The sequence below is a fragment of the Ruditapes philippinarum genome, unplaced genomic scaffold (genome assembly GCF_026571515.1).
Source record: "Ruditapes philippinarum isolate M1 unplaced genomic scaffold, ASM2657151v2 ctg626_1_1_1_1, whole genome shotgun sequence".
In the NCBI taxonomy this organism is placed as follows: Eukaryota; Metazoa; Mollusca; class Bivalvia; order Venerida; family Veneridae; genus Ruditapes; species Ruditapes philippinarum.
In genome coordinates, this window is record NW_026861189.1 from 6,256 (window position 1) to 139,525 (window position 133,270).

Here is a 133,270-nt window from a genome sequence, read left to right on the forward strand (position 1 = left end):
TAGTTATCAGCCCACTGAACATGAGTAGTGCAAAAACGGAAAACAATGACGTCAACATTTTACGTCATCAAATCAGCTAGGCTGTAGATTGAAGCTTGCACATATTCCTTTGTTTTTAATTCACACGCATTAGGTATTTCTATGAAAATTTCCTTCCAACAGTACTTTCAGTGCTTTGATTAATGTTGTGTGTATTCTTCGAAATCTCTTATTTTTTTGACTTATGGACAACTTGTAGGAACAAAAAAAACTTTTTAAAATGTTGAGTAATTTCAACGGTGAACAAAATTTCAAAAGATTCTGAAAAATAACATCCTAATGTAATAATAGTTGGACCTGATTTGACAGATCGAGTAGTGTGATGTAAAAGTTAAGACAATATATTTCTAAACGGTCCAAGGATCTCTAGAATTTAGTACAAATAACGAATGGTTAATTGACCGAGAAGACACTACAATCTTAAATTTGCACAAACAAAATTGGCGGAATATTTGATTTAAATTTAATCAAATGGCATATGCATTATTTTCCGAGTTAAAAAAAGTAGATCGACTTGCACATTGCTTGCTTTCATTAAAGTACATACTTATTAACATCAATTCGGTATTAGCTCTAAAAAATTCAAAAATAATTTCAATTAAAAAAAAGTTTCTTTTTTTTACAAGTTTTTTTAATTTAAAAAAAAAACATGAGCATGAGCATATCATATGTGCAAAGCATATGAAAGAAAAGGTCATTGTGATGCATATTGGTATTGACATAAAACACAAAACAAAACAACAACAATAATTGCTAATGTACCAAAGAAGACAACAATAAATTTATTTTGTAAAGCTGATATTGCCATTTTTAGGATATATCAAGATATTATTGTTCCAGCTTTTTAAGTTTTTTGTGAACAACTATATATTATCGTTTGAATTGAAAAAGTAATTTTAGCCTAATAGTTACTCATCAATGTTTCAACACAAAAATCTTTTTGGCCTAAGTATGTTTGACCAGTGAGCTTTATATTTGAACATCTACCTAAGATTGCTAAGTTTCCTTGACTTGTGAATTAGAAAAAAGAAATGTAAGTACATTTTTAAAGATAATTTTTTTACAATTGAAATTTATTTGATTTTTATAATTTTTATAGATGCATCGTGGCTAACATTCTTATTGACTTGAAAATTGTGTTACTGTTCTAGTGAATACTTATTTATTCATACTAGATATTTAACATATTTTTAATTATTCTTATTTCAGAAGGGTCATCCTCTCGCAATCAGTAAAATTATGTTTTTCGTAAGTACCACGCTTGTTGTTAGTATCGCCTGTAATAAATACCAGTATGAATTTAAATTGAAGTTGTGTTTTATCATTAACTAATTGAATGAGTCGTTTTGAGTCGTAATGAAAACAATTTATGATTTTTTTTATTATGCATAAACCATTCATAATACTTGGAAGTACTATCTTCAAGACAAAAATACTAAATTTGTACGTTCAATTTGATATTCTTCATGACAAAAATACAAACATTCGGAAGTACAATTTGTTATTCACCATTTAAAGGGACCGAATTTTGATTACAGTAAATTTACGACTTTATATTATATTGTAGACTTGACACTGTTTTTATTTTGGCTTTTTTGGCTACAGAAACAGGTCAGTACTTTGTTTTACATATTATTTATTATTCAATTAATTTCGTTTTCATCTGTTTGTTGCTTTAACATTTAAAAATTGTTTTTGTATATACTATAAATATATATATATATAAACATGATTCAATATTTAATAACCATTTATAATATACATTCTATATGAGAACATTCAGTCAAAAGATGCACTGACGTAAGCTTTCTTATTGGTGCTCGCAATGATATACGTATACTTGTTGTTTTTCTGTTACAACTCATGCTCGCAAATATTTTCCATTCTAGTTCACATATGTATAATGGTCTCCTTGTTATGTTAAATGTACCATATTTTTCCAGAAACAGCTTCTCACGAATGTTACACATGTAAAAATATTTGACGATCCTGATGATTGATCATAACATTACAGAAAGCGGTAACCAACAGGTAAAATGTTTTTGCCTAAAGAGCATCAGGTTAATCAAATATGACATTATCACATATTTTGCTATTGCTTTGAGAACATGTCTTTTTTTTTCCGTTTTTAATATTATGATATTATGGATACTGCATTTTAGCGATTTTCTTTATTGTTCTTTTTATCATAATTGTTTCAGTCCTGCTTTGCTAAAGTGGGACATCAAGGGGCGATCTAGGTCGTTTACATTAGAATCACAGATGATGAGGTAATGTAACTTTTCACATATTTAGAACTATATCGATGTAGTGCCATGAATGACATTGGCAATTCTATTTTTGAAATACTAATAATATTTCAGTAATTTTCAATTATAGCTACTAAAATATTCATTTTCAATAAGGACTTACTGTTTTCCAATTTAGTAACATATGAAAATAATGAACTCTTACTTTAGAATTGTGGTACGATTCCAATTTACAATGTAAACAAAAATGAAAAGAGATGTTGGAGGAGCAATGTTTCGAGTGTTGTAGTAGAGACAAATGTAACAATCAGTTATGTCAGCACCGAAAGCGTAAGTAAAAGCAATAAGGTCATTGAAGTGAATGTTTCAAATTAACATCTTTCATAAGATATATTGACTGTTAAATAGGTCTACAACTATTTTTGAGAAAGCTAATTAAAGTTGGACTCGTTCGGTCGGCGAAAATTAGAACAGATAGTGGTGTTACCAATAGACCGATAGTGAAACTTTTTCCTTTGGAAGTTACAGAACTTAAACTATGAAATAATATTCATGCAAAGTGACACTTCAAAAGACTGTATTTTAAAGCTTAATAACGAAAGTAACCATAATATTTTACCAAATGAACTGCTTAGAGACTAAACTTACTTATTTAAATTACGCTTTATTATTGTATGCTGATAAGTTACTTCTGAACATACTGCTTAAATATTCTTAAATCTTTGTAATAAGTGTTAAACATTTCGCGGCCCCCAGTATGTCCGCAAGATAACTACATATATGTACGCTATTATCTACGTTACGTCTTACCGCGCTAAATGACGTCAACGTCACTTCTGACGTATGTTGTTATTGTTTATATATTACTGTTGAGATTTTGTACACATTGAAGCGAATGTCAATACAGATCGAACCTACACAACGCCTTTGTATTATTACTTCCAATATACGAAACCACTTCCACAACTACCGCCCACGCCCCTTAGCACCGGCTTGAGCAGAATTTAACATTTAACATGAACTTGTACAATTTTGAATTATACGAAAATAAGAATACCAAAAGAACTTGTAAAATTTTGAATTATACACATATATGTTCATAACTTGTAAATTTATACCACTTAACGGTTTCACATGAGCTATGCGGCCACCTTATCTACCCTAAATAGTGAACAGTGCTTAACCATGACATATTCCCCTGCTCACCTGCTGAAGAGATGCATAAACTCTTGAAATTTGAACTCTTACGATAACTTATGGACAAACGGTGGCTGCAATTCTGAAGCCTTGACCTTAAAAGGCAGCCCCTCAACAACAAGGGGATAAAGCACACGTGACAAATATTAAAACTTGATGTAATTCATTAAAAAAAAAGTTGTTTATGAAGATTCAATTTTGTGTGGCCTCAAAATTTCTTTATTTTCAAGATCAAATAAGTTTTCAAGTCATATTTTGTTGTCAATGTTATTGTTTGTTTGAAACAATTTGGCTTCCTGGATGGTATGTCGCAATGCCTGCGCTATTAAAAAAAAGATCAGAAGAGGATTAAAAACATACGTTGTTTGCTTATCAGACAGGATTATCTTCCGTTTACACAGGTGATAGGTCAGATCATCGCATTGTAACACGGTCAGCGATTGACTGCAAAAAGTGTAGGGTAAACCATATGATTCATTTGGACATTAGGCGGTATGGGGTATTTTTAAGTATGACAACTAATAAAAAAAAGTAATACTACATTGTTTTCTGAAGAAAATGAAATATTTCATGAGTCTCTATGAAAATCTTTTGACTTGGATATTTGCATTTATAAAAAGTGTATGTCAGTCCTGTGATCAGTAGAAAATTTCAATGAAATGAGGAGTAATCTTCTTAGAAGTAATTTTGCAAAAAAAAAATCGGTTGACTACCCCTATATTACAGGACATTTCATGTGTCAGACTAATAATATCTGTCATTTGTTGCGGTTCGGACCGGAATATCCGTCCCGAGGGGACCCGCCCATAGGGCGGTAACGAGGCTTGCCGAGTTACCGCCCATGGGCGGGTTCCCGAGGGACGGATATTCCGATCCGAACCGCAAACATATGAAAGATATTTTTTCTTGCATATTCTGCCATATATTATTTCATATTTAAAATGGTTTAGGTCAATATGATATATGTTCATGGAAATTAAAGTCATTTCATCCATAACTATTTTCTTACATTAGCGTATGTACTTACAACTTAAATAACAACGGCGAAATGACGTCATCCTAAGACATATTTTCCTTCTAAAACGACGTCATTTTAACGCGGTTCATTCATAAATGGCGCTAAAATGACGTTGTTGTTTGGCACGCGACTCATCTGGCACTCCCCATGCCAGATGAAATTTCCGGCATGGGTAAAACTCACGGAAACGCCAGTCTGCTATGCAAGAATTTTCATTCTACTAGAAAAATCACCTATTGAGCATGAAAACTCAATTTTAAGGTAGAATTTGGGACTATTTTTTATTATGTAAGTCTATGGGAATATCAATGTGAGTGTCTGACCAAGTCAAATCGTGTGCTTTAAATGACGTCATTCCAGCGCGCTTTTTATAAATGAATTGTGTTCTTAGAATAACGTTATTTTGCCGTTATGAATGACTTTGTAAATTCATATGCTACTATAAGAATATACGTATTCTTATTTTTTTCCAAAATATGATTAAGATGTAAGAAAATGAATCAAACATCAGCTGTTAAAAAAGACGGAAATATCTAGCTCGAGAGTAACTGTTTAAGGCGGTAACGAGGATCTCCTTTATTGTTTTGATATTCTTTGTACCTTAGATCATTTGCCAAACTACAAGTGTCATAAAGTAGTAAACAGATGCGGATAAGATACTATTTCGATATCTTATATAAGGTAATAAGCGTTGCACAAAATCGGCGTTAACTCATAAAAATGGTCTAATTAAGTCATATTTTATCTTCAGTATAATTTGACATGAGCAGTTCGGCAATTGCCTCAGGTATACCGAATATCAAAACATTAAAAAACAATATAGGGTTTTTGAATAACCAAGGTCAGACTGTATTCATTATCCAATCGTGGTGCTGCTTATGGACAAAGAATTGCACAATTCTGCGTAACTTTTGCACTATTTCTGCGTTATTTGCTCATTCCTGTGATGCTGGATATACACCATGAAATACAAATATAAGTTTCTATGTAATAGCTATCTTAGTTTTGATTTTTTTGTGCTTGGAAGAAACTTAATCAATAAGGTTCACCGACGCAAATACCATCGCCACTGATTAGGTCATGACAATACTATAGCTACGATTTTCCTTCAAAAAGTGGATCTTATAATCATATTAATTGATTTGATTTGTAATTATCACACTAATAAGATAAAAACTTTCTACGTCTCCGACAAAAACAATACTTCTATCGAGAAAGCTCTTGAAAAATTAGAATACATGTAAATCTTTTAATTGTAATTATTCAGTCTAAACTTCTTTTTCCAAATCTTATTGATTTTGTTTAATAATATAACAAATTTTAAATGCAGTAAAGTTTTGTTATCATCTGCACAAATGTAGTTGACAATTTAGCTATATATCACCTTCACTTATAAGAGATCAAGTTAAAATTCCATTGAAATCTTAAAATAGGTCTCCTAATGATTGCAGCTTACAATATAATTAGGCAATATTAAACGTCGTGTATTATACTTAACAATACATAATAAATATTAATTAGCTATGATGGTTTCTGATAAAATGTGATAAAAACCTTAAACATGTTAATCAGGGCAAAAACTTGAAAATGGGGCAGAACTTTGCAACATTTTAAGTGTATCCGCCCTATTGAAATAAACATGTAAAGATACGTATCGTTTGGACAGAAAAGTTTCTACAGTCTTTTAGTAATGGGCCTTTACGAAAATGCCCGAATATATAAAATTTCAGCAGATTACCTTTATTGATATGTACTTATGAAATAGGAAGCTTGAATGAAAGAGTGACAGCTCACTTTGTTTCCTTGTGTGATATTCATGCCTTTAGATAACTTGTTAACTACTTTTGAAATAATACTTCGCATTAACGGATAAGTAGCATGCATAAACGGATGAATTCACATACCGTTTTTAAAGATAAAAATACGCGACACTCAAAGTGACACGTAAAATTGACATTTACTTATAAAAACATGTCTGTCAAATAACATCGCATAAGCGCACAGAAAGCATATAATAGTGATTTCTTAATACGAACATCAAAACTAAACGCGGAATTTCCGAATTATATTAGATTCCATCTTCCTTCTTAAATATAAGGCACTGTACTGTTTTTAAAGTAAGGTTTTGTAGATCTGGAGCCAGGGGATGACTGGTCAAGTCTGTAGCAAGATATATTTCTTTATTATAGGATATTACTTATTAGGAAATATAGGTAATTTGGTACACCTGTAACATGAGCACATCATAAGAACTGGTCGTTTAGTTACTACTAGTCAGTTTGTCGAAAAAAAGCACGTGAATATCGGCAGCCTGAAACCAAGGCTAAACGAAACTGGATTTTCTCACAAACACAAGTCTGATAAAAAAAACCTGCATGCTGGCTTGTTCTTTAAATTCGTCCTCGAGTGTCTGCAGACGCTAAAGTCGAAAACAGATGCATTTAAGAAGCGTCTTACTTGAATAAATTAAGAACATGATTAACAAGTACTACTGCAACAAATAACTAAGTTTTCAACAATTCTTTTTACATCATATATACATAATTGTTCACTTATTTGCTCATTGAATTATTTGCTTATTGAAAAACAATAGATGTTCAAAACATAATGTGTTTGTGTATGATAGTCTGTGTTATTAAGGAGAAGAAAATGAAATATGAAGCAACTTGGTTGATTTGCAGTCTTCAATTATGAAAACAATGTCTAATTAAAAGTTGATAAGGAACGCTACTTACGGAGTGCGACTTATTTAGCACCATTGTGTTTCTATATATTCTATATCTACACTACTATGTTTGTTGTTAATTTATCTTTTGCTCTTCCATGGAAATAAAACTTTGATAAAAAAACTGATTAAAGTAGCGGCTTGAAGCAATTTTTGATCAGGGCTTTTCGTATCGCAAACTCTTTCAAACTATGTCAAACATGCCAAAAACGAATGAGAATATACGGTATTGTTGCATGTTAGTGTCAACCAAAATCCTCTGTTAAAAATATTAAATAGGAATCTATTGTTTTAAAGGTAAATATAATTACTTTAAGATGCCTTTACTGATACAAAACAAAAATAACACAGTCTATCTCTAAAACATAAAAGCAGTTTTCATGCTGAGAAGACATTGTGATCGAGTACTGACACTTTAGGATAAGTTATCAAATACATCTTGGCTAAAATAGCATGTTTATTGCCATCGTTATACTGTGGTATTTTTCACAATCATAGTTACCAGCTGAAACAAAAGAACACAACATACTGTGATAACAAATCTACTTAAAAACAGATGGTTAAATCGATTGCGTAAATTCATAGCGTGATGTTTATTGTAAATAACAAAACATCACGTTTACTGAACTAGTAAAAGGGCAATAAAAATAATTTGTTTTCATTGGTGATAAATTAATAAATCAGTACCTTAATATCTTTTCATCCATACAAAATATTACCGGTATTTAGAGCATCAATATGTAAAATATGTATTTGTATTAAATTTGATTATGGGCAGAACATGCAACCTTACTAAATAGTATTTCTATAGACATATTCAAGGGCGTTGTACAAAAGTATAATAAGATTATATTCATATAGATAAAAAATCACATATGCATGACAAATGAACTACCAAAAAAAAGTGAAAGAAATTAGCCCTGTAAAATATAAAGTATTAATAAAAACTTAAAAAAATAATAGTTATAAAAAATAATTTAAAAGAAAATACAGTTTACATGAGAGATTGTATATAAGTAGAAAAATCTTACAAAATGAACAGCATTGTTCAAGGTTATAGTGACAATTTGGTTCTGAAGGTGTAATCCCGACACGTAATTAGACCCGGTCATGTTATTAACAGTGTATATATTGCATCTGCTGTGGTTTAGGGTGATTTCTGATCATTTTTAATGTTGTGTGTATTCTTCGAAATCTCTTCTTTGAGCTTATGGACAACTTGTCAGGAAAAAAAAACTTTTTAAATGTTGGTAATTTCAACGGTGACACAACTTTCAAGATTCTGAAAAATAACATACCTAATGTATAATAGTTCGGACCTGATTTGACATGAGTAGTGTTGATGTAAAAGTTGAAGACAATATATTTCTAAACAGGATCCAAGGAATCTAGAATTTAGCTACAAATACGACATGGCTTAATTAGACCGAGTAAGACACTACAATCATAATTGCACAACAAATTGGCGGAATATTTTGATTAAATTTAATCAAATGGCAATATGCATTATTTTCCGATAAAAAAAGTAGATCGACTTGCACATTGCTTGCTTTTCATTAAGTACATACTTATTAACATCAATTTGGTATTAGCTACTAAAATATATCAAGAAATACATTTCAATTAAAAAAGTTTCTTTTTATTTACAAGTTTTTTTAATTTAAAAAAAACATGAGCATGAGCATATCATATGTGCAAACATATGAAAGAAAAGGTCATTGTGATGCATATTGGTATTGACATAAAACACAAAACAACAACAACAACAATAATGATAATGTACCAAAGAAGACAACAATAAATTTATGTTTGTAAGCTGATATGCCATTTAGGATATATCAGATTTATTGTTCCAGCTTTTAAGTTTTTTTGTGAACAACTATATATTATCGTTTGATTGAAAAAGTAATTTAGTAATAGTTATCACAATGTTTCAACACAAAAATCTTTTGGCCTAATATGTTTGACAGTGAGCTTTATATTTGGAACATCTACCTAAGATTGCTAAGTTTCCTTTGACTTGTGATTAGAAAAAGAAATGTAAGTACATTTTTAAAGATATTTTTTTACAATGAAATTTATTTGATTTTATAATTTTTATAGATGATGTGGCTAACATTCTATTGACTTGAAAATTGTGTTACTGTTCTAGTGAATACTTATTTATTCATACTAGATATTTAACATATTTTTAATTATCTTATTTCAGAGGGTCATCCTCTCGCAATCAGTAAAATTATGTTTTTTCGTAAGTACACGCTTGTTGTTAGTATCGCCTGTAATAAATACCAGTATGAATTTAAATGAAGTTGTGTTTATCATTAACTAATTGAATGAGTCGTTTTGAGTCGTAATGAAAACAATTTATGATTTTTTTTATTTATGCATAAACCATTCATAATACTTGGAGTACTATCTTCAAGACAAAAATACTAATTTGTACGTTCAATTTGATATTCTTCATGACAAAAATACAAACATTCCGGAAGTACAATTTGTTATTCACCATTTAAAGGGACCGATTTTGATTACAGTAAATTTACGACTTTATATTATATTGTAGACTTGACACTGTTTATTTTGGCTTTCTTGGCTACAGAAACAGGTCAGTACTTTGTTTTACATATTATTTATTATTCAATTAATTTCGTTTTCATCTGTTGTTGTTTAACATTTAAAATTGTTTTTGTATATACTATAAATATATATATATATATAAACAATGATTAAATATTAATAACCATTTATAATATACATTCTATATGAGAACATTCAGTCAAAAGATGCACTGACGTAAGCTTTCTTATTGGTGCTCGCAATGATATACGTATACTTGTTGTTTTTCTGATTACAACTCATGCTCGCAAATATTTCCATTCTAGTTCACATATGTATAATGGTCTCCTTGTTATGTTAAATGTACCATATTTTTCAGAAACAGCTTCTCACGAATGTTACACATGTAAAAATATTGACGATCCTGATGATTGTCATAACATTACAGAAAGCGGTAACCAACAGGTAAAATGTTTGCCTAAAGAAGCATCAGGTTAATCAAATATGACATTATCACATATTTTGCTATTGCTTTGAGAACATGTCTTTTTTTCCGTTTTAAATTATGATATTATGATACTGCATTTTAGGATTTTTCTTTATTGTTCTTTTATCATAATTGTTTCAGTCCTGCTTTGCTAAAGTGGACATCAAGGGGCGATCTAGGTCGTTTACATTAGGAATCACAGATGATGAGGTAATGTAACTTTTCACATATTAGAACTATATCGATGTAGTGCCATGAATGACATTGGCAATTCTATTTTTGAAATACTAATATATATTTCAGTAATTTTCAATTATAGCTACTAAAATATTCATTTCAATAAGGACTTACTGTTTCCAATTTAGTAACATATGAAAATAATGAACTCTTACTTTAGAATTGTGGTACGATTCCAATTTACAATGTAACAAAAATGAAAAGAGATGTGGAGGAGCAATGTTTCGAGTGTTGTAGTAGAGACAAATGTAACAATCAGTTATGTCAGCACCGAAAGCGTAAGTAAAAGCAATAAGGTCATTGAAGTGAATGTTTCAAATTAACATCTTTCATAAGATATATTGACTGTTAAATAGGTGTACAACTGTTTTTGAGAAAGCTAATTAAAGTGTCCTTAATTGTTGTTAGCAGAGATAAAATGAGGATAAACACAATCTTTTATTACGAACAATGAAATTATTAATGGAAATATTGATGTGTACAATCTTTATCTACTGCAACTAATCTGTAAACTTCATTTACTGTTTGAAATTATATTATGTCCAATAGAATAGCAGTATTTCAAATTATTTGTTTAAAAACCAATGCTCTACAGGGAAATTCTCCAGATAGAGCCGGGTTGCCAAAAACACATTTTGTAGGACTGACTTATTCTTCAGGTAGATCAGGGTTGCCAAAAATACATTTTGTAGGACTGACTAATTCTCCGCCAAAAACACATTTTGTAGGACTGACTAATTTTCCAGGTAGATCCGGGTTGCCAAAAACACATTTTGTAGGACTGACTAATTATCCAGGTAGATCCGGGTTGCCAAAAACACAATTGTAGGACTGACTAATTCTCCAGGTAGATCCGGGTTACCGAAAACACATTTTGTAGGACTGACTAATTCTCCAGGTAGAGCCGGATTGCCAAAAACACATTTTTAAGGACTGACTATGTGACATTTTAGTATGAATATAAATATGGTATTAACGTTTTTTAGTGTCCAACTTTATTTGTCATCCAATGAAAACGCTGTATTTCTTAAAAATTCTGTGCGTTTATTTTCATAGAAGTACAAATGTCGATACTATATCGAATTCCGTCCATAGTCGACTTCTATTTTTCATAGTACTTCATAAAACCGCATAGTGACGTAATAAAGTGAATGATAATGAGGCCAAATAAAGTTTGACACTAAATATGTTAGTATTCATCCGTGCTGTTCTACAGAAATTAGAAACTTCGACGGGAGCGATGATGAACACTAACATAGTAGTAGACTCCGCCATATTTATCGGTTGCTGGCGTAAATTGCATCGGACGTGGAACAATTAAAAAAATCAAAAACCAGTATTTACAGCTGCGGCGCTCTTGGCCATATAAATTTTGTAGATTCTAAAGGTTTGCTTATGAACACTAATCTATACTTAATACTTAAATTATGTCTTTAAGTTGAATCAGAATTTCTATAGCTCTACATAGAGGATAGTACACATAGTCTTTTACACAGTAACTTTTATATTTTAGCCTCAAAATGTATCGACGACGTCAAAATTGACTGTGCACATGTGAATGCGATGTTTAACATTTGCGGAAAAGTGCACCAGGCGAAGACTATGTGTCCTAGGTTTTGTCGTCTGTGCTCATTAGGTAAACAATATGTTTTCATTTAAATGGAAATTGATAACTGTATGACATTGTTTCTTACAATATAAGAAATATAGTTATAGCTATCTGTATACTAATATATGACGTTTGTAAAATTTTAAAACAAGACTTTAAAAAATCAATAGTATTGATCATACATAATGACTTTTTCAAAACAAAAAAAAGTTGACGGAAACTGGGCAGATTGGACTGAATGGTCTGCGTGTGACGTCACATGTGACGTTGGCATACACATCAGAAAGCGCACGTGCACTAACCCTGCTCCCGCGTATCAAGGTCTGGTGTGTGTAGGAAATGACACTGAAACAAAACGCTGCAATAATATGTTGTGTCCAGGTACGTATTTTCGTCATGAATATTGTTCAGGTGATATTGTAATGTTTGGTATATCGTTGATATTTTTTCTATAAATGTTAACAGCTTTGGATTGTTTTGCGTTTAATAAGAATAAAACTTGAATGTATAACCCTGTAAAAATATCACTACTGTATATAAAAACAAAGATGAAGAAGAAAAATAGTAGGATGGTAAAAACTATTTGACTTTTAAGATTATTTGGTTCATGTAAGAATTATTTTAGTTCGATTGTGTAGGAAGCTATAAGCTTAAAGAGTCTTTTTTAAATTCTTTCCACATTGAGTGCAAAGATTCTTGCTAAAAACAACTTGCCCCTGATAAGATTTGAACCTATACGACTCATGCGGCTAGCGACCATTAGATTTCTAGTCCAACGCATTAACCACTCGGCAGTGAGGTCGCTTAATAGATTAATGTATAATTTAAAGACTGTGTAAAAGTAAGAATATATCAGAAATGAATACTGAATTATTGTCAACTGTTTAAAAGATAGTTATTTTAACCAAAGTAAATGGTGGTTGGTCTGACTGGTCGGATTGGGGAGAATGTTCTGTGACATGTGACACCGGTCTGAAGAAGAGAAACCGTTCATGTTCCAATCCGTATCCGAAGAGAACCGGCGTTCATTGCTTTGGCGAATCATTAGATGTTGAAATATGTAAACAAAAAGCTTGCAGTGGTAAGTCTTTAATTGTTAACATTATTTATTACCCCTCACTTTATTCGTAATGATTATTTCCCATACGCCTCTGGGAGTTATTCTTACTGCTAATGCAAGTGTACCACATGACTAGGAATTTTGTACTGTTACATAGGTAACAGTATTTTTAACAGTATATAAATAACACATGGGTTTGTGGGTAACAGTAAAAAATCATCCCGAGTAAAATACTGTTACCCGAGTAAAATACTGTTACCCATGTGCTATTTATTTCATTACCCCGAACAAATACACTGATGATCTGAATTTGTAAACTAAAACAAACTGTAACAAAAATAAACCAAGAGTAACAATAACTAAACTTTCCTAACCTTGCAAGTTTTCAGTGTACTGTAGGCCTACTTGAGAAGCTGTTTTTCTTTTATTCTTTAAGACATACAATAAGCTGTGTTTTATTTACAAAACAAAACACTTACTCATCTATATGTTTTTGTTTGTTGAAAAAATAAACTTTGAGTTACAATGTAAAGATACTTTTAATATTTAAAATTATGCAAAATAACATGTTGAAATTTTAACTGAGACATGAAAACTGAAATAAAACACCATTACCGCGATTTAAATGATGACATACTGTTTTCAAAGTGGCCGACATATGGTCTACGTCTGGCTCATTAGAACTGATTTTGACTAAATATAATGTTGTTTCCATGTGTCATACAGCAGAAAATACCTATATGTTACAGCTTATGACAATTTTGTACCATAAGTTTCATATGCTGTTTTCTTTCTTGCTTTAAAGCGTTAAGTACCGTGAACTAAGAGGAGCACAGTATAGATTTAGTATACAAATTCAGTTAATCATAGTATTTGTTCGGGGTAATAAAATAAATAACACATGGGTTTGTTTGTAACAGTAGAAATATCATACCTCGTTAAAATACTGTGAACCTCGGCTATGCCTCGGGTAACAGTATTTTCCTCGGGATGATAATTTTACTGTTGCCAACAAACCCATGTGTTAATTATATACTGTTACTGTTGTATCTATTGATAGCGCAGATTTACCTATAAAATTTTCATACTTCTATGTTAACCTTTTTATTTCTAAATTCGATATTCTGTTATCATACTTAGTAATAAAATAAAAATGATTCTTTTATCAGAGTAGAAATTTAAAAGTTATCAATTTAGGCTCTTATTTCAAACAAATCCTGAAAAAGTACGTAGTTTATAGTTTGATTAAAAGGACTGCACGACAAGATTTTTGTACCATTTAATATACGTCTGGACTATAACTTCTGTGCAAATGTTCCGGTCATTTCCTTGCCACGTTTTCCCAGACTGATCATTATCATGGTGCAAAAATACCCAACGTTACGTTGCAAGGTTTTTCACTCATATTGGACTAAGAATCTCACATAAAAATTGATATTCAATTTAATTCTGAGTATATTTCTTCATTATCCTATGCATATTTCTTACCATATTATATTTTTTTTACTTGAGCTATTCTAGAACTAAAAATTTTATGCTTTTAGGATTTTTTACCTTTATAGAGCTAAATGGGACAAGCATGTACAAGGATAAAATCGAGCTTCTCAAAGGAATTTTTATAAAATTAGCAATTTTTAGACTATTGACCATAATTTTGCCTTTATAATTAGATGTCAAACATTTATACATGAGATATGATCAAGATTGTATGTGTATATTATTAATAGAAATTTACTCTTTGATTTCAGATTTATCCACTATGGTCGCTTTCAGGTCAGATACAGTGACTGACTTGTCTTTAACGGACAACAAAATAATTGTATTCTCACATAACACACTCAACATTGGTGGCGCATATAACAACAAGACTGGTATCTTTAAGGCATCTGTACCAGGACTCTACCAGTTTGCAGCTCAGATATGTTTGCCTCCAGGTTCTCAAACGTATTTTGGTATCGTGAATGAGATCATTCTCACGAAGGTTTTAATCGGGGACCCTTCTTGGACCAAATGTTACACGTTTGATGCTCTGACATTTGTAGATCTGGCAAATCAAGTATCCGTCAAATGCATAGGGTCGTGCAGCGGTGATAAATTAAGCAAGAATCATCTCATGCAAAGCAGTTTTTCGGGGTTTCTTGTCAAAGCAAATATGCAATAATATCTCAATTACTCTTTCATTGCTCAAACGATTTTAACAAGTCAAGACTGCAGAGACAAAATCAATAATATTACAAAAACCACTTCGTTGATGACATTTTTATAACTATACAGATATCATTAAAATGAAGATATCCACAGAACGTTTTGGCAATAAAACATTTTGGAGTATTTATGATTAAAGTGATATATAGATATGGGTGGCATAAGGAAAAAATGCACCACTTCAATTATTTTTAACATCATTATTATTAATCCAAAACCGACAGTTGTCAAGCTTAAGTGTATTAAAATGTTTTTAAGTGTTTATTCTTATATATATGTATGTCATTTAATGATTATAATTCACATAAACTTAACTATACAACACTCCTCGCACCACGGGTTTCTGGATTGCCGGTCCAGTATGTTTAACACTACACCACAGTGGCCGAGTCATGCGCTTTAAAATGATGTCATTTCGACGCCTTTGATAAATAAGTCGTGTGCTTGGATGACGTCATATCACAGGTAATGGTGCACGAATCTTATATAAAATTATGATGAGTCAAAACCACGGCTGACATAACCCCAATAAATCATGCTTAAACAAAACATTTACATTTTCTATAATTTTATTTTATGTTTACCGTATATCTTTTATGCATAATGCGTTTTACAAATGTATTTACTAAACTACATGTCTTTTTTAAAGGGATAAGCATCTTCTGCTTTATATTCATTGATCACTTTAATCTTTTCAAATACGTAGTATGAGAATAATTAATGTATGATGTAACATTAAACTGTTGTAAGCGAATTTAGTTTTTCTTGCAAAAAGATTGATGAAGAAATATCAGTTGTGTTTATTTATCTATTTATTTATCTGTCTATCTATTTATTTACTTAATTTAACCACATTACACATGTATCATTTTTGTTGCCTCACTTTGTTTTGTAATAAAAAGTAATAGAGCAGTACGTGGTTTAGTTGTTTATGTGATTATTATTAATTAAGGGATTGTGAGTTCGAGCCGTTCAAGGATTACGACTAAATGTCCTTGTATCACATAAGCACTGTTCCAGGAAGTTGACACGTGAGTCTAATAAGCTTAAAACTTCCGAGCTCATATCGATAAGCTGAAACTTAAATAGGTTAAGTTTACTGTCGTGGTCAATTCATATATATGTAAATCAGACGCTTTAAAGCAGCACGCCTTCAGATTCATGCTACATGTCATGCTTATCTTTTAGAAGTATTTAAAAGTAAAAAAACTATGAACAAAGTATTATTTACACATTGCAAACGGCTGTATCAATCTCCGAAAATTGCCCCAAAAAAGGGTCAGAATAAGCAAAAATAGCCCCTATTGCGGTTATCACGCCGTAGGAATATGGAGATAAATACTGCAAAATCAGTTCTTAATCGCACATAATATAATTATAATAAGAATTATTACATGATTTTAAATATGTGATCTTTTATAAAAAATATATGTGAAGGAATATTAAATGAATATGAATGTAAAATAGCTTTATCAGAAATGAAAAACAACAAAAGTCCAGGATCTGATGGTTTAACCGTCAAGTTTGGAAAAGCATCAAAACTATTTTCTTGATTCGATTAATTACTCTTTTCAAATATCAAAACTAACAACTCTTCAAAGACAAGGAATTATATCTCTCATACCAAAGTCAGAAAAAGATCTTACAAACACATCAAACTGGAGACCAATAAGTTTGCTTAACGTGGATTATAAATTAGCAACAAAAACTATTTCTAATCGCATAAAAAAGTTTTGCCAACTATAATTAGTTGCAATAAAACATGTTCATGAAAATTCGTGACATTGGTGAAATCGTAACTTAAAGGATGATTTTTGAAATAATTGAATATCTTCAAAAAGAAAACAAACCAGGTTTATTATTCTTTGCCGATTATGAAAAAGCATTTGATAGTTTAAATCATCAGTTTATCTTTAATACTCTTCAAAAGTTCAATTTTGGTAAAGATTTTATACAATGGGTCAAACTTTTTTACACTGATATTTCAAGTATTATTGTAAATAATGGTCATTTCTCAGAACCTTTTACCATAGAAAGGGGTGTTCGACAAGGATGTCCTTTATCATCATCATTATTTATCGTCTGTTTAGAAATTTTATCAAATTACATAGAAAAAGATAGTGAAATAAAAGGATTAAAAGTTGAGGACAAAGAAATAAAACAATCCTTCTTTGCAGATGATGCAACTTTCGTAAACGATGGTTCAGTTAAGTCTTTCGAAAAACTTGTCTATGTGATAACAGAATTTAGTAAAATTTCCGGTTTAAACCTTAATTCAAAGAAATCAACAATATTACGAGTCGGGTCATTTAAAGATACTAACATAGAATATTGTAAAAATAGAAAATTTAAGTAGACTTCTGATTCAGCAAAAACATTAGGTTTTTTATTTTCGTCAGATTACAAGAAAAATACAAACATAAATTTAGAACCTAAACTTCAAGATTTTTTCAATTGCTTAAAGCAGTGGGAACACAGAAAGCTTACTTTGATGGGAAAAGTTATAGTGATAAAAACTTTTACATTACCAAAATTAATATATCCTTTTTCAGTTTTAGCAAACAAGAGGAAAGAAATAACTAAAGCGATGTTTCACTTTCTATGGGCAGGAAAACCAGAGAAAAAAAATGCAAAACTTTAAAACTTAATATCAAAAATGGTGGACTAAAAATGATAGACATTACATATTATCTTAATGCAGTAAAAGCAAGCTGGGTAAAAAGGTATATAAACAAAGATAATGAGAGTTCATGGAAACTTTTTGTAAAACACAAGATAAAGCAAAATGGAAATGATTTTATCTTCCAATGTAATCTTTCAAAAAATGATATCAATAATTTATATCCACATAATTCGTTCATGAATAATGTTCTTTCGTCTTGGTTTCACATTCAGCATGAACACAATAAAAACAAAGATAATGTTAAAGACATAGTATGGAATAACGAATTCTAGCATTAAAATTGACAACAAACTGGTTTATTATAAAACATGGCATGATAAAGGCATACTTTATATAGAACATCTTTATGATTATAGGAGAAAAGCCTTTTATAAATATGATGATTTTAAAGAAATTTACGGAATAGAAAATGCTGATTATTTAAGATACTTTATGCTAATAAACAATATACCAAAACAATACCTTGAGAAACTAAAAAATAACACAACTTATATGGAAGAACAAGATACGCTTCTCAATAAAATTCAAAAATCCAAAACAATAAATAAACTTTTATATAATATCCAACTTGAAAATGATGAGAAGGTAAAAAATAAAAATGAAGAGCAATGGGAAAAAGAAATAGATATAGAATTGAATTGGATTAAGATATATACTATACCACTACAATGTACTATAGATGTGACATTAAGAAATTTTCAGTATAAGTTCATCCATAGACTTACTGCAACAAACACTATGCTTTTCAAATATAATCTATGCAATTCAAATTTGTGTGATTTTTGCTGCAGTAGTTTAGAAACACTTCATCATCTATTTTGGGAATGTAATATTGTGCAAAATTTATGGTCAAACTTGCATTCCTTTCTCTTATCCATTAATCTTCATTTTTCATACAGTAAAGAAACAGTGTTTTTTGGAGAGCTTACAACCAATATAAATAGTAATGTAGTAAATTATATCATTATTCTAATGAAATATTACATTTTAAAAATGAAATATCAAGGAACAAAGCCCACTTTTGATATTTTTAAAAACTTTTTGCTGTTAAGGATACAGATTGAAGAAGCAATTGCAATGTCAAATGATAAAATTGAATCATACAAACAAAAATGGAGTAATTTATCTAACACTTTAACAAACAATACTGATGACTAAAACAATAATATTATGTAAATTAAACGTATAAACCATAAAACGTAAAAAATTAAATGAAACTGATTCACTTGTCTTTTTTTTCCTGTCTTGTGTGTGTGTGCGTGTGTTGGTGTGTGTGTGTGTGTGTGTGTGTGTGTGTGTGTGTGCGTGTGTGTAAGAATGATAGTTTTTTAAGTAGATTTATTCTTTTTCTTTCTGAATTTTTTGAAGGTTTTGTTTTTACTTTTTTTTTCTGTGTGGAGTTTCTATGTAAATGTGAATGATTGTGTTTATATGTTTTTGAAAAATAAAATAAATGAAAAAAAAAAAAAAAAAAATCTATGTGATCTTTTATAAAAAAATCTCAGCATATTTTCTCAAGCGTAATTTCCTTATAATATTTTCGCTCATCTAAAGTCATGCACGAAAAGGAGAAATTATTGTTAACACGCTATAACTGAAATATGCGTTTGCATATAAAAATAATTTTAGGTGAAAACCAGCTTGCATAGCAGTCTTTCTTGGAGTTGATATGATTTGACATTTATGTATACATTTAATGAAAATGATAAAACTCAACGAGTCTTTTGCAAGTAACGAGTCACTTTAAATGTATTTTGAATACACAACTTCTATCATTCTATTGACAATCTAAAAGTAACATTTCAGTCTTTTACGGCATGGATTCAAGAGTTTACTCATGTTCAAGTAATAATTGCTGTTTAAGTCATCCTTGAGTAAAATTAAACAGAACAGCATTACCGGCAGATGGTATATAGGAAATGACACCTGGAAAATAATAATATTTTTCTGTTTTATTTAACAATAGAACTTAAGTCAATGCTACCTCTTTTGTTCGGCTGATGATTATAGCTACAAGAATTATAGCAAATATTATAATTATATATAAAGATTTTTTATGTCTAATTAAATTTTTTATTAATGTTTATCATGCGATAAAACAGTTAAAGTATATCGAACTCTACGAAAAACAGAAAAGTTTATGGCTTCTAGGGGTCAATTCAAGCTTCCATAATTTTCAGTACATCGTTTTATATTTCACTACAGTATGCTGCAGACCCAAAGGCATAATAAAAGTTGACATACTAGGTAATGACTTTATTAACGGATCATGATAAAAACTGAAGTCAAACCTCACGCTTGGCAAGCGAAACAGACGATACCTTTGAAACAAGAACAATCCAGCTTTCACGTCACTCAAACAACTTCAAAATGTAAATACAAAGTGAAATCCAAATTGATTTGACATATACGAGTTCGATACAAGTAACTGGTATTGCTTCATAAAGGCAATCATGCCTGTGCCATAAAAGAGCCATAAAAACAGCACCTATTTTCTTGTACTTCAACTTCCATGGGCTTTTTGAATAAACATCGTATAGTAAATAAAAAATTTCGATAGACTTTGCCTTCGACATTCCCGGCTGATTTTGTTGATTTTTAAAGGATGAACAGACTTTGACCTCGAGCTTTAAAACAACTTTGACGGTCAAGGTCAAATTATTGAATTTTGGTTAAGTTGTCATGTTCGGATTTGATTTATGCGTGGATAAAACAAGACTTGTTTCAAAACATACTCGTTGAATAATTTAGAAATGACTGTGAAATTTACTTGACCTTGACAGTCAAGGTAAAATTATTGAACTTTACTTATTTTCTTATCATCTATTTGGGTATTTTCTGAACTTTATCATCTTTTTGTGAAAATGATTCATTCTTGTACAAAATAACAAGACCTATTGAAATAAAAATGAAAAACTTTTTTCTTTAATTTTCTTTCAAAACTTTTTAACTTCAACCGTTTATTTGTTTGCTTTTGCAATAAAAGTAAACAAAAAGTCGAGCGTTGTCCCCGCGTGGCGGTGGCTCTTGTCACTTAAGTAATCTTAAATTTTGCATTCACGTTACTGATCTTGTTCACGAATTCAACCTCACGAGTTCACGATTTCAACTTCACGAATTAACGATTTAACTTCATCAATTCAAAATTTTAACTTCACGAATTCACGACTTCATCTTCACGAATTCAAGATTTCAACTTCATGAATTCACGAATGTGAAATCGGGAATTCGTGAAGTTGAAATGTCTCCATAGGGTTTTTGATAGAACAGAACACATTTTTTTTTACTTAAGCATGTATACAGCTTATCATCAATTATGAAAATATACATTCAATCACATGCAAATGTGCAAATAATAATAATAATAATACTAACTTTATTTACAGAAGGTAACACGTTAAAACATATATACAGATTGTTACACCTTATTTACAATGCGGCCTTCTAATAATAATAATAAAAAAACACACAAAGAAACATAGAAACACACACACAAAAGAACACATATCAATCGAAGAAAATAAAACATGTAAAAGAAATGATTAAATGGTTATCACAATTTTAACATGTATCTTAACACATATACTGAACATTAATATAATTCATTTTATCTATCATTAAACAAAATACTTTCTTCAGTGCATCATTTTAATTTGCAATTTACAAAGTAAAAAAAAAACTTACAAAATTAACAGTCAAAAACTAAAAATTAAGACAGACACCCATTAGTATTAAACAACAGTTAGCGTCGAAATAATAAGGGTTACAAACCCTTATTTAGAATTATATGGTTTTCTTTACAAATTAGGCCGTTTACATATAACTTCACCGTGGCCGATGGGTTTGCAATTCAAATCCCAGTTAAGGCAACACATTTTTTTTTCAAATTGTTTAAGTCAAATAAACAATGAATTGAATATCAGTGTTGCAATTTGTCTTATAGCCAGTTTACTAGAATTAAAACGCTGGAAAGCATTGGTGGCACTATACAAAAACAAATTGGTTTATAATCTCACAACCTTCGCCTTTCTGACATTCTGAGACCCAAACAAATTCAGCGCCTTCTGTGCTTTGATTTTATATATGCCAATCAAAGATGAAAGTCAACCGTTAAAGTTTTATTCTGTGTTGTAAGATAGATGACGTCATTTGAGCTACTTCCGACCCTTGTATGTAAAGGCCCCAGAGCGGGTTATGTAAGAACTTAGAAGGGATGCTGTGATCCGAACTTTGACGGAAGGGGCCGAGAGATGCGATTGGTTTTTGATATGTTTAGTGGTGTTCAACCTCATAATATATATATTTTTTTTTTAACTAGTGTACTGTTACCTAAAACTACGGAAGACTCCAAAGTTGAAAATGCCGAAATGATATCAGTAACAACTGGTCAGCGGTAAAAGAAATGAAAAGTAGAGCATAATTGTTTCATAAACGTTATAAAAACAATTTCATTCATTTTGCTATCTTTAATACAAACGTAAAGTTAAATAATAAAACATGAAATGAAGATGAACAATTGAACCCAAAGGAGAGGTAAAGAAAACAATGAGAATAAATCAGTGTAAATGGAATTATCTAAATTGTGCATTGGTCCGAGATCTTATACAAACATTGCAAAGCAAAACCCTTATTATAGTTAGATATATTAGATATGTATCAATGTTCACAAAAACTTGGCGCGTTGATCGGACAAACTCCTAGGCCCCACAACCCACACACATGAGGATAGACATTATAGTAATGAACCTTTCCTTATGGACCTTAACAAATAATAACCAGGGATTTATACTACAGCCATATATAAACTGCAGTTTCTTTCAAGTAAAATGTTAATATATTTTATAAATGATTGTGAATCAATTTTCGTCATTTCTGATAAGAAAAATATCAGAACTCACAGGAAGGTATCAGGTGCCACTTTTTTACATTTATCAATAACAGGCCTGAGTTACCAGACATGTGGGACCCAGATATATAAGCTAGATAGCTGCCTCACACATGAATTTAAAATTCAGAGTATATGACAGGAGTTGAGGTAAAAAGGTCAGGAATACATGGCATATTGATGATGCAGCACATGTCCTTTCCAGAACTTGCCCAGACCCTGCCATTAACCATTTTAGCAGACATGTTGGCATACATGTCTATGTCCCCGTCAGGAGTTTAGTATTAATTGAAGATAGATAGTAATTTATGGCAGCCCCCCAAGTTGGTAAACGGGTGGGAGTGGTTTCGTCTAACTACCGGTTCGTCTAACTGATCTTATATAGTAAAACAGGTAGTGGTTTCGGCTAACTTAATTTATATAGTGAACAATAGCTATTGTATAATGTATAATGGGCACATTAATTATCGCGGGTTTTAATGTGTGGTTTATCACACATTTTCATGCAATTAAAGACAAGAAAAATTGAAAATTTAAACATATTTTTTATTCTTTTCTTTAGTATAATAATGATATTTACATAAATAATAACACAAGATCTCAGTGAATAAACAACATCATAGAAATATATATACGTTTATATGTACAACCTGAAAAAAAAACTAAAGAGTCAACACAAATTACATTTCACACAAGTTTATTTTTATAATCTATGTTAAACTATATATACACAAATAGTTAAAGCTGAAAAAATGCCTTTAATCGGAATAAAATCGACATATATACTAAAAAAACAAAGCTCGAAAGAGAAAGAATTAATAACAATGCATAAATACATAAAAAATCCACGTACGTAATTATTATAAATAACACATATTTTTTAAATACTTTATTTTTCTCTATATAAACAAATATGAGGTATGCATATTATTCAAAAGAATACGTCATGATTTCTATGTAATAAACAACAATCTGTTTTAATTCTTTATTCACCACTCAATAGATATAAAACTATGATTTAAACGTTTTATTATATTTACATATACATGAATAAATATATATACGTATATACGAAAGTAAAACCTGAAAAAAAGAATAATTTATAAAATTTACACAAATATATACACATTTATACAACCTGTAAAACATATTTTTACTAATGTCAACCTATATTCACAAAAGGTAAAATTTATACCATTATTATTGTAGTAATTGAAGCAACGCATATTTTTTAAATTCTTTATTCATCTCTTTATAATCATGCATAGTATTACAGAGTATACACCATGGCTTTTACGTAGTATTAAGCAATAATTTTTTATTCTTTATTCATCACTTTTTTATATATATGACACTTAAAAATCGTCCTCATAAATCCCGTCGTTGATGTTGTTGGATCCTATTCCGGTAATGTGGCTGCACAGTCTTAGTAGTTGGGAAGTCGTCATCTCATCATCTTCGTACTTGTCCCAGGCGTCGAATAAGGCTCCATGGATTCGGGCGTATCTTTTACGATGTAATCTTGTCAAGAGATGCTGCGAAACTAGACGAATTTGAAGATCAACAACCTCAGCCTCCCTCTTCAATAATGGTAGTAACATGTATAATCCCAAGTCCGCACGTCCTGCTCGTGTGTTGATCCTTCTGTGCCATCCTGTAATGAATAATGTCGAAATAAATGTAAAGTTGATTTAGTAAACATACAACGTCAATGATTTCAAAAATAATTTCCTATAATTTTTTATTTAGAAATATATCAAAATATATCAAAATTCACAAATAGACATTTACTAATATATTAATATATTGTATTATAATTGTTTCAGGATCTTACCTTCAACGTCGTTGTTCGTCCGAACGGTCTCACGGAATACACTCCAGTGAATCGGCTGCCACAAACTACCGTTGATCCACGTCCTCTCCACGTACTCCATCACAGCCAATATTGGTCCACCAACTTCCATAGCCTGGGCCATCAGCTGTCGGAAGGCAGGCGGGATCTGCTCACTAGGAAGAAAAGGCAGGGACATGACCTTACGGAGAAATTCATGTTTGTCCTGCTTATCTTGATATGAGGTGGCAAGACCTTCCGCCTGGATCTTCCGATACAGCCTCTGGTTCCAGTGGAAGACACATCCTTTCAGTACACAACTGGGGAACACATGTCTGATTGCTTGCCAAGCAGCTGAAAAATAAAATGATAAATTTTAATTTTTTAATTAAAATCATAAGTTAATTGAAATGCAGCAATTTTTTTATTACTTATATTCTTTATTAAGAGAATACATACCTGCTTCAAAATCCAACATGAACCACTGGACTTGTGGCTGTCCTAATATTCGGCGGAGGCTGGTCAGAACGGCGACGTAGTCTTCTTTCGATCTTCTTGACATCAGTACATACACCAATGGTACCTGTTTGGCGCTGTCATCTTTCCTCACGAAGGCATGAATAGACATCAGTTGATAGAATGGCCTCTTCACCAGCTTGAACGTCCCATCTATAAACCAACGCGTCGCTTGTTTCAGAATCTGTAACTGGTCCGCTGATTATAGTTACATCTACATGTATATATCTATATATTAATAAATTGAACAGAATGACATAGTCATTAATGGTGATTTCTATGTAATGGAAGACTATATATAGAAAATAAAGAAATTAACGACATACCATACGATTATATGTGTGACCATCACTACTGACGAGTTTCGGTGCCCCACGCTTGGTACCCCCATCTACGAGTTCGAAAGTCAATGGCCTGTCTGGTAGTATTACATCATCTAGTGGAATATCTGTAGGTAATCTAGCGTCAGGTGGGGCCTGCTGTCGGTTGTGGTCTCGTTCTTGGATATGAAAGGATCTGTCTTCTAGGTAGGTTGAATTCGTGTTCATGACGGTTGATTCATCTTCTTGCATCTGGTGGACTTCATCGTCTCGGACAACGTACGTGATGTTCATCAGTTCATCTTGTAATGGAGAATCTGGTGTATTTTCGGGTGCTTCGTTAACACATCTGTCACAGAACCATTCTAACTCTAGCGTTCCGTTTACCATCTGTCGGTACTGGTCTGCCGTCAAACCAGTACTTCCCCCTGAAACAAAAAATAGAAACAATTGTTATATATGAGTCTAAGAAGTTCTCTATATAAGTGCTATCAATAGATTAGAAAATGACAATTGTTGTAAATAAAATTTGTATATTCAATAATTTTTAGATATAACATATATATGCTAATTAAATATAAAGTTAAAGAATTCAGTTCATATTACATTTTAAAAAAACTCAGTTTAAATTTCATTAAGTATTTAACCTAAAATGAAAGTTATTTACCTTTCTTGCACTTCCTGTGCTGCCAGTTTGCGCATCCGTCACAACAAACAGCATGCTGCCGCATGGTGACCATCTCGGAGCAGTTAATACAAGTAAATACGTTATCAGCCATGATTGCTAATGACAGATTCGTAAATTGTTAACCTTTTATATTGATATATCTTGAAGACATGCATCACTTTCATATCTAACTGTGGAACTTTGTTGTCAGTTTTAGGCAAACACGCACGCCTATTACAACATTTCAACACCTTTATGATATATGATTAGTGTTAACTGATCGGCTGATAAGACAAACAAACTTTCTCTGTCATCAATTATAAACAATTGATTTATTTCGTAAAACAAGCCCTAACTAAACAATTAATTTTGCAAACAAAATAATATTGATTTTTTTTGTAATTTATTCTTGACTCAAAAATAATTTATCAAATAACGAAAAAATCTTTTCAAAATAAGTATAATATATAAACATACTTCTACATACTTCTACAATATATTCTGTTCATTAATGATATTTGCGTCTTAAACTAATTATAACAAAATATTGATGATAAAAACACTATATATATGAACCACGTCTACTTTGCCTTTAATTACTATATAACATCTGTTAGACGAAACCACTTTCGCACCTCTTCATAAATTAAGTTAGCCGAACCGGTAGTTAGACGAAACCACCATAATTCTGGTAAACTAATAGAAATATTGCCTGTAGTAGAATTTACAGTAAAATGAATTTACTTTTCAGAATCCATATTTGAGGAAGATTAAGACTTAGCGATGAAAGGTTTTCCGACTTCTGTGCCTTTGAAAATTAGCTTCCTGTTGCTCGTTTGGATTGTAACCAAAGTTACAGCTTCCATTGGGGACAGGTCATATGTGTATCAGAGATGCAACCATCATTGTGAAAATGCAAATTGCACTGGTACACAGTTAAAGATATTCAGGTATTTTGAATACTTTTTCTACTTTTCAGTTAAGTTTAGTTTTAGTTTGATCTTTTTTTTCAACAATCGAAATTTTCTATCTCATTTATATTTTACTCCTAAAATTGTAATAGGGACAAGAAACCAAGATACATATTGCAGGGCTTCCATTAAGTTTGAAAATTTGGAAGACAGAGACTGCAAAATGTCTGCCATTGGAAGTATTTTGAAATAGGTAAAGAAGGAAAAGGGTTATATTTTTTGAAGTCAGAAGCCAAATTCAGGAGTTAATGGCTCCCAAACTTCTAGGCCTTTAACATCTTAAGGCACTCTTGAAAACAGACTAACTTTCTCAACAAAAAATGACTGCCAAATTGATGACAATAGCTTGGTATTTTATTGGAACATGTATATGTTATTTTACAGGGAGCAACAGCCATTCAGTCATAGTTTACTGAGATGGAGTTGTGAGGATGAATGTAAGTACATGTGTATGTGGATCACAGTGGATGCCTTCCGGAAAGATGGACTCAAAGTTCCACAGTTCCATGGCAAGGTAACACTGTCTATATTGTATACATGTGTTCAATATAACTTTCAGAGTCAATGTGGAAATACCATATGGAATGAAATAATTTCTGAAAGTTTGTTTTTATTCTTGTTTAGATATATTTCATGTATTTTCACTTGAAACAAAATAAATAAGAAATGTATTATTCCATCCTTTATCTACATTGTATGTAAATAATTTTTATAATAGCAGAATAGCATCCATTCTTTATCTATTGTCATTGTATGTAAATAATTCTTATAATAGCAGAATAGCATCCATTCTTTATCTATTGTCATTGTATGTAAATAATTCTTAATAGCAGAATAGCATCCATTCTTTATCTAATGTCATTGTATGTAAATAATTCTTAAAAAAGCAGAATAGCATCCATTCTTTATCTATTGTCATTGTATGTAAATAATTCTTATAATAGCAGAATAGCATCCATTCTTTATCTATTGTCATTGTATGTAAATAATTCTTATAATAGCAGAATAGCATCCATTCTTTATCTATTGTCATTGTTTGTAAATAATTCTTATAATAGCAGAATAGCATCCATTCTTTATCTATTGTCATTGTATGTAAATAATTCTTATAATAACAGAATAGCATCCATTCTTTATCTAATGTCATTGTATGTAAATAATTCGTATAATAACAGAATAGCATCCATTCTTTATCTATTGTCATTGTATGTAAATAATTCGTATAATAACAGAAGAGCATCCATTCTTTATCTATTGTCATTGTATGTAAATAATTTGTATAATAACAGAATAGCATCCATTCTTTATCTATTGTCATTGTATGTAAATAATTCTTATAATAGCAGAATAGCATCCATTCTTTATCTAATGTCATTGTATGTAAATAATTCTTATAATAACAGAATAGCATCCATTCTTTATCTATTGTCATTGTATGTAAATAATTCGTATAATAACAGAATAGCATCCATTCTTTATCTATTGTCATTGTATGTAAATAATTCTTATAATAGCAGAATAGCATCCATTCTTTATCTATTGTCATTGTATGTAAATAATTCTTATAATAGCAGAATAGCATCCATTCTTTATCTATTGTCATTGTATGTAAATAATTCTTATAATAACAGAATAGCAGCCAAATTTATTGATGAAACTGAACAAAAGTGCAGGCAGACCTGTCTTTATACTGTTGGCACAGGCAAGGAATTATTACTGCTTTGTTTCACCGAGTATTATTATTGTATTTCAGTGGCCATTTGTAAGGTTGTATGGAATACAGGAACCAGCCTCTATGATATTCTCTGTATTTAATGGACTTGCTCATCTCAGTATCTTTTACTACCGGAAACTGGTACCGTCCTCTACACACATGTACTATGTCTGGCATGGGGCTGCTATTGTAAGTTGTCGTTTTAGCTTTTTTTATCATAAAGGGAAATAACTCTAGTTCTTTTCCAGAAAATTATATACAGTATGTACATTATGTAATAGCTTTATTGCAGTTACTATGTTACTTGACTGGTCTGGAATGAAATTCTGACTATCTTAAAAATGAATTGTAAATCGATATGTGATTATTTGCTTTTTGGTATAATTGTATTCATAGTAAAAATTGTTCTTTCATGTTTTTACACTGAGTGATACAACACTGAATTGCTGTAAAGGTAAAGAATGAAATGATGGTCTTTTGATAAAGGTGATTTTTATCCAGAGGGTATTTTAAAATTCTTAATCCTATGTTTTTCTGATGAATTTGTATTTTTATGGCTAAATCTAGTTAAAAATGTCTAAGCCATTTTGTTTTGATTTTCTGAATTCATAAAAAATTTTCTGGGCTGCGAAATTACAGTTTTAATACGATAAATGGTAGAGTGAGACCTAATATTAATGTTTTGAATTTTGTATATGACATTTTAATACATGTAAATTACATACCAATTTTTCTATTATCATTGAGTACAGAGTACATGTATCATAATTGTAAAATATACTATACAGAGTCGTGTTATTATGACAAGAGTGTATGTTTTATATACAGACAGCCATGAATGCATGGACGTGGTCTACAATATTTCATTGTAAAGATACAGACTTCACAGAGGTAGGCTGCTGGTATATTTCTATATCTTGTATGTAAAACAGTCAGGTAAAAGTGAGTTCAATTCATGTCCAATTACCTTATTGGTCCAGCCATGGATGTGAATTATTAGAAAGTAAAATCTTGCAAGCTGAGGAAGTTTTTCATTTTAAGCCTAATAATCAACAGCTGTGGAAAAAATTGGAGTACAGCTACTTTATCTGTATAGGTTGATATCAAATTTCATATTTATTTAACATTTGTATGCCCCTACTTATGGGCACAGATAGATTTGCCCTTTTCTTGTCAGTTTCACTCTCAAACTGTCCTGTTGTTATTCCATAGACTGTCGAAAGAATCAAATATGGGGCATCTGTGTCCAATGGGTGCATTTTTAGTTTCACAAAAAAAGGACAAAAATAAACAGACATAAAAATTAAGATTAAAACTTCCAAGCAAAGTTATTTAGTGGGGCTAGTTACTAACAAATATTTACTTTGAATTTGGGATTTTCACTAGCTCAATACCTAATCTGCTAGTCTTTTTATGTCAAATTTTTGCTAATTGAAATATTTGAACAGTTTGTATTTTAATGTTTCAGAAAATGGATTATTTTTGTGCCTTTTCAATTGTGCTTTACAACACATTTACTCTGGCGTGCAGGTATGTTGCTCTTTAATAAACATTTTAATTCTATAAAGCTTTAAGAAATAAAGGAATACATTTTCTTCTACCACTAATGCTATGAAAGTCATCTGGTGTAGTAAGATCAGCACTAGTCAGGTGGAGGAAGACTGTAAGTTCCCCTCCATGTTTTCTTGTAAGCACCTGAGTAAAGCTTAACAAATATTTTAATAAGCTAGCTGGATAGCCTCTTTTGAGATAATCCAAATGTACCTGCAGATATATTACCTTAGTAAAGCTAAAAACAAATGCTTGTTAAGCTAGCTGGATAGCCTTCTCTTGAGACAAACCAAATGGAGATACAATGTTTGAACCGTAATTGGTGAGGGACAAGTCATTTTAAAGCTTGTTACCTTAACCACTGTGCCAGGATGGTCTTTACTTTTAAAAGTTCCTGTATAACCAAACACTGTCAGATATTCTCTATCTAAATATTTCTTATTCATTCTTAATATTTGATGTAACAAAAATAAAAAATTACCTTCAAGTTTAGAGTGTCGCTTATCTGAAAAAAATTATCCAAAGAATTAGACAGTGTTAGCATTATTGATAGATGGTCAGTCTAGGATCCTTATGCATTCATGTTTTGATATATATTATGATATTTTTAGTCTTATTTCTACATAAGTGGGTGTTATTTTAGGGTACTAGGTACTGGGACAATGTACAGACCAGCCCTTGTAGGCCTAGCATGTGTGACTTTATTTATTCAACATGTGTCATACCTAACATTTAACAAGTTTGATTATGGCTACAACATGCAAGTTAATATAGGAGTTGGTAAGATCTTTATTTTTAACTTGACTATTCAATATTATTATTATTATTATTATAAAGTACTCACCCTATCATCAGGGGGCACACTTTGGTTAAGTTTTTTTTTTATACAAGTTGGTTTTTTCAAGACTACTGAAGAGAATGGGTTGAAACTTCACACAATTATGTGAGTGGTAGTGTAGTGGTTAAGGTGTCTGCCTCTCAATCTGTAGATCATGGGTTCGAGCCCTAATCGGGTCACAACCATGTTTCTTCATATGACACCAGTAGTGGTTGGATCCAGGAAGCATACTGGAAAGTGATTAATATAAGTTGCAAGAACTTGTTTCACAATCAAGCTTAAATAAATATGTTTAAACCAAATCTTATGTGATAGTAAAATAGGAGGTCCATAACATTTGACTGCCCCTTTTTGAACTATGTAAATTCTACATTATCCAGACTCTTGATTTACTATCAAGCACTGAAAATAGTCAAACAGTCTTACTGAAAGCTCTTGTTCTGTCACAGATTGGAAGTGTTTATCCCTTCATGCATTTGGGAAAATACATCATACATGTATGCTTAATAGCCTTAAATATTTTTCTTACCGGTACTGTGAATAACCTGCTTGCATAAAAAAATCTCAGTGCACAAAAACTCTAGGATAAAATAATTTAAATGCCTTGTGATGTTAGATTTAACCATTTGCAAGGATATAGGACAAACTTTTAACTCTATCTAAACAAGTAACATTAAGTGAGATATAGGGTTTATTGCAGGAAAGCCTGGCAGTTTGCTTGTACAGATTCTGATAGTTACTGCCTTGAACAAAATTTTAGATGATAATAATCTAATTTCACTCTGTCTGTTTTCAGCTGTATGTAACATGATAGGCTGGCTAATATGGTGTTTTACAATGAGACGGAACAGGTTTGTGTGGAAGGCTGTAGCTTCTATTGTTGGTATACAACTTTTGTTATGCCTCGAGCTTGGAGATTTTCCACCATTCTACTGGATTTTAGATGCCCATGCATTGTGGCATGCTGGGACATGGCCTCTAGCTTTCTTGTGGTATAGGTAGGTTCCAAATCTTTATATACTAGGGTTGTTCCAAAAGTTTGCATTACAAAAACATTCCATTATAAAAAATATTATGTATTTTTTTGCAGTTTTGAGATCACATACATATTTACCATCTGCATATCTAGCCACAATTTTGATAATCTATGACTGGGTGATAGGGAGTGTCTGTTGCCAAGTGGTTAAGGTCGTTGACTTCAAACAACTTGCCCCTCACCCCTGTGGGTTCGCATCCTGACATCTTTCATGTGAGGAAGCTATCCAGCTAGCTTACGGAATGTCGGTGGATCTACTCGGGTGCCCGTTCATGCCTGAAATAATGCACGGAAGGGCACCTGAGGTCTTCTTCCACAAGCAAAGCTGGAATGTCGCCATATGACCTATACTGTGTCAGTGTGACGTAAACCAAATCAAACAAACAAACTGGGTGATAGTTTGTTGTATTATGAAATCTTTTTAAATTGAAAGTTTGAAAGATTATAGAAAAAGCTGACAAATACAGCATGAATTATAACAATATTGTTAATCTTATCTATTGTTTTAAAGAAACAATTAAATAACCAAACCAAATTTGCTTTCTTTTAGTTTTATCATTGATGATGCCAAGTTCATACAGAAAACTAAACCAGAAAGAGTTTTGCCAAGCAAAATAGACTGATTCAATGTACAACAATCTGTTTTAATCATAGTAACCAGGATGTAGTGTATGTTTAAAGACTGATTCTATATACAATGGACTGGTTATGGTCTCAATTACTAAGTTGTGGACTGGTTTTTCAGACTGATTCTATGTGCATGAGACTGGTTATAGTTAAAGAAACTTGGATGTGGACAAGATCTTTCAGACTGGTTCTATGTACAATGGACTGGTGCCAGATTTTCAAGCTATATAAATTACAGTCAAAATTTAAATCAGAAGTTTTTTTTGAATTGTGAGTTTTGGCAATTGGATACCAATTGCTCCATTCTGACAAAGTATGGATTTCATAGATTTATATATTGTGAAAATCAACTGAAATCCATATATGCTATTAAAAGAGTCCATATATGGTATGAAAGAAATGATCCCATGTAACTTTAATGTTTTAAAAGTGAAAAGTGTGTTGAAAAAAATGTTCATGAACTATCTAATGATCAAAATGTTTTATGTATTCAAGAATTGGTGCCATTTTGATAATATTTTCAAAGATCAGATTTTATCTGTATGTTTTTATGAATGTTGCGAAAATCTTCATTTATTATATACATTGTATTTCAGGTTTTTGAGGATTGTGCAATCAATTATTTAAAAACAACTCATGTCCTATTACAAGTATACTGGTCAGAGAGATAACTCCGACGCATAGATAACCCCGACACTTGATAAGTATAATTGTTATAGCTTTGTTTTTCAACAAACAAGCACATGATCACCTAATAGTATAGAATGTGATTCTTTATTATAATTTGGTAAACTGTTTAATGTTTTTCAAATAACCTAAACTTTTTGTAGGCAAAACTGCTTCAAAACGTTCTTTTTACTAAATTACAATAAGGTAGTTAGAAATGTATTGACCACAGGCCACTGTCTTGGGAAAGATTGTTAAAAAATTGTTTAAATATTTACAAAAAATAGATAAACCATATAAGATGTAAAGATAAATTATTGATGCTGATTTTCCAGTCTTTTTTTACTTAAAAATTTAAGTGTCGACTTTATCTACTGTTGTGGGGTAAAAAGACTATGTTTTGTATACCTCATTCAAGACCTTAAAGAAGTACCAGATTCCATTTCCATACATAATTTTTGTAGTGTAATGTAAAGTCTTTGAACTGAACTTTGCTTAGGTGGTTCAATATTTAAAATATACTGAAAGATAATTAAAATATTGCAAAAAAATATGTGATTTAGTGTCGGAGTTATCTCCTCCAACCAGTAGCCGTATGTTGTTTTTTTTTTCCTTTTTTTATTAGAATGCACAATTTTGTTAAAATGTTTATGTTTGTAATGTACTCAAGTACATGTATGCTAATTTTGATGTGATATGAATATTTTAAAAGTGCTATGTTGCAATCTTTTGTTTAGTTATAGAGCACTTTCTGTAACAATTTTACAACACCTGTTAAGAGCCTGTGAACAAATGATCTATCACCAAAATTTATATAATGATTGTTACAGATTTATATCATCTTGTTAAATTTCTGGCAGTAATATAACACAACAAAGTGCCTTATTATCCCCCGCCGATGGAATCGGGAGGGGGATATAGTTTTGGCGTTGTCCGTCCGTCCTTCCGTCCGTCCGTCCGTCCATCTGTCCGTCCGAATTTCGTTTCCGGAGTAGTTCTCTGCAACTAATGGCTGGAATTCAACGAAACTTTATGGGAATGTTGATCAGCATGTGAAGTTGTGCACCTGGGTATTTTCGTCTGGATATTTTTAGTATTTTTAGAGTTATTGCCCTTGACTTAGTAAAAATTTTTTTTTCGTTTCCGGAGTAGTTCTCTGCAACTAATGGCTGGAATTCAACGAAACTTTATGGGAATGTTGATCAGCATGTGAAGTTGTGCACCTGGGTATTTTTGTCTGGATATTTTTAGTATTTTTAGAGTTATTGCCCTTGACTTAGTAAAAAAAATTTTTTCGTTTCCGGAGTAGTTCTCTGCAACTAATGGCTGGAATTCAACGAAACTTTATGGGAATGTTGATCAGCATGTAAAGTTGTGCACCTGGGTATTTTCGTCTGGATATTTTTAGTATTTTTAGAGTTATTGCCCTTGACTTAGTAAAATTTTGTAATTTTCAACTTGTGTTGCATGTAACTCAAAAAGTATTTGACCTAGAGTCATGAAACTTTACAGGAATGTTGATCAGTATGTGTAGTTGTGCACCTGGGTATTTTCATCTGGATATTTTTAGTATTTTTAGAGTTATTGCCCTTGACTTAGTAAAATTTTGTAATTTTCAACTTGTGTCGCATGTAACTCAAAAAAGTATTTGACCTAGAGTCATGAAACTTTACAGGAATGTTGATCAGTATGTGTAGTTGTGCACCTGGGTATTTTCGTCTGGATATTATTAGTATTTTTAGAGTTATTGCCCTTGACTTAGTAAAATTTTGTAATTTTCAACTTGTGTCGCACGTAACTCAAAAAGGATTTGACCTAGAGTCATGAAACTTTATGGGAATGTTGATCAGCATGTGTAGTTGTGCACCTGGGTATTTTCGTCTGGATATTTTTAGTATTTTTAGAGTTATTGCCCTTGACTAAAAAAATGTTTGCAATTTTCAACATGTGTCGCATGTAACTCAAAAAGGATTTGACATAGAGTCATTAAACCTTATTGGAAAGTTGCTCAGCATATTTAGTGTGTTCCTGGGGTTTCGCTTGTGGATTTATCCAGTATTTGTAGAGTTATTTCCCTTGACTTAGTAAAAACTGTTTCATTATGTTGTTATTTGATCCTTGAGTGTTAGAATCGACCAACTTTACAGGAATAATGATCAACATCACTAAATTACAGGAATAATGATTCACCTCACTGTGAAGCTATGAACCTGGGACTTTGCATGTGGATTTTTTTCAGTTTTGTTAGAGTTATTGCCCTTGAATAACAGTAGTATAAATTTGCAATTTTCAACTTGGGGTTTGCTTGGGGATTTATTCAGTATTTGTAAAGTTCTTGCCCTTTACTTAGTAAAAAGATTTTTAGTTTTCAAAAAATATTTGACCTAGACTAAGAGTCATAAGATTGACAGAACAGTGGCGCGGTGGGGGCACCCGTGTCCTATGGACGCATTTCTAGTTTTTATTAAAGAAGAATTAAAATGATTTGTTACAATAACATTTAAAAATATTTGAAAATTGTGAGAACCCTTCTTTATGCCTTGAATATGGCAATGAAGTCTGGAGATTAAGATGTTTTTACATCTAGGTGAGCTATTGTGATCCCCCACCGTCCGTTGTCGTGCGTCGTCAGCAATTTTTTTAAACAACATCTCCTCAGAAACAAATGACTGCACAGCAACCATACTTTACAGGAATGATCCTAGGGTGGTCCCCTGCCAAAGTTAATCAAATGGTTCCGGTCTGTTGCATAAGTAGGTCACAGGGCCAGAAAAGGAGTTTCAAAAATGCAAAATTAAAAAATCTTGTCTGAAAGTACAAGGCCTAGAGCTTTGATATTTGGTATATGATATAACCTATAGGTCCTCTACCAAAATTGTTCAAATTTTAGCCCTGGGGTCAAAATTGGCCCCACTCCAGGGGGTCATAGATTTTCCTTATATGTATATAGTGAAAACTTAAAAATTCTTCTTGTTTGAAAGTACAAGGCTTCAAGTTCAAAGAATATTACAGTTTATGCCATGATTAATATATAAATAAAGCCTTATGTCTTCAGTTGTTGTGTTAATAATAACCAGTACTCGGCGGGGGATATAAATTCAACGAATTTGCTTGTTCATTACTTTATTATCATTGTATTGTTTAAAGTTACATGTAATAGTTTAACACTTAGTCTGCTGGAATCCAAAGTAATAAGTTGTTGCCACCGATATTGTACCAGGTCAACTCGTGCTGCTGTTGGCTAGTATTAATTTATCATCTTGATTTTTCTATAAATTGATAATGGATAGTAAGTAGTTTCGAAAATTGAACCTGGAAAAAATTATTTCAGGAATTTTATAGTTTAATGGTTATTTTCTGATAAAATATGTTTGGTTGATTTTAATATCAAAATAATAAGATTTGGCAGCCAGCCAAGAATGAACAAATAGATTTGCAGGCCCGTTCTAACTATTTAATGATGACATGCTAGCACAATTAATTCTTAATACTAAACAAATAGTTTTATTCTTGTTGTTGTAGTACTGTATTTATACAGGATTTCATTGAACATTGTCAGGCGATAAAGCCAGTGTCTTTCAATTCAGTATTTTATAGTCATTTTATATTATATTTTTTCACGATAATGATAGAAAAAATATTGTTATATAGAAACTATTCATATCAGTTACGTAGCAAAAATACCATGATAAAATGATTTTCCTCATATAATCTGACTTGATCTGTGTGACACACCAGAGTTAAATTGTTATATCCCCTTGTACCTGCTGAATTTATAAAATTATCTTCTGCTGATTTGAATTTACAACAGACCATTGTAAATATGAATGCTTCAACATAATGAATTATTTTAGTTTTATTTTGGAGTACATGTATTCTTAATTGACCAAATTAGAAGCTTATCTATAAATGTGTGAATTTTTCTTTTAGTTTAATACATGTAACTTGATGTGCAAAATGACAGTTATTGATTTAGATTTTTATGTTTTCTTGACAAAAAGATCTATGTAAAATGATAATTTTGTTACAATAGAAGTGATAAAATTAATTGTTGTGAATTATTTAGAAATGATTATAATTCTTAGTGTGTCATATGAAAAATTCACAATGTTCAGTAAGTGTTCAGGTGCCCGGTAATTTAATCATTAAGGTTAAAGGTCAGAGTTTTAAGTTTAAAAGCATCTGAATGAGCTAAGGGCTTGTTTGAAAAGGAATTTATGCAAAATTTGACTTCAGTCGATAAGCATCTAAAATGTTTCCAAATTCATAATTACAATGTTTATAATACACATGTTTGCCCTTTCTAAAGAAAGTAAAAAATATATATTTATTTTATAAAAATATATTTATTTCCGAAGCTTAATGTTTCTTTAACCCATTGCTTCATGAGCATTTTGTGAAAAATGGCTGTTTTCATTGAAAAGTCTCCCGTTACAAGTTCAAATTGCTATAATACTATAAAAACTGCTTCAACACTAATCAAACTTGGCACAAATGTTGACTGGACCATTGTCCTTGCAACAAACATGCTCAGGCTTAAATTTTCTGTTACCATGGCAACGAGGGGACATCTCAAAATTGCCAAAAATCACTATTTTGCGTTGATTTTTTCCATCAAAATTGATTTCAAAGTGCTGCAACTTCTCAATGGATTGAGATAGAGTCAAATGCTTTTCAGCGTTGGTTACACGTTACCTTATGATCAATCTGGGGTCATTTACAGCCTCTCACAAGTCCAAAATTTTCTTGGCGATGAGGGGGACTCCGCCCCCCTTCAAACCCCCCAAAACAGAAGGGGGCACATCCCCCTTCTGGCAACCCCCTGATGTATCTTTTGGTTGGGGGGCCGCGCCGAAAAAAAGGTCACTTTTTTAACAACATTTCTCAAACTAAAACAAGTGTTTGGGGCCTAAATAAGGCATTTTTTCATCATTTGAGACAACAAAAAAGGGGGGGGTGAAAAAGGCGTTAAAAGGCGTGTATATGAAGTAATGGGTTAAGAGAAACAAATATATAGCAAGAGATACTATTTGAAAATATTGACATTCCATACATGTACTTTACCTTTCATCAAGCATTTGATACATGTTCTTATCAAGTGACCTTGACTCATTTTTGTTACTTTATTGTGTTGTACATGTGCATGTAATGTTAATGTTGTTAATTTTCTTGTTTCTTCAATCATGTTCATTAATTCTAATATCTTAAATGTTGAAGAATGAAATCTAAACTAGTAGTTGATAAAGCCTGTGCTTGGGGGCCGGTGAGATAGATATAATATTATTTATGATCTCTTATAAACAGATTTGAAGATATATTATGCTCAAAGAAAAAAAAAAAAAGATAATTACTATAATTATAGTCTCTTTTGAACTGTAAATGAGCATCATTTGAATACACACAGAGAAAATATGTTACGTTTTAAACCCTACACCTACAGGTAATCACAGTATGATTTCAGAGTCTCAAAACAATACTGGCAGTTTTTATAAGAATTTATAAGAATAGACCAAATAAATTTAACAAGTCATAAGAAATGCAGCTTCCCAAACGTAGTTTATACATTTACTTATTGGAATTACTTTAGATATATTGAGGAAGGATGTACTAGAGTTCAATATATTTCTGAAATAAAAATATTTAACCCAAAGATGAACATAGTATAATTATCATTTCAAGAAGGAATCTGCAATATTTAGATCTTTTTCTCGCATAGGACGTTGAATTACTTTCCTAATTATGAAAACTTATATTTTCATTTAGCACTTTTTTCCTATACAAGTAGTTGCATATGAATTAACAACTTCGTTCATAACACCAAAATGATGTCATCCTAAGAACCCAATTCATTCATCAATGGTGCGGAGGAATGACGTCAATTAAAGCATGCGACTTGTCTAACTTAGGGGTAAGTAGGACAGGTTTTTCATGCATAGCAGACTGGTATTTACGCGAGTTTCACCCATGCCGGAAATTTCATCCGGCATAGGGGGAGCCAGATGAGTCACGTGCCAAACAACGTCATTTTAGCGCATTTTATGTACGGACCGCGTTAAAATGACGTTGTTTTAGAAGGGAAATATGTGCTTAGGATGACGTCATTTCACCGTTGTTATTAAAGTTGTAAAGTTCATACGCTTTTGTGTGAAAATAGTTATGGATGAAATGACTTTAATTTCCATAAACATATATCATATTGAGGTAAACCATTTTAAATATGAAATAATATGGCAGAATATGCAAGAAAAAATATCTGACATGTTTGCAGTTCCGATAGGAATATCCTTCCCTTGAGAACTCGCCCATGGGCGAGTCCCTCGGACAGATATTCCAGTCCGAACCGCAACATATGACAGACATTATTATTTTAGCACCTGTGTTAGAAGTAGATAATCCTGTCTGATATGCGAGAAAAAAAAAAGAATGGTAAAAAATTTGTTCTTTGGTTAATTGATGTCATATGATTTGTAAGCATTCCAATTTTATGCTGTGCATATATACCGGTAATAATGAACTTGAGTTTCCTGTCTGTTTGATAGAGGAATAATGTGAAGTGTGTTCGAATAATAGTTACAAATGAGTTAAATGCAAGTTCATTTTAAAGGACAATGAAGGTCAAAGATACAAAAAAGTTTTTTTATGGACACAGTCTCAAAGACAACTCTGTATTGAAAATGATAAAAATGTTGCACAGTTCTTATGTGTGTTAGTAAATGTTTGTTCCTTTTCATCCTGTTTATGTTGTTTTATTACATGCTTTTCGGTGGTTTATTGAAATATATCAGTGATATAAAAACTGGTAATTTCACTGTTTGAAACAGTGAAATTACCACTTTGATAATTTCACTGTTTTTGAATTTAAGCCCCTTACGTTGTTTCAGTGAAATACCAGCGTGCACAGAACTGGGTACCAACTTAATGACGTGACGTCGTAAATGACGTCACGTATTATTATTTGGCGCGCTTTTCATTCAGTATTAGGTTTAATGTCTTTTTAAAACCTTTCTTTGCATATAATAAAAAGAAAATTTGTTTAGTTTAGTGTAAGATAGAAATATATTTCACCTTGTGAACACCAAAAGTTCATATTTCACTCGTGGCTGCGCCACTCGTGAAATATACCTTTTGGTGCTCACTCGGTGAAATATATTCCGATCTTACACTGAACTAAACAAATATCCTCTATTTATTACATGTTTTGCAGTAGATTACTGAATTATAACGGTTAATTATATTCTGATAATTTCACAGTAATGATTACAAAATATAATTTCACAGTAGCCGAACTATATTTGGCGTAAAAATAAAATATTTATCATTAATGAATTTTTTTTTTTCAGCGGAAATGTAGTCAATCATGATAAAAAATGTACGTGATAACTGTAGTTCGTAAATATTTACGAACGTTGTGCTGAAAAACATCTAAAATCTAAAAATAATCATGGAATTATATTTTGCTTCAACATTGTGACGTCATTATTTGATGACGTCATGAAGATAAGAGCATGACGTAACGCGGCAAAAATCAGTAAAATGGTGTAAAAATCGTTAAAAAATCATGAAATAAACAGAAAATTTGTTTGTTTTAGATGTAAGATCAAATAATATTTCACTCGAGAACCCCAGCTATTATATTTTCACTCGTGGCTACGCCACTCGTGGAAAATATTGCATCTGGTGTTCACTCGGTGAAATATTTTTCGATCTTACACTGAAACAAACAAATATCCTCTATATAATACATGTACATTTGTATTTGTTTTGCCGTTCTCTGTATGTTTTTGTATTTTTTCAAGTTGTCTTTAACCAGTTTTATCAGAAGTTTCCTAAAATCAATTGTTTTTGTATTCCTGACTTTTTAAAATAAATATTTTATTACCATATTCTTCACAGTTGTTTGTTGTACAATATTCTTGCTAAAAATAGCTGGAAAGGTATACTATCCTTGAACTCTTTGGTTTATACTGAATTTATTTTAGTTTGTGTAAGGAAGCTGCAAGCTTATTAACACACTTTCGTATCCATTCCTGGAACCAACCAGTACTGAGCAATGAGTGAAAAGTTTCTTGCTAAAGAAAACAATAACCTGCCCCTCACGGGGTTTGAACCCATGCAGCTTTCAATCATTATATTACTAGTCTGATGCATTAACCACTTGTCTATTACGCCTTTGAACTCTTTGTAAGGGTGTAGTTCAAATAAGGACAAAATGCACAAAAAAAATAAAGCTGTAAACTTTTATTTTATATCAATACATCGAAATAAACAACGCCAGAGGCAACATTCACAGTAACACATGATACAACAACTTTATCACAGATAGAAATGTAAAATACCTTTAAAAATACTCCATAATAACACATAACTGTCTCCGTACTAGTAAAATGTTTCAACTATAGATGATTTACTACTTTTCATTAATATATTTTATTTTCTTTGTACACAAATAACCAGTCAACTTTCATCTCTCAATACAGCATTCAAGCGACACTAGACATTCAAGATTGACATTAATTTATTACATATCAGTTGAGGAAAGGAATGAAGGGAAAAAAGACGACCCAACATTTTATCAAGATGTTGGTCTATATATGTGTCAGTACCAAGAATGCTTTCATGATCACGAAAACTTTCCTGTGATAAAATAAAAGAACTGTGCAGTTTTATTAAGTCTTTATAAAGACTGGACAGTTTATATGGCTGTGTATTTATAAGCAGTTGCTATATATCTTCGGGATATATGAGCTTGCAAAAGTTTGTATAGCCATATAAGCTATAAAAAATCTTTATAACTAATACTGCATGTTTGTTATGTCGCTTTTCATTGGATAATTGTGACATTTATATAGTTTTATATATACGGCTGCTGTCAATTTATGAAGAAATCTCCCCTTTTTATCTAAAAAGAAAATTTGCTGTATTATAAATTTGTTATAAATTTTCCTGACATAACATATGACCATATATAAACGATTGTTTGCAATATAACCCTTGCCTAGTGGCTTGGGCTATATTTCCAACCAACCGTTTATATAGGACCATATAACCTGTCAAAAATCTTAATAACTTTAAATATCATGAAATAAGAACAACAGGATGGATTATTGGTGAAAATAATTCAAATCACTACATGTGAGGTTATCAGGTTTACAAGAATCAGAAAGAAATATCATGCAAAGAATACATATCAGACTTTGGTAAAGTCCCTTTACTTTATATATAACCTCTCTTTGTATTTGAAACACTTTTAATAACTTTGGTAGAAGAAAACTACAGCTAACCAATATAAGGTATACCTGTAATTAACCAGTTTATTGTTAGGCATTTAAAATACTCACTGACTTAAGATAGTCGTCAATTATAAATATACACTAGCTCACTTAATGTCATAACTTTCATACAAAATTGATAAATGCATTTGTAAAACAATTACATTTTTATCTAAAATTTGGTAAAATATTGTGTATGTATGAAGAAGTGAAATACAGAAAATATAAAATTCACCATGATTTATCTATTTGTAACATTCAACAAATTTAATACCAGTAATAAGAATATTCTTAAAACATTGTTCTTTCAAAAAAGAAACCATATATTAAAACAGTTCTTTACATTTTTCTTTAAATACAAAACATAATTATATTCATCATTAAACTACCAAACAAATCCGAGTCTTTTCTTAGTTTTCACGTCATTCTGGTTCTGTTTTGTTTCTTCAGTTGAGTCCCTCTGATAATGAGGCATCTGTTTTCCTGATTTGTCCATAACCATGTAACTTGGTCTTATACCTCCCTTACCATCGAAAACTGGACCCGCACCGCCACCATGGCCGCCCCTTGCAGCTTTACGAAGTGGATACGTGTTTCTACCACCTTTCTCACAATGATCAATTACTTTGCTAGCATACTCTTGGAACTGTGATTCCTCAACGGCAAGTAACTCTACATTGGCCTTGTCTAAAGCTAGATTTTGTTGTTTCTCTTCAAATTCTTTATTCTTACGCATATCCTGAAGAAGAAAATCAAACAAAAATGTAACCTGGATATTTCACTGATTTAATTAAATAAAGACTTTAGAGATGAGATTTGTTCTCATGATAACAAGTCATTCAATGGGCTGTGATGGACTAAATTCATTTGCTCAAAAAAAGGTCAAATTCAATTTAATCTTCTTAAATGTCTTGACCCATGAGGATCATTGTGCCATAGCATAAAGGCAATCAATTTAAAGTTATTTACAAAGGTGCAAAAAAAATCAGGTAACACTTACTTGTTGATCTAAATGGAATCTTGCTACTCCTCTATTTTCGTCAAACTTTCTTGTGCGTTTTTCCTCTTCATTACGTCTGAAGATCTCATCAGCAGCTTGTCGTATACGGATTGTCTCCAGTTCTTGACGTCTCTCTTCCTTCTTCTTTTGTTCCGCCTCTTTCATCTAGAAAATAGACATACCATAAAACATGTAAGACAACACAATGGAAATGCTCCATTTATAAAAATTATAATGTGACTTTCAAAATTAGCTGGCTCAGAGGGAAATCTATAATTTCAGACATAAGTGAGCACCTATGAAGAACCTCCTACCTTTTGTAAGCTAGCTAGATACTACTAGATTCCTAACATGAAAGAGTTCGTGTCTATGGCTGAACCCACACAAACAGTGATTAGGGGCGAATGATTATAAGTTAGGGACCATAACAAGTCAACCACAAAAGCTCTATTTCAACTGAAAATTAACATTTTTGTGACTTAAGATTATTCATGTCACAAATAGATACTGCATATTTTCCTGTCTTTAGTGCACAAGGTAGTCAGATTATGTAAGAATTTCAAATTTTATGTTTTTATGCTTTTGAACCTCAGTTGAGTTCCTTTAACGAAACAATTATGTTATTATGTTTTCAACCTGAAACTTCATCCTGAATAGTTAAAATCTGTACACAATTTCTACATACCCAATATTTTTTATCTGCCATAGTTGTAATGAATACATTATATAAAGGGAAGTGGTGAAGATTTACCTGTAAATGTCTATGTTCAGCCTGTGATTGGATCGCCACTTTCATCTTAGCTTCCTTTTCTGCCTCTTCCTTTGCTCTCTTTTCTTCGGCTTCCTGTACTGCCTCACGTATACGCTCATCTTCATCATCCAGTTTCTGCTTGAGTTGAGCTCCCAACTTCTCACGGATAGCTTCAAGCTGACGCTGTTTCTCTCTGATATTATAATGATAATAATAATGATAATATACGATATTATAATGATAATATATGATATTATAATGATAATATATGATAATATAATGATTATATATTATATTATAATGATAATATATGATAATATATGATAATATAATGATAATATATGATAATATAATGATAATTTATGATATTATAATGAAAATATATGATATTATAATGATAATATACAATTAATTCTCACATGGTTCCTACTATTTCCAAATATAAAGAAGATTTAGCATTTGAGTGAGTGAATACACGATATAAACACAGTTTTTAGAAAGGATTTATGTAATCATAATGTAAAATATACCAACAATAAACAAACTTATCATATGTTTCCTGGAAACGTAAAAGGCTTTTATGATTTATAATGTGCCTTTCTGTACATTAAGTTGTTAGACCAGTAAAAGAAAGTTAATAATTATGTTTGACCAACAAAAAAAATGCCTCAAATGTTGGAAATATGTACATGTATAATAATTATCAATAAATAGTAACAATTCCAACAAAAATACTCTAAATTATTGTCATATTTAGATATCAAAGAATATTACATTCTTTTATATTTTCAGTGAAATACTAAAATTAATCAGGAATATAAAAGAAATCCAAAATATAACAGCTTGAATTCAATGAAATACAGATTTTTTTTATATTAGGGACTGACAAACTTTGTGCTATAGATAGTTATTTATCAACTGTTTCCAGAGTGGTTTCTAAATAATAATAATAATCATAAAAAAAGAGTAATAATCATCATGAAAAGTTGCATTCTATTACAGCAAGTAACAATGAAAAGACATTTTTCCACATGTGGCTAATAAGCTATATTTAATTCTAATGAGTCATGACCATTTGATAAAAAAACTATAAAAAAAACCACTAAATATCCTATAATTTGTTTACTCCTACTCAAGCATTTGGTCAGTTTAAAAGCAAAGACAATATTTTTTCTCACTGACTGAAGTATATCTAAGAAAACTATATATCTAGACTTACGCGTGAAGATGTTTTTCTTTCTCTGCACGGAGTTTCATCATCTTCCTCTTAGCAGCTGCAAACACCCGACATTCTTCATCTTCTTCCTATATGTCAGATATTAAATGTGTTAAATAACAATTACCATACATTATCCGCAGTCAAAGACCTTATCTTTGTCATTTATAAATACTAAACAAAACTTTACCTTAATTCAAGAAAAGATTATCAAATAATTTATTGTGTGTTTCCTTATATAGCAGGGATAAATATCTATCTAAATCATGTACAATTTTCAGAGATGTTTAGATAATATACTTTAAGACTTACTGTACTGACAAGTTTATTTATTTCGTTTGGATTTAAGTCTCATTGACACTGTTAAGGTCATATAGCAACTTCCCAGCTTTACTGAGGAGAATTGCCTCAGGTGCCTCTTCGTTACTAATTTCAGGCTCAAGTTATCACTTGAGTAGAACCACAAACCTTTTCAGATTCTAGTAATTTAAATAACATTTCTGAATTAATTGCAGTTTTATCATGTGACGAATAACACACTTTTACAAATGATATGGTGAAAGCGCAAAATATGAAATTGAAATCTTACATCTTCTTGATTCTCCTGTAATTTTTTCAGAGCTGTACGCTCCATTATCTGTTTACGATTATCATCCATGAGCTGTTGTTTCTCATCACGCCTGATCAACTCGAGACGTTCTTTCTCTAATTTGTTCTGTATTGCGAGCTTCTGTAGCTCCTCACCCTCGATGTTGTCTTCCATCCTAGCCTTGTCTTTAAGCTTGTGATGGTCCATTATCCTGACAAACACAAAAAAGATTCAAATTAACTCTTACCACAATAAATATATCTTAAATGGATATGTCAACCTTTCAATATGGACAAAACTATTCATCACTTTTTGGGAAATTTTCAAACAATGTACACACTGTCAATAGCAAACAATGCAGACCATGATCAGATAGCATGGATGTGTCAGTTGATTTTAGACTGCTCTGATTGCATGGGTAGAATCAGTTGCTGTCTCAGCAGACTAAGGAATAAGTATCTAACAAGTTCAACTAGGGTTTATCATAATTTATCTCATTAATTCATAAAGCAAAAGAATAAATCTATGAATTAATGCATAATTATCATCTGATTATTTTTTTGAACAAAAAATATTTATGAACCTAACTTCCTGAATGTCAATAACAGTAAACATTGAAACATTCATTTTCTGTATCTTACTGGATGAGTTTGTATGTTCACTTTAATTCATCTATTCTAATGCTAAACACTGATTTCAGGACACAATACAGCTTTCTTATAAGGGAAAAACACTGATAACTTGACATACTGTGCTTTAAGGAATCCCTGGTTTTCTGCAGCAGCTATAATTCTCTCTGCAGCTTTGGTCTGGTCCAATCTGATAGCCTCTTCATACTCTCTCTGGGCAATTTCTAGCCATTCTTTGTCCTTTCCGTGGCTTGCCTGTTCCTTCAGACGTTTAAGCTCCAGTTGGGCCTCACGTTCCTTCAATACCTCTGTCAGCATTAGAGCACTCTGCAAATTGGTAAAAGAAAATGAATAACAATATTATCAACCAACTTTAATGAGTGCTGCATAAATTTTATCAATGTTTATTTTTCATGTCATATGATGAATGTGTCTTCCTGTACGAAATTTTCTGCACGGAAATGGGGCGGAATTCAAAGGCAGATTCCGCCCAGAAATTTAAATTCTCCCCCGAATATACAAGTGTTAAACCATTTGCTTTTGGCACGGATTCCGGCCGGATTCCAGGCGGAAATGGAACGGATTCTGGGCGGAATTGGGACGAAATATGCAAATGAGTTGGGGCGGAATTTTGAAGTGGAATCTTGGGGCGGAATTTTGAAGCGGAATTTTGGGGCGGAACCTTGGGGGCGGAATTTCGGAGCGGAATTGTCAAACAAGATTCTGGGCGGAATTCTGTGACAGAATTCAGGGGGCGGAATTTTATGAGTTTATCATAATCACATATTTTGGGATAAAATTATCAATAATGTATCACATTAAATTTTCTTTCACAAAATTTAATAAAAAAAATATCATATCCTTTAGTCCAAATACAGAATAGAATACCCTACATTCACTATAACACAAACAGTTTTTTTCTAGTTGCAGGTTTTGGAATCTTAGAATCCAACACTTTGTTGTTGGTTTTTTGCAATTATTTTGCTGGAAGTGTTTCAATCATAAATTTGTTTCAAATGTTTCTTATTATTTAAATTACTATTTCTTTAATCCATGTCTGTTTTAAGTCCACTGCCTGTGTTTCCTAGAACTTCTTGTGGTTGTGCTCACCTTTAATAATAAAATTCATAATTAATTAAACAAATATTTTGTAATGAATTGAGCCATGTCATGACAAAACCAACATAATGGGTTTGCGACCAGCATGGATCCAGACCAGCCTGCGCATCCGCGCGGTCTCATCAGGATCCATGCTGTTCGCTTACAATCCCTATTACAAGTAGAGAAACTGATAGCGAACAGCATGGATCCTGATCAGACTGCGCTGAGGCGCAGGCTGGTCTGGATCCATGCTGGTCGCAAACCCATTATGTTGGTTTTGTCATGACATGGCTCAATTATGTTTTATTGCATAATTATATGCAGTTATATATTATATTTTTTAATAATATCAAATTTTATGTTTCAACAGTATTAAATATTTACTATGCTTATAAAGCATATTCAAAAATAGTAAAGCAACACAGAATCAGCTATTCAAGTGTACAAGTGTTTAAGAATTGCTCTGTATAAGAATTAACTGACTGCTTTATGTGTGACACTATTTAATACTGGTTATTCTTTTTTCAAGGAAAGATGTTGAATAGTTAAGTATAGAGATTTAAAAATATACCTTTTCAGGATTAATAGTCTGCACATCATTATTAAACACCTGGCATCTCACAGTCAGCACTTAAGTCCCTGAGCAGCCTACAAATTATGAGTGTAAAATGTAATTTTAGATTGTTCCATAGGAGAGACAACACAAACATGTAAAATAATAAATGATTATGATGACCCTGTTCAACTGTACAAAACTACTGATTGTACCAGTTAGTCCTATTTAATCAAATTCATTTAATTTGTGTAATTTCCAGGAAATGCAAAAGATATACTTACATGCTATTTATACAATATAGATTTACACAACCATTATATATTAACAAAAAAATCATTGAATAATTTTAACTTGCAAATTATACATGTATTAAAGATTTAAAACAATTATCAGAAAAAAACAAACAAATGTATGAAGTTGAAAATACTAAAACAACAATGACCTCTTGTTACAAATTTTAGTTGGCTACTTAGTATTGATACTGTCGTCATATAAAATTAATGTAACTAAAAGTTAATAATTACCTGATTATGTTATACATCTCCTTGTCCCAATTGTTATCATACCAATTACTTTAACACTTTGAGATCTTAAACAAAACTTTACTCCAAAATTGTTAAAATATCAAGTACATCCTCCACTCTTTTTGCTGACCCAGATATCTTAGAATTCAAAATTCACAACAGTTTACTGTATAATGGACCGGCCCATCATTATGTAAAACAGGGTTAATTTACTCATCATCTTAACTTTCATTCATTGAATGTAAAAGAAATATCAAATAACAAATAGATATATATAAATTTTAAAAAACAATTACAAATTTTTGTACAAAAAAATTGCAATATGTCCTAGACAAATTCTACATATGCAATTTATAATGTTATCTCTCCCCAAAATAATAACATGGAACAGCCTGATCTGTTGGAATGACCAGTCATGCGAAGATGATGGGAAACTGCTGGTCAGTAGAGTTTTATCAGAGCTCTGATCTGTGTAGTGTAAAATCTGTGTGAATATAATCTCAGTGAGAATATACATTGTAGTATTTATTTGCCTACAGTAAACAAGTAGAGATTTTGATGCTAAAGCATCAAGTCGCCGGATAGAAATATGATTGCATTATCATAATAAATAAAAGAAAATATCAGTTTAATTGTTCGAGTATAAAGAAAAGAAGAACAATAAGTTGAGTAATGTTTATTCAGAAACACGTTTTCACGTACTTGCCACAATTATATCTTTCTTGCTATAAACTTTGTAAAAGAGTTTAATGCAATAGATTCATGTTATGTTATAATAAAACATCATATTTGAAGCAAACTTGCTGAGCAATTTTGTCAAGAAACTGTTATCATTATTAAATAAGGAAGTACTGTTTGGCAATATTTACCCGAGACTCAATAATTTTCGGGATCTGTTTCGTTAGCTTACATAACTTATTATGATTAATGTTTAATCGTGTGTTTTATTTATAGCACTTTTTTATTTCATAATTTTGATAAATGGTCAAGTTTTGCAAAATACAAAAAGTATTATAAAAGAAAACATAAAAAAATCACTTTATCGAACCTACAGTCTTCAATTTGAAACTAACTTAGAATCTAACACCTTGTCATCGAGGCTTGTAAAGCAAGTGATATGATTATAATTCTACTTGTAATTCTACTTTATACATATACCGTTGTACCATACTGAATCCCATAATTACCGACAAATTATTACCGATCATCGAATATTTGCAAAGTGACTATGAAAATATATATGCTTAATTATTGCATAAAACAATGCAATTCTACTATAAAAGTGGTGTCTGCATAAAAAAAATATTCTTATGCACTATCGAAAAAATATATTATTTAGCTGATCGTATGTAGTTAACGTTTAATTGCCTTCCAGTGCGATAAACTATCAACACAAAGATAGTTTATTAGTTTTCTCTGTGTATCCAATACGATTCCGGCCCCTCCTGTCATACACAAAATTCTTCTTCTTCTTCCAATACTGTACATAACCCAATCTGGGGCATTGACGTACAGGGTTACTTTGATTTGCACTTTTATCAGCTGCAAACCATTCACAGGTTACCTGTAGCCATTCGTTACTATTAATAGATTTTATAACGGTAACATACAACGTGTAGTCACGTGATTCTGGGAGAAGCTGTTTATGATAAATAAGATAAAAAAAGAATAGAATAGGTCTCATAACGTAAAAACAACCAGATAATTTAAAAAGTGTCATTTCAAATATCATGCATGATTTGTTTATCATAAAATAGCAACACCTGACACTTTGAAAAAAAGGAAAAACATCCATAAATTCAATGACTTATCCATAGGGATACGTCATTAATTCAATTTATAAAAATTGTAATGTTGCTTTTTACGATGTCAATATTTGAATATTTCATTTCATTGAGCAAGATTATTGTATGTTTGAATTTTTGAGATTACTGAAAACAATTGTAGTCTTTAATTGTTCAGTAATTGTTGTGCTTTTATTTCCAGATTTTAATGCCTGCTCCTACCATAGGTATAATATTAAACTGTTACAAATATAGTCGCCGGTTTCTACCGGCGACTAATAAAAGCAATTATTGGGCATATTGGTTGATCAATTTTATATAGATTAAAAGGGCATTATATATGAGATTATTTCATGCACTGTTTTGTTTTGTTTATTTTTTTTATAACAAAATCATGAATTCTTAGAATTTAAAATGGCAAGCACACTTATAATCTTGTCCCTATGTGACTGCCCTATATTCTATAGTATATTCAAATTTAAAAAGCATTCTTATTTTAATGTTGCTTTTAGATGATGTCCTCAAATCATATTTAAAATTCATAATACAGTAAATGTATTATAATACAAGCTGTATGAAAAATCTTTATATAATATAAACTTAAGCATTTTGGAGGTGAATGTTTTCAAATTCTACACTAAGATTATTACAGTTGTTTTTCAGTACAAAAAATATAAATTAGTCTGACAATATATTATTAATGCCACATTTTTTATCTAAAAAGAAGGCCTATTTTAATGTCTAAAAAAATAATATATTAATTCTAAAAATACACCTGTAATTATTGGTTCAGCAAAAAAAATAAGTACAGTAGGTAAAATTTCAATGTCTGCAAGTGCAAAAACAGGAGTACAATTATGATTTGGACATCTTATATGTGAAATTCTGTTCAAGAAAAATGTTTAAGTATAGAATTCCGCCCGTAGTGAAGACTATTCCTACCCAAAAAAAATTTCAAAGTTGAAAATTCTGTCCAGGATGAAATGTTTAAGTATAAATTCTGCTCAAAATAAAATTCCAGCCGGAATTTTTCTAGTTTTCCGCCCAGAAAAGTGAACAAAATATTTTTCTTGTGAGACAGAATGGCACGGATTTTGCTTTTCCGTCCCTTGTCCGCCCAGAAATCACTGATTCCGTGCCAATTCCGTGCCAATTCCGCCCAGAATCCGTGCCAAAATTTCGTACAGGTTAAAATTTTTCCTACCTGGTTAGCAATAGTTCCATGTCCACTCAAATATGAAGTTTTTGAGTCATGAAATTAACTTACATTTAAATGAAAAAGTTGCAACAACACCAAAATTATTGAAGTATTTTTCTAAAGGATCTGTAGCAATCTAAAGAAGAATAAAAACCACTGTATTTTCCATGTCCTAATGTGACGGCATGTAAACACTTTCAGTTTTGCAAACTGTACAGATTCTTGATATGTATGATATGTATAAGTAAAACTACAATGATGAACTAATTTTATTACATATCTCAATGGTTTTCAAGACATGCACAAAAAAGTGCTTATATTTTTTAACAGGTTCTTAGAAAGTTCTAAACTGTTACTTACATGGAATCCTTTCACTCTATCAGTTTGGTAGTACTGTTGTGTTTTAGCCTTGTCTATGGCTTCTTTACGTTGTTGTGCCTGAAATTTAGCTTCCTCCAAATCAATCTGTACTTTCTCTGCCTCTTCCTTTGCCTCACGCAATTTTCTGGCTTCGAGTTTACGCTGCCTTTGACCCTTTAATATTAAAAAGAATCCAATGTAAAAAAGAGCATATTTTTTGTTAAAAAAATGAACATTAATCTGAATGTCATAGAATTAAATGAATACAGACAGTATAAGCTCTACATAACAACACCCTTTGGAAAACAACGATTTTGGCTGTTGCTGCAAAATTTTGCTCTTCAGAGAATAAATATATAGTAAACTCTTACTTTGGAAGAACTGATACTGTTTGTGTCAAGAAATAATTCTGCAGTTCTGCAGAACATGTACATTATACTGCTTCAAAATCGTTATCGATTTATCATTACACTAAGCAGAATTTACAACTGTGTATTTAGAGAATTATCCCTGGTTCCAAACAAACTTAAAGAATTAAATTCTAAAGATACTATTTATGTTAAAACCTACAGCTATAGTATTCCCCCAGTGTTGGACAACTTCCTTTGACTTGTTCTTTCTTTCCTCTCTCTCTTCTCGAATTTTTCTCAGTCTCTCTTCTTCAATTTGTTTCCTGTGCAGCTGTGTTTGGATGCGGTCCCAGTCAGATTTGGACAGTATAGTAACTTGTCGTAAATCATGACTGTCGGGATATTGAGGTCCTCCTTCATGCTGTGGTGGTGCTTCAGGGGTGCCTGAAAAAAGTAACAAATCATTGTTATAATAATTGTCAATTTATAAAACTATGACATTGCTTTATATTGTAATTAAAAAAGTACACGTGTAATTAAAATGTCTTTAGGGCTCCCCTATCTGTCATACAATGTATCTAGCCACAGTCTCAAAATATTCTGAAACAATAATGGTAGCTACCCTGTAAATCTATCCCTGCTTTTATGTTTTATAACTGTGCATACTGTACTTTTACTCTGTTTTTTTCGTCCTTCTGTAACATATTTTACTTCTAATAAACTGCTCCCCATCTGTCTCCTAATAATGTCAAACCTCTCATGGTGATTTAAACATCCTGTCATATTTGGAAATCAATTGTTGGACTGACTGATTTAAAAATATGGGGCCTATTGAGCCCCACTTTTCCTACAACACCCCTCCATTAATGTTCGAAAATGGACAGCATTTTTCAATTTCTGACATGCGTAATCATTGCGTACCAGTAAAGTTCATTTTATTCTATTTGTCTGACTTACATTGGTAAGTTAGGCATTTCATGTAGTCATTATTATTATAGCTCTAATCAGTAATACTCATCAGCTCATTACTTGATGACTTTGTGTACTTTAATTTTATTGAAAGTTCGTTGAAAATCATTGCACTGTATCATTTCGATTTATTATTATAAACAACAATGAAAAGTTTGTTTAAGGATGCTGATAGCAAAATAACGAGACAATGATCAAACTGGATTAGGTGACACTGGGAGTTTCGGTAGTGAACAATAATGACAAATTGGTGGACAGAAAAGTGTGATAAAAATGATTGTGCGTTTAAAAACTGTTAAGTTACCTCGCATTTGACCCCTTCTTCGACCATGCATCACTGTCGCCATTGTCTGGCTCAATATTATTTGTGAAATAGGAAGGACAACAGGCACAATCTCACAGGAAATAGTATATCTGTTGTCAAGCAAAACAACACAAGTAGCTAACTGTACGTCATTTCCGGTTATCGTGAAATTTACGAGTTGTGCAAATAACTACTAAGTATTGTATTATAAACATATTTAACGCCTCATGGTATGAATATGTATTTCATATTTAATAAAAACCCAAGCATTTGATAGTAAATTAATGTAGCCCGTTCAACAATAAGATAAGAATGATAAAATCTCTGGAAATTTTACCCAACCGAAAATATACCAATGCACCGTTTCCTGTGTCCTTGACCTTTTTATAAACATTTCCAATTAAGTTGTGAGCTGATAGATAAATTTACGTTGCCAGAAAGTAATTAAAGCATTCATATGAATGCATTATACAATAATTCCACGATTTTTCCTAATTTTAATTTGAATTTGTAATGTCTCCCTCTGTCAATCACTAGCTAAAAGAATTTAAACTATAATATGAAATTAGGCAAAGCCTATGAACGGGGAAGTCAGTAAAAAATCTTTTCATTTTTCCGTTTTAAAGGTGTCATTCGGTATTATATGTACTCACTTCCGTTTTCACTCGGAACACTCGACGATAATTATTAATCCGAAAAGTTGAGATATGTTACGTTATCGGAATACACCGCCTTTTATCATTGAGTTACATTGTAAATGGCGGCGCCTATTTAGAACTGACACTGAAAATTTCATTGATAGGTATAGAACTCTATATATTTTTTAATTGTTTTTTATTTGAATTTTCTTTTAAATATACACGTGTAGTCTATAGCCGGGCAAGCCAAAGCCCGGGCCCGCTTCGCGGGCCCGGACTTTGACTTCCCCGTATGACCAAAATAATTTTTTTACAGATCCAGATTATAGTATTAGAGCTCCAGACTGTTCACTGTATTTTGACCCTTAAACTGATTACCCGATACCAGACATTCCAATTTTTTTTTTTTTGCTTGTTGATCATTTTTAGGGGTTACTTATGTCACACCGACATAAGTAACCCCTTAGGCTTGTTTTTAGAGTTATTGCCCTTTGTTAATTTTCATACAATAGTTTTTGTTCGGGCCATTTCTCCTAAACTATAAAAGCTATGGACTTGAAATTTCAAAGGATAATATATCTCATTGGGAAATGCAGTGCACAAGAACCCGGTACGCTGTACTCAATAATTGTTTAGTTAGAGCGGGATCGGGCATTTCCGAACACTTAAGGTTCGCGGCTATAATAAGGAGCAGATGTCTAATTCCGAACTAATAATATCATGCAACATTGTCTGACCTTTAACCTTTCAAACAAGACAGATGGCATTTGCTCATGATATACAGTAAGAAGGAAAATCGTGCCAGAAAACCTCTTGTGACTGTGTGCATTCTGAACAGCGCGGGTCACCCAAACACAAACGGTGTCTATTTCCGAACATGACAGGCTTTTTAAAAATTACTCGTTTATTTAATTTCTTTTAATCTAAACAATTCAAGATAATTCATTCAATATCTCAAAACATATAACAACAATATTTGATTGTCTTCAACACACTCGGAGTATGAATGTGACCAGGGTCTTTCAAATAGAATGGTCTGGAGACGGACCAATTTTTACAAAAAAAGCTGTCTCAGTTGAGTCACATAATTGGGTTATCTACAGACCGTGATCTGGCATAGCACATCACCATTCAAAAATCAAATTATAATTTAATTATAAAGATAATGTTTTGTTAAATCAATAACACAATTACTAAAAACTAACTTTTACTACATTATATTATCAGTTTTTACTTTAAAAGTAACAATTTTATAGATTTACAATGTAATTAGGAATTTTTCATTCCCGGTGTCAAGGTAAAAATCTACTGCTCATATTTGAAAATAGGTCCGAGTTTCATGAGATTTTTTTTAATTTATGCATTGTTCAATGACAAAATAGAAATTGATTTTACAGAGAAAAGATGTTATTTAATTGTATCATGTAAAAATATTATAATATTTCATGATGTTATTTGGTTAAAATACACCAAAACAACACATATTTTTTTAAATCTTTACTAGTTTCGACTGTTGTCTTCATTAGAATAACGTACAAAGTATTTGACGTCACGTCCCTTAGGACGCCAACGTCAACGTGACAAAATTGCGCAAAAAAGTGAATGTAAAGTAATTAACAAATAGATATGGATCAAAAAGATACAGCAGGTATTGATAATAGAACTATATTTCTACAATATAAAGCAGATGATGTTATTTGCAAATATTTAATGTTTAATTTGGTGCATTTTCAAAATGGCGACGTTTATCGGCAAATATTCTGAACAAGCAATCTATGCTTTTTACAAGCGAGTCAGGCTGCACATTTACTTGAACTCCAGCAGGTGAAGCTTTTGGTGTATTAAGTTTTGAGCTGTAGATTGTCAATGGCTCCATTTTTGCTGTTTTCAGAACAATGTATCTATTTAAAGGGAAAAGGCCAGCATACTTAAATGCCAATATTGCGTTCTCAGTGGTGGCTGACCATTCCCAGGCGCCCTTAAATACTTGAGCAAAAGTCCTCTTCGTAACTGTATTAGGGATATTCTCAATTTGAAAATCTCTCACAGCCTGACTCCAGTTTTCTTTTAATACCCCGAAAACCCGAAGATCAAGCGGCTGTATCAAGTGTGAAGCGTGCTGAAGTAGACAAAATATGTGAATGCCATTTGCCTTACAAACATCCGACACATCTAAAGACACATGTGTTGAGTGGCCGTCAACCAATAGTAAGATCGGACGTTTGACTTGACACTTGTCTAAGTCAGGTATAAACACGTCTGTTATCCAGGTAAAAAATAATTCAGACTCCATCCACCCATTCGGAGAACGACCTATTGCAGCCTCCTGAGACCCTTCAAGAATATCAGCCCTCACACGCTCGCCGGGATATACAATCATTGGCTTAATGTAGTGTCCAATAGCACTAACACAGGCCAACACAATAATTTGAGTTTTATTACTACTTGTACAGTTATAAACATTTTTTTACCCCTTTCATGGCAATGATTCATCCACTTTTAGGAAAAAATGGAAACCCGCACTCGTCAGCATTATACAAACGAGACACATCAGACAACAGACATGAGTCATTCAACTCATTGTTTACAAAGATACAACCACGTGGCATGATCTATTTGAGATTTTTGATGGCGTTATCACTGCTTTTTGTTTTCTGAGCTGCATGGGTGCTCTTTCTGTCAGCTAAGGATGACGCTTGATGAAGCCCCTGTACCAATCTTTGCCTGGTCGATTGTCTTTAAAGGGCGTCTTATGACCATCATTATCAAGGATCTTCTTTACCGTGGTCAACAGTTCCTGCCTGGTCCTTCCATAGCCTATCCTGGACATGCTGACTGCCCATTCTGCCAGGCGGGTCTCCTCAGCCAGAGAGAGGACTGTGTGGGGACCTGTTTTGTTTGTTGCGTATCTTCCCTAAAACAAGTAGGAGTGTGTTATGAACAAGGCTGATAAACAATAGTGCACTGAGAACCATTTCATCAATGATAAAATTAATCTATTACTGTCATTTATATAACAATAATGATTAAACGACATTTAAATGGCATTTGAACAAATCAGATTACTAGCTAGAATTAGGAATTATATAAACTGGCCTGCTTTGTTCGCAAACTACAATGACCAGATGAAATGTACTTATTGATTCATAAAATTGTTCTAAATACCTTGATTTTATCATGCAGAGTCGTTTTCGGTATCCCGTACGACTTGGCCGCACAACTTAACGTTAGACTCCCACTCTGCACAAGCTTGGCAGCCTCGGCCAGCACATCTGGGGTATACAACTTTGCACCGATAGAACGGCTCATGTTACCTGTGAGATATGAATTAATTAATTAATTAACTTTTCATTCATTAACCAAGTTGTTCGATTGTTTGTTTAATTTATTTATTTATTTAGATCTATTTATTTATTTATAATTTACTAAAACTATTAAATACAAATTAGTCCTCTAGCTTTTTAATTGATGTTTGTGTTTTCTTATAATTTGTTCGGAATTAGACGCTCGGTTAAAAAGTGAGAGGGTATTTCCGAACAACCACGTGGCATGATCTACGTCTGTCCACTCTAGAACATACTAATTTAGATGGGTGGGGAAGGGATACATCTACATACTTTCATACATGTTTACATTTAGACACAAAATACGTAACTTGCATCGCTTATCTTAGTCAGCAGTCTCCTTAGCATGTACGGCTAAATATATGACAAAATTTATAGGACTTACCTTGATGATATCTTTTGCTTTTAAAGATGACAGGACAACCTTGGAATTGTAAACAACCGGAAGTAAATAATTATGTTCAAATATTTTGCGCAAAAATTTTTTTAAAAAACACAACCTTACCGTTATTCTTACGACCGCATATATATTGTTCAGAAATAGACATCGTTCGGCAAATGGAGACCTCGCTCTATTCAGTCTATTGCCCTTTTTTTAATTTTCTTACTTTACTTTTGTCCAGCCATTTCACCTAAACTATAAAAGTTATTGGCAGTAAGACTTGAAACTTTATAAGATGATTTATCACTAAATCTAATTGAGAAGTAAAGTGCACAAGAACCAGTACTCTGTAGATCATGATTTTAGAGTTATTGCCCTTTGTTAATTATAATACTTTATTTTTGTCCCGGCCAATTCTCCTACACTTTAAAAGCTATTGACTTGAAAGATCTCATTGAGAAAAGAACTTTTACCCTGCACTTCATGATTTTTGAGTTATTGCCCTTTGTTAATTTTCTTACGTAATAGGCACTCAGTTTAAATGCCACCTAAGTTAAAGGTACATGTACATTGTGAGAGCAGTGTTTATAAATAACCTATATTTAAGAAGAAAATGCATAAGTGACAGCTATACTGTTCATAAGGCGACACATCCGACTCGCGGAGTTCTAATACTAATCTATGCCTTAAATATAACAAAGGTGTCAGTATCATATTAATATAATTATTATCAGGTCCATAGCCTAGGATATTCACCGAAATCTTCATACTGTAACTGTTTTATTATATGAATAGAATTGAATACTAATTTCTTCATTTAATGGATCTAATAAAAAAAATTCATGTAAACAAGCCCTTAATAAGTGGACCACAGATGACAGAATTAAGTTTTCTCTGTGTTTTTTTGGCATTTGAATCAAGAATTTATTGCTTTGATGCTTCCATAATAAACACCAGATATGTAACATTTATGTAACATTTCAAAATGGTCAATAAGTACCCTAAATCCATGCTAATTCCACATCTTTTACATATGCCTCAATTAGCTTTTTAGTGGCTCAGAATTTTGTTGATAACTGACATTATTGAAATTTATAACTTTCCAAATCCCATATTTCTAGCATAAATTTTGACTGAAATATACTCCTTTTAGAAATAGGTAAAATTCCAGCATAGCCCATATTTTGTGATCAATTACTAAGTTTACTGTCTTTCTCGCAGCTCTTGTTGACAGATTTCTTTATAATAAAAGAAAATACTTTAAGGGTTAATTGAAGTATTTTTGAACAGAAAAAAACTACTTTAGTAATAGCCTTGCTATTTTCTAATTGTTTTATAAAGTGATAAAAATTGTGGTCTTTAACATTTCAGGTTGAAGTAACTATAAGATTTACCTTGAATTGACATGAAGATTTTATGTAATCAATGTATGATCCTTTACTCTAATTTATTTTTCAGATAAACATCATGTCTCTGGAGAAAACAAGGAAGATTTTGGTAGCCTTAGATTTTGACCATACTGTGATAGACGGCAACAGTGATATTCACATTACACACTTGTGTCCATCAGGCGAAGTTCCTGATGACATTAAAGAGAAGTTTAGCGAGACTGGATGGACTCACTACATGGGAGCAATATTTGAATATCTTTATTCTCACGGGCTGTATGAAAAAGATTTGAAGCAGTCTATAAATGAGATACCACTGACAGAGGGAATGGCGGAGCTCTTCAAATTCCTTGAACATGAATTGTTTGAGGTTATAATAATATCAGATTCAAATTCTATGTTTATTGATTATGCCATTGAAAAGAACAATCTTGGGAATGTTATAGATAAAGTTTATACTAATCCGGCAGAGTATGACCACACTGGTAAACTTACAATAAAGTTTTACCACACACAGGACTGGTGCAAACTTAGCACAGAGAACCTGTGTAAAGGTCATATACTGGAAGAACATGTTAAAAATGCTCAAGATAATGTTGAATTTAGTCATATACTATATGTAGGAGATGGGAGCAATGATTTGTGTCCTTCTTTAAGATTGGCGGAGAAAGATTTTGTGTTTCCAAGAAAACAGTACTCGCTATGGAAGAAGTTAAAAAAACTTGGTTGCCTTGACAATGAAGAAACTGACCTTGAACTTAAGGCCAAGATTGTGGAATGGTCTTCAGGAATAGAGGTTTTGGATGTTTGTAAACAATTAGAAAGAGAAAGATTTCAGCCTAAAGAGTCAAAATAATTTTGGAGTACAAATACTTTATTGATACGCATTATTTTCAATCTTTCCATGAACTTAAACAGGCTTTGCTCCATAGGAAATATTTGTTTTGAAAAGTCTCAAATTTTTTGTTTCTTGAAATTGTTTGCTATGATGTTAATTCATTTTGTTAGGCCAGTATTGTTACAAAATTTTTACAGGGCGATATTTTTTCTTGAGTATTCTGCTCTAATGGACATGGATCAGTTGTGGTAGTCATTTTGTTCTTCATTGTTGATCTCAAATTTACTGCCATACCATACATCAAACCTTGTCATAATGTTTTGCAGATATCAGAAAGTAGGGTTATTTAACATAATTATGAGTATAAGTAAAGGCCATGAAGTGAGAACTTTATAATTTAAACTACAAAGTGACTGACCTTAATGTCTTAATTGTGAAGAATTTAACTTGAAGCCTCTGCCATATAGGTCTGTTTGTAGGACCTGAATGTTCCCTGAAATCTTGATTTAAAAAAAAAAACAAACATGGTACCTGAATTGAAAGAATAATGTGTGTAAATTTCTGATAAAACAGGTTGCGCATGAGGGAAATCATCATTAAACATTCTTACAGCAATTGAATATTTCATAATGAAATGTTTTATTCTTTTTTTTTCATATATGATTAGTAGGCATTGAATAATAGAGACACGTTATGCTAAAACTCACCAGCTATGACCATAAGAATATGAAAACTACATGATTGTATAGTTTTTAGCTCGACTATTCGATAAGAATAAGTAGAGCTATTGCAGTCACCCGAGCGTCGGCGTCGGCGTAACCACTTATGTTAAAGTTTTTGTAATAGTTCAAATATTTTCAAAGTCCATTGACATATGGCTTTGAAACTTTGCACACTTGTTCACCATCATGACCCCATCCTGTAGACAGGAGGAGGTAACTCTATCAAGCATTTTGACAGAATTATGCCCCTTTTTCGACTTAGAATTTTACGTTAAAGTTTTTGTAATAGTTCAAATATTTTCAAAGTCCATTGACATATGGCTTTGAAACATTGCACACTTGTTCACCATCATGCCCCCAACCTGTAGACAGGAGGAGGTAACTATATTAAGCATTTTGACAGAATTATGCCCCTTTTTCGACTTAGAATTTACGTTAAAGTTTTTGTAATAGTTCAAATATTTTCAAAGTCCATTGACATATGGCTTTGAAACTTTGCACACTTGTTCACCATCATGACCCCATCCTGTAGACAGGAGGAGGTAACTCTATCAAGCATTTTGACAGAATTATGCCCCTTTTTCGACTTAGAATTTACGTTAAAGTTTTTGTAATAGTTCAAATATTTTCAAAGTCCATTGACATATGGCTTTGAAACTTTGCACACTTGTTCACCATCATGACCCCAACCTGTAGACAGGAGGAGGTAACTCTATCAAGCATTTTGACAGAATTATGCCCCTTTTTTGACTTAGAATTTACGTTAAAGTTTTTGTAATAGTTCAAATATTTTCAAAGTCCATTGACATATGGCTTTGAAACTTTGCACACTTGTTCACCATCATGACCCCAACCTGTAGACAGGAGGAGGTAACTATATTAAGCATTTTGACAGAATTATGCCCCTTTTTCGACTTAGAATTTACGTTAAAGTTTTTGTAATAGTTCAAATATTTTCAAAGTCCATTGACATATGGCTTTGAAACTTTGCACACTTGTTCACCATCATGACCCCAACCTGTAGACAGGAGGAGGTAACTCTATCAAGCATTTTGACAGAATTATGCCCCTTTTTCGACTTAGAATTTACGTTAAAGTTTTTTGTAATAGTTCAAATATTTTCAAAGTCCATTGACATATGGCTTTGAAACTTTGTAAACAGGAGGAGGTAACTGTATCAGGCATTTTTTTTACTATCAAGCACTAAGAATAGTCGAGCGTTGCTGTCCTACTGACAGCTCTTGTTGATAATTTATAGTTTACTTTTTATCACCATTATGCCTCAGAAATGTTTTTATTTTTATTTATCAAAAGATTTTTTATTTTGGTGCACTTTATAGTATCCAAAAAAGTTACTCGTTGGCCAGTTACCTGAACCTTCTTTTTCATCTCCTGCGTTTTGGCAATAAGTATCGTTACAGTGAGTTAGTATTTTGTATGGAAGTCAAAATACTACTTTGCTTACATTTTGCTACTTTTATGAAAAATTATTTCACATTTAGTGCTGCTGTCTTCAGGTAAACAAGCATATAACATTCTCTAAAACCATTATTTAAACATTATTAAATTCATGTTTGCCCTTTAGAAAGATGTAAAAAAAATTGTTTCTGAGGCATAATGTGCATTTAAAGTTGTCCACTGTTTATGTAATCCAAACAAACAAAAATGTGATGTCATAGTATGGTTATTCTATTGCACTGATATAATTCATATATTTTAATAAAATTTTTTTATTTTAAATACCTTTTTCTTTAAAAATGTGTATTTCTTTTTCATAAAATTTTAAAGGCCAAAAATTTTAATTTGTGAATTATTTCGGAAAAAACGAAGGCCCAAAACAAGCTGTTTTTTTAGTTAGGTTAGATAAAAATTTTTTTAAATTTACACACCCTTCCTTTTAATTTTTTCAAAATTTTTTTTTAAAAAACAAAACACATAAGGGTTAAAAATACTGTAATTTTGGGGAAAAATCCTACTATATGTAGTCATAGTATAAAAACAATGAAAAAAAACAAAGTTTTGGTCAGGGCCATTAACAGTCCATATAATCTAATGATTTAGTCGCAGGGGGCAAACCTTCAGGGAAATTTTTTCTTGAGCAAAAATTTTACCTTTTTTGCTCAGTCTGGTTTTCAAAAGGGATTCAAAAGTGTTCTAAAGCTTATACTTCCTAGCATAACAAAAAAAATTCTATATAAAAAAAACAACTTACCTAAAAAGTTTTTTTTTAATTTTTTCTGTTTGGGGGTTTTTTTCTTTTTTTTAAAAATAGCATGGGAATTTAATATGTGGGTGGCATTTTACTAGGGGGGGTTTTTAATAATAATAATCCCAGCATTTTTATATTCAAGCAGAAACTGCTTCTTAAAAGTCTTTTATTTGTTTTTACCAAATTTAAATAATCTACTAATTAAAAAAAATACTTTCAAATTTTCATAACACCATTTTAAAAACCTTTTTTACAACAATTAACAAAAAAAAATCACAAATTTTTTACTGATGACAGTAGAAAAAATTTTTTTTCAGTTTTTAAAATGAAATGTTACTTTTTTTGGCGCCTCATAAGAAAATGCACTTAGGATCATTTCCCCGTCGTCTGTCGCTTCCACCCCTCACAAAATTTTCCGGGACTACCCTCTAAACTATTCAATTTCTCCAAATTTTCCCAGAAGATCTCCCAAAGTCTATTTGTGCAACGGGCTTTTTCGGGTTTCAATGTTTTTTTCATTTTGGGCCCCTTTTTAAAATTTTTTTTTTAAATTTGGGGACTATTCTTTAAACCCATAGCAATTTAAATAAAATTTTACAGTTTATCTTACTCAAACCTGCCATTTCGGGGTTTCCTTTGAATTTTTTTCCGGGGTTACCCTTTTAAAAAAGGTTTTTTTTCTGTTTCCAAACACAAAACTTTCCCATACCCCTAAATACGGGGCAATTTTATCCAACTTTACAGGAATGATCAGCCCCAATCTAGTTGGCACTGTCAGTCTTTTGTCCGCTTCACAAAATTTGTCCAACATAAATTGGGCCTTTCAGGGGGCAAACAATTGTTATGTATTAAAAGAAATTTGAAAATTTTTTTTTGGAGAAAAAAATTTTTTACATAATATAAATTTTTTTCTTAAACAAATTTTATATTGGTTATATTTTGTGATATTTAACCAGATAGGGCAACTTGTTACAATTTTTGATCAGGAATTTATGTATGTAGCACTTGTAAAATATAGCTTGCTTGACTTTATTTTAGTGAAAATAGACTTAAAGAAAATTTAGATATTTGTAATTATAAATCTATTTAACTATTGTAAATATAGTGTTGCAATTTTCCCCCTCTTGTTTCCCCGGGGTTTTTTTTTAAAAATTTTTGTTCTTTTTGGGGATATTTCTTTTTACGGTTTGAAAAAGGTTTCCTGGATTCAACCAAAAAAATTATTAAATTAAAATTTAATTTCATGTTTAAAATTTTAAAAAAAATTTGGGGGAAAAAATTTTTTTTTTTTTTTTTTCCCTTTTTTTTTGGGGTTTTTTTTTTTCCCGGGGTTTTTTTTTTTTATTTAGTTTCTTTTTTTTTTTTTTTTTGTTGTAAAAATTTTTTTTTTTTTTTTGTTATTTGTTTTAAAAATTTTTTTGTTATTTATCCAAAACAAAAAAACAAAAAATCAAAATTTAAAAGATAAAAAAAAATTTAAAAAATAAATAAAACCAATTAAAAGAGGGGAAAAAAAAAATTGAAACAAAAATTTTGTTTTTTTTTTCCTTTTTTTTTGGGGTTTTTTTTTTCCTTTTTTTTTTATTTTTTTTGTTTCATTTTGTGGGGTTGTTTTTTTTTTTTTTTTTTTTCCTTTTTTTTTTTTTTTTGGGGTTTTTTTAAAAATTTTGTTTTTTTTTTTCCTGTTCTTTTTTGTTTTTGGGGGTTTTTTGTTTTAATTGGGGTGGTTTTTTTTTTTTTTTTTTTTTTTTTTTGGGGTTTTTTTTCTTAAAAGCCTCTTTTTTGATTGCCCGGGGCCCTTTTTTTGTTTTTGTTTTTTGGTTTTTTTTTTTTTTTGGGGGGGGGGTGATTTTTGGTTGTTTTTTTTTTGTTTTGTTGTTTTTTTCTTTTTTTTTTTTTAAATTTTACAAAATTAAATTTTTATTTGCTTTTTCAACTTTTTTCAAATTTTAAAATAAAAAGAAACTTGACCGCAAAAATTTTCTTTCCCTTTTAAAAAAAAATTTAAAAAAATTTTAAATTTTTTAAAAATTAAATTTTTGGGTTTTTATAAGCATTCCCAAATTTTTTTAAAATTTTAAAAAAAGTATTTTAGTAATTTAAATTAAAAATTTTTTTAAAAATTTTTTTTAAAAAAAAAAAAAAATTATATTTTTTAAAATAAAAAAAAAATTTACAAATTTGGTTTTTTAAAAAAAATTAAAAAATTGACTTTTTAATTTATTTTTTATTTTAAAATTTTTTTTAAAATTTTAAAAGTTAGTATACAAATTAATTTTTAAAAAAAATATTTTAAAAAAACGGAAATTCTGTTTAATTTAAATTAATTACCAAACCTTTAAAATTTTTTTTTAAAAAAAAAAAAAAAAAAAAAAAAAAAAAAAAAAAAATTTGTTTTTCCAAAATTTTTTAAAAAGTTTTTTTTTAAAATCGGTAAAAAAATTAAAATTTTTTTAAAATTATTTTGAAAAAAAGGGGTTTTTTTTTTATTTTTACTTTTTATTTTTTTTAAACTAAGCAAAAAATTAATTTATTTTTTAAAAATTTTTTTTTTTTTGGGGGGGGGGGGTTTTCCCCGTGTTTTAAAATTTTTTTTTTTATCTATACAACTTAAATTTAATAAGAGATAAGATAAGATTTCTTTGCAACAAATTAATGACTTTTTTATTTGAAATGAAAGTTATCATATTTTAACTTTAGCATGTTTATTCAAGTTTGAAAACTTAGTAAACCAGTTTATAATATCAAGTAAGAAGTAAACTGACGTTTTGATTCTGATTATTTGAATGTAATATATTGTTCTTCATTCTTTATTTTTGATAAGAAAGTTTATTATTAAATATTATTCAAATTTATTAGGCATATATGAAGTGAAAACAACAATATACAAAGGTGAAAAATCTGAAGAAAGAAAGTAATGTTTCGTAATCCAGGGGAAGCAAGTTTGATTGCTCCACCCCTTCCTTGCCTCCACTCACAATCTATGAGAATTATAATAAAAGTTTGTATTTCTTGTGTTCTGAGATGTGGATACAGGATAAAAGCATATTTACAGTTTACTTCTAATGTAAAAAAGAAAAAAAAGTACCAAACACCCCACACTGAAAATTGCAACATGACCAAAAGCCTCAAGAAATGCTGTCAGGCTTGCAATAACATAGATATGTGTATTATAAATATGTTCATTACAAATACTGCATTTATACTATACACAGAACACATTTGCTTACATTCGAACATTAAGGATACAGAAACTTTACAAAGACCTCCATAAAAAATTGTTTTAATCTAATACAGAAATTTAAAATGGAACAAACTATGTACTAGTTATATTACAATGAAACAAGCACTGTTGTAATTTGATAAACCCTGTATTGCATGTTATGTCAAGGCATAATATAAAATTATGAACTTTATGTATATTACCATCAACACTCTTGTCTAGAATTGACTATTGATTTGTTTTTGTTTGTTTTGTTGATTTTTTTAAACTTATGCGTTTGAACTTCAATTTATTATATTTCTTATTTTATAACATAGTTTTCTTTATTATGGTTATCATAACAATATTCTTTAAAAAATGAGGAGTGATTTGAAGTCCTTTTTTTATTTCAAAGATTCTGGTTTTGTTCAACAGTTTATTTTGACAGGCAGGAACATATGGATTGTGAATATATTAATTTAAAGTAATACATTTTGCCCTTATCAATAATGTACATAGGGGACACCTTTAACTGCAAATTACAGAAGTCAGTTGTTTATTGTCAACACCTTCAACCTTTCACACCAGGTGACATCTCTACTACTGTATAGGTGGGGGCGGGCAGTAAAATTAGCATACTAATTACTGTGGATTAAAGAATTGTTGTGACAATTAACCAATCAGCCAATCAAAATAGACATGTCTTTTGATTAATTTACATAAACCCGCCCAAAGAAGGCTGTAACCAATCAGTGATAATCGGTTTATTTGCATAAACTCCAATTACCATAACGTGGCCAATCAATAATAATTACTCAAATTTAATGTGAATTTTTAATTGTTTTGTAAATAAACACTCAATTTTCAACACCTATAAATAATAGAAAAATTAAAGTTTGCAATCATTCAATCAAATTCTGTTGTGGATAATTTATCATAGTGCTTTTTATTACTATATCTTGCTGCTGGATTTACACTTGGAATATTCCGACTTGAGTTAGAACTCTTATGTAATAAGTGAACTTTATAATATTTATTACCTGTGTTAGAATAAGTGACAGTATGGCAGCAGTGTCCAGGCACTCCCAGAAGAAGGGGACATTTATGAAAGGTAGGTCCACTAGTAATATCTTGATCTTGATTTTTTACTCTATTATTATTGGGATATAAAACAAATGGACAAGCAACTTTTGACTAATAAGCAACTTAAGTAGGCGTCTAATTACAGCCAATAAGTGTTAAAATTTAAACATTTAATAAAATTAGCATTTTGATATAAAAAAACGACTGTAAATTTGATAAATAGAATTTTATTTCCATGTACGTAAATGAAATTTTACTGAACTGACTATTATAAAAATTGAATTTGTCAAATAATCATTTTATCTTGTTAAGGTCTTGTTAAAATATGCTGCCTGTTGATTTACGTTGTTTAATTCAGTTGAAGTTTCAATAACATCGTAGCATACTGATAAACCAAAAAATTATTTATATAGCACTGTCAGTTGCTTTTCCTATTGAATAATGTCCCCAAGTTTCACTTAAAATATTTGTTTGCTTTTCCTCTGTTATATTTCATAGGGATTTATGTAAAACATTTTTTATCACATACCCATGTCATTTTCATTTATGAAAATAGTTTTGCATCACCAAACATATTTTGAGGTACCAAGACACTCCTCATCTGTTATTTTTTTGTCTGTAAATCTTACTTTTTGTCTGTGACATCATTTGCATTAAATTTAACATAAATGTAAGCGTAACACAAATAACTAATTATTATACATTTTAATCAAGAAATTATTCATTTTACCATCACAAAACAGTAATTGTGTTAAATAGAATTATATTTTTATGCAACTTCATGGAAGAAATTGTTGAATAAAACATTATTGTTTTTTTTGACAGGTTTATATGACTGTATATAAACGTTTGTAAATTACTAGAGTTATATTGCATATTAAGAATCTTTATATAATAAATTTTTGATACTGCAAACTTTCTTTAGAATAGAAAAATTGAAAATATTTTATAAATCTGTAGTCGTGAAATATTATATTAACGTCACTATCTTCAAATGAAAAACGTAACTGACATGCAGTATTTGCCAAGTGAATAAGTTCAATAAATTCAGTATTATATATCAACCTTGGACTTTTTTCAAAAACGGACCTTGGTAAGGAATACTATTTCTCAACATTTGATGTTTGATTTACATAACCTTTCTACTGTAAATAACCAACTTGAACTGACAACAACTGAAAAATTGATAAATGCAAATAAGAATAACATTATGGTATGCTAATGGTGTATCACCACAGACCTATAATTTCAGTCAAATATATATGAGCCGCGTCACGACAAAACCAACATAGTTGGTTTGCGACCAGCATAGATCCAGACCAGCCTGCGCATCCGCGAAGTCTGATCAGGATCCATGTTGTTTGCTATCAGTTTCTCTTCTTGTAATAGAGTTGGTAAGCGAACAGCATGGATCCTGATCAGACTTCGGGAGGTGCAAGAAGGTCTGGATCCATGCTGGTCACAAACCCACTATGTTGGTCTTGTCATGACACGGCTCATATTATTCTAGTGTGATTTGCATTTATCAAGCAATGAACTTCCCGGTTAAACATACATATATATATCTTTATCTTTAATAAAAATTTATGTTATGTAATATTTGTTTTTATCACATAAATGGCTACGCAGGAGTGTAATAAAGCCATTTAATAAATACGATATTACACTAGTGTAATAACACTTTGACGTGACATCATTTGCGCTATTTAGAAACATAGCCCTAAAGTATGCTAATGTTAGTGTTACACTATAGGCGTGTCATTGAAAAATTACTCATTTTAACAGTTTACTGTTCTTATTTTATAAATGTGATAAATAGAATATTATATTCGTGTAGATTCAATACTAAATTTATTAAAACAATATTATGCTCGCTAGAGGCTCGCATAATATGATTTTATTCAACTCGTTCAATAAATTTAGTATACAACTACACTCATTCAATATCCTCTATATGTCTTTGTAATAGATTAATCAGATTGTTGTATGGTTTGGCTCAGACTCCTTGTAAAGTTTGAAGTGAATTATTGCTAAATTGCATTATTTCATATTTATTTTTTTATGGAGCATCATAAGCTCAAAAGCATTGGAGGTTTCTTCCAGAGCATGACATAAATTATATAATAGTATTGGATTCCGAAGTATAGCTAAGAATGGAAATGTAAGAAATAAGGCATATAATGATAAACAAGTAAAATTTTTTAATTCATTATATAAAATATTTAATGGTACTCTCTATCGGTTTTTCAAAATTATGTGGAAGTAATGTAAATCAAACGGTTATCTGCATTGTTACTGCACTATGCTATGAAGGATAATAAAAAAAGAAATCTCAACTTATAATTACAAGTGCTTAATTCATGGTCTTTCTAAGATTTAATATTATCAATTCATCTATCCTTTAATAAATGATGTATATAAAGTTTTTTTGTTTTTTTTTCTAGTACTTTTTGACTTTTTGATGCCAGTATCCAATTATCACTTATCAGTGTTTCATGTGCATTTGTAATTTAGTTTGGAATGAAAAAATTTAAAGCATGATTAAATGATTAACATTGAATAATTTAAAAGAAGCCAGTAACTAAATCCTGATTTATTTTATGAAACAATCCAGTTAACTTGCAGAAGGTCAGTGGTTTTACTCTGATGTTTGTGTGCCTTAAAACCATACAAAAAATAGATAATCAATATAAATATCAACATTATAAAGATCAATGCTGTATTAATTGTTGTTACTATATTAATATTACGTCATCATTAAAGATGAGTTTAAGGAACATGAAATATTTCTCAAACATAAGAGAAATCTATTAAAATCCAGAATGAGAAATTACAAATTGTGATTTGCAATGCAGGTCTATTTGTAGCTTTTGTTATTCAAAGTTTCCCCTTTACTTATTTTTTTTTTGAAAATTTAAGAAAGGATAAGAAGTAATATTTTTCATGTTATGCTGATTTAGCAGTATTTCATTACCATATTTCTACTGGTTAACTAACAACATAATTTTCTTGGATTGTAATTGCCAATTGCAATATGTAAATTACTTTATTTGTTCACCTCTTAATATTTTACTTTTATAAATATATATCCAAAATTTTCATGAAAATTATCATGAATCGGGAGGCGTGCTGCTTTAATGATATTTTTGAAAGACTGACATGGATTGGTTGATATACAACACTGATGTTTCATATCTTAAAAGACCTTGACTTTTATTTGAGTTATGCCCCTTTTTTTCTGGGAAATTATTGGTTTCCTAAGGAACACTTCAATTTCAATGATTAGTTTTCTTTGAAATCAATTTTATTATTCATTGAGTTATGCCCCTTTATATGCATGCTGTTTGTGAAATTATCATTTATTTTTCTATTGAATTATTTTTTTAGGCCATTTGCCTATGAAAGATGTATGGATGATTCATATTACTGTGTAATAGTCAGAAAATTTCAGTTTTACTTAATTTATCCTAATTTAAGGCAATTTTAATAACAATAAAGTAATTCATTTTTAGGCAAAAGCTACAATATATAATTGTCAATGGTCTTCTATTGCTAATATATCAGTCACTACAATAAACTAGATATTAATGTTAAGGTGTATTTTTTTTTTCTCTAAAAGAATGTGTCCCTCCCGTTTCAGTATTACTTGAAATATGCAAAGTGTGTCTTCTCTGATATGCATTTTGATACTGTTGGGCTTAAAATAATACATGTTCAAATTTTATATGATATTCTTTGGTTTTAGGTCAGTTGAAGCTGTCAGCGTACATGAACTATGGTCTTCTCACTGTACACGTTATCCAGGGACGTCATTTTAGTTCAGCATGGAAACAACAGGCCAACACGTTTGTCATGATCTCGGTCATCCCTGAGGTTACAGGTGTAACCCCCACACGCTGTAGAACAGCCATCGTTACAGACAGTACACGTCCATCGTACAATGAGAAGTTTTCTTTGTAAGTTTTGTACAATTATTTTGCACATTTTGCCATGAAATATGTATAACATTTTCAAAATCAACAAAAACTAATTTATTTAGAATATGAATGTATAAAAATGAACTAATTTACTAGGCAATATTTTAATCTCAGAAAATATGAGGGATGTCTGGAAAGTTCATATACAGCTTCATTTTTTATTGTATAACCATGAACTTAATTATGCTGTACAAATTTTGTCAGCATCAATATACATATCTAGCGAACACACTTATCAAAAATTATTGAACTGTGACTTACGTTTGTATTTTAACAGTATTTACATACAACATATATACATCGTCATGGAGCACTTTGACAACGTCAACGGCGTCAAATAAACTTCATGTTTACCAACTATTCAATTTCTTCCGATTTTAATAGCCATGGTACCTGTCTGGCGTATACTTAATACATGTGTTGTTCCTTTGCTATTACTTCATGAATTTCATATTAAAAATTATTATTTAAAATCAAAGATGTCACTTGTTCCCATACAGTGTGTGAGATGTCTGCCTTTTTCAAAAATTGTAACGCAATCTACGATATTTCGGCCATGCTACTTTTGGTCGTCTGATGTGTTTCTTATACGGCATCCTGTCATCACCGCTTCTTGATCTTGTTTGACATTTAAACACAAGTTGCCTTTAACATTTAATGGTTGATTTTGTTTTTAAACGTAAAGATTAAAATATCAGTTGGCACCATATTAGCGTTGCTGTGAAGTTATTTTTAATATCATAACGTTGCTCCGTCCGTTAATTTGACGTCATTTTTGCAACACAAAATTTACGCACCTTCATTGCCTATAATCGTCTTTTACAAGCTGTTTGTTTATGTATGACGTCATAATTTACACTAAATATCATGTACTAGTATCCTTTGATGCCACAAAATTAAAAGGAAAGTTTGCGTTAAAATTACAACTTTTAGCAACTTATTATTCGAGTAGCTATCGTTATGAAATCAAAGTGCTCCGTGATTCGTTGATCATGTTGCCATAGTGATCGGCGCATTACAGATATTTATTTGATCATGTGTTTTAATTTAGAAATATGTAGCAAATAAATACTTAAGCAAAATATTAAATCATCATATTGATATGACTGTTTATAATAATTTTATAGCCTTGTCTACGAACTTTCCGGACAGCCCTCGTATTAGGGCATTGAAAGTTGGGTAATTATTTTGTGGTATCATTGATGAATTTGTTTTACTTTTTATAGCTAAATGATTTGAATGATTATTTCTGGGACAAAATAGGGGTTTTTTTTATTAAAATTAATTATTCATGATGCCTGTATGAATCTGTGTGATATATTTTATTGAAAATTGATGCATAATACATCATTGCAGTTATTTTCATCCAGAACATGTTCACTGGAATTTGATACACAAAATGTTCCCTTGAAAAGAATTAAAATAAATATTTTTAATTATTTACAAGAAAATTACTTAGCTGTCACACAGCTTAATTTAAATTGCAATTTTAAACACAATTTGCATAATGCCATTCTACTTCTTCAAGTTGCACACTGCCTTGTTTGGTATAGTGATTTATGTGATTTATGGAAACATGTGTATTGCCAGATAACAATACAGTAGCTGTCATAAATATTATGCTTTTACATTGTATATTGTCACAGTTGACATAGCATAGTACAGTGCTTTATTGGTTGATATAACATTGTATATTGTCACAGCAAACACTTAACTTTCAAAGTTATTGAATGGTTAAATTGTATTCCAATCATATTTTCTGTTTCATGTTATATGTGTACTATCTTTAATTAGTATAATGTTTGAATGAAACATGCCCTTATATTGACATAAAATTAAATTTTCTATGCTTTTATGACATTGAATGATTTTAAGCATAAAAAAACAATCTGAATGACTTTCACCCTGTGTTTTATTTATCTATTATTGCAACTACACTAAGTCTTATTCATTGGGGGCTTATATCATAAGAAATAAATTCTGATATACATCAGCCATTAACTCAGTTTATGTTAAAATAAATGTAATTGTGTTTTTAAATAAAAAAAAAATATTAAAATATAATGAACATTAACTTTCTTGATTAAGAAAATGTTCTGAAATTGTGCATGCTTTAAATATCTAAAACAAACTGACAAAAATAGGGGGACATTTTGCTATCTGACCCTTAAAGTGAGTTATTTTTTTGCATTTTGAATTTTTGAGTCAATTTCAGTAGCAAATAAGTTAAGAAATATTCAATATATTTTTATTAAATGGACATGAGAAAACAGACATGAGATCATTTTTTTCTTTTTTTTTTTTTAGGATAGTAATGGCCATATGTATATTTGTATCAATAATGGAAAATAAACTTGAAATATATAATAAAGTTTTATTTAGAAAACCATCTTCTTTAACTTAGAATTCAATTTCACAAAATCCCTTGCTGGTTCCAAAATCAAGCCAGGATTTGCCGTATGATGGCCCATCAGAGATATTAAGCTAATTATGGGTACATTTGATTGAATAAGATCTATTTTCTGCAACAATTTAGAATCCACTTATGAAATTCATTATAAGAACTATAAAAGGTAGAGACTGAAGATAACAAATATTGTATATTATATTACAGTGAGGTTGGTGATGATGACGTTCACAGACGACTCTTGTTGACAGTCTATCATAGAGATTCTTCTGGGTATGTTATGACATTTTCAACTTAAACCCTGCAGAATATAAAGTGAACTTGTCCGGCAGTTGACAGGAAACTGTTTAATGTAGAGGCTACTATGATGAGGCTGGCAAGACCATCTGCCTAGCTGGCACACTTGTTTGACTGAAACTCTATGAACATTTTGTTAATATATTAAAATACTTTTTTGCTGTAACATTTTAAATTGAAAAATGAATACAAATGATAAGGGAAGAGGCTACCTATCAGTAAGGCTTCTGGGTAAAAGTGGTGCTGGTGTTACAACCATATTTCCTCATTAGTACTGGTTAGTTCCAGGAACTGGACTCAAGTGATTCAAACTGGCTGAAAAATTTAAATCATTTCAGTTTGTATACATTACATAATAGGTTCATGTATATAAATGTACAGGGAAAAATGAATAGTTTTTGTATTTAGCATAATAATTTCAAAATGACTTGCATCAGATTTTTAGAATTTAAGATTATAAGATAATGAAATTATATTTATAATTATTTATATTTCAGTAACCACGAGTCTCTGGGATGTACATCATTTGGTATCAGACACCTCCAGCAGGGAAATCGTGAAGTAAATGGTTGGTACCACCTTCTCACTGACAGTGTTGGTCACAAGAAACATCTACGTGTAACCGCCAAGGACAGACCTTCTGTTCCTGTGATGCAGAGCCGAGAACCACGCCAGATACCAGCCGTTAATCGTGATGTACCAGATCTTGATCGCCTAGACTTAACCATCTATCGTTCCCAGTATGGTGGTTTTGGTTTTTCTGTTGTTGACTCGTGTCCAGTGAAGATTGGTCGTGTTGATGGGTCATCTAGTGCTCAGGAAGTTGGTCTTCAGAAAGGTGATCTTGTTATCCGGGTCAATGGTCAGAATGTGTCAAGGTCAACTTCAGTCAGTGTAGCCAGGTGTATAAAGTAAGTGTATACATTAAAATGTTTTGTAAAGATTATATCCAACTGTTTATTACAGCTCAATAAAGTTGTACTTATTTGAGTATTTATTTGAAGTCCTTTTTGGATTATTCCAGTATTATCGTCAAATGAAGAAACATGGTTAATGACTAGGGTTTTTACTTATAGCCCTGTTTGAACTGAAGGCTATGTTTTAAAAAAAAAAAAAAACTAGTATATTACATATGATTATAATGAGATTGGTTCTCTGATCAGAGCTTTTTTATCTGAAATAATGACAGAAATATATTGCATTGTAATGAGCTTGACAATTCGATTCAACATTGCCAAAAAATGAATGCTTGGTGACAATAATATTTTTGATTTTATGTTTATCTGTGCATTATTTGTATTTTTTTCTTCTTCTTAGGAAGTCGGGAAATAGAGTTCAGTTAGAGGTTCAACGCCCAGGTTGTTATGCCACACCCACTCCTCTCCAATCATCCGCCTTGAAGTCCAGCAGTGAAGACTCTGGTAACACCTCCGTCCAGGAATTTACGATCTGTGACGATAGAACGGCTCTACTCAACTCAGCCATTGTAAGCTTTAAACCATTCCGTGTGCTTCATAAACTTAGAACTAAATCATGTTTTAGTCTATCTACCACAAGACCAGTGAGAATTTAGTGATGCATAGTCTACTGAAAAAAGTCATTTGACATTACATAAACAATGTTTCTTTCAGTCACAAGTGTGTTACGTTCTATCTATAGCAAAGATAGTGCTGTTGGTGTTATATATGTTGAATACTCAGTGCACTTGACTTTTAAGTACTATCATAATTATTATGAGTGTTTGATTTTATCTAAATCTTAGGGATGTAAAATTATGAAATGATAATAGTTTTGTATGTTGAGATTTCATTGTGGCTGTAGAACTTGCAGGAATATCTAATGAGAACAGACTTTGTGCAGACAGACATTATGCAAGGAAAAATGTGCTTGAATATTTTATAGATTTTTATCCTTTGTTCAAATACAAAAATAAAAATATCTAAAATGAGATTGGTTGTTGTCATTTATTCTGAAATGGTCAACAAAGTTTAAGGTCTGTCTGCATGTGTCTGTGTGCTAAACAATTTTAAATGATTACATTTTAAGTCAGTAAAAATATAACAAAAATTAATAAATTTCAGAGTGTAGACACACGCAGACAGGCCGCTCTTCATCGGTTATTATGCCTTGAGGAGAACTTTGTCGACTTTATGAACTCCGGAATCCAGAAGTTTTCACGTCCCCTCCGCCACTGTGTTATCAACAGCTCCCAGCATGCAACACTCTTCCAAAACATAGAAAAGGTAAATTTTGTTTCTGATTTAGATTTTAATTTTGTCTAAATACAAGATAATTTTTAAGCCCTGCTCAGAAGTCTTGGAGTTCAGTATCAAAATTAGGCTGCCAACTGCTGGGCCCTAATGTGGACTGATTGCATAGGCCTGTGTGACTACTAAGATTTGAAGAGATAAACATATTCTCCGTATTTAAATCTGTAATAAAGTGATATGTTGAAACTATTTATAATCTATCAAAAGTTTTTAATAAGCCTGGTTAAGTATATTTTGTATATATACACATTTAACCCGACAGTCAGTTTCATGGATTTTTGGATTTAAATCTGAGCAAAAGCTGTCTGCTTATTGTTGTTAAAGCTTAATTTTCACTTTTTAAAAAAACTGAGGTAAGTTGTTCATTGTAAGTATAACTATGTGTTTTTCTGTGTTGGTAATTGTATTTTTTATTTACAGATAGTTTGTATGAGTCAGTACCAGGTACACCAGATATTAGATAATCTCCCATCCTACACACCCTCTGATGATGATGATGATGATACTTCGTTTGTTGTTGAGAATGATCTTACATCAGTCATCGCCATGATCTACCTATCTAAGGTTAGTATTTAGAAGAATTCTTAACTATCTAGACCCAAAAAGAAATGTCAACAAAATTTAAGTAATTTTTTATTGTTAGTGAATTGTCTTGTTGCATGCCTTAAGTTAAGTTAATTTGTAACACATTTGTGTCCTCAATAGCATTTATTTAACTGTTGCATCTATCTGAATACTGTGCCTGGTATAAAAAGTAGATAAACGTCTTAGATGCTAATAAGCTCATCGCTTCTTTTAAGCTGTTTAATTTTTCTACTGGTGTCTATTTATTATCCAAATACAAGATTTTCAAATCAAGTTTCACAAAACATCTATCAAAGAAATTTTCAAACATAAACATTTCTATAAACAGAATAACAATTAATATTTTCATTATGTAAATAATCTAAATTTCTGAACTGTTCCAATTTTGAAAGGAGATGCTGTTTTGTTGGTTCACATTATTTTTGTTATACCTACACACCACATGTTAGGCAAATTAGGCAAACGTTGGTTCACATCAGTTCATTATTTTTGTTATTATTCATTTACATGTTCATTCAATTTTGTATACATGTTTTTCAGTTACCAGTGATCTGTACAGCTTACGCCTTATACGCTAGGGGTCTGTCCCACGCTGCCTCCTTGCTTGGTTCCCTGGAGAATAACGATCAGTTCTGTGGTTTCCTACTTAACGTTTCTCAACAAGGGAAGGAACCCAGTCTGTGTGACTTCATTAATCGTCCCCTCGCCCACTTTCAGGAAGTTTTTGGTCTGCTTCAGATTATATCTACCACTACAATGCCTCACTCAGAAGAACGAGCCATGTTTTTTGACATTCTCACAGGTAAGCTGATATACAATGATATCATATTATTTTCATATAATCATACTCAAATTTTAGAGAAAACAAGGAAATGTCTACAAATATGTAGAATTTTCAAGTTAGTGTGGAAATGTGCAATATGATGATGCAGCATCATAACATCTGGAACAATTTACATGAATATGATAGTTCACCTGAAATGCAAACTGTAATAAAATGGAGAGATTAATCCACAAGACAAAAAAATCACAGATTATTTAGTTATAGCATATACAGTCAAATCTGAAGGAGCAGGCACACCTGCACAACAGCCAATTTGTAAACAGCAGTCAGCTGAAGTCCACCTGTGTCAACAACAGTTTTTGACATGTATACAGCGGATGACATTTCAAGTAACAAACTTTCTGTATATGATGAAAAGAATAAATTCTTTCTTAGGCAACTCATAATATGTGGATGAGTTTCAAGTCTAAATCATTACTTTACAAATCTGTACATGTTTTTTTCTTCATTTTCAGGACTACAGTCGGTTAACGAGCTAGTCGCCCTCACAGACTTAGTCACCAGTACTTTTCCCACCACTGTAATCACTCTGCCCACAGTATCAACCCAGCGCCGAGTACCACTAATGGGGTCATTGGTCTTGAAACGGTCATCATCTGAGACGTCGTCCTCAAGCGGGTTTGGTAGTGGGTCATCTCAGAACTCAGACATTCCTTCATGTGGTTCAGAGACAGAGAACACTGTTTGTGATCATTCTGTGTTTCTAAGTACACTTGTGTAAAGTGAAAAATGGATTATATGAAAGTGCTATCTGTGTTACACGAATGTGTAAATGTTGTTGTTGTTATTCTAAAGATTGTTAATTTTTAAAAATTTGTTAATGATATTTGTTTATGTATTATTTAAATCATGTAAATATGTGCTATGTATATAAATTATGAAAGCTTCTGTATAATCTACCTTTCCTAAACTTTCAACGTTCTGTTTGGTCTTGAAACTAATCATTTTTTGCTAATTTTTGGAATACAGTAAAGTTACAGAGATTTAGTATTTCTTGTATGCTAATTTTTCAACAAATGTGACATTATTCAATTATACTTTCTTAACCTGAAAAAAATAATAATATTCAGAGTATAACACACAAGTTTTCTTTATCAGGATTTTTTTTCAAGTTTTCTTTTCTCTTGACTTTTTTCTACTGTTTTTTTCTATTCTTTCTTCATTCTTCTTGTTGCTTCATTTGTTATTTTATATCTGTAAAAATAAAATAAAATGTGCAATTTTGCATTTTTTTTCTATGTTATCTATAAACCTATATACATGTAGTCCTAAAATGCCATTTACAGTCACTGACTTATCTATCCTCATGCCCAGGCAAATATTCAATGGTTAATGATTTTCTGTCAACATATAAAAACAAAATTTTTATTTTAAGATCAAGGAAAAGCCTTGTATCAAAAATGTTGGTTTGTCTATCCAAGCATTGCAAAAATACTTCAGGGTCCACAAGCAGTACTACATTCAGTAACAAAAAAAAAACAGTGGCATGTTTGTCCGTCTGAATTACTTGATACACTTTGTATAAAAACTGGTGAGATGAAGTGTCCAAGATCCATTAATTGCTATTTTGTTTTAGTTTTTAACCATTTACCTTTATTGATACTTATCCTGCTCTCCCATATACATGTATAATACTATAATGTTACAGAGATCATATCAGAAAATGTCACCGGAACATCACCCTTTCCTAGATTTTTCTGGCCCCAAACTTTTTTACAAATAAAATAAGAATTTGTCAACAGAAGAGAAACTTTGACAGAACACCTTATCTTGCCTTTATTCAAAATTTCAAGGCAGTATATGAGACCTTTTTCATTTTTAATATATTCAGTACCAGTAAGCAGTGTAAAGGTGGTTTATCAATGAAACAGAATTTTCAAACTTCCATATGTTCAAAATGGGGAAAGGGGCCTGTGAATCAAATCAGAATGCCTCCGGCATTGCTTATTTTTAAATGTAGGGAGGTTAAGGTAACTTTAAACATCAGGCTCAGAACATATAAACCAATATACTCTTTTAATTGCTAGAAAACAAACCATTGTCTGATATGATCACAAAGAATAGACCATACTGGAAACTGCTAGGAAACTAGTACATACATGTACTTAAAAAAATATGAGGAAAAAAAATATCAACACCAGCTTACCTTACACTGTTGCTTTATTTATTGACAACTGTTTCATATTTGGTAGGATCAAATCTTACGTAGTCCTCTAAGGTGAAGAAAGAGGTACTGATGTCTTTGATTCTATGACTTGATTCTATGACCATGTGAAGTTTCATTAAGATATAATTGACATTTTAGAAGTTGTACTCAGGACAAACATTATAAATATAATTATATAATATAGTGGCGGCATGGCCGAGTGGTTAACGCGTCGGACTAGTATCTAATGATCGCTAGAAGCATGGGTTCAAACCCCGTCAGGGGCAAGTCGTTGTTTCCTTGAGCAAGAAACTTAACACTCATTGCTCAGTACTGGTTGGTTCCAGGAACGGATTCGAAAGTGTGTCTATAAGCTTATAGCTTCCTACACAATCAAACTAAAATAAATTCTGTATAAACCAAATATTATAAAAAAATTAAATCACAAAGGAAAATAATTAAAAAATGAAAAAGGTGTAATTATGATTTCTATTTGTCACAACCTGCACCTTTCTTACATTCTGAGACCCAAACAAATTCATCGCCTTCAGTGCTTTGATTTTACACTGCACTTCCTCATTACTAATCGCTATAACTTTGTAAAGTTTAAATCAAATTCCTTCAATATTTTTATTATATTGTTATTTATTATGTAATTGTTATTCTTTGGACAAACATTATGAAATGTATAACGGGAGATAATAAGAAAAAATCATGTAGAGGTATGATTCTTTGCCACTGCACTTCCTCTTACTAGTTTCTGAAACTGTGTGAAGTTTCAATGATATATAATTGATACCAGACATTAGACTTAGATTCAAAATTTTAACTGAAAAGTATCATAAAGGGAGATGATTAAAAAAAAATAAGCAATGTCTTAGCCACTGCAATTGACCAGGTATCTACATGTATCAGTTTTAATCAAATTCCTTCAATACTCAGTCAATTGAAATATGTTATAATCCAAAATTCTGGCAAATTGACTGTTCATATAGTTTGAATTCTGTAGCAAGTCAGCTGTTGGAAGATTTTCACAACTTAATTTGAAGATTATGACACATCTATCATTCCATACTTGTATTTTTGGTATTACTGTGATACTGTAGTAGTTTACCTCCTGACATCATCTGAATTTGCAGACAATAGAAAAAGTTTAAGATATGACATTTAAATTGGATCTTCAGAAATAAAGAAATTAAAGAAATAACATTTTCAACAAGATTTGATATCCCCCACTGAATATTATGATATCAATATCAATTACATGGCAATAAATTTATGGTGTATGTCTGTCAAAGAATTCAATGTTGAGTTCAAACAAATTATTCACTGATATCACCTTTTGATTCTGAATAAAGTTCACAACTGATTATTTATAAAATGTATTGTGACTTTGATAGTGGTAAACTTATGTTTAAACTGTAGCCTAAAACACCCAGACAAGACTTAGTATAATTCAAAATTCAAAATGGGTTTCATGGGGTTCAACTTCCGAAGGTTTTTTTTGGAAGGTGAGTGGCGCCTAGTGGTTAAGGTGTCTGCCTCTCAACCCAGAGATCATGGGTTTGAGCCCTACTCGTGTTACGACCATGTTTCTTCATATGACACCAGGTTCCAGGAATCCGACTCCAAAGTGAATGATATAAGTTGCAAAAACTTGTTTCGCAATGGAGCTTAAATAAATATGTTTAAACCAAAGGTTTTGTTAACATTTGTTGCTAGTGTTTGAATTTTTGTGTTGGAAGCAAAAAAGTGGCAGCTTAGGTAGTCCTAGCATTAGACACATATTGTATAAAAAAAACTGTTATCATGGTTACATGGCTTGATGTGGGTTCAAACCCATACAGGAAATGCTGTTGTTTTTGTGGGCATCCTACAGAAATAATAAAAAAATGCTTAACCAGTCAGTTACAATAAATTTGCATAATTCATAGAACAATTTCATAGATTTACAGCAACCAAATAAAGACGTCTATTTCAAAGGTGAAGTATACTGCAAATAAAGCCCATAAAAACTATAAAAGCTAATTTCAGTTTCCCTCTTTGATGATCTTTGCAGGTTTGACTATAGATTATAAATAACATACATTTGTAATTAAGACATATCAAACTATGGCAATGGCCAAGATTTAAAATTAAGGTATGCAAACAGAATTTCACCATGGAGTAAATCTAAGTTTATAATAAAAATAAATTTCAGTGTTAAGTAAACTGGAGAGCTCAAAAGTTTCTTTTAAGAATAATTATGGAAATTGGCTTATATGAATTGCCATTTTATTAAACTTTGTCTCTGATTATGCATGATTATGCATCCATGGTTGAAACTCTTCATTAAATCCATACATACAAAAACATCCACAACACTAACATCTAAGGACAGTAATAATATGTTTAATATATAAAAAAACACAACACAATTTTAAACTGTGGAAACTTATTAAAATATTATTAATTTGAGACAAATATTATTAATTGAGAGCTTTATTTGGAGTATTCTTGTTACACACATTCTTTTTAAGTCCCTTTATGGCCAAATCCAATAAGTTAGAAAACTTTCAAACACAGACACTTTCAAAGGTTGTTACCACTGTGTTGCTTTAGTTTATACAGAGTTTGTTTTAGTTTGATTGTGTTGGAAGCATAAATCTTATATAACCTATAGTTACAGTGTGTTAGCTTTCTTGTTCACACAAAAAAATTAACGGGATGAACTGTTTTTATACAAGTTTATATATGTATCAATCTGCTTAAAGTGTTGTTTCAATTTGCAAATGGTCTGTCATACTTGCATTTACCATGCCTGTATGTAGTTTCATTTAACAAGAGCTGTCGGAGGACAGCAACGCTTGACAATTCTAATGAGTTGTCACAAGGGTGTTTCATTGAGTATAATGTTTACCTATATGACTACATATAATTGTCCCAAAAAGGCACAAAGGCTTGTTATTTCATGTTTCATTGAGTAAATCACTGCTTGTTTATTACGAATGCATAAAATTGTCACAAAATAGGCACAAGCCCTTCAGTAGTTTTGGAAACACCAACTTACACCAAAAAAATTAACCAAAAATTACAAAGTTGTAAAATGGGTTAAATTATGCAAAAAAAGCAAATCTGAGTTATGGCACTTGTACCAATGATGTTAGATAATCACAGAGAATAAGTGTGTGAAGTTACAATCCATTTGGAGATACCAGCTTAAACACAGAACTTAACTAAGAAATTTCTAAGTCCAAAAAGAAGCAAAAATATGCAAAAAAAGCAATCAGAGTTTTGGGACTTTTGCCAATAACATTAGATAACATAAGATAATAACAGAGAAGAAGCGTGTGAAGTTTCAATCCATTTCCATCATTACTTATGGAGATACCAGCTTACATGCAAAAACTTAATCACAGGGATGCCGACGCCTGAAGCCAACAAATGGGTGACTGCGTTACTTCGAGTATTCTGCAAATAGTCAAGCTCTTGGGAACAAGTCAGTTTGGCCAGGGTTGTCATTTTTTTTCTGAGACAGTCGTTTCTTTTATCAGTACAATTTATGTAATACTAATTTATGTTTCCCCTTAAAGGAATATTCAGGCAAAATAAAGACAAAAATATTAAAATGATCTTATGTACTCAAATCACGCTAAAATGACATTTCTTAAAGTTCCAGCATGAATTTCTCTTCAAATTCTATATATTTTGGGTTTGAAGCGTAAATATATCTATGTTTTAGACGCCAAATAGTTTTAGAAAAAGTCATGTGACTTGAACAAACCCTTGAAGTTACAATAACAGATATTGTGGATATTGTATGATTGAAACAAGTCTAAGTCATTCATTTGACATGTTCTTTACGTTTCCAGAGTTCACTGTGACAACTATTGTGAATTCCTAGCGCTCTAACCTGAATCAGCCGGGTTAAGTTAGTAATCGTGATTATTGAGAAAAGTTTGTTCCTTTGACTGTCCAATGTATTCCTTTCTGAGGTCATTTACAGAATAATGAATGAAAAAATTTAAAACTATAAAATGAAAATTTTGCCTGTGTCTCCTTTAACATTTATTTCTGAAAAAGCTTTTTAGAATTTTTGGTGACAATCACAGTTCATTGACTAAAAAGCTGAACTATTTTGTTTCAGTTGCGTTTTGGTATATTATATAAAAGTCAAACTACCACTTTGATTACATAATTTGTAACCCATTTAGCTACAAATTTCACATTCAGGAATTTTTCATTTAAGACAACACAAGCTTTTCTACAGAACAAAGAGTTTCTGGGGCATAACGGTTTTATAATTAATAGATATATTAATCTATTAAAAGTAAAATTATGTCGCTTTCATAAAGGTGGTGGAAGGGCTAAGTAATGTCATTGATATTTAGTACACTAGTACAAAACAGAATAAAATGTTCCGAAACAAATGTAAAGTGCATGCACCATTCAGTTTTTGGCTTTATTAAGAATATTTCTTTCATACAGACATTTTGAAACAAAAATCTTTCAGCAGATATATTAAGCTTAATACCTTCAAGATATACACCTAAATTCAATGTAGAACAGGATCATAATACTCAAAACAACAACAATGAATATTTTCAACATTTTATTTGTTTTAATATAATATTAATCGAGTAAGAAGAAAGATAGGATTTGAATTCAGAAAGAGTGTAGAAAGGAAGAAATTACTGTAAATATTCTGATATTGACATCATTATTATTGCAATTCAAAAAATTCATGAAAAATGTTATTTAATTCTTTACACAAGTTGTGAAGTATTTAATCATCCAATGACAACAATTATTTTCAGAGTTTGCAATTATGTCAAGTTAACAGCAATCCCTTCAAGAAAGAAATGAAAGACATGATTTATATTCATAACAATAATATATTTACAAAATCTATATACAATGTAAAAACAAATATCATTAACAATAGGCACATTTTCAAAATTAACACAGCATAATTAACAACAACACAAATGTACACATATGCAAAACATAATGTGTTACACAGATAGCACTTTCATATAATCCATTTTTCACTTTACACAAGTGTACTTAGAAACACAGAATGATCACAAACAATGGTCTCTGTCTCTGAACCACATGAAGGAATGTCCGAGTTCTGAGATGACCCACTTCCAAACCCGCTCGAAGACGAAGTCTCAGACGATGACCGTTTCAAGACTAGTGACCCCATTAGTGGTACTCGGCGCTGGGTTGAACCTGTAGGTAAGGTGATAACGGTGGTAGGAAAAGTACTGGTGACCAAGTCTGTGTGGGCAACCAGCTCGTTAACAGACTGTAGTCCTGAAAATGAAGAAAAAAAACATGTACAGATTTGTAAAGTACTAAAACCATTGAAACAAAACATTCCTTAATGAACATAATTAATTATGTCTGAAGAAAAATCAGTACAACATTTTTAAGAGACAGAGCAAAAACAAAGTTGGTAATTTTTCAGTTAACATCAGTTTTAACATCTGAATTTAAAAAATGTAAGAAGCTATGATCAATCACAATTCACAATGAAAGTGACCTGCAGACTAGAATATTTTGCGAATCTTTTTCCTTCAAGGATAATGGTATGAATAATTTTGATAACATAGCATGTCAGCTTACCTGTGAGAATGTCATAAAACATGGCTCGTTCTTCTGAGTGAGGCATTGTAGTTGTAGATATAATCTGAAGCAGACCAAACACTTCCTGAAAGTGGGCGAGGGGACGGTTAATGAAGTCACACAGACTGGGTTCCTTCCCTTGTTGAGAGACGTTAAGTAGAAATCCACAGAACTGATCGTTCTTCTCCAGGGAACCAAGCAAGGAGGCAGCGTGGGACAGACCCCTAGCGTATAAGGCGTAGGCAGTACAGATCACTGGTAACTGAAATAGATGTATATAGAGTTTATATAACAAGACTGAAACAAAACAAATTGACAGGTTATATAGCTTCACATAAATATATAATTATTTTGTCTTAGCATCATTAATATTCATCAGCACCGTTTGCACGAGTCTAAAAAGCCTGTCCAGTTTTAAAAGTACATGTTTGTGAAGGATCTCCAGTCGCTTCCAATTATTCTGGTCTTATGTTAATGTCATAATGTTCCTATGATATTTGTGCACTGTAAATATTGATAAATGCCAAAAGGGTTGAAGAGTTGCCCCTAAGCATGACTTGTAGTAATAGAAATGAGACAAACTGTGGTTCTGACATTGGGGTATTTGGAATGCAATTTACTGTTTTATAGATACTAACCTTAGATAGGTAGATCATGGCGATGACTGATGTAAGATCATTCTCAACAACAAACGAAGTGTCAGTATCATCATCATCATCATCAGAGGGTGTGTAGGATGGGAGATTATCTAATATCTGGTGTACCTGGTACTGACTCATACATACTATCTGTAAATAAAAGTAATCATAATTATTATATGGGAAAAAAGTAACAGAAATATAATGTAGATTAATTTTCTTAGAGTTAAATTCATAATCTGTAATTCATCATAAGACACATTGGATATTTTTGTTCTCAGGCTGACTATATCACACTAGAAAATATTGATATGTATGTTGACATTTTCTGACTTCAATGTAAAATAATATTTTTGTTTTATTTCATTAAAAATAATAAATCAACTCCTTGCAATCTAGAAACAGATGCACTAAAAATGACATCACATGCTTAAGAGGCAAGATTTTATTTCAAAATATTTCACTCAGGTTAGCATAAGATAAAACTAATTTATGCCAATTAAATTAATTGTTATCATCAAGATATCATATCTTCACTGGCCTCATGTAATGGAGCAAATATTATACCAGATATCAAGTGTAAAATGACATCAAATATGTTGGTTGTTGAACATGATGTTGAAAAATATTTGTTTCTTTCTAATTACATGGAATTCAGGCATACACATGAAAGAAAATCAAATGAGAAACAAAATTTACCTTTTCTATGTTCTGGAAGAGTGTTGCATGCTGGGAGCTGTTGATAACACAGTGGCGGAGGGGACGTGAAAACTTCTGTATTCCCGAGTTCATAAAGTCGACAAAGTTCTCCTCAAGGCATAATAACCGATGAAGAGCAGCCTGTCTGCGTGTGTCTACACTCTGAAATTTATCAATTTTTGTTATATTTTTACTGACAGAAAAATGTAATCATTTAAAATATGTTCAGCACACAGACACATGCAGACAGACCTTAAACTTTGTTGATCATTTCAGAATAAATGACAACAACCAATCTCATTTTAGATATCTTTATTTTTGTATTTGAACAAAGGATAAAAATCTATATCAAATATTCAAGCACATTTTTCCTTGCATAATGTCTGTCTGCACAAAGTCTGTGTTCTCATTATATATTCCTGCAAGTTCTACAGCCACAATGAAATCTCAACATACAAAACTATTATCATTTCATAATTTTACATTCCTAAGATTTAGATAAAATCAAACACTCATAATAATTATGATAGTACTTAAAAGTCAAGTGCACTGTGTATTCAACATATATAACACCAACAGCACTTTCTTTGCTATAGATAGAAACATACACTGCGACTGAAAGAAACATTGTTTATGTAATGTCAAATGACTTTTTTCAGTAGACTATACAGCACTAAATTCTCACTGGTCTAGTTGTAGAAAGACTAAAACATGATTTAGTTCTAAGTTTATGAAGCACACGGAATGGTTTAAAGCTTACAATGGCTGAGTTGAGTAGAGCCGTTCTGTCGTCACAGATCGTAAATTCCTGTACGGAGGTGTTACCAGAGTCTTCACTGCTGGACTTCAAGGCGGATGATTGGAGAGGAGTGGGTGTGGCATAACAACCTGGGCGTTGAACCTCTAACTGTACTCTATTTCCCGACTTCCTACAAAGAAGAAAAATACAAATAATGAACAAAATCTGTACTGACAGATAAGAAACATGTATGTTATCAATAATATTATTATTTGGCACCAAGCATTCCTAAAAAGAAGGAAAAATGCAAATAATATACAAAAGCTGTCCTGATAAGAAGTACAGAATCTGAATCATTTACATTTTTTCTTTGCTGGCATTGTTGCATCAATTGTAGGATTCAATTGAATTACTGGCATTAATTACTGACATTCTGCAATTAACTGTGGTCTGTTTTTGCAATTTCTGTGTATTTCAATTATAAGTTATGATAATATAATAATTGAATTTAAAAACTCTATCTGTAAGTTGAAAGAGCATGGTGCAATATCTGGAGCTGACATGATCACATGTTGTTGTTGTTTGTGTTTTTTGGAAAAATTTTGCCTGGTAATAAAAAAGTTTAACAGGACTAAGTTCGAGCTGTATTTGTGTCATTACCGTGTTTCTCCATGTAACTATGATGAAACAGAATCATAATTCAAATAATTTTTCACCACTTTTTTTTTAGAGCTGTAATAAACTGTTGTAAATAATGTATACACTTACTTTATACACCTGGCTACACTGACTGAAGTTGACCTTGACACATTCTGACCATTGACCCGGATAACAAGATCACCTTTCTGAAGACCAACTTCCTGAGCACTAGATGACCCATCAACACGACCAATCTTCACTGGACACGAGTCAACAACAGAGAAACCAAAACCACCATACTGGGAACGATAGATGGTCAAGTCTAGGCGATCAAGATCTGGTACATCACGATTAACGGCTGGTATCTGGCGTGGTTCTCGGCTCTGCATCACAGGAACAGAAGGTCTGTCCTTGGCGGTTACACGTAGATGTTTCTTGTGACCAACACTGTCAGTGAGAAGGTGGTACCAACCATTTACTTCACGATTTCCCTGCTGGAGGTGTCTGATACCAAATGATGTACATCCCAGAGACTCGTGGTTACTGAAATATAAAAGAAAATTGTAAAGAAGGAACATTGAAAGTTCATATAATTATGTAAATTACAAAGATAATCTAACAATTTTTTCCAGTTTTTTTCCAGTCTTGATGATTTGAGCCAAATGCTACCAGTAATTGAGACACATTGAGATATCATTTGATGTCAACATTCAAACTGCAGCATGCCTCCAGATTCATGAAAAGTTTGAAAATGTATTTAAAAGTAAAATATTGTGAAGTAAACAAAGAAAATAATTTACACATTGCAAACAGCTCTTGCAATCCCCATGAAAAAGGTCATAATAAGCTAAAATTAGCCCTTACTGCATAAGTAACGCAGTAGTAATATACCACAAAATCAGCCTTATAAATCATTACTTGAATTGTGAAACATTTTACTTTTCTTAAAATTTTAGCACATTTTTCTCAAATTTAATTTTTTTGAAATATTTTGGCTCATCTGGAGGCATGCAGCTTTAAAATGTAAACTCAGTATGCAGTCATTATCAGTCAAAGATTTTTTATTTTTTTTATATGGCCCTATAGTACGTGCATACATAACCCTGAGACTAGCTCATTTGGGTTCAGTTTTAAGTTTTACTTAACTACTGTTATGAAATACTTTTACAAAGAAATTGCAAAATTATTCATTCATTCTCATTTATTTTTTGATCTTGATCCTCATAGTAAATTTTGTTTTTTGCATCCTTGCTTACAGGTACAAAGAGCTTGTACTTCAATTAGGACTGCTAAAAGAAAAAGCTCCCCCGCCACCCTGTTCCTGTTTACTTCCATAAAAATCAAATATCTACTTTGTTGAGGATGTACTCAAGAATTGTAGCAGAGACATTTAAATATATGCATTTATATTTCTCTTACCCAAGATATTACCAAATATATTGTCTTTTTAATTAACAAGTACATGTTTTTCAAAAACAGTGATAGAAACATATTATAATTATATAGAATTTCATTTCAGCACAAAAATTGTGACTTCCTCATGGTTACAGACACCAAATAGATATAATTATTACAGCTTGACATTTTATATTCCTTTAAATGGAGTTATGTAATCTGCTACTATACATTACTATCTGGAAATCATTTAGTGCAGTCCATGCAGTTGGAATACAAAACAAGCTCATTTCATATTCATGCTGGGAAAATGTTTTAAGATAAAAGTTATATAACATACCCAGAAGAATCTCTGTGATAGACTGTCAACAAGAGTCGTCTGTGAACATCATCATCACCAACCTCACTGTAATATAATATACATTTTCATTTTTCAATCACATTTCTACATTTTTATTAAGTATAAGTCTTGAACGATGTGGAAAAGTCTATGCTTTAACTTGTAATACTTTATGAGACACATAATTAATTATAATTTTGTGAAAGAGCTTTTTCTAACAAAATGTTGGCATTTACAAAATGTGGGGAAGGAGTGTAGGATAGGGGTTCAAATTTTTATGAATACCACACAGTTGTTGTTAATATAGATAAGATAAATAGATATTTTTTAATACATCAGTGAAACATGTTAAATTCTTTTATGTCCACATAAGATGAGCCGAAAAAAATGTGTTACTGAAACTATAGGGAAAGTCCAATTAGTGAATCAATTTGATTGGATAAAACACTGCGAAATATGACAAAAAATTATTGTGCTTTTAATTCAGATGCAGCAAAACCAAAGTTGCATGCTAATTTAGAATCTTCAAATTCTACAATTTTGTCATCTGTTCAAATCTAGCATAAAATGACCTTTATGTGAAAATTTGCAGGAATTTATAGTCTGGTTCTCACATTAGAGATTTCTTTTTTATTTTGCTAAAAAATGTCACTTTTGATATTACATACTTGATAATTACAGTTATAGTCTTATCTTGATGTGAATTACTTAGAAAAAATGAAATATAAGAATAAAATATTCATATATTTTATGTAAGGAAGCAGAAATGTATATATTAATTCTGTATACAAAATCATTATAATTTGCAATAAAAGTAACATCATTCTTAGTATATTAAACACTTATTTTAATGTCAGAAAAAAATATTTAATTGGAATACACAAGTTTTCATCATCTAATAATTCACGATATATTTATTACAACTACTGTATGACACTGCTGATAATGTAATATCATCCAATATAGCACAGTTAGTAACAGCTACTGCATTCATGTCACTGGCAATATACAAGGCTATATCAACCAATATTGCACTGTGTTTATGACAGCTACTGTATGACAATACACACATCATAATATATCACCATATCAAATATACAATTAAATTACATAAGGCAATCAAAAAAAAAATTAAACTTTCATTTGAAAAGAAAATTTTTTTGTTTTTTTTGTTTTTTTTGGAGGGGGGGGAGAATTCAACAAAATGTATCATTGTAATCAAAGCAAATTTGTTAAATTGATATCCCCTATAAAAAGAATTTTCTTAAGATTTAGTAATGTGATCTTCAGAACATAAATATTATATTAAAATGAACAGTTTCTGTTACTATGCAAAATAATTGTACAAACTTACAAAGAAAACTTCTCATTGTACGATGGGCGTGTACTGTCTGTAACGATGGCCGTTCTACAGCGTGTGGGGGTTACACCTGTAACCTCAGGGATGACTGAGATCATGACAAACGTGTTGGCCTGTTGTTTCCATGCTGAACTAAAATGACGTCCCTGGATAACGTGTACAGTGAGAAGACCATAGTTCATGTACGCTGACAACTTCAACTGACCTAAAAAAACATAATCAGGATTTTCATTACAAATGCTGGTAAAAAAAACTGAAAATGCAAGTTTGTTTTAGCTGTCGTGAAGAATTTATGTCTGAAGTTTTGAATGAAAATGGCAAAGCTATGAAAGATTTTGAAAATGCAAAGGCAAAAAAAGAAGGTTAAGACAGGAAAACCCTTAGCAAACTATTTGTTGTCTTTTCAGCCTAATTGTACAAACAGAAAAAAAGTCAATCAAGATCTAATTTTTCATTTCAAAAATGTTGAATGAGTAATTATACCTATCACTTAATGACTTATGAGACATTCTGTTACAAAATTAGAGAAACAATTTTTTACTGTTTATAAATTCTATAAAAATATAAGAATATTTCATAAGATCTAGCTTCCTTATAAATTGTTCATGGTAAAGAAATTTCAATTAAAATGAAATTTGAGACAAAAAATAATGGTTGTTTTTTGTCCCAGATAAAAGGTAAATTTTTGCTCTGAATAAATAAATATAAAGTACTGATTGATTTAACATTTTTACATAATTACATTTCTTTTGTATGTTGTACATTGACCCTGTTTTTAAAGCATAGTGCAGTCAAGTTCAAATATCCATCCTATCAAATTTCAACTAGTCAGAGAAAGGTAGAAAATCCACTCCCACTTTCTGACAACATTAATATATCGAAAAATAAAGATATTTAAACTTTAATTACAAGAAGATAATCATGAGTTACTAAATATATTTAATAACTATATGAACGTTTCGCAAATGTCAGACAGAAATGACCAGTTGCTGGAACTATTCAGCATACTATCAAATAAGAATTCTAAAATAAAGTTTATTACTGCATGCAATCATAATGACAACAACTAATTTTTATTCAAGAATATTACTATGTTATAAATCAAACCAAGGTCTTTAAATAGAATGGTCTGGAGTCAGACCAATTTTAATGTCTCGGTTTGATTAGGTTATTTACTGTGATCTGGCAAAGTACATCACCATTCAAAAATCAAATTATAAGATAATGTTTTGTTAAATCATTCAAAAAATTACTGAAATCTAATCCTGGCTACATTACATTAATTAGTTTTTACTTTAAAAAAGTAACAATTTTATAGATTTGCAATGAAATTCAGAATTTTTCATTCCAGGTATCAAGGAAAAATTTTACTACTCATATTTGAAAATAGGTCCGAGTTTTATAAGCTTTTTTAAATTCATGCATCAATGGAAAAAATAGAAATTTTACAGAAAAAAAATGTTATAAAAATTGTATCATGTAAAAAGTTTATAATACAATGTTATTTACAAATATTTGATGTTTATTGCATTTCAAAATGGCGCTGTAAATCTGCAAATTTTCAACAGATATGGCTTTAAGAACATTATTTTCTGAAATATTTATCCTTTTTTCACAAGTTTAAAGATTTCTTAAGAACATCATGCTGTTAGAATTTTCATTTTTGCTATTGTATTTAATATTCACCCTTTTCTTGAACAATTACCTAATTTGCGTATAGCAAACTATACCGAGTTCTACTGAGACATGTTTGTAGCATTTAGAAGGGTTTACATAGCACGTTTCCGGGCCATTCTATCCTGATCAAACGCAATTTTAATAAATAACATGAATTTGATATTCGTGACTTTACAACAAGTATTTTTTCCATGAGAAAAAGGGGCATAAATCTAGAAATTATGATCACTAAGTTGAAGTCCTTTGTCATACTAATAGATGTTTTCATTAGCATCCATTATGCCCACTATCAAGTTAACCAAGGATAAGTATTAAATTTTTTCTAATATTTTCAACAATAACCAATGTAACATAATTGTTTTACCGAGAAAACCCCTTCTTACTATGTGCCTTGTAATGATAATCAAGCATTAAGAGTTATGTGGTTTTTATTTATTCTACAATAGTATTAAATTAAGTTCAAAGATGAAAAAGGGGGATAACTTGAAAGAAACTTTCAGAAAAACTGAATAATGTCCCTTGTCTATCTTGTCATGATAAGCATTCCAAGTTTCATGTTAATAGTTTGGAAATTTAGAACCAATGACGAAATTTTTAAGTAACAAGAGCTGTCGGAAGGACAGCACGCTCGACTTTTCAAAGTGCTTGATAGTAAAAGATCCTTGATAATGTTAAATTTTTTAAGATCACAAAAGGTCTAATTTTTTTTAATAAATTCATGTTATAGGCCTTAGGGAGAGTCTAATTATACAGTATTGGCTTGACTATTCGGAAGGTAATGTCACAATGTTGTTTTATTGAGTATAATAATACTTATTACCTATGAATACAAAAAATTGACAGAAAAGGTACAAAGGGATTCTAATTAAGATGTTTTATCAAGTAAATCACTGCTTTATTATTATGAATGCATAAAATTGTCCCAAAAAAGGCACAAACCCTTCAGTAGTAATTGAGATAACAGCTTACAAGCAAAACTTTACCATGGATTTCTAAGTTGAAAAAGGGGAGAAAAATCAGCCTAAATGCAAGATAGAATTATGGATCTTTGTCAGTGACCTACAATTATGACCCTAAATGCATATGTGAAGTTTTAAATAAATATCTTTAATAGTTATTGAGATATGTAAAACTTGCATGTTAACATTAACCAAGAGACTAAGTAGAAAAGGGGATATGAATCAGCCTTAATGCAAGATAGAGTTATGAAACTTGGTCAGTGACATACAATTATGACCCTCCAATTAGGACATGTATAAAGTTTCAAGTAAATATCTTTGAAGACCTTAAACCTTTAACCAAAATTTCTAAGTTTCAAAGGGGCAAATAATTCTTCAAATTTTGCAGGCAGAGTTATGCAATTTTGCAAACTGATGTACATTGTTACTATAAAAAAGTATTTTAAATTTCAATTGAATATCTCAAGCAATAATTGAGATATTTGACTTTACAAAAGAACTTTAACCAAAATTTCTAAGTTCCAAAGGGGCATAATTCTGTCAATATTGTAGGCAGAGTTATCCAACTTGTCAATCTGATGTACCTTGTTACTATAAATAAGTATTGTAAGTTTCAATTGAATATCTCAAGCAATAGTTGAGATATTTGACTTTACAAAAAACTTTAACCAAAATTTCTAAGTTAAAAAGGGACATAATTCTGTCAATATTGTAGACAGAGTTATCTCACTTGTCAATCTGATGTACCTTGTTACTATAAATAAGTATTGTAAGTTTCAATTGAATATCTCAAGTAATTATTGAGATATTTGACTTTACAAAAAACTTTAACCAAAATTTCTAAGTTAAAAAGGGGCATAATTCTGTCAATATTGTACGCAGAGTTATTCAACTTGTCAATCTGATGAACCTTGTTACTATAAATATGTATTGTAAGTTTCAATTGAATATCTTAAGTAATTATTGAGATATTTGACTTTACAAAAAACTTTAACCAACGCAGACGCCGACGCGGACGCTGACGCCGACGCCGGGGCGACTACAATAGCTCTCCTATTCTTCGAATAGTCGAGCTAAAAATGAAGGAAAAAACACATGAATATGATATATAAACAGAATAAAATGTTCCAGACCAAAATACTATAAGTATAACATAATATGATTACTTGTCACATTATCATTACTGGAATCTTTTAAGTAAGTACTCTGAGGTTGTCTTAGTAAATGTAATAAATAATACACCAAACAGTGCTTTCAAAGAAAGCAGAATGCCAATAACATATCTGTATGTCTTATGTTTTAAGTAATGAATTCAAAATTGTTGATTTTCCATTTAATAGTTTCAATTAAGCTTTTTTACATTTTACAAATATTTCTTTAACAGTTTTTACCAGAAAATTATATAACAAATGACACCAGTAATAGTCATCAGGTCCATTACATTTTCTAGATGCTGACCAGTTATATCAACAGTTAATTCTACTCCCACCCTACAATTTTAATATAAAATTCTACAATATTTCTTTTAATCCACAAAGATGCTGTATACATACAGGTAATTTACTGGCATTAAGAATATAGAAATTTTGACCAGATTTAAAATCGGTTTGAAAGATCAATCCATTCAATAAAATCACACAATAATACCACATTCAAAAATTCTGTAAATGCAACAATCATAATGTTCTCACATTGTTCAGTATACATGCATAATCATACATGCATGTATATGAATGGTTCACATCTATATGAACCATGAAGACAATGCAAATTACATTTATTGAATGCCCCAATAATAGAATAATATAACATTTACTATTATTTACCCCAAATATATTTCAATATATTTACTAAATGGGTAATTGGTAAAGGGTCAACTCGGCCCTACAACAAAAATCTAGGATATAGATTGTTTAGTTCATAAACTTTTTAATGAGGAAATTACTATGCAATTATTTAGAGTTACAATCACAAATAGAAATTGAAAAATATATATAATGTATAATTAAATAATTAAATTTTTTTTGTATAAAAGAGTTAAAAAAATTATGATTGATCCGTAATATTTTACATCAAACACTGTTTGTTTTTAAAACATCCTATACTGTTTGAACGATTTTTTGACAAAATATCTGAAGAGGGCAAACCAAACATATTATAAATTGGAGATTCTTACAAATTTACAATTTTCATGAAAATGCTTAACAATTGTACTGATAAAAATAAGTAATTGATATCCCATAAAATAAGTAAAACTGATTGACATACCAAAAATGACAGACAAGTGTCATTCCAATATAACTACATGAAACTTTGTTTAACAGAATATTAATTGTAATTAATAAATTCCTTAAGAAATATTAAATAACTATTGAACCTACCCTTCATAAAAGTCCCCTTCTTCTGCGAGTGTCTGGACACCGTGGCCATACTTTCACAATGTTAATCAATAGGTTAATAATATTTTTCAAGTTCACTTTTTACAAGAAACACTCAAAGCAAAAAGGTCAGTTTAATAAATCCAAGAGTAAATCCAAGTTTCAAAAACACAGTACTTTGATATAAATTCAATTAACAGAATTTGATTGAATGATTGCTAACTTTAATTTTTCTTTTATTTATAGGTGATGAAAATTGAGTGTTTATTTACAAAAAAATAAAAAATTCATATTAATTTTGAGTAATTATAATTGATTGGCCACTTTAGGGTGATTGGAGTTTTTGCAAATAAATCGTTTATCACTGATTGGTTATAGCCTTCTATAGGCGGGTTTATGTAAATTAATCAAAAGACATGTCTATTTTGATTGGCTGGTTGGTTTAATTGTCACAACAATTCTTTAATCCACAGTAATTAGTATGCTAATTTTCCCTGCCCCACTTTTACAGCAGTAGAGATGTCACCTGGTGTGAAAGTTTGAAGGTGTTGACAATAAACAACTGACTTCTGTAATTTGCAGTTAAAGGTGTCCCCTATGTACATTATTGATAATGAAAAAACATATTACTTTAAATTAATATATTCACAACCAATATGTCAAAAATTAACAGAAACTTCCAGATGTATTACAAATCATCTACTGTTTCATTCAAGGACATATAAACAAAAAAATTCCCAAAGTTATGATTATATAAAATGTATCCATTCATTTAAATTAATTAATTCCTATTTTTAAGGTATTATAATTATACTTAACACAATTTTGTAAGAAAAAATAAAGCATGACAAAATAAATTTTAAAAAAAAACATTAATTTGATAAATATTTTCTGTTGGCTTTTTTTGTTTTGTTTTTTCTTTAGTTTTTCATATAAAAATTTCATATTTCAAGCCAATGACATATTATTTTTCCCCTATCATAAAGCACCAGATTTGCAGGAATTTTCTGGAAATTAATTTGGTAGTGGAAATTATTTGATATAAATAACATGGCATGAAAAAATGTTTTAGAATATTTCAGGAAGTAAAAATATTTTTCATGAGTACGACAAATAAAATGGTTTAACACCAGTCCAATTGGCAACATTTACAGAAAACTTCTCAACTATCTATCAACAGAATTTACATAAAATAAGTCATAATATCCCAGCCTTTACTGTTAGTTATGACTGGTGAAGAATAAAATGCGTTTTTGGGGTACATCATGCTAGGCATATTGGGTATCCTCAATATTTTTAAATGTCTCTTACTCTTAAAATATTTCATTGTTTAAAAATTTATATATTCATTTTTAATCAAGAACCTTTTTAAAAATAATTTGAATGAATTACAATCAAACAAATACTGAACTAGGGCAAAAGAAAAAGGTAATTTTAATTCAATTGTAGACCACCTAAAACAAAGCCTTTATTTGTTCAGTTAATTCAATTTTAAATGAGAAGTCACAGAATAATTTATACTAGTAATATGGGACCTCATGGAAAAAGGGAATATTATAGTGGGTTTACACATTTATTTCCTGTGCATACAATAAATGATACATTTTGATGAATTAATTAGGATGCTGGCGCTCACAATCCCCCATACATATTTTACTATATGAGGAATGACCAATGGACTGTTGCTTATTAAAAGGGTTCAAAAATACTAAACATACACACAGTTCCAATTATTATGAAAAGAATTATAACTACTAGTTTTGTATAAATATTTTTCATTGTGAAAATTAATTCATATGTGAGAATGACTCATATTTATATTCACATTCTTAGAGATGTCAAATCTGATAACATATGAAATATATTTACTTAAAAATTGAGTGTAGGACAAAAGCCCCCCCCCCCCCGGACGAAAGCCCCCCTTCTAAAAATGACAAGGTGGACAAAAGCCCCCCCATGAAATTTCCACATAGGACAAAAGCCCCCCCATAAAAAAGTAAAGGTAGGACAAAAGCCCCCCCCCACCCCCATTGTCCATCAAATTTACATTTAGTGTAAATGAATTAATGGGTGAGAAGACTATGGCACAATTTCTGTATGCCATGTCACAATGTATCAGACTCAACTAAATGTGAACATTTTCTGAAACTGAACTGTAGCAGAGACTGTGAGAATAATTTATCAATAAATTGTGCTTTATTTCATGCATGTGCTCTTCATCTTCATGTTTGTAATATTTTTAAGCATGTATGTATTAAAGTTGTGTTTTTATGTGTATAAAAAATATGTATGGACATCAAATGTAGGTGACATAGTGTTAAGGATATTAATAAAAATTTTGATCCCTTTTACAAAAGTGATTAAACATTACTACTCTTCTGACGCTTGTTGTGTATATGAAAAGCTATGAATTCAGTATTAAATGCATGCATTATTTCATCTGTTATCATACTTTGTTATCACTTCAATATATACATTATTAATAAACATTAAAGCAGCACGCCTCCAGATTCATCCTAATTTTCATGAAAATTTTGAAAATGTATTTAAAGGTAAAATATTGTGAAATGAACAAAGAAATTACTTGACACATTACAATCGGCACTTAAAATCCACGTAAATTACCAAAAAGAGGTAAAAATATGCATAAATAGCCCTTACTGCGTTAGTAACGCAGTAGAAATATGGTGATAAATACTACAAAATACAGTCATTAATTGCACATAATGTATACACTATAATTATGTAAATTTGATGGACCATGGGGGGGCTTTTGTCCTACCTTTACTTTTTTATGGGGGGGCTTTTGTCCTATGTGGAAATTTCATGGGGGGGCTTTTGTCCACCTTGTCATTTTTAGAAGGGGGGGCTTTCGTCCGGGGGGCTTTTGTCCGTATCCCCTAAAGAGTCCCCTAAAAATTATATATCTAATATAATAAATGATAATGATGAATATTGGCTTAACTTTTTCTTTAAAATAATGTAACAAAATTATCCTAGTAAATATCAAATTTGATATTAATTAATATATAAGCAGGATAATGCCATATGGGCTATTGTCCTTACACTATTATTATATAATTATACTCACAATAAATGATACAGTGACTTCCTAATATACTGTATTTCAATTCAATTCAAATATTGAATAATAATCAACAATTAGAATTAATACAGTAGCTTTTTTTCAAAAGTTACATTGGGATAGACATTTTTGTAAGTTACAAATAAATGCATCCATGAAAAGTTTGGACCAAGTTAATGTTATCAATGTGTAGTCTTATTGTAGTCTCATAATGTGAAATTAAATTTACTATTGTAATAAACTCACATATTGATATTTGGCCTTTTGTTTTAATATTACTTTTATTAATAACCTTGTTCTTAGTAATATCATAAACCAAACTATGCAAAATAAAAATTCATTTTTTATCAATTTTATCCATAATAAAATAAAAATGTTTCAATGCAGTATTTTTTCATTAGAAAAAAAACAACTACAACAATATAGAATTATCACAATCAAAAAGTTTTTCATACTAGTATAAACATTTCAATCACATCAAAGACTTACTTCTTTGATTAAATTCCCACTTGTTCAATCAAAAATTACATTTCATAAAGGGATTTTGCAAACAAATTAATTTAAAATATATTCTAATTGTTAAAGGATTAACCAGTATTGATTAATATGCCATTATCAGCTAATTACCACTGATTAATTAATCAATTATTTATAGTTTGTTTTATCATAATTGGATTATTTGTATCAGCTAACTTTGATCATTTTTTAATGTTATCAAACAATAATTAAAACAGAAAATCAAAATAAAAGATAAAAGACAAGTGTAATGCCTTAATTATCAATAATTAGTATTATTAATAATTAACATCTAATCAATAATTTACAAATTTTACCATTTAGCTATTTCATGAAATAAATTTTGGTTTACAATGTTCATATATATGATTAATTTATTGTTTTTGTATATCAAGTCATTTTTCTTTTAATAAATGTATATGAAATAAAATAAAAAACAACTGCTTTATAATGAATAATAATTGCTTCAAACTAGACCTTGATAAAATAGTTGACAAATCTTAATTGTTAAAAGTGAGTAAATTAAAGTCTTTTTTTATTACTTTTTATGCATTCCCCATAATATTACCCTTGGGAGCAGCAGTGCACCCCCAAATGGTCACAATAGCACATAATCGTAACAGCACAAACTACAATGCACCCACCAATGTACCACCCCAGAGGTTCCAATAAAACTTCCACTGCAGGGTTCCCTACCAGCTGCTAAGTCAGTGGTAATTAAGTTTCAATACAGTCCCTCACTAGAGAGTACAATATAGAATGATATAGCACTGCAGGATTCCCTACCATGTGCTCAGTCAGTGGTAATTAAGTTCCAATAAAACCCCATGTAGCATACACTACAGAATAATATAGTACTGCAGGGTTCCCTACCAGCTGCTTAGTCAGTGGTAATTAAGTTTCAATACAGCCCCCACTTGAGAGTACAATATAGAATGATATAGCATTGCAGGACTCCCTACCATGTACCATCTTAAAGGTAATTAAGTTGTAAACATAAAACAGCACATTGCTCCCAGAGATATCCATAAAGATAACATCAAGATTATCCAGTTTTTTGATAATATTTAAAAATTCAAACATTGCTATCATTAACATCTTTCATTTTCTCCTAAGTAATTAAGTAATGTAGTGTTTAGAAAAACTGTATATCCTTTTTGTTTGTTCGCTTTTTTTGATATTTTTTTTTTTTTTAAATATTTTTTTAAGCCATTCTATTCTGAATAAAAAAAAAAAAAAACAAAGTGGAAGGGGAAGGGCAACTCCAAGCTCATACTGCAGAAGATTTAAGAGTTTACCTCTCTCTGCAATCCAATCATCATATAAATGTTAACAACTAAAATAAGTAAACTGTTTGCTAATCTTGGTTCTGAAGAAATTTTTTGGGCAATTTTTTTTACAATGAACAACCCTAGCAAGTGTTTTCCTCTAGTCCCGTCTCTTACTTTTAGAACCATTTATAGATAAAAATCCTTAAGACTTATTTGCAAAAAATTCTTAACCTATAAAATCATTTACTGGATGAAATTATTTCTCATCAATGAAATGATAAAATAAGAAGAAAAACAAGGGGTTTTAAATTTTTAAAAAATGTCATAGTAATTATGTAACCAACCCAATTTTTTCATATAACATAGAATTTTGGTTCGATGTACCCAGCAACCTAGATTTTGACCAAAGGGAATTTTAGTTTTAAGGTTTTCACAAAAGGGCCTAAAGTCCATTCAAAATCCATGTTAGGGTTATGGGGCTTGGAAAGTAACCATTAATTGTAATTCAACTAGAAATGTGTCGTCACGCCAGGGATGCCCCCGCATGCAGCCAAAATTTTTCAGATGTTACAATATTTTAATTCCAAAATTTTTTGCATAAAGATTTTTTTTCATTTTAAGTTCAAAGCCCTTAAAACTTAAATAATTCAATGTAAACACAAACCATTTTCATACCAAAGTTCAAGGCACTGAAACTATTCAGTGTTAATCTTTTTGTAAATTGCATATTGCATATTTGTAGGCAAAATAATGACTGCATAAACATTTCCACAAAATTATGAGTGCTGTAACTGAAAATTCAAAATTTTTCCAACATTCAAGAGAGATAACTTTGTCCAAAATCATTGAACACGACCAAATTTTTGACCTTGAACTGCTTATTCCTAAGATGTATCTAAATTTGTCAAATTTTGAGTTCAATGTGTACAACAATTTGGGAGATAATGAATGGAACTAAAATTTTTTTGATTTTTTTTCAAAGTTCAAGGGGGAATAACTCTGTTAGCTATCATCAAACCATGACCAAATTCGAACTTGACCAGTGTATACTTATGACATATCCATATATTAAATTTGAGTTTAATATGTACAACTATTGGGGAATGAACAGAAACTGAAAAATTTCATATTATTTTCAAAAGTGAAAGGGGCATAACTCTGCCAAAAATCATCAAAACCATGAACAAATTCGAATTTAAACCAGCATATTCTTTAACATATCCATATGTCAAATTTGCGTTGAATGTGTAATACCGTTTTGGAGAGATAATGAACGGAACTGATAATTTCATATTATTTTCAAAGTGAAAGGGGCATAACTCTGCAAAAATCGGCGAACCGTGACCAAATTCGAACTTGACCTGCACATTCCTTTGACATATCCATATGTCAAAGAGTTGAATGTTTAATACCGTTGGGAAGATAATGAACGGAAACTGAAAATTTCATTGAGGGGCATAACTCTGCCAAAAATCATTGGACCATGACCGAATTCGAACTTGACCTGTATTTTCTCATGATATATCCATATTTTGTGTGTGCAACCGTTGCTAAAATAATGAACAGAAATGATTGAATGAAGGAAAAGAGGAACAAGGAAATCCAGGGGTTTAAAACTATATGCCCCAAAATTTTATGGTAGGGGCATAAAAAGCATGAATCAAGTTTTCATGTTCATCATTATGAAAGATAAATCTTGCCAAGCAAAACTTAAAAAACCAAAAAAAAATTTTTTTTCGTTTCAAATTCACAAAAGGGGCCATAATTTCTCAAAAAATTGCTTGAATTATAGCCCTTAGATTGTGAACCTCCAATAATGATCCTGAAGAGATTGTTATAGTATCTTTTTTTCATGGAATAACATCAATAGTATGAAGGACTGGTGTGAAATTTAGAATTTTTTTAAGTTTTAAAAAGGAAAACATTTTAAGACGAGTTTAGGGTTGAATGATGAAGTGATTTTAAATTTAAGGGTTTTTTAAGGGGAAAAGTTCGAATTTTGGGGAAATAAAAGTTGCCCGCCAAAAATTTTTAAAACCAAAAATTTTTTTTAAGTTTTTAAAAAGGGTATAATTTGTCAAAAAACCCTGTTTGTTATGGGGTTTACAAGGAACCTTCCCTTTGGTCCCAAGAAATGCTTATGTTTTTATGTAAAAACTTTAAAATTTGTTTGTTTTTGGGGTTTTTAAAAATAATCGAAAAAGGTTTTAGGTCATACGTGAGTTCCCGTTTTTTTGGTGAAGGAAGAAACCCCAGGTGCCTTTTCCCTTGGGATTTTTTTTCAAGCACAAACCCACCTGAGTAAAAAGAGTTTCAGTAAGCTGGGTGGAAAAGTTTTCCCCACATGAAAGAAAATCCAAAGTCCCCGTCCCGGGAATTCAACCCAACAGTGAGGGGCAAGTTTGGGTTTTTAAGTCAACGACCTTAACCACTCGGCCACGGACACCCCCATTACTATCAGTCAAAAATTGCTTGATCATACCCAAAACAGCAGAACTTTTATGGTTTATGATAAATTTTTCCAAGGGGAATAATAAGAACCCAGCTGAAGCTGCCCGAGTAGGTTTTGGACAAAGAAAGTATACCTCTTGAAATGTCAGTCATGTCCATGACAAAGTTCAAAATGTAAAAATGAACAAAGGGCAATGACTCCAAAATTAAGCAAGGCAGAGTTTAATGTTCTTTTGCGCTTTGCACTTCTATTTAATGAGAATAAATCTACTTACAAATCTCTTATGGTTTCAGAGCTTTGTCTCGGACAAAAGTTTCGAAGTGAAAAAAAATTACAAATAGGGCAATAACTCCAAATTACGTAAGACAGAGTTATGGCTCTTTTGCATTGCATTTCTATTTGATGAGATCTATCTACCGATAAAGTTTCATGTTGATATCTCTTATAGTTTGAGAGTTATGTCCTGGACAAAGTTCAAATTGCAAAAATGAACAAAGGGCAATAACTACAAAATTAGGCATGGCAGAGTTATGGTTCTTTTGCATTGTACTTCTATTCAATGAGCTCTACCTACAAACTTTATGTTGATATCTCTTACAGTTTTACATGTAGTTATGTCCGGACAAAGTTCAGTGTACAAATGCACAAAGGGAATAATTCTAAAATAAGGCAAGACAGAGTTATGGTTCTTTAGCACTGCACATCCACCCAATGAGATCTATATACTGTGCATTTAGGATAACTATTTAGTGACATGGTGGTCAAGTCCACTATAACAGTGTAAAATAGTTATCATATTGTGTTTAATATCTTGAGTCAAGCAGACTTGCCATATAAATTAAAATATCGACAAATTTACCAGTTACTGTCGGCGTAATGCAGTAGGTATAGATGTCTGGTAAATTTTTAGTTACATATCAATGCAAGACAGCCGGGTTCGGTCCCAAAAAATTCTATATAATTATCAATCGAGTAAGAATATCTTTTTTTTCTTGTAAAGATTATTAGTGCTGTGTTATTTTCTATTAACTTCTCATTTCACTTTTGTTTTTAAATGTTGCTATATTAAGCAAGTTGGTGCAACCCGACACGGAATGCATGCATGTACATGAATTGTTTCAATTATAGTTAAGTTGGCACGAAAAACTTGTGCACTGCAAAAGTACTATGACTACTATAATGTATATTACACACTTACACAGGATAAAAATCATTATTTCCGGTATATCTAAATTATTCAATATTTTAACAAAACTGCCTTTATATTTCAATTCATTTGCATCTAATGTAAAAATAAAAAATATAGGGAAAGAAAAAAGAACAAGAGGGCCATGATGGCCCTGAGGTCGCTCACCTGTATATAGGCCCCAACCCCCCCCCCCCCCCCCCCAGCTATTTGGGTTTTTTCAAAGAAGATTTTTTAAGTTTTTGCTATACACATATAAAGAAAATCAATGACCCCGGGGCGGGGCCAATTTTGACCCCAGGTCTTTTATTTGAACAAACTTTGTAGACACTCACTAGAAGATGTTTCATGCTTAATATCTTAACTCTAGCTATTTGGGTTTTTTTCAAAGAAGATTTTTTAAGTTTTTGCTATACACATATAAGGAAAATCAATGACCCCCGGGGCGGTGCCAATTTTGACCCCAGGGCTTTTATTTGAACAAACATGTTAGACACCTATTAGAACATGTTTGATGCTAAATATCTTAGCCATAGCTCTTTGAGTTCTTTAAAAGAAGATTTTTTAAGTTTTTACTATATGCATATAGGGAAAAACATTGATCCCCCGGGGCGGGGCCAATTTTGACCCAAGGGGTTTTATTTGATCAAACTTGGTAGACACTTATTAGAACATGTTTCATGCTAAATATCTTAGCTTTAACTCTTTTGGTTCTTTAAAAGAAGATTTTTTAAGTTTTTACTATATGCATATAGGGAAAATCAATGACCCCCTGGGGTGGGGCCAATTTTGACCCCAGGGCTTTTATTTGAACAAACTTGGTAGACACCTATTAGAACATGTTTCATGCTCAATATCTTAGCCATAGCTCTTTTGGTTCTTTAAAAGAAGATTTTTTAAGTTTTTACTATATGCATATAGGGAAAATCAATGACCCCCCTGGGGCGGGGCCAATTTTGACCCCAGGGCTTTTATTTGAACAAACTTGGTAGACACCTATTAGAACATGTTTGATGCTAAATATCTTAGCCATAGCTCTTTGAGTTCTTTAAAAGAAGATTTTTTAAGTTTTTACTATATGCATATAGGGAAAATCAATGACCCCCGGGGCGGGGCCAATTTTGACCCCAGGGCTTTTATTTGAACAAACATGGTAGACACCCATTAGAACATGTTTCATGCTAAATATCTTAGCTGTAGCTCTTTTGGTTCCTTAAAAGAAGATTTTTTAAGTTTTTTCTATATGTATATAGGGAAAATCAATGACCCCCCGGGGCGGGTCAATTTTGACCCCAGGGCTTTTATTTGAACAAACTTGGTAGACACTCACTAGAAGATGTTTCATGCCAAATATCTAAGCTCTAGCTCTTATGGTTTTTTAAAAGAAGATATTTAAAGTTTTTTCTTTCGGTTGCCATGGCAACCAGAGTTCTGCATGGAATTAAATTCTTTGAACAATTTTTAAAGGTGACCACCAAAGGAACATTCATGTGAAGTTTGGATGAAATTGGCTTAGTGGTTTATGAGGAGATGTCATTTAAAGTAAAAGTTTACGGACTGACGCCGGACGGACGGACGCTGGACGAAAAGCGATCACAAAAGCTCACCCTGTCACTTTGTGACAGGTGAGCTAAAAAAAGGTTAGACAACTTGTGAGGCTCGAACTCATGATAACATTAAATTTGTATGGCATCCTATTGACTTAAACAACTTTGCCATGGAGACTTTTCAAAATTCTATTTCTTATCTTGAATCATGTTCACTTCTAAATACCCTGTCTTACCTATTCAGACAAAGCTTGTTAACTTTTGTGTTCACAAAACATGCAACGTCACTCTCACATTATCATAGTAGCACAGTACCTACAAAGTTTCATGTTGATATTCAAAGTGTAAAAAATAAACAAAGGGCCAATTCCAAAACTAAGCAAGGCAGAGTTACAGTTCTTGTGCAATGCACATTCGCTCAATGAGATCTACCTACAAAGTTTCATGTTGATACCTCTTGTTGTTTCAAAGTTATGCCCCGGACAAGAATAGCTGACGGACGGACAAAGCTGCAACTATATCCCTACCCTTCGAGGGGCATAAAAATTGCTCAATCGTACCTAAACTGAACTTGACCTCAATATCCTTATGATAAATCTGTACACGAAATAATTGGAATTTTTCAAATCAAAGGGGCATTACTCCATCAAAAATTGCTTGATCATACCCAAAGCAGAACTTGACCTAGATATTCTTTTTTTCAGTATGTGCCACCTCCGCTGAGAAAATGCAAATAATTGGAATTTTTCCAAGTCCAAGGGGAATTACTCCATCCAAAATTGCTTGATCATACCCAAAAACTGAACTAGACCTAGATATCCTTATGATAAATCTGTAAACAAAATTTCATTTCAGTATGTGCAACCTCTACGAAGAAAATGAACGGACCAAGTAATTTCAGAATTTCTCATCAGTTACTTTATACTATTTAGACCAAGATTGTATGCATTTATTCAGGAAATAACATTAGTCCAATAAGTGTTTAACAGCTATTGAAGATCTGTTTCCAGTTTTGATGCAATTGAATACACAAGTTATCTTAACAGTCACTTATCTCAAGGGCATTCAATTTATTTTCCTCAAAAGTTCAAACAAGATCAAGTGACCTAGTGCGAGGTCAATTTTGACTACAATTGAAACAATGTGGATGTTCCACTAGTGTAAGGTGCCATGTTCATTGGTCTATTAAGAGAAACTAAAAATAATAAATTCAAGGTCGTTATATATTCTTCCCTAATGCACTTCATTTCTCAGGAAGTTGTCAATTGTAAATACTGGAGATGTATTTATACAACTAATTTTACCAATGATAGTGGGCATTGCTCTAGATTTACTATCTGTTATGCCTCTTGTCCTGCAGATGACTATACATTTCCCAAGAACAAGCTTTTGAAACTGTCAAACTATCATTAAAGCAGAACTACAAATCACATAATCCAATGAAATTCCATTATCACAGAGCCTATTACCAAACTACTGATCTGTGTGGAGCATAAAGTGAGTTCAAGAACAATCAGTTTTATTTCCAGCCAAAATCTAAATATTCTGTTTATTTCTAAAGGATAAAGTGTAGAGTCCACTCATCCTAGTGAGGGATTCGTACATAAAATGTTTCCAACAAATCACAATTATCCGATTGTATAATCACACGGTTTCCCTTTCCATGAAAAAAAAAACTGAACGCACCACCCCTTAAACGTTTTGTTTCACTCACTGGAATGACAGGATTCTACACTTTATCTGATTAAAACAATCAAGTTTTAGAGGCATTAAGTCTCCTCAGTCTACAGTGATGGTTCTTTTTGCCTCATGCTTATCATAAAATGTCATGTGGAATAGGAACTGTGACAAATTCGGCTTGATCGATAGTTTCAAATAATTTTCTACTCGAGATATTTTGAAATAAAATTCCATGTTCAAAATGGGGAAAAAGCTGCATGCTTCTAGATGAGCTCAAGTATATCAAGAAGATTAAACTTGAGAAAAATATACAAAGAATTAAAGTAATAATTTACGTGTTGTGGGATTAATGACTAAATTTACAGTATTTATCACAATATTTCTACTGTGTTAGCAGTAAGGGTTATTTTTGCTGATTTTTACCTATTTTGGTAATTTACATGGATATAAAGTGCTGCTTGCAATAGTAAAGTATTTTCTTTGTTCACTTAACAATATTTCACTGTTAAATATATTTCTTTAATTTTCATGAAAATTGGCATGTCAGAATCTGAAGGCATGCTACTTTAACCTTAAAGATTTTTCTGAATGTTATCTTTAATGGCTATTGCACCTACACATCAATTTCAAAAGGCAGAATCTTTCCATGAACAAATAAAATAAAAAAAAAAGTTATTTCAGAATTTTTATTGGTCCACAAAGTAGATTCAGTACCACTGAAGTAGTAAAAAATCATGAAAACAAATCAGTACAAAAAGCACAAAAAGATGAACACCGATTTGGATTTAATATCACCAAGCTTACATGCTGTCATTGACTTAGCACTAAAATTGCACAGTTTATTGATTTTTTGTCACTTTGAAAGAAAGAAAGTAGCAACAAGGTAGAAATTTTGAGATTCAAGTATAGGATATTGAAAGTTCTGTTGGGACGATGTTTTAATATTCTTCGCCTTCTTCCTCTCCCTCGCCTTCAACTGAATCAACTCCGACTTCTTCGTAATCCTTTTCCAGGGCGGCAAGATCTTCACGAGCCTCAGAGAATTCTCCTTCCTCCATACCTTCTCCAACATACCTTAAATATAATTATTCAACATGTGTACAATAGTACCGAGCATATAAAGAACAAGATTGCATTTGAGAAAAATGCTATGCCACCGCATTTAATACAAACACTAAATAGTAGTGTAGGAACAGATTTTCTTTGTTTCTATACAATTTTGAAGATTGTCATAATGGCATAGATCCCTGACCTATCTAATTCTTATTATCAGATTAGTTAAATCTGTAGTTAACTCAATAAAAGATCAGAGTAGGAATATATCAATGCACTTGAGTCTAGTGAATTTGGTGTTGAAGGTCATATTTCACACAGCCTAAATTTCATGACTACATCAAAGGACAACATAGTAAGACACTTTGTCAAAATCTAGGTCAGCTGAAATCAAAGTTCACTTAACATCTTAATCTGTACACATGGTTCAAATTTCATAGCTGTACATCAAAGGACAAGAAAGTAGGTCACATCATCAAAATCTAGTTCACCTGATATCAAAGTTCAATTTTACAACTAAAACTGTGCACATGGTCAAAATTTCATTGCTGTACATCAAAGGACAAGAAAGTAGGTCACTGTCCCTTGGGCAAGGCAAAATTTTGGACCCAAGGGTTTAATTCAAAACAATCTTGATACAGGTCCACCAAACAACATTTCAAGTCAAATATCTAAGCTGTAGCTTTCTCCTATTCAGAAAAGATTTGTTTATATTTTCTGTTTTTTACTATGTGAACATAATGAGAATCACTGCCCCTGGGCAGGGCCAATTTTAACACTAGGGGCATAATTAAAACAACTTTAGTAGAGAACCCATAGAATATATTATAGAGCAAACATCAAAGCTCTATGCCTTGTACCTTCAGACAAAAATATTTCTTTTTTTTTTACTGTATGTACATAGTAAAAATCCATGACTCCTGGGGCTGGGGCCAATTTTGACCCCAGGGCTATAATGTGTACAATCTTGCTAGAGGTTCACTACATAATGTTTCATGCAAAATATCTTAACTTTAGCCTTTGTAAATTTAGAGAAGATGATTTTTTAAGTTTTTACTATATACATATCAGGAAAACCTATGCCCATGGGGCGGGTCTTATTTTGACACAAGAGGCAAAATTTGAACAACTTTGGTAGAGTACCTATAGATGATATCATTTAACAAATATTAAAGCTCTAAGCCTTGTACCTTCAGACTAAGATTTTTTTATTTTTACTATATGTATATATTGAAAATCAAATGACCCGGGGCAGGGGCAAATTTGACCCCAGGGCTATAATTTGAACAATCTTGCTAGAAGTTCACTTCACAATGTTTCATGCAAAATATCTAACCTCTAGCATTTGCTAGAAGAAATTATTTTACTATAAAGTTTTTACTATATACATATAAGGAAAAACCAATGACCCCCGGGCAGGGCCGATTTTGACCCCAGGGCTATAATTTGAACAATCTGAGTAGAGGTCTACCAGACAATGCCTTATGCAAAATATCTAAGCTCACAGCCTTTTGGGTCTTTACAAGAAGGTATTTTAAGTTTTACTTTATGTACATATAGTGAAAAATCAATGACCCCCGGGGCTGGGCCGATTTTGACCCCAGGGCTATAATTTGAACAATCTTGGTAAGGGTCTATCAGACAATGCCTTTATGCAAAATATCTAAGCTCTAGGCCTTTTGGGTCTTTTACAAGAAGTTATTTTAAGTTTTTACTATATGTACATATAGTGAAAATCAATGACCCCCGGGGCGGGGGCCGATTTTGACCCCAGGGTTAAAATTTGATTAATCTTGGTAGAGGTCTACCAGACAATGCCTTATGCAAAATATCTAAGCTCTAGGCCTTTTGGGTCTTTACAAGAAGGTATTTTAAGTTTTTACTATATGTACATATAGTGAAAATCAATGACCCCCGGGGCGGGGCCGATTTTGACCCCAGGGTTATAATTTGAACAATCTCGGTAGAGGTCTACCAGACAATGCCTTATGCAAAATATCTAAGCTCTAGGCCTTTTGGGTCTTTACAAGAAGATTTTTTAAATTTATTCTTATAATTCCTTTTGGTTGCCATGGCAACCAGATTTCTGCATGGAATGAAATTCTTTGAACAACTTTGGAAGCCCTTCACCCAAGGATCAATCCTGCCAAGTTTGGTTGAAATTGGACAAGTGGTTTTTCACAAGAAGTTTTTTTAAGTTCACTATATAATCTATATAACACACACACACACACACACACACAAACAAACACACACACAGGTGAATTGCTATATGCCACCGTTGGCATCGCAGATGCTGCGGTGGCATAAAAAGACACGGAGCCAGGCTCCAATTATACTATTTCTGATGAATGAAATATCTACATTTTGATAGTGACATGTCAATAAGGAAATGGCATCTTGACAAAAGTTTGGTTAATTATTTTCTCCACATTTCTTTAGAATGTACAGAGATCATAATCTTGTACATGATTGTTTAACTTTACTAGCAACAAATAATTTATATAGATTTATATATAAATCTAAAAATGCCGACAAGAAATGTTACAAACTCATCAACAATAGAAAGGAAATGCATAATGGAAGGAGTTGGATTCTGTAGAATTGCTGATTTTTCACCTTCAGATAATAGTTAATACTAGAATTTGTGCTGAATTATTTTGGCAAGAAATGTTTATTATGAAAATAGTGAAACTTTATAAAGTTTCTTTATAATCATTATAAAGAAACTTTATAAAGTTTCACTATTTTCATAATAAACATTTCTTGCCAAAATAATTCAGCACAAATTCTAGTATTATCTGAAGGTGAAAAATCAGCAATTCTACAGAATCCAACTCCTTCCATTATGCATTTCCTTTCTATTGTTGATGAGTTTGTAACATTTCTTGTCGGCATTTTTAGATTTTTATTAGACCCATGTGTTAACATATTCAGACTTACCAGTGGACAAAGGCTCTCTTGGCATACATCAGATCAAACTTGTGGTCAAGACGAGCCCAAGCCTCGGCAATGGCAGTGGTGTTGCTCAACATGCACACGGCACGCTGTACCTTGGCAAGATCACCACCTGGTACAACAGTTGGTGGCTGGTAGTTGATGCCAACCTGAAATACATCAATAAAGATAACTACAGGGTTCAAAGGAAATTATCCTCAATATGTACATTTACCATAAAATTTAAAAGCTAAAAATTTGAGTTTGGGAAAAAAAAATGTACAAAAATAATATAATGATTATGAATAAAAGCAAATAAAATCTTGGGATTACTAATTAAAGCACTAAATAATTATAGAATTCACCATTAAATTAGATGCATGATCAGTTATACTTGTTAAAAGGTAAGTTATCTTTAAATGTTTGATTGTATCTGAAACCAGATTTTTAAATGTTACCTTAAAGCCAGTTGGACACCAGTCGACGAACTGGATGGTTCTCTTGGTCTTGATGGTTGCAATAGCGGCATTGACATCCTTGGGGACAACATCACCACGGTACAACATGCAGCAGGCCATATACTTGCCGTGACGTGGGTCACATTTCACCATCTGGTTGGCTGGCTCGAAACAGGCATTGGTAATTTCAGCAACAGTAAGCTGCTCATGGTAGGCCTTTTCAGCAGAGATGACAGGTGCGTAAGTAGCAAGAGGGAAATGGATACGTGGGTATGGTACCAAGTTAGTCTGGAACTCGGTCAAGTCAACATTGAGGGCACCATCAAATCTTAGAGAGGCAGTGATGGAGGAGACGATCTGACCAATCAATCTGTTCAAGTTGGTGTATGTTGGTCTTTCAATGTCCAAGTTACGTCTGCAGATGTCATAAATAGCCTCATTGTCTACCATGAAGGCGCAGTCGGAGTGTTCCAATGTGGTATGGGTGGTCAGGATGGAGTTGTATGGTTCGACAACTGCGGTTGCTACCTGTGGGGCTGGATAGATGGAGAATTCCAGCTTGGATTTCTTTCCGTAGTCAACAGATAGACGTTCCATAAGGAGGGATGTGAATCCGGATCCGGTACCACCACCGAAGGAGTGGAAGATGAGGAATCCCTGGAGACCGGTACACTGGTCAGCCAACTTACGAATTCTGTCGAGGACAAGGTCAACAATTTCTTTACCAATGGTGTAGTGACCACGAGCATAGTTGTTGGCAGCATCTTCCTTGCCAGTGATCAGCTGTTCAGGGTGGAACAATTGTCGGTAGGTACCAGTTCGAACCTCATCTGGAAAGGTATTCATTATAAATTTATAAAATTAACCTATATAAGTAGCCATGAACTAAAACCTAAATCCATAGCAAATCATATCAAAATGTGGTACATTTGTTTTATAATTTTCAGATACAATAAAACCTTACATTAAAACATCATTTATCATATTAGATTAGTTACTTTATATTGCATTTTATATAATATTAATCAAATTTCTATATATAAAAAAATGCACAAGTTAATCAGCTTAAAGGCATCAAACCTAATGCCCTTTGAAATGTCAAACAATAAACTCTATACACTGATACATACCAACTACAGTGGGCTCCAAATCAACAAAGACAGCTCTGGGCACATGCTTTCCTGCACCAGTCTCGCTAAAGAAGGTGTTGAAGGAATCATCACCACCTCCAATGGTCTTGTCACTGGGCATCTGACCATCAGGCTGGATACCGTGCTCGAGACAGTACAATTCCCAGCAGGCATTGCCCATCTGGACTCCGGCTTGACCAACATGGATAGAGATACATTCACGCTGAAAAAAGACAATCAAATCATTTAATTCAAGCTAAACTTTTAAGGGCTGTAACTGAAACTTCATGGAAATGTCAGCGACTTGTATTTTGCTATCATGTTGATGATTTCTGCATTGAACCGTTTCAATATGGCATAACAGACTTCCAGTTACTGGAGAGAAAAAGAAGGCACACTCAATCAATAATTATAGTTGATGACTATCAATGAAAAAAGCATAGGAACTCGAGAACGGGACCGCAGATTGCGGCGTATATTTTCGATCTTGTAACGGTTTTTAAATACGTTTCTGCTACATCTAAATATCTTTTAGTATTATCCGAGTGTATGGACTCAAAAAATATATTATCAATTGAACCCAATCTGGTCTCTTTTTAAAATTGGTCAAATTTTACGGTATTTATAAAAAAAAAAGACAAGGAGTGACATCCGCCATTTGCCGCAACGTTTTTCGGCATGATATTTTCCCCTTTGGCTACAATTGATTACTATTTTTTTCAAGAATTTTAGGTTCCCGTTATTTTTGGTCAACTCATTCAGTATCGGTCCGGATATAACGTTAACGTTTATTGTTTGTACACGTGTTTGACATGTATAGGCGGCATTATAACGGGCGTATTTGTTGTATTTGATTTTTTAAAATGGAGAAAAACAGACACTTTAGTTTAATATGTCCAACTGATTTTGTCTAACTGAAAAAAGGAATATTTTAAACATGATCCATAGATAAATATTTTAGGCACTCATCTCGTATTCATTACTAGAAAAATTAAAACAAAAATCCAAGCATATCAAGGGGGGTAACTTACGCCGAACGTTGCGGCAAATGCGGATGTCCAACTCCTTTTCTTTTTCAATATACCGTATATTTTTGGAACTTGATTTTTAAATTAACAGATTATTTTAATTGAGATTAGATAATTAATGACCAACCCGCTCGGCATAATATGAAAAGATATTCAAAGGCTCGGACAATCAATTATGTAAAGCCGATACGGATTCGGATTTAATGCGCCGCAAGATGCGGTCCTGTTCCAGAGTTCCTATGGAAAAAAGCTCAAATAAAATCTTAGAAAAAAAATAAAATGAAACAATTCAGGCATTTATTAGTTTCCAAAAATTTTTTGTGGGATGAAAAATTTTTGGGAAAGGATGAATTTAGGACAAAGGGCAAAATTTAAATTGGAAAATTTAAAAAAAAGGTTAAAGAACCCAAAAAAGAAAATCAAAACTAATTTTTTGAAACCCTTTCTCAGGAAATATATTATTCATCAGCTGCTATTGGGTTTAGGGGCCCCATGCCCGACCCAAATGTTCATTAAATCGTGTACCCCATGCTTCATGCAAAGTTTCTGAGAATCCTGGCCAGAAACCGAGACTGTTAAATATTGATTATTGCTAAATAATAAAACTGGATGCTCTGGAATAATCTTAAACTGGCAAGCATTAGTCATGAAAATATTTCCATGTAAAGACTAAAGAAAAAAGATAGAAACCTTCACATGTCATCTTTTTCAAGCAATCTTTAAATCATTTTTGGTGAAGTTCAGTGAAAAGAATGGCAGGCGGTCAACTGGTCCTGCACCAATTTAAAATATATTTTCAAATATTAATGGTCAGATTGGTAAAGAAAACCAATGGACATGGCCCGTTTGTCTTTTTAAAAGACAAATAATGATATGCGAATATTCTTTTGTTCAGTTGACATGCCACGCCCATCAATTAAATATCAATTAACGGATAAAGACTGAACAAGAAAACACGTTCAGTAATCCCATCAATTTATTTAACTTATTAAGAAATAGTTTGAAGAAGTATATGCCTAAATTGATGCGCAGATAAACTCAATAAAGGAAATAACTAAACCACGTGTTGGATGACAAAGGATAAAATTATGAGAACATGGCGGAAAATTCTTTCAACTTCCCCCACCACTGTATCTAAATTAAATCACCTGTAAAGAACAAATTTTAAAAGTAAATGAAGTTAAATTAAAAAAAAAAACTTGACTCACCATTTTGAAGGTTGTTTTCTATTTTTCTCCCACGAAAATCTACAAACACAGATACTCCTCAGTCGACTTGATGTGTCTGGATGAGCAATCTGTGCTGTTTCCGCCCTTTCGCCGGTATTTATACTCACAATTTAGCCGCCTGCATAAATAATTAACGACTCTTGCCATCGATTGGCTAGCATCCTTACGTCTGTTTCTAAATAAAGATTCACATTTTAAATTCATTGGTTAAAGGCAAAGCGAAAGTTCATTTGGCGTAGCGTAACTAAATTTCAACGGTCAGACTATACTACGCAGTTATGAGTGATTTTAAGAAAGATAACTCTTTTAACCACAGCCGTTTTGAACGCGCTGTCTGCTACACACAATTGACCGATTATTGGCAATAACTCACTATATATAGAATTTCACACTCAGAAATCTTGACAATGCACTGTAACATACCAGACCTATTCTGCAACAGTAACCCTGGCTCCAATCTAGACGGTACTAGTATATTTCTGGTAAAATCTCTTTCATACGTTATAAGCAATCGCAACTTTTGGCTTTTTCCCTAGTCATTTCGGCCCAAAAAGTTTCGGTCCTTCACTAAATCGGCCCATTTTGAATCAGTTCAAATAAATATACTAAAACTACTTTAGTGTCCAACTTTATTTGTCATCCAATGAAAACGCTGTATTCCGTTCATAGTCGACTTCTATTGTTTTTTTGTTGTTTTTGTTGTTTTTTATTTTGTTTTGTTTTTTGTTCTACACTGATTCCATGTCAAAATTTGAAAAGCTTTTTTGACAAAAAAAACACAACACTTTAAACAACCCACTGAGCTAGTACACGACCCGATCATTTCCCCGATTATCTCCCTTCCACTATGTTAGATATCGACAAATCCTTTGTAAAATCCTTAATTCTGTCCGATAATATGGTTCTATAACCGGTTACAAAGTACAAACACAATTTAAGGGCTGATTTAAGGCTATCCATTGGCCGACAGAATTACTAAATGGTTAGAAAAAAAAGTGTATTTAGATAAAAAAAAAATCGCTCACAATATTTATAATTTTTAATAATGATCCAAAATGGTGGCCACTTTTGTCAAGAGAGTAAGATATTGTAAAACTCGGGAACTATCTAGTACGTACTATCTCGTATATATAAGGTAGCTACGACATGTACATAATGGTGATCAAAACTCAAATAACATATCAATAAAAACAATCAAAATATTTTCGATATAGCTACAATATTTAATGCGATTTTGATATCGATGTTGCATGTAACGCGGAGAATCTGATATTTACATTACATATATCATACTGATATAGAACTCATGGATACCTAACGATTGTTCCATCGAATAAGTAAAATGTGAATTTGTGTTGTTCTGTTCCTTTTGTCATTACCATGACCGGCCTTTTTTAACGCTGCCATAGATGATCGCTGTTAAAGAGGTCGCTTATAAGAGGTTTATATTGCCGGGAATGATAATCTTACTTTATGACAGCTATGATTATACGGTTTTTAGCCGTTATCATAATGTTTGATAACTTTAAATACATTTTCCCACTTCCGTTAGCAGCTTTTTAATAGAAAAGTCATTTTATTCACATAATCTCGGGGATCAGACCCAATTAAGTCACATATAACATTTTAACACAAATAATAAAATCATATCCAGATGATCTAAAGAAAAAGAACCAGATTGCCATCAAGTCTCAATACTTTATTGTCTGATGGCTGACATGTGCCATTTCGTACATTTTCGATCCGCGACGAAAACACAAAATTACGACAAATTTAAGTGATCACTTTATCGTATTTTCGTGATTTCGCCTCTCGCTCCACGGGGCACCTGGCAAAAATACGACACAGTGACCACTTTGTCTTCCTTTCGCTCCACGGGTGCCAGTCGAAAACATGTCATAAGACACCTTTCTTGAGAATATTATCTTTTTTTTGTTGTTGCTATTATATGTTTAAATCGCTTACCGTTATAGATGTTCACCGTTTCTAAAGTTGCTCTAATAGTAATGTTTCGCTATCTACCTGAAGTCTCATTAGGTTTTTAACTATGATTTTCATTTTTCAACTGAATTTATGAATTCTTCCGAAATTTTGATATGGAAACATTAGCGTTTTCATATATTTCAGATTACTAGCAAAACAGTAATTCTTCGATTGATTGAAATTGTATGTCACCTTGGTGTTTGTCATTCATATTAGATATTAAGAGGATATTTTTTCGTTTGCGTGAAATATGGAATATATTTTCACGAAACATGATAAAATGCCACATATTTTCACGAGCCGGTACGGCGAGTGAAAATATGTGGCATTTTATCATGTTGAGTGAAAATATATACCATATTTCACAAAAAAAGAAAAAATAACCTTTTTATTTAATTTCATTATCAAAGAAAATGGTAACGAATCCCTTTGCTTGCTACCAACTGCAATTGTACAGCGCGCAGTAATTTATGCGTAAGCACGCGCTGTTTGGCGCTACATTGTGACGTCATGTAAACAACTCGATCTTTAAACGTCTGTACAGCGTTAATTACTGAATTAAAGATATTGGTGTTCGGATTAATTTTCTTAGTTAGACCATTTTCTATCATGCTAGATAGTTTTCAAAACAATATTCAAGAAAAAGTTGTTTTGTATTTATCAGATTTTTGAAACAAAACGGCGAAAGAAGTCCCTTAAAATAAATATGAGTTTTGACTCCGCCCACTTTCATATTTATATTTCATATTTATTTTTAAAAAATATGAAATATATTTGACTGATATAGCACCATATTTCATGGGTACAATTAAATAAAACAGTTGATTTTGTGTTAAACTTAAAAATAGTACATTTTAACTAGATTTAACAAAGAACATTATGAAGGCAAGATAAGTTAATAAGTTTTATATTGCTCGGAGAACAATGTGAAACTTCGATGTTGTTATACATTTCTGGTTCTTCTAGTCGGATGGTAAAACTTGCTAATTTCAAATCTCCTTCACCTCACCCCTCAATTATTTTATGTGATGAAGCTATCCAGCTAATATAGGGTAGTTTTGATCAGGTGTCCACTCGTGACTGAAATAAATGCATGAGCGCGAAGGTGCTTAATTTTGGGATCCACCTCTACCAGTAAAGCACACGATCTTCGAGTGTCGGCGTGACTTGAAACCCGACAAAACAAAATATTGTAAAATAAACTTTAGAAATTGTTATGGTCCCTTTAAAGTTTTAAAAGGAAACATCATACTTTTAGGTAGTAAATGATCCTTTTCTTTAAGCATTTAACTTTAAAGTGAACTGGTCTATAATAAAAAGTATATAATATTATAAATATTTATGTAGATATGATTTAGTATAATACATGACAGCAAACCAAGACAAAATTATATACGATTGTTGTTTTAAAGATCCTGTACGCTGTGATCACACTAAGTGAAATTATATATATGTACATAATAATGCAAATAAAACAATTTTCAAACATCGAAGAATATGTAAAATATATACTGCAAGTATTTGTACATATTATATGTAATCATTAAAATATATGCATTCATTTCTTATTGTAAAACTTGACTTTGTAAATAGAAATAAATTTCTAATTACCTCCCTTTATTTACATGAACTGTTAAATTCGGTGATATCTTTATAAATAATGTTTTTTGAACCTACAATATTGATAAATCTTAATTTGAGCATCATATTTATTATTTAAAACCATAAAAAATGATTGTGTTACAGGATCTTTAAGCCAATATTTCGTTTCTGCATATAGCAGATGATAAATTGTTCCAGAACATCATATTTTATTCAGCGTAAAAATGTTCGTACTAAATCACTGAGAACTCTATCAATACTTTTATTTTCAAGAAATATTTGATATGACTATACAAATGATACAATCGCAACTTTTCGGCTCTTTCCTTCAGTCTTCGGTTTATAAACTTTATAGCCGAGGACGTTCCGATTGTACAAAATGATACAATCCTATTCTTTAATACTAATCGAAAATGTCCCCATTGTAGACCAATTCACTTTAATAATCAAGCAAAGGCAATACAATCTTCATGTTTCATTTTTTATATCAATAAATAGTTTTATAAAATGCTGCAGATCAATATGGCATAACATAACAGTACAGTAACGTATAAATTAACAAAGTGAGAAATTCATACAAAATAAATAATAAATAAACTGTAACAACTTGCAGATTGCGCATGCGCTAAAATATAAAAAAAACATTTTACCGAAGAACATTGCATTGCATCACAGGTCTATATCCAATATCTTTTTTGGCACATTTTATAAACAACTCTAGCGCAAAATGTATTACTTTTACACAGTCCAGCAAATCCAATATGCGTAATTTGTAAGATTTGTCAAATAATTAACACAAAACAACTAATTTTGATCTTACTGGAATTGATATCAATGTAACATTATCTGTCAAAAGATAGAAATATTGACTAACAATATACATGGACATATAAGAGAAATATAGCTGCCGGAACAAAGTGTAGCTTACTCTTACTTATTACTTATAAATACTGGTACACCTAGCGAAAAGAGCTCAAAATATGTGAGCATCAAATTCAGTTTGAAAATTTCTCATTTCGGATCTTTAACTGGTTTAAGAGACATTGGCGACATATTAACATTCGTTAACCAACTTTGACATTTTTGAATTGATCTCTCGCGGATGAAACGCGGCGGAATTTCCATTTCCTCTTTTGAAATTATCGGTCTTGGATTGTATCTGCTGTCAAAGCCAGGTGGCGTTATTTCAAAGTCATTTTCAGGGCTTGCAATCAGATGATAGTTTCCAATGCCGGGAATTTTATACTTTTTCTTTTTCGCTTGATCGAGTGTGAGAACATTTGATTTCACAGTTGAATTTGTTGTTTTACTTAGTTTTGTGTTTTCTCTTATAGAGGGAAAGAATTTTCCCTTGACATACTCCTCGCTTGAAGTGTCGTCACATTCTTTGTTTTCCCTTGGACTGCTATACGGAGAACTATTTTCCTCATTCCCTACGCTATCAATAGATTTAAAATGGTTTTTATAATAAGATATTGTCCTTTCTCTCATATAATATTCATATTTATTCCGGTTATCAGTCTGCCTCCGTTGGGCGTTAACACCTTTATGTCTAATATCAGCTGATTCCCTATCTTTATTTCTCCTCTTTCCTTTCACTGTGCCCATGTCTTGTAAAGTTTCCATAATTGCGTGCCTAGCTTCCTTCGACATGTTCATAGACTCCAAGTCTTTTGATTTACTCCTTTCTTTTTTCTCTTCTTCAGCTTTTTTCTGCTGTTCTGCCTCGCGTAGTTCTTTAAGCGCTCTCTGCGCCACGTCGCCACTCAAAGAATCTGTGTCCCCCTCAGCAATATAGCTACTATGACCTCCTGTGCTTATTACCGACAGTCTACTGTTTGCACCAATTCTTTCTAGATCACTTATCAAGTCATTAATGTCATAAGCAACGTCAGTTTCTCTGGATTGAGATTCAATTTCCGCTTCGTTCAATGTCACCGAATCGCCAAGTTCACTTACAGCACTACACGTGTCAACGTTTTCAATTTTGTCACTATCTTCAAGACCTTGAATGCTAAATTTAACACGTTTATGACTTTCTTCATTCAATACGTCTTTACAGTCGTCAACAGTTCTTTTATTCCAGAATTCAAGTTCAGGTGAAACAGTATTGCTATCAAATCCGCTATCTTTAGAGCAACCACCGTCTTCGTTCAAGCGTGTTAATGAAATTGTTTCTTTATCGTTTCCCCTAAGATCACAATTGTCATTTGCATTTGCCACTATACAAGTAACATTTTCATTTTCAACACATTCATACCATCTACTTTGATCCTCATGTTCCAATTGGCTAATATCATCATCGCTCTGAATTACATTTACAGGTTCACGTTCACTATTATCTAAATTACTCACAGTATGAGAATACGTGTCTTGGTCGCCGTTTTCCTCTGCTTTAATGGAGGGAGTCCCCGAATTAGGAGCTTCCAATTCTTTGTTATCACTCCGACAACTTTTCGGTCGTTTCTTATCTTTGGGTACAATGTCTGTATAATTACCCTTACCTGTATAGCCCTGTCGTTTATTTGGATATCTTGAATGTGTTTGTGCTCTAACTGGAGCCGATCTTGTTCTCCAAATATGATTCAATATTGATTTATCTGTTTTGCTATTAATTTGGCTCTTGACAGTGACCCCTTTATTTATTAACCTAGTGTTTGACGCGTCTGCTGTATTTGCTTTACCAGATTTAATCCGATTTCTCTCATTCGTGTGATACCCACATGATGTTTGACTGCGTAGTCTTGGTTCAGAAGAAGTACTGTGCACTTCGAGCGCGCTTTTACAATCGCGTTTTATACTTTCATCTTTACGTGCATAATTTACCTCATTTCTATGTCTAAGAAAAGTTCTAGATGTTCGAGCAAAGTCTTTATAGATACCCGTCTCGCTTTTAGTCCACTTGCGCCTTTTCTCGGGTTGTAAGTATTTCCTATTTTGACTTACACCTGTTCCTAGAGCACTTTGAGATCTATTTCTGTCATAAGTCCTTCCGGTTATTCCATAATTGTTGCCACTATCTCTTGTCCTTATTCGGCTGTCCTCAGCAGTTCTGCCTCTGCTATCACTATGACCGAAGTTTTTAATATCTTGGTCTTCGAAACTGACAAGACTTATTAAGTCTATCTCAGTGTTTTGTTTGAAAATATCAAATTCTGTTTTATAAACAGTTCGCTGTCTAAAGCTAGCAACTGGACACCTTCCAAATGCCATTCTACCTTTTTATCTTGATTTTCCGAAACAATTGCAGTCAATAGAAAGTGAAACACTATACGTTATATATACGAGACGTTACATTTCGGTCCGATTTGTCGTGACGGGGTTTATAAGTACATTAAATGACACAAACATGATAAAATGTTACCAGTTATATCATTTTCAATTTACAGTTAATGTATATATTTGTCGCCTTTCACCATTGATCTCGATATTGTAAGAATTGAAAAAGTCTCTTCTCGCTTGCTTAGCGTGACGGTGTGAACGAAACTTCGTTAAAAACTAGATTGATTCATTTATTTTATTTCCGATCTGACGTACACAATTTAAAGCCGAACCAGTAAAATCAAAACAGATATAAATAGAGATGCGCTGCCATACACTAGTTCTTTCGGTGCTCTGAAGCGTAATACATCCGGCTTTATCAAAACTAATATCTTCGTTTTTTTTGTCCATCTCAACCAAGTATTTTAAACAACATTACGGCGTGAAGGCTGCAAATTATTCCATATTACACACATAAAAAATAAGTCCGTATAAAGTATCTCGTGAATACCATGCTAGAAGCAGAAGACAGTCATATCCAAGACTTAGATCATCTACTCCATCTGTCGTCTTGAGAAAAAAAATATCTGAAAATAAAAAAAATGAGACTTGCAAACTGATTCTGTATAATTTTAAGTGATAATAAATGATATAAACGATGAAATACAGGTCTATAATTTACGCTATATTATTCCCTCACATGGTCACCGGACATGTGTACATGGAATTCCTTTTAAGAAATAGCATATGTCATATTAAACAAATATAGCATTTAAATGGCAGGTTTACATCTTGGATGCGATGGACTAATAATTAAGTGCAAGACGATATAATTGTTTACACTATCGATAACAGTCCAATAAACAAAACCATTAAAAAGATATTTAAGAGTTTTGATAAAACCAGTGTCTGTGTATTTTCCCTTGTTAAGAAAGATTTAACAGTTTATGAGCAATATATTTTTCATTAATGCGGTTGTTGTAACGCCGTTTGAATATTAAATGCATACAGTGTATTCATTTAAACCAAATATTACCATATTTATTTCTATATTAAATGTTAGTTTTCTTCATTATTTTGCTTACAGAGGTTTGTTAACCATTTTGTCGAACATTTATTAATATTTGAGTTATTTACGAGTTTAATATTTGCTCAAAATTTGAATTACACCTCGACAGTATTTTGTATGTATAGTCTATTCAAACTGAAGTTGTAGAATGATGGATAACCGCCATTTTGAAAGGTTTTGATACAATGTATCGATTATTCGGCCTAAACTTGGAATAATTTCCTCTTTAAAAATATAAGGGTGCGGTAACTATAAAAGTATAAATCAGATAATCTTTTCTGTATAACTTTTAACACTGAATAGATCAATAAATATATATTATACCAGAATTTAATTTTATTATATGTTTACAAATGAAATATTGAGAAAACATTAATGAAATAAAATGCGTATTTTCATTTTCCGTATTTTCACTGTAAAAAAATATTTTGCACTGCAGTGAAACATATTTTCCATATTTTTACTGATGAATTGCTTGACAAAAAGCCAATACGCAAAGTTAAAGGAATATATGGTTAAAAAAAAGAAAAAAAAGTACCGGCACCCGTGAAATAAATTATTTATTTTCATACTGCTCGATGAAAAAAATCCCATATTAATAGGAAAAAAAACTTGAATATCCTATTTACTTATTTATTTATTTATTTATTTATTTATTTTTGAATATCGTTCTTATAAGAAATGTCAAGTGTACAAATTAAGTGATTTAGATTAGTTTTCAACAGAAATTACCTTTAAAATGTAAAAATATACAAAATTACTACGCTAGTACGTTAGTAACAGAGTTGATATTATGGTGATAAGAATATCAAATCTGTCATGTTTTTCCTTGAACTTGTAAAGTTAAAATTTCGGCAAAACATACAAAATACTAAATCACTATAACTGTACTAATTGCCAAAAAGCAACAGAAGAAACGTATTGTTCAGGCAATTGGCCAATGATCAACTTTTTGAAACTATAAAAGTATTTACAACAAAAAATAAGGAGCTTTTGAGAAATAAAAAAATTAAAATTAAAGCTATTTTGAGGCATAATGGGTTAAACTAGCTTTATATTTTCGCAAGGTTTTAAATTATATATGCTATTCTGGGAGCCTGCAGTCCTGAACAAAGTAATGAAAATATATTGCATTGTCATTTTTTCAGAATGTTACACAGTCATTTATAAAATTAGGGTGTTATGGTGCAATAGCTTATAGCATTTACTCTTGTAAAAAAATGACTGAGTCAAACACTAACTTCCAGTACTGGTCGCTTATTACGGGTAAATTTGCATTGAGCAGAAGGAAAAAAAAAATCTCTGACTCCCTGACTTCCATGATCAGGCATTTATTTTTCAGACTGTTACATCATTGAAACTGTGGTGTAATAAACTTTAGCAGCAATAGCGTATAGCATTAAACACGAATTAGTGAGTTAAAATAGGTCGCTGATTACGGGTTAATTTGCATTTAGCTAAAGAAAAACAAACTGTCTTTACAAATCAGGTTTTATAGTAATTGAGGTCTTTTTTGAGGGGCAGTGTTAAGCACAAGGTTTTATGTAATGCCGATATATATGTGCATACAAATAAGTTTATATATAATCCAAAATATAAAGAGTTTAGTATATTCATTTACATAGGAGATTACTATCCAAACATTACTATCATCATTCTATTAATATTTAAACTTTAGATAAATGTTTAAACTATATTGATCAATTAAAACACTTAATCCTTTTTAAGTGTACAAAAACAAAATTAGGATTATACATAAATAACACTTTACCTTCAGCCTTATATTAATAAATCCATTCAAATCCCTTTAATACTTTCTTAAGGATGAGTATAGCTCTGTCAATTGAGGAATGATATACCGCCGTGCACGCATCATTGATAGCAATTTAAATGTGATGGAACTTGTATTTAATAACAAATTTGTTATATCCCTTTCATTAATAGATGCTCTTTTGATAGAACGCGTATGGCTAATGGATATAAAACTCAAAGGCATCAAATCACACTATATTTAAATATTGAGCAAACGAAATGGTGATCAATGTAAATATTTCCTATGCCAGCCTGTAGTGTCTTCCTAAAATGAATTAAATTCGTTTTCCAAAGTTTTCATTCCAACTCGTACGCTTAAATATGAAAATGAAAACTTCAATCCAGTGTACACAATGGACAATGATTAACTCTTCACAATATATATTTCACTATGCAAAACTGATCGGAAATAGTAACGTTATAGTTATTTTAGTTTACAGATTAAATACCTTTGCATCAATTTCCTTCCAATTTCTCTTATCTCTCCTCAATGCGCGATTTAATTAATCGAGTATTTTAAATTATTCATTGTTTTGTAACGTAGTTTGAGACAATTGACTTATTGTATTATCAAATACACCGATCATGTAATGGTCTACTATTTATTTACCTAATATAATAAGATGGTCCACCGATTGTCAGGTCTTTGATATGAACCTCCTGCTGTACGGACTACGTTGACATATTGACTAAGACAAAAGCGAACATAACTCGTAACAATAGCAGCTACGATAATTATTTTTGATAATTAATTTAGGTTGGCTAATTCTTCTGTGTCTCGCGACATTTAGGGTCACGTGACTAGGTAGTTATGGTGGGAATGAAGTAAACGATTGTAATTAAGCAGAAAAGAACAAATTAAAGGGTCAATTAAATTCTGACATGTGAGACATTATTCAACTTAAAATAGAATAATATTATGTTTATATCAAAATGTTCAACAAAAACAAATCAAGGGGTTGCGTGTTTAAACGTTATATATATAAAATCGATTGTTTATATTTAGTTGAAGTTAGGCGATGCTTTAAAAAAATTAAGTGTAATTATCCTAGTTAAACTTTATTTCTGCCTCAATTTTACCAAGTTTTCACCAAAATATTCAGAACAGAAAAAAATAATGTAATGACTAAAAGACAATGAGATAGTAATATAATTATTATAAATTCTGATTTTGAGAGAAAAGGTATTTAAAGTGAGTTGGTTCTGAATGGAAGGTTTGCAAATAACATAAGTAATTATGTTGATATTATTTAAGTATAAAATGTGATAACAAACAATGAAAGAATTACATACTGGTGTTGTTGGTTAGTGTAAGATACATTGTTAGATATTACATACCTATGATTAGAAGATAATAAATTGTTTTAGAACAAAACAGTTTTGTCCATCACAAAAATGGTTATACTGAATACTCTATCAACATTGTTTTTTGTTGGTTTTTTTTTTGTTGTTTTTTTTTACAAGAAATATTTTATATGAGCATCAAAATGATACATTTTTATTGTCTTTGTCCATTGTAGACCAATCCACTTTAAGGAAAATGAACTTCGGAAATGTGGACTTACCTAGTCCCCTGGTTTTAACCAATTCTTTTTAAGATATAAAACATAAAACTTAACTGTTGAAAATGATAGCTTTCTAGAAAAAAACTTCTTTGCTGACTTCACCCATTACATTTGCAAGTTCATTATAATGCATTTATATTTTCTGTATGTAATACTTGTGCCATTTTTTAAAACTTGAATTTAAATTAGAGCCACAATTCAAACAAATCACTAATAATTATTATCAATAAAAAATATTGAGATTCAAATTTTTTCTGAGCGTTGCACGCAGTAAAAACATGTTAGAGCATCGTAAAATATTCCAGACAAATTCCAATTTCCAAGTTTATGAAAAGCAGCGTTTTCGACTTGAATAATTAAAAATGCATGGTATTTTTTCTTTCTTTTATAGTTATTGAGTAAGATCTATTGAACTACATTCTACGATTGAATACATTACACTGAAAAAGCCACATACCTGTACGAATTCCTTTAATTTATCAAAAACTAAAGTCATGCCTTTCCTGCAAAGAGTTTTTTAATTCAAAATAAGCATTAACTGTGAAGATTCTTAACTGATATCTGCCAGTGCACGCCAGAAAACTTTGACAATTTAATCATTTCCATCCTTAAATGTTGTACATTAAATCACTCACTTTAAGGTTTGTGAACATCTTTATGGTAAAGTGAATAAAGATCAAAGCTCTATTCTTCTATTTTTTTTCTTTTTTATTTTTTTTTCTTTTCAACAGGACTTTCTCAAAAAAAAAAAAAAAAAAAAAAAAAAAAAAAAAAAAAAACATTGAAAAAATGGAAGAATGTCAACTATTTAAAGCGATGACTTAAAAAATTCAGCATAAATATTGACAGTCTGGTAACTTGATAAATTTGATCTTTTACATTGTAGGAAAATATGCCAATTCTGAAAGAATTATTTATGTTTTAATCATACTATTGACATTTACAGTATCTGTGTCAACAGTATAATGGTGAATAAGATTATGATACTTGTATAAATTTGTGGTGATGATGATGATGATGATGATGATTAAGATATTGATGATAATTAAAATGATGATTTGATGATAATGGTGGAGTTAATGAATTATATTGATGGTGATTAAGATGATGTTGTTGATGTTGTTGATGATGATGATGAACTAAATTCCTTTGCTAAAATTTTACACAACTACTTTTGTTTATCATTAAAATTCTGCTTATATTTCAAATACGATTATCTGAAACATATTTATGTCTGCAAATTCATATACGACATTTTTTAAAAGTTCCACTGAAGGTGTCTGTCAACCTTAACGCTGTGATTTTTTTCATTTTAAACGCCAACTTATAAGTCAAGTTGATAAGACCCTTGATAAGATGAATTATCCGTTACAATGTCCTTAAAGCAATAATTTGTAACTCTTAATCCTATAAAGAGCACTGCATTCAAATTGTAAAATAAATTAAACACTCACAAATATCGTTAAATTCACAATTCATGACATTTCAGAAGTCCAAATATTTCTTATCGGCAAGTTAATATTAGGCTAAAGAAAGTTATAGATTAACTTGAAGTGTTTTATTTTCAAAGAATTTGCTGAACAGTAAAATCCAATCGCGACAGGTAATGTCTAAATATTATTACATAATATTGTGCAGACCTTTCATTGAAAGTCTTATGAAAAAGATAACCCATTTTGAATATTTAAACACCCGTATTCATAGCAGTCTTTATATAGTTAAAGGGAATATAACCCTTATATCCCTCAATTATATTCCATATCCCCCGAGGATTACTTCGGTCAAAATTCCAAGCACACGTTGCTGTGAATCATACGTTTCGCCAAAGCACATAGTACTGCAAAGCAAATTTTACGACGAGAAGAAATTCATTTAATCAAGTGAGCATTATAAAAAAAGAAGGTGAAATTGCAATATGTTCAAAAGATAAAAGATAATTATTACCATGTATTACGTAATACAAAGACATGTATTAAAACGTGGTATATAAGTAAGTTAAAACGATGAAGTACAGTGCAGTGCATTGCAGTACAGTACAGTACAGTACAGTACAGTACAGTACAGTACAAATGCTACACAAACACAACACAATGCAATACAACGAACTTTTCCACGGATATTGCATAATTGAAAAATAGAGAGATACTAGTATTTGAGTGTACACTATATGGCATGTACCGCTACTGTTTACATGTGATATATAAGTAAGTCAAAACGACGAAGTACAGTACAGTACAAATGCAATACAAACACAACACAATGCAATACAACGAACTTTTCCACGGATATTGCATAATTGAAAAATAGAGAGATACTAGTATTTGAGTGTACACTATATGGCATGTACCGCTACTGTTTACATGTGATATATAAGTAAGTCAAAACGACGAAGTACAGTACAGTACAAATGCAATACAAACACAACACAATGCAATACAACGAACTTTTTCACGGATATTGTATAATTGAAAAATAGAGAGATACTAGTATTTGAGTGTACACTATATGGCATGTACCGCTACTGTTTACATGTGATATATAAGTAAGTCAAACGACGAAGTACAGTACAGTACAAATGCAATACAAACACAACACAATGCAAAACATCATTATTCAATACAATAACAACATGATGCAACACAATGCAAAACAACACAACATATTACAAACACAACAAAATGCAAAACATCATAACGCAATACAATACCAACACGATGCAACACAACACAATGTAAAAACAACACAACACATTACAAACACTACACAATGCAATACAAACTCTACAACACAACACATAATGTAGTGCAATAAAACGCAACGAAACGCAACAAAAACAACCAATACACAATGCAAGACAACACAATGCAATGCAATAGCACACAATGAAAAACAAAACAACACAACACAAACACAATACAATGCAATGCAATGTTATACACAGTATTCAACACATTACAAAATGCAGTGAAAATTAATCACAATGAAACGCAACAAAAACAACCAATACACAATGCAATAGTACAAACCATGAAATGTTACGATATATTAACAGTATAATAAAGGTATAAGCAGTAAAAGTGGCTCTTGCATCGCAAAAGGTGGACACTGAGAAGAGGAAACTTTAATTAACATACGTTAATGTACAATTCTTTAATAAATTCCTTTATTCCTTTTAAAAACATCCAACAGAATACAGAACTTGCTACAACAAACGTTTGATGTCGCTAAAAACTCTTTGATATTTTAAAAATGCGATAAAAGGTTTAAAGTAATCCTATTAAGATCTTTAATTAATGTCCAGTCGTCAATAATGTGCTTATAACTACCTTACTTACAAAGATTCAAGTGTTTATAGTCATATAGGAAAACTGAGAGAAATCAAGCCGGGGATTATTGAATAAGGAACAGTGTAATATCAGAATTAGAAGTTAACCTGTCTGGTAAATATCAGATTAGATCATATTAAACGTTTGCCATGCCTTGGTGTATTTTAATAATGAAACATAAAGAAAACATATGTAGAAACAAATCCCGGTTCAGTTTTGTTTTGCAACAATTTGCCGCAAATTCAAAATTCCATTCGAGCTCCATATGTGCTGCAGAGATCCATAGGCGCATGATATAAAAATCATCAAGATAATAACGAATCACTTCTTTAAAACATTCGATTTTTAATTCGATTGTGTATCATTCTAAAATTGAAACTAATATTTGAAGAAGAAAAATCAATTAGATAGATTTTTCTATGTTGCACTTAAAAATATACATTGTACATGTATATTAATCAAAAAGAAAGCCGTAAAAGACATTTGGCAAACTAAAGGTATTGGTTTTAGTGATGGTGGGAAGTCCAGGTACTATGAAAGGGCGCACGAATATCACCACTTATGCCAACAGAAAGTAAAAATTAAGTTCTTTGGATGTAAAAAACGCCAATAAAAGATATTCAGCTGAGGCATGAATATATATGTGAAAGTAATATTATGTCAACTAATAAGAAGGTCCATGTGTAACATTATTTTGATTATGTCTTATAAGTAAACATCATACTAGGACATTGTTTAATTTTTTAAAATGTAATACAGCTATACTAGTGTTGTACTGACACTTGGCATATGACGCTGCATATTTGCTTAAGATAAAACTCTTAATGTATGCGATAAACCTCTTTTGTATACATTTCTCAGGACGCTTAAGTGGAGTTAATTTTATGCTGGTGTCCATCTGTAAGGTTTTAGTGTCCGTTTAACAATTGAAATAAGCTTTCAAGCCAGATAAATACAGTTCTAAACAATATACGTTCAAATGTAAGCATTAAATTAATTCATGTATATGAGTGTACGAAACTGATCACACCGCTGTATTTGCTGACAGAGTGGAGTTATCAAATGCACAAACAGTTATACATATTTTTTATTTAAAGTATAGATTGATAGACAAAATGTATGATCACTTTTTCTAGTTAGATAGACACTATAAGCAGTGGCGGATTTTCTTGTCAATTTCATGCATTATTGACTGTAGTCTATTCCAATATAAAAACATTTAATTATCTACATCCGGCTGTTAATCATCTGCCTGGTGGCTTTATCGATCAACATGAAAAGTGTAATTTAAAAGAAATAAAAGGGCGGCGAATTCTATTTGAATAACTGTTATTACCTAAAACTTAAGTATATTCCTTCATTTTCAAAGTAACGCTTCATTATGTTAAAGGGACTCCACTGAGGTTTTTTTTGACATCCTTTTTATTCGAGATTAATGTTCCTTTTTGATGACGGTACTGTATAGACCAACAACTTTTATGTGCAAAATGCCACATCATTCGCTCATTCTGTTTTCCAGAATAATTCTTCTAAACGTGAAAAATGACCCAAAATTTAAAGCGTTGCAACGCTTTTCTCTCAAATCTGGCTAGGAATAGCACACACATATAACTTTCTATTTATTTTAGAAGTTATTTTTTAATTATCGTTTGCATACATTTCTGTTTTTACTGACCTATCTGTTATATGTATTAAATTCAAATTTTATTATAATTTAGCTTTTTGGACCTCTAGCTGTGGAATTCTTTTAACATGACAATATTCAATAAGTTGATTACTAAGTTCCCTTTATTTGCCTTGGATACATTTGAATTGTAATATATAAAATATATTCATTGATTGAAAAGAAATCCTTATCGAATAATATTACAGCTCGGTGCCTGATGTTAATTGTAAATAAGCAAAATATAAAATAGGGTTGTGAAATCGTCAAAAGCTAAGATAAAAAGCATTTGAAAAACAATTTTTACCACATATTTCAAAAATTTCCCAGTCTATGGAAAACGAAATGGGAAACGAAATTTAAA

General features: G+C 31.4%; 8 protein-coding genes across 13 annotated transcripts; 4 read left to right on the top strand and 4 right to left on the bottom strand.

Moving 5' to 3' along the window:
- Positions 1-9,208: 9,208 nt before the first annotated feature.
- On the top strand, positions 9,209-16,198 carry LOC132714795 (semaphorin-5A-like). Its single transcript, XM_060697720.1, has 10 exons — positions 9,209-9,268; positions 9,438-9,476; positions 9,792-9,833; positions 10,164-10,249; positions 10,413-10,481; positions 10,669-10,786; positions 12,022-12,144; positions 12,328-12,498; positions 13,028-13,198; positions 14,926-16,198. Exons 2-10 carry the CDS (start codon positions 9,467-9,469, stop codon positions 15,336-15,338), a joined length of 1,203 nt encoding a protein of 400 aa, XP_060553703.1. The 5' UTR covers positions 9,209-9,268; positions 9,438-9,466; the 3' UTR covers positions 15,339-16,198.
- A 6,184-nt stretch (positions 16,199-22,382) lies between these two features.
- LOC132714778 (post-GPI attachment to proteins factor 3-like) lies at positions 22,383-33,670 on the top strand. The gene is made up of 9 exons (XM_060697696.1): positions 22,383-22,474; positions 27,036-27,234; positions 27,640-27,769; positions 29,009-29,158; positions 29,798-29,860; positions 30,438-30,499; positions 31,164-31,300; positions 32,155-32,356; positions 32,945-33,670. Exons 2-9 carry the CDS (start codon positions 27,068-27,070, stop codon positions 33,015-33,017), a joined length of 984 nt encoding a protein of 327 aa, XP_060553679.1. The 5' UTR covers positions 22,383-22,474; positions 27,036-27,067; the 3' UTR covers positions 33,018-33,670.
- LOC132714777 (uncharacterized) lies at positions 23,286-25,612 on the bottom strand. Its single transcript, XM_060697695.1, has 3 exons — positions 25,241-25,612; positions 24,785-25,135; positions 23,286-24,604 (listed from the first exon to the last, which is right to left on the bottom strand). Exons 1-3 carry the CDS (start codon positions 25,407-25,409, stop codon positions 24,306-24,308), a joined length of 819 nt encoding a protein of 272 aa, XP_060553678.1. The 5' UTR covers positions 25,410-25,612; the 3' UTR covers positions 23,286-24,305.
- Positions 33,671-41,910: 8,240 nt separating the features above from the next.
- Positions 41,911-54,447, bottom strand: LOC132714779 (cilia- and flagella- associated protein 210-like). The gene is made up of 9 exons (XM_060697697.1): positions 54,288-54,447; positions 53,235-53,458; positions 52,665-52,838; positions 47,263-47,468; positions 46,513-46,723; positions 45,927-46,012; positions 44,708-44,900; positions 43,957-44,121; positions 41,911-43,695 (listed from the first exon to the last, which is right to left on the bottom strand). Exons 1-9 carry the CDS (start codon positions 54,328-54,330, stop codon positions 43,342-43,344), a joined length of 1,656 nt encoding a protein of 551 aa, XP_060553680.1. The 5' UTR covers positions 54,331-54,447; the 3' UTR covers positions 41,911-43,341.
- LOC132714780 (pyridoxal phosphate phosphatase PHOSPHO2-like) lies at positions 54,445-61,874 on the top strand. Of its 5 annotated transcripts, none has more exons than XM_060697699.1 (2): positions 54,445-54,517; positions 60,110-61,873. In XM_060697699.1, exons 1-2 carry the CDS (start codon positions 54,515-54,517, stop codon positions 60,893-60,895), a joined length of 789 nt encoding a protein of 262 aa, XP_060553682.1. In that variant the 5' UTR covers positions 54,445-54,514; the 3' UTR covers positions 60,896-61,873. The 5 variants fall into 5 exon arrangements, with proteins under 5 accessions (XP_060553682.1, XP_060553683.1, XP_060553684.1 ...); XM_060697700.1 differs by lacking the exon at positions 54,445-54,517 and adding an exon at positions 54,626-54,727 and having other exon boundaries at positions 60,110-61,872; XM_060697701.1 differs by lacking the exon at positions 54,445-54,517 and adding an exon at positions 54,658-54,694.
- A 9,955-nt stretch (positions 61,875-71,829) lies between these two features.
- Positions 71,830-79,394, top strand: LOC132714796 (uncharacterized). The gene is made up of 8 exons (XM_060697721.1): positions 71,830-72,049; positions 74,685-74,750; positions 75,272-75,685; positions 76,092-76,260; positions 76,856-77,017; positions 77,465-77,608; positions 78,170-78,431; positions 78,929-79,394. Exons 1-8 carry the CDS (start codon positions 71,862-71,864, stop codon positions 79,192-79,194), a joined length of 1,671 nt encoding a protein of 556 aa, XP_060553704.1. The 5' UTR covers positions 71,830-71,861; the 3' UTR covers positions 79,195-79,394.
- Positions 79,395-85,199: 5,805 nt separating this feature from the next.
- LOC132714782 (uncharacterized) lies at positions 85,200-117,284 on the bottom strand. 2 transcript variants are annotated; one of them, XM_060697704.1, is made up of 9 exons: positions 117,049-117,284; positions 92,034-92,244; positions 90,680-90,745; positions 89,074-89,487; positions 88,327-88,495; positions 87,567-87,728; positions 86,868-87,017; positions 86,230-86,491; positions 85,200-85,917 (listed from the first exon to the last, which is right to left on the bottom strand). In XM_060697704.1, exons 2-9 carry the CDS (start codon positions 92,219-92,221, stop codon positions 85,652-85,654), a joined length of 1,677 nt encoding a protein of 558 aa, XP_060553687.1. In that variant the 5' UTR covers positions 92,222-92,244; positions 117,049-117,284; the 3' UTR covers positions 85,200-85,651. The 2 variants fall into 2 exon arrangements, with proteins under 2 accessions (XP_060553687.1, XP_060553686.1); XM_060697703.1 differs by lacking the exon at positions 117,049-117,284 and adding an exon at positions 97,057-97,146.
- Positions 109,463-116,765, bottom strand: LOC132714783 (tubulin alpha-1A chain-like). Its single transcript, XM_060697705.1, has 5 exons — positions 116,605-116,765; positions 114,369-114,591; positions 113,239-114,068; positions 112,787-112,950; positions 109,463-109,864 (listed from the first exon to the last, which is right to left on the bottom strand). Exons 1-5 carry the CDS (start codon positions 116,605-116,607, stop codon positions 109,729-109,731), a joined length of 1,356 nt encoding a protein of 451 aa, XP_060553688.1. The 5' UTR covers positions 116,608-116,765; the 3' UTR covers positions 109,463-109,728.
- Positions 117,285-133,270: the final 15,986 nt, after the last annotated feature.

Bases quoted from the DNA above. Each gene is read 5' to 3' on its own strand.
- LOC132714795 (XM_060697720.1), top strand. The intron at 10,482-10,668 runs GTAATGTAACTT...CTCTTACTTTAG, and splicing joins TAGGAATCACAGATGATGAG to AATTGTGGTACGATTCCAAT. The intron at 12,499-13,027 runs GTACGTATTTTC...TTTTAACCAAAG, and splicing joins CAATAATATGTTGTGTCCAG to TAAATGGTGGTTGGTCTGAC.
- LOC132714777 (XM_060697695.1), bottom strand. From the start codon at position 25,409: ATGTCTATTCATGCCTTCGTGAGGAAAGATGACAGCGCCAAACAGGTA. The intron at 25,136-25,240 runs GTATGTATTCTC...TTTATTTTTCAG, and splicing joins CATGTTGGATTTTGAAGCAG to CTGCTTGGCAAGCAATCAGA. The intron at 24,605-24,784 runs GTAAGATCCTGA...TATTCATTACAG, and splicing joins GACGAACAACGACGTTGAAG to GATGGCACAGAAGGATCAAC.
- LOC132714783 (XM_060697705.1), bottom strand. The intron at 112,951-113,238 runs GTAACATTTAAA...GATGTATTTCAG, and splicing joins GGTGTCCAACTGGCTTTAAG to GTTGGCATCAACTACCAGCC. The intron at 109,865-112,786 runs GTAAGTCTGAAT...ATTATATTTAAG, and splicing joins AAGAGAGCCTTTGTCCACTG to GTATGTTGGAGAAGGTATGG.
- LOC132714779 (XM_060697697.1), bottom strand. From the start codon at position 54,330: ATGGCGACAGTGATGCATGGTCGAAGAAGGGGTCAAATGCGAG. The intron at 53,459-54,287 runs GTAACTTAACAG...TACTTTTTTCAG, and splicing joins AAGAAGGGGTCAAATGCGAG to GCACCCCTGAAGCACCACCA. The intron at 44,122-44,707 runs GTAAATCTTCAC...TCTATTTTCTAG, and splicing joins CTGAACATAGACATTTACAG to ATGAAAGAGGCGGAACAAAA.
- LOC132714780 (XM_060697698.1), top strand. From the start codon at position 58,056: ATGTACTTATTGATTCATAAAATTGTTCTAAATACCTTGATTTTATCA. The intron at 58,242-60,109 runs GTGAGATATGAA...TTTATTTTTCAG, and splicing joins TAGAACGGCTCATGTTACCT to ATAAACATCATGTCTCTGGA.
- LOC132714796 (XM_060697721.1), top strand. From the start codon at position 71,862: ATGAACTATGGTCTTCTCACTGTACACGTTATCCAGGGACGTCATTTT. The intron at 72,050-74,684 runs GTAAGTTTTGTA...ATTATATTACAG, and splicing joins TACAATGAGAAGTTTTCTTT to TGAGGTTGGTGATGATGACG. The intron at 75,686-76,091 runs GTAAGTGTATAC...TCTTCTTCTTAG, and splicing joins AGTGTAGCCAGGTGTATAAA to GAAGTCGGGAAATAGAGTTC.
- LOC132714782 (XM_060697703.1), bottom strand. From the start codon at position 97,105: ATGGCCACGGTGTCCAGACACTCGCAGAAGAAGGGGACTTTTATGAAG. The intron at 92,245-97,056 runs GTAGGTTCAATA...ATGTTTTTTTAG, and splicing joins GAAGGGGACTTTTATGAAGG to GTCAGTTGAAGTTGTCAGCG. The intron at 89,488-90,679 runs GTATGTTATATA...TTTATATTTCAG, and splicing joins TATCACAGAGATTCTTCTGG to TAACCACGAGTCTCTGGGAT.
- LOC132714778 (XM_060697696.1), top strand. From the start codon at position 27,068: ATGAAAGGTTTTCCGACTTCTGTGCCTTTGAAAATTAGCTTCCTGTTG. The intron at 27,235-27,639 runs GTATTTTGAATA...GTTATTTTACAG, and splicing joins ACACAGTTAAAGATATTCAG to GGAGCAACAGCCATTCAGTC. The intron at 29,861-30,437 runs GTAGGCTGCTGG...TTAATGTTTCAG, and splicing joins AAGATACAGACTTCACAGAG to AAAATGGATTATTTTTGTGC.